This window comes from Dendrobates tinctorius, unplaced genomic scaffold (assembly GCF_039654945.1).
Source record: "Dendrobates tinctorius isolate UK_male_01 unplaced genomic scaffold, ASM3965494v1 ptg000149l, whole genome shotgun sequence".
NCBI lineage: Eukaryota > Metazoa > Chordata > Amphibia > Anura > Dendrobatidae > Dendrobates > Dendrobates tinctorius.
The window spans coordinates 4155935-4300113 of NW_027361816.1; the positions used below are offsets into that span (position 1 = coordinate 4155935).

Consider the following 144179-nt stretch of genomic DNA (forward strand, 5'->3'; position numbering starts at 1 on the left):
GCCATTATGGCCTATGGATGCGCATACGTGTGCACTGGCATGCGCATGTATGCGTTTTTTTGGTGGTGTCCACTAGTTGTCCTAGTTATAAAATTCTAAAGTAAAAAAAAAAAAAGTCTATATAAAGGAGGTGCCTGCCAAAACTCTGCCACTACTACACTGACAGATTGGAGAGCAGACAGTCACCAAGGAACCCATCTTCTATCAGCGTCAAGAATGTGAGTATTATTACATCATATGCCTGTCCTTTTAAATTATGTATGTACTAATGATTTTTATTATTTTTACATGCAGTATGTCTTCAGAATCAGAATATTCCCCATCGCAGCAGGAATTGGCGCAAGCAGACCGTGAGGTGATTATTTTCGTGCATCTGGTAAGTATATCTGCTGCTACTCCAAATCTCTTACGTTTTTTTCAACTTTTTTAAGACATCATCATCATCTTCTGCGGACGGGACTACTGAGGGCGAACAGCAGGAGCAGCGAAGCCAAGTCCCGGTGGTGATACGGAATGTATGTATCAAATGATTTGTAATGTTCTTTATTTTTTATCTTCTATTTTTACTCTTTTTTATGTTTCTTTTTTTTGTAACTTTTTATTCAATTTAAATTTGATTATTCTAATGAATGTGTTTTGTCTAGGTTCCACAACGAGATGAAGACGTCTACCTGGATAATGAGCAGCTCATCATCCTGGTCCAGGAGCGTGCGCCGTTGTGGGACAGCCGTGACCGGCTGTACAAGGACAATGTGGTGACCCGGCGGCTCTGGAATGAGGTGGCCGCAGCGTTGATGGATGGCTGGGACAGCGCCACAGCATCCTCCAAAAAGGCGTTTAGTGAGTATTTCCCTGCTCTGTATTGTGCCGCAGTGACTGTTGTCCTTGACGGCACTGTTGGGTTTCGTGCTAGGTATATTCTAGCAGGAAACCCAACAGTGTCATCGGGCTCTACAGTGACTGCTTTGAGTATTGTATTGGTGTATTGTGCCGCAGTGACTGTTGTCCTTGACGGCACTGTTGGGTTTCGTGCTAGGTATATTCTAGCAGGAAACCCAACAGTGTCATCGGGCTCTACAGTGACTGCTTTGAGTATTGTATTGCTGTATTGTGCCGCAGTGACTGTTGTCCTTGACGGCACTGTTGGGTTTCATGCTAGGTATATTCTAGCAGGAAACCCAACAGTGTCATCGGGCTCTACAGTGACTGCTTTGAGTATTTTATTGCTGTATTGTGCCGCAGTGACTGTTGTCCTTGATGGCACTGTTTTTTTTTTCCCAACAGTGGACAAAGTCCGAACACGTTGGCGTTCGATCAAGGACCGCTTCAACAGTGATGTTCGTGCTGAGGGCCAGGTTCGCAGTGGATCTGCGTCAAGGACCAGAACTAGATACCGTCACTATCACGCGTTGCAGTTCCTAAGACCGGTCCTTGCCACGAGATCGTAAGTATTATAAATTGTGGGTTTTTAATTTTATTAATCTGTGTTTTTCTAATCCACAGCTGATGCTTCTTGTAAAGGCATGGTAGTAATGATTTTCCATTCTTCCACAGCACCTGTAGCAGCACCCTGCAACCTGGCCCTAGAGCGGTCCTTCCTCGGACGTCCTCTGACCCGTCCCAGCCATCCGACAGCCAGGAAGCACCTTGCAGGTCAGCCACACACACAGCTGGTGACCAGGAAGCTGGGCCATCAGGTGTTCCCCTGTCCCAGGTCTCTGCCACTGGTTATGCGGGCACTACCCGCCAGCGGCAGAGGGCCTTGGACAGGAATGTCTTGCCCGAGTTTATGCATTTGAGCGAGGCCTTTAATTCCAGCCTCAAGTCGCTGTCCGACAGAGTTGAAAGCGGTTTTGCACTCATGGAACGTGGTTTTAACCACTTTGAACACCGCTTCAATTCTGTAGAACAGTGCCTTGACCGTCTGGAGGCCGACCTCAACAGACCAGCACACCATTTTTTTAGTAAGATTGAAAAGGGCATGGCGGAACACCTTAGTCCTGAGCAACAGCTGAATGTGCTGCAGGCCTGCAACAATGCTTTCTTGCAGGCTATGCAGCATAATCGGTACGGTCAGCAGTCAGTGGTGTCATTTCCACCTGTGCCACCATTGACTCGCTTCACCTCACTACCGACTTGTGCTGCATACCACTGCACGGACACCTCTATTCAAAGCCAGGACACCCACCGTTACACCACCACAAGTCTGAGTGCAGCTGGTCACTTCACCGACACCACCATGGCAAGCGCTGCTCCTGTCTGGAGCACCACCGCCACTCCCATGCATGCATGGAGCTCAGCCACCACTAGGCAAACATGGAACAGCCCTGCCGCTACAACAACATGTAGTAGCCCTGCCACCACCACTCCGCAAACCTGGACCATTACTGCCGCCACCAGTCCTCCTGCAAGGACGAGCACTGCCAACCAAGAGCAGCAGCAGCAGCCACCTCAGCAGCAGCAGCAGCCACCTCAGCAGCAGCAGCAGCCACCTCAGCAGCAGCAGCAGCCACCTCAGCAGCAGCAGCAGCAGCCTCCTCAGCAGCAGCAGCAGCCACCTCAGCAGCAGCAGCCGCCACCTCAGCAGCAGCAGCCGCCACCTCAGCAGCAGCAGCCGCCGCCACCTCAGCAGCAGCAGCCACCTCAGCAGCAGCCACCTCAGCAGCAGCAGCAGCAGCCACCTCAGCAGCAGCAGCAGCCGCCACCTCAGCAGCAGCAGCAGCCACCTCAGCAGACGGGGGACCTACACTCAATATTTGCCCCAAGTTCAAGGCGAAATCAATCAAGGCGGGCATTGGGCCAAAGTCGGTCCAGGCACACAAGCCTACGGCGACATGCCATTACAACAAATGTACCTGAACAGATTTCCTCTCCTCCAAGTGTTCCTAGTTTAATTCCCTTAACTGGACTACCTTCCCCCACAAGTTTTGTTGCCCCTTCCCCTCAAATACCGTCTTCAACTGCAAGTGTTGCATATTCCCTGCACACACCCAAATTGAAACCATCTGCCCCCAAAGGCCGAAAAAAATAATTTTTTTGTTTATTTTTGTGGTTAAAAATAAATTTACATTTGTGGTTCACCATTACAAAGTTTGATTAATGTTGTTTGCGCCGCTCACACACACTGATGGGTAAATACATGTTAAAAACCAACCAAAGGCCTAGTATAGTCATACCAAGGCCTAGTGTAATAACTCTAGTTTTACCAACTAGGATCTGGTTTCATGAAAAACAAACTGTTGAAACTTGTCTAAAAAAATAAGTTTCTTTCTTAAAAAATGTAGAAACTTATTTCTACACTACCACAATTTTAAATAAAAGTTGGAATTGTAGAAACTTATTTCTACACTACCACAATTTTAAATAAAAGTTGGAATTGAGCTGATTACATTCATCCACTCAATGCTGACTTGTATTCCCCATTGACTTTCATTGGGGTTGGGTTTTGAAAAAATCACATACTTTTTTTTCAACTAGTTGGACAATTTTCTCTTGAAAAAAAATTGGTTTCCTGATTCATGGCCTGGTTAATACGCATCAGATTTAACATGCAGCTTTGCTTACATTCCAATATATTTCACGCAGACTAGCAATGCTGCATTTTAACTCATATGTGTATTTACCTGCCCAGGTGTGTGAACATCAAAAACTTCACAGTTATACATGGGAAGTTTTTTATTTAATTGGAGTTTAAAAAATATAGTGCACTCAGTAATGGTATCAAATAAGGTTTTTTATTACCATAAACAAAAACATTACACCATTTCATCTTGCCAGTGCACCCGTCCTACATCAGAAATAAAGTAGGCCGCAAATTGGTCCCTCATTTGGCCAACTTCAACGGATGACCTGAGAGGGTGCTGAGTGAATTCAGGCAATGGGTTAGGACCATCATCGTCCAGTTCAAAGGTCGGGTGCTCTTTAGCCATCACAAAGTTATGTAGAACCACACAGGCCTTCACCACCTCATCGACTGTTTCAAGTTTAAGATTAATGGTCGTGCCGAGAATTCGCCATCTGGAGACAAGAATCCCAAAAGCACACTCGACAGTTCTTCTGGCCCTGGTCAGCCTGTAATTAAATATTTTTTTGGTGTGGTCCAAGTCCCGGCTGGAGTAGGGTTTCAGTAAGTTTCCGCACATTTGAAAAGCCTCATCGCCAACCATTACAAAGGGCAGTGGCGGAGCTTCGGTGTGAGGAAGAGGCCGTGGCATAGGGAAATTAAATTGGTTGCCATACAACCTCCGGCCCATGTCTGAGTTTTTAAAAGCCTGTGAGTCATTACCACGGCCAAATGCTCCAATGTCCACTGCTACAAACATACATCCGGCATCCGCAATGGCCATGAGTACTATTGAAAAGTACTTTTTGTAATTATAGTACTCAGATCCCGTTCTTTTGGGTTTGATGATCCGTATGTGTTTACCATCAACAGCTCCCAAACAGTTGGGGAAATTACATACTGTCCAGAATTTGTCAGCAATTTCCATCCACTTTTCAGCGGTGGGCAGGGGCATAAATTCTGGACAAAGAACATTCCAGAGAGCCCGGCAGGTCTCGCAACAATTCCAGACAAGGTAGAGATTCCAATACGGTACTGGAAGTGTAGTGAAGATAGGGTTTCTCCAGTTGCCAGGAATCTGTGAACAGAGAAAGAAGTTAAATTAATATTTATGTATATTATTTTAAAAAACTATAAAATAAAATATTAGTACATTCACGAAAACTAATTACCCAAGGTTTTGAATATTAAATTTAAAAAAAAAAAACAATCAGACCGCACCCCTTGGTTTTTAAATATTACGTACCGTAATGTCACCAGTAGCCGTTCCTCAGGAGGAATCGCACGACGGAGCTGTGTGTCCTGTCTCCGGATGGATTGTTGGACACGAGCAAGCAAATCCCTGAAACTTTCTTGGGACATCCGGATATAATCTGTAAATTTCTCCGGGTTTGCCTGGAGCTCGCTGTAGAGGGTGTGGTATGCCCCACGGCTCTCCCGGAGTTCAACAATCGGATGTATCCACATACGCCGCCGCTGCCGTCTTCACTGCCTCTCTCTCTTCCTTTGTTCATGGCAAGCAACTGCATACGCCTGAGCCATCGCGATGTCCAAATCCAAGTTGAAATGAAAACTCTTCCAGCGCAGATCCATGGTCACGAGAAGAATCAAGCAAATGGGAAGAATACTGTAGACAGGGTCTATATATTAACATACCACACCCACAATGAAGTCCCATTGGTCTTGTGTGTTGTTGAATGGTTTTTTTTTCTTTTTTGGGGGGTTGTCCAAAAATCTGGAAAAAAACGCAAACGCACAAAAAATGCATACAAACGCACAAAAACGCTGCGTTTTTTTCCTGCATGCGCATAAAAATGCTTGAAAAAAACGCAGCGTTTGTATGCATTTGTATGCGTTTTTTCTATGCGTTTTTTTGCGGGAAAAACGCGCTGCAAAAAAAAGCAAGTGTGAAATTAGCCTTAGATTAATCCTCTAAACGCCTTCTCAAACAACACACCACCAACTCCTGAACCATGCAGCATGAAGCTAACTCCGACAATGCCTACTTGCCAGCATCCAGTTTATATAGGAGAGGGGAGTGGCCGACACTAAACCGCTGAGCACCTAAGGCAGGTAAGTTTCCAGGAATTCTCAAGTGAGTAGACTAACCCCTGCACTGCTAAAAGAAACCTGCACCATTTAATATGAAGGTGAAGTGCTTCTAGTCAGTGCAGGACTAGGAGAAATTGTGATCTTCTGGCTACTCTCTCTCGCAGCAACACTGTGACAGGGGTATTCCCATCTCCATGATCCTACCCCAATATGTAATAATAATAATATTAGCAAATACCTCCATTAGAAATGTACAGTGGGGAAAAAAAGTATTTAGTCAGCCACCAATTGTGCAAGTTCTCCTACTTAAAAAGATGTGAGAGGCCAGTAATTGACATCATAGGTAGACCGCAACTATGAGAGTCAAAATGAGAAAACAAATCCAAAAAAATCACCTTGTCTGATTGGGCAAGATGTATTTTGCAAATTCTGGTGGAAAATAAGTATTTGGTCATTAACAAAAGTTCCTCTCAATATTTTGTTATATATTCTTTGTTGGCAATGACAGAGGTCAAACGTTTTCTGTAAGTCTTCACAAGGTTGTCACACACTGTTGGTGGCCCATTTCTCCATGCAGATCTCCTCTAGAGAAGTGATGTTTTTTGCCTGTTGCTGGGCAGCACAGACTTTCAAATCCCTCCAAAGGTTTTCTATAGGGTTGAGATCTGGAGACTGGCTAGGCCACTCCAGGACCTTCATATGCTTCTTACAAAGCCACTCCTTCATTGCCCTGGTGGTGTGCTTGGGATCACTATCATGCTGAAAGACCCATCCACATTTCATCTTCAATGTCCTTGCTGATGGAAGGAGGTTTGCACTCAAAATCTCACGATACATGGCCCCATTCATTCTTTCATGTATACGAAATGTCAGTCGTCCTGGTCCCTTTGCAAAGAAACAGCCCCAAAGCATGATGTTGCCACCCCCATGCTTCACAGTAGGTATGGTGCTCTTTGGATGCAACTCAGAATTCTGTCTCCTTAAAGCACGAGTTTTGTTTGTACCAAACAGTTCTACTTTGGTTTCATCAGACCATATGACATTCCCCAATACTCTTCTGGATAATCCAAATGCTCTCTAGCAAACTTCAGACGGGCCCAGACATGTACTGGCTTAAGCAGGGGGACACGTCTGGCACTGCAGGATCTGAGTCCCTGGCAGCGTAGTGTGTGTTTCTGATGGTAGCCTTTGTTACAGTGGTCCCAGCTCTGAGCAGACTATTCACTAGGTCCCCCCGTGTGGTTCTGGGATTTTTGCTCACCATTCTTGTGATCAGTTTGACCCAACAGGACGAGATCTTGTGTGGAGCCCCAGATCGAGGGAGATTATGAGTGGTCTTGTATGTCTTCCATTTTCTTATTATTGCTCCCACAGCTGATTTCAGCACACCGAGCTGCTTGCCTCCTGCAGATTCAGTCTTCCCAGCCTGGTGCAGGGATACAATTTTGTTTCTGGTGTCCTTCGACAGCTCTTTGGTCTTCACCATAGTGGAGTTTGGAGTGTGACTGTTTGAGGTTGTGGACAGGTGTCTTTCATACTGATAACAAGTTCAAACAGGTGCCATTACTACAGGTAATGAGTGGAGGACAGAGGGGCCTCTTAAAAAAGAAGTTACAGGTCTGTGAGAGCCAGAAATCTTGCATGTTTCTAGGTGACCAAATACTTATTTTCCACCATAATTTGCAAAATAAACCTTGCCAAATCAGACAAAGTGATTTTCTGGATTTGCTTTCTCATTTTGACTCTCATAGTTCTGGTCTACCTATGATGTCAATTACAGGACTCTCATCTTTTTAAAGGGAATCTGTCACCCCTTTTTTCGAATATGAGCTGCTGGCACCGACATCAGGGACTTATCTACAGCATTCTGTAATGCTGTAGATAAGCCCCCAATGTAACCTGAAAGATAAGAAAGAAGAGTTATACTATACTCACCGGGGGGGGGGGGCGGTCCGGTCCAATGGGTATCGCTGTCCGGTCCGGCGCCTCCCATCTCCATACGATGCCGTCCTCTTCTCTCCTTCCATTCATGGCTCCTGCGCATGCGCACTGCTCTGCCCTGTTGAGGGCAAAACAGAATACTGCAGTGTGCAGGTGCCGGACCTCTACAGAATGCTTTAGATAAGCCAGGGCTGCCACTAGGAATTTCGGGGCCCCATACTGGCAAAATTTTCGGGGCCCCCATGAGACTCCGCCCAGGCTCCACCCCAGCCCCGCCCTCCACCCCTCGAACTGTCCACAGTCCCACCGCTCTCTCTTGGAAAAACTCCACTTCTCACCAATCACACATTAAGGCTGGAGTCACACTAACCTGCGCAAAATACGCTCCGTATTTTACATGCTTAATACGGATCAATGACCACAAAATAGTGGTCCGTAGGTCATCCGTAAGCAAGGTGAGGTCGCGTATTTTGCGCATGTGTGTCTCCGTATGCAATCCGTATGCAATCCGTATGGCGAGATTTTCTCGCAGCCTTGCAAAATGGACATTTAACGGTTTTGAGGCCTGCAAACAATTTAAATCATTAGCCTGCACCCTATTTAGACACTCAGAAATAGGTGGCTGACTACATTCTGTACATTTCTCACCTTGCTTTCACGAGGTGTGTTGGTGTTCTTTGTGCAGCATGGCAGAGGGTCTGACATTCAATACAACCGAGCAGGTTCTCTTTACCTGGCTTTTGTCACGGCGCTTTGGCCAGCCATATCCTGTGAAAGTGGATCCGCGGAGGAGGAGACGCATGTGGGTACATACACTTTTGAGGCAACGACTCACAAGAGGGCATTTTCACCGCCTCTATTCGTCTCTGCGGGAGCATCCGGAAAATTTTTACCAGTACTGTCGAATGAGCATTTCCACATTTGATCGCCTCTTGGAGACAGTGCGCCCTGGGATCACATTTCAGGACACTAGGATGCGCCAAGCCATATCTGCAGAGGAGCGACTTCTACTCACAATACGGTATGTACTCCACAACCACATTCTCTATGTTCATAATGTGTGTGTTAATTTATGTTTTTTGGCCTTCTTGGACAATGTTTAATACCCTCATCTTACTCAAAATATGTTTCACCTGACACAGCACAATGTTACATCTAATATGTACTGCATATCACTTAGTCATTGTGCCACCAAATATGTGTGTGTTGTTCTCTCTCATTTCCTACCAAGTTTGGTCGGCATGTAACTGATTTTTTTTTACTTTAGCCATTCTAACCTGGACTATTTCTGTTGTTCTACAGCTTCCTGTCCACTGGCCTGTCTTATGCCGCCCTCCACCATGAGTTTCTCATTGGAAAGTCCACCAATTCAGGCATAGTGAGGTCTACATGTGCACAAATCTGGACAAGACTCCATCAGGTGGTCCTACCCGAGCCCAGGATGGAAGACTGGTTAAGGATTTCAAGGGACTTTGAGGAGGACTGCCAGTTTCCAAATTGTATTGGGGCCCTGGATGGCAAACATATCAGGGTGCGTAAGCCGCCGAACTCAGGGTCCCAATTCTTCAATTATAAGCAATACTTTTCTGTTGTATTGTTGGCTCTGGTAGACCCTCAATACAAGTTTATAATTGTGGACATTGGGGCCTATGGAAGGACGGGAGACTCTAGAGTCTTCAATACTTTCATAATGGGTCGGCGGCTACGCACCAACCAGTTGGATCTACCACCACCACGCCAGCTACCAGGCTCCCCCGAACAATCAGTCCCTTATGTCCTTGTGGCAGATTAGGCCTTTCAGTTATCACGTAATGTCATGAGGCCATATCCCCGGCGCAACCTTGACCACAGGCGCAGAATTTTGAACTTGCGCCTATCACGTGCTAGGCGACTGGTGGAGTGTTCCTTTGGGATTCTTTGTGCCAAATGGCGGGTACTCCAAACTGCCATTCAGTTGAGTGAGCAAAATGTGAATGAAGTTGTGAAAGCCTGTGTTGTTCTGCATAACTTCACCAGGATACATGATTGCTCCTCCTCTGATGGTGTTGTGCGTAGGCCAGACAATGTGCGCAGGGTGAGACCACCTATCATCCCTCAACGTAGACCGCTCTCTGGCCTCAAAGTGCGTGATATATTCACTAATTACTTTATCTCACCTGAGGGGGCTACTTCTTGGCAAGAGAATGCTGTGTCTATGTTCTAATTATTTTTGGTTCAAAGTGTGTCTAAATATATATTACTCAAGCCTTGTTATGATTCTATGAGTGTTTCTTTGCATTGGTTGGTGTCTGTTAGTATGTTGTGAGGGATAGTGAGAAATCACACAGAGACGTTAACTAGAGTAGACAAATTTTTAGTTTTGCCTTTTTGTTTTTTGGGTTTTGCTTAAAGGCAAACATAATTTTGCCATAACACAAATTTGGCAATGGCCAAAATGACCCTTTGGGCCTTCGTTAACTTGATGTAACATTAACATAACAGAAAATAACTGCAACAAACATTATGCAATAACAACATTGCTGCATGCCTACATTAACCTGGATTAGGCAACAAAGGGTGAGCTCCATCACCAAAATAAAGTCAATAAGATAACACTCACATTTCCTCATAATGTTTTCCAAACATAGAAAGATTCCACCATGACAGGCAAGGCTACCTCACATCTTTCACACAGATATTACCTGTCTGTAGAACAGACAATATTTAAGCATGCTATACTGGAAAGGATGAAAATACAAAACTCACTTGTTAAGACATAGAGTGAGCGTGATATTGTGAATGCTGTTCGCCTCAAATTGGTTTACTAGAGAATGCTAATAACAAAGTTGACTACTTAACTAAAGGCAAGCACACCTTTCCTATGCATTAACAAGTGATTAGTGTATTTTCATCCTTTCAGGTAACAGTATAGCGCATTTAAATATTCTCTTTTATACACACATGTAATATCTGTGTGAAAGGCGTGAGGTAGCGTTGCCTGTCATGATGGATTGTTTCATATGTTTGGAAAACATTGTTTACAAATGTGAGTGTTAAATTATGTTCTAAATGTTGGTGAAGGAGAACACCTGTTTTTTTTCTCTAGATTAGAAGCACCAGTTACATGTCACTGGACATCTCCAAAGTTTGGATTCATAAATCCTCATATGTAGGGGATGGGGAACGGGGAGGAACAGCCTGTGGGTGCTGCTGGACATTGTGGCCAACATCGCCCTGTGTGGGGCCATACTGTTGCCCATGATGCTGTTGTTATCCAGCCTCCTGGGCCTGTTGGTGATACTGCCCAGAGTAATAATGATGATGGTGAGGGGTTTCTTGTTGGCTATGGTAGGCCCGTGGATCATACCCACCAAGATAGCCAGATCGTCACCAACCAGGTTGGGACCAGCCTCCAACACTGGGTGGGTACAAGTGGCCATATTGGTGGGGTTGGCTTGCTGAAGACATATGGGGCTGCGGAATAGAAGGATGGGTAGGGGGAGGAAGGGGTTGAGGTGTTGGCCCACGTATTAGGGGCTGTTCAGACCCTGCTTGAGCAAGCATCTGTGTGGATGGTCTCATGCGCATTAAATTTCTTGGTGAGAGCTGCCACCTCTCCAGAAATTCAAACACCTCATATGGGGTATTGGGGGGGTGCTTGCATCAAGCAGGATCTGAATACACCCCCTAATACGGAGCCTGACCTCACGGGTAAGGGCACGGAGATAAAGGGTGAGGCTACGTGCATAGGCCTCCTCACCATCATCTGTAGTGACTCTGGACAGGTAATTCAGCACCCCAGTGTCCACATTCGTCCTGCTCTCTTGAATGGCGACCTGGCGCCTTCTTCTTATTCGCCGTGTTGCTAGAGCAGCCTGTGGGGAGGGCCTGATCTGGGCAGTTGGGCTGCTGCTCAAGTTGCCCATCTCTTCCAGGATGGGTGAGGTTGCAGCTGCAGACCGTCCTGGTGGTGTGTTGTTGAGCAGCCATTGTGTGCTCTTGTGATGCCTCCTCTTCAGACATCCTTCTTGTAGGGGGAGAAGATGGGCCAGCCACCTCATCCCCTACAGGATCAATAACGGGCTCTGCCTCTGAGGCCGTTCCTCGATCCGTAAGGTTGGATTGAGTTCTGTTATGAAATAGAACAGAGGCAAAAATACATCAATATTTTTGTCCCTGTAAAGTATTTGTGTAATGTTTTTGTGTCATGTGGTGTGAGGTATGTACTTACGGTCTCAGAGCCAGAATTGGGGCGAGGAAGTTCAGCCGGTCATAATATATATATTTCCGCTTGACATGGCCAGCATCCCCACTCCTGGACCGCTGCCGGCGTTCCCGGCGGTATTGGTCCCGGATGCTTCTCCACCGTTTCATCACATCTTCCACTGCAATGTGACAGGAAAGATTGTCAAAATCACATATTTGAGTGGTCACATTTTCAAACAGTAGTCTAGGCATGGGGCCTTATGGGGTGTGCGTTCTACCCATGGTGGCATATGTAATTGGGCCGATACCCAGGGTCTCATTAGCTCCCCTGAAAATAATTTTTGTGGCTAGGAGGATGAGGAGCTTGTGGCCTAACCCCTAATTATGGCTGTGTGAAGCCACGTGTCACATCCTAATGTAACGGCCTCATGAGGCTAAAATTACATGCCCAGGAAGGGGGGGGGCTGATTGTAGAGTCATTTTATAGCGCGCGCTAACGTTAATTATATTTTTATGGTTGCACTTACGAATTTTCTGCTGCTCCTCACGTGGTCTGTCACCGAAGTCATGGTACATCTGGCGACAGATGCGCCTCCATGACGCCTCCTTTCGTGTGCGGTTCGCATAGTTTGCGTCGCGTGGGTCCCATATTTCTGGACGCTCCTGCACCAGCACAATTAGCATCTCCACATTTATGTAAGTGGACGCCATGCTGCTGCTGTACTCCGTGGAGGCGTACTTCCTGGATGTTTGGAGCGCTTTTTGAGCTCATTTGCATGTCTACGCTTCCTGATGATGGATTGGCCCATTTCCTGTTCACCAGCCAAAAGACCTGCGTATTGCTCGCAGGTCACACGTGTGGTCAGTGTGTAATCCGTATTTTTTGCGCACCCATTGACTTGCATTGGCATGCTACGGGCGTAGTACGCTGACAATCGCAGCATGCTGCGAGTGGCATGGAGCGTAGGATACGGAGGAGAAATATACGCCTGGTGCGAGTGACCCCATAGAGAATCATTGGTCCGTGTCCAATGCGTGCTTTTTGCGCCTCTCACGCACCCGTATTCCTCGCCAGTGTGACTCCGGCCTAACAGTTCCCACACATAGCCAGCAGCTCTTGTTTTGGCCAAAAGATTTTTTAATTCTGCCACCACGACAAGGTAGACTCTTTTGGCCAGGCCCTAAGCTACTCTAACCTATTAAACATTTGTTAAAATATCCAACATAATTTAGATATATATTTTGTTTTTCAATTTTTAAAATGACCAATAATATCACATCCAAAGGGACAAATACCACCACACCATGTCCAGACACCATATTACCACCACATGGTGACCAATAATACCACATACAAGGAACAAATACAGCTACACCATGACCAGACCACACAATACCACCAGTGACAGAATAATAGCACATACAAGGAACAAATACAGCTACACCATGCCCAGACCACATATTACCACCAGTGACAGAATACTACAATACTGATCATTAATAAAAAAACATAATATTATGACCATAAGTGCCATTATACACAGGAGATCTGTACTTAGCATGCAGTGTCTGTGTACAGGTAATACAGTGATCACCGGTGACATTATACACAGGAGCTCTGTATGTAGTGCCAGTGTACAGATAATACAGTGATCACTGGTGACATTGTGCACAGGAACTCTGTATATAAGTGTCAGTGTACAGATAATACAGTGATCACTTGTGACATTGTACACAGGAACTCTGTATATAGTGTACAGTGTCAGTGCACAGGTTATACAGTGATCAGTGGTGACATTGTACAAAGGCACTCTGTATATAGTGTCAGTGTACAGGGAACACACTGACTCACCAGTGACGTGTCTAGGTGAAGTCCTTTGTCTTCGCTTTTCATCTTTCATCCAGCACAGAACGCCATCACGTCTTCCAGCCAGGGCTCGTCTCTGCAGGAAATAACAGTTATCTAGATCTCCGCTTGCAGAACACATTACTTAATTTTTTTCCTCAACTTCTACACTACACCAGATGAAGAAAAAAAGGCAACATAGTGTCGCTCTGCACAGTAACAGGACCTCCCCCCATTTAAAACAGTATCCTCAAAAAAATAAAATAATTACATCACTGCAGTAATAATATCCCTAAATTAGCCCCTATGGTAATAATATCCCCCATCCCGTCTCATTCCTGGCTCCAGCCATATTTTCTCTCATCCTGCCCTCATGAGTATCCATTCTGCCCCCATGCGATCTTCCGATCCTGCCCCTTCTGTCTACATCGTATCCATCCTGCCCCATGTGTCTCCCATCCTGCCCCCTCCTGTGTCTCACATTCTGTCACCGTATCCATTCTGCCCCTCCTGTGTCTCACTGTCACATTCTGCCCCCCCATGTCTCATATTCTGCCCTCAATCCCTCATATCCATTCTGCCCCCTCCTGTGTCTCACTGTCACATTCTGCCCCCATGTCTCACATTCTGCCCCTCCTGTGTCTCACTGTCTGTCACATTCTGCCCCGTATCCATTCTGCCCCTCCTGTGCCTCACTGTCACATTCTGCCCCCATGTCCTTTCTGCCCCCGGCCCCCCGTGTCTCACATTCTGCCCCCATGTCTCACATTCTTCCCCCCATGTCTTACATTCTGCCCTTATGTCCATTCTGCCCTCAGCCCTCGCGTCTCACATTCTGCCCCCATGTCTCACATTCTGCCCCCATGTCTCACATTCTGCTCTTATGTCCATTCTTCCCTCGGCCCCCGTGTCTCACATTCTGACCCCATGTCTCACATTCTGCCCTCATGTCTCACATTCTGCCCTCATGTCTCATATTCTGCCCTCGGCCCCCGTATCTCACATTCTGCCCCCATGTCTCACATTCTGCCCCCTTGTCTCACTTTCTGCCCCCTGCCTGCCCTGTGACCCTGTGACTGTGGTGGTACTGAGGCCGTGCGGCTTGCTGCTCAGGGCCCAACCTGGTCCCTGCCTGCCCTGGGGACCTGTGACTGTGGTGGGACCGAGGCCGTGCGGCTTGCTGCTCAGGGCCCCCCCTGGGCCCTGCCTGCCCTGGGGCCCTGTGACTGTGGTGGGACTGAGGACGTGTGGTTTGCTGCTCAGGGCTCCCCCTGGGCCCTGCCTGCCCTGGGGCCCTGTGACTGTGGTGAGACTGAGGCCATGCAGCTTGCTGCTCAGGGCCCCCCCTAGACCCTGCCTGCCCTGGGGCCCTGTGGCTGTGGTGGGACTGCTGCAGTGTGTGTGGCTGGCTGCGCTGGGCCACCCCTGCCCTGAGAGCACTCACCTGCTCGCTCACCTGCCGCCTCCACGTCCGGTTCGCTGCCCAAGCCACAGCCGCCACCTCTTCTCTCCTGGTGTCCGCCGCCCATCCATCGCTCCCAGCCACCCACGTGACACTCACACCGGCACCGCACACGCTGCTCGCTCTGCTCCGAAATGAGGAAGTGGAGCAGAGCTACAGAGCAGCGTGTGATGTCATGAGAGGCTGGCTGGACGGGACCCATAATGCACTGGGGCGGGCCGTAGCTTAAAGCTACAGTGCCTGCCCATTTTCTTTTTGCCAGGCGGCCCGGGGCATTCTAAATAAAAGCGCTTGCTGCCTAATCAAATCATCGGGGGGGGCCCGAGCGCGTGGCCCGGGCTGCCAGCATGCTCGGTCGGCCGGGCCCCCCCGATTCACCGGGCCCCATACACAAGTAAGGGCTGTAATTCCCTGATGGTGGCCCTGAGATAAGCCCCTGATGTCGGTGCTGGCAGCTCATAGACCTGCAGGGACTGCACTTTAGCTATCTATAGTTACGACCACTGATGTAGTGTTATCTAGTTGCTAGTGGTCCTAACTAGAGTTGAGCGACTTTTGGTTTTTTAGGGTCGCGTTTCGTTTCGTGAAACCCGACTTTTCCAAAAGTCGGGTCGAGCAAGATCGTCCGATTATAGGGAAAAGTCGGGGTCGTCCCAAAACACGAAACCCAATGTAAGTCAATGGGGAATAAAAGTCGGCAGTGAGAGGAGGACAGGAAACACACCTACAGTGCCCATTTGAATGCCAAAAGCATCAATTCTTCTTACTTAAGCTTGTCAACCTTAATTAACTTCATAATACAAGTTACGCACTGAAAAATGGGGGTTATTTGGCTAAAGTTGTGGGGGGGGAGGGCTGGCTGCAGGTTTTCATGTGCCCTGGGCGAAAGAGCGCCCCTTTAACACATACCACAACTCATCATGCTCCGATACGGCAGAGAAATAGCGGTATAGTACAATGAAAAATACCTCACTTTTTACATCTCATGACGAGGCCCATCTATTTCTCCATACAGAATCATTGGTCCCATATAATGTTTGAAACAGTTTATGATGAGCTCCACATAATGCTACAGTATATGTTGGTACCCATGGATGAAGCTCCACTGTCTTATGGGCCCAAATAATGCTCCAAACATAATGGGCCCCATTTCTAATGCTCTAGTGTATAATGGGCCCTGTAAATGCTGCTCCAGTGTCTGATGTCCACCTTTGGAATGTTCCTGTGTATGGTGGGCCCCATCTATCATTCTCTGGAGTATAGTGCTCCCCAAAAATTGCTGTCCCAACATTGAAAACAATCAAATAAGTCTCCTCGCTAGGGAATCCCTGTACTTGTCTGGATTCCTCGTCGTCCCCATCTTCCATCTCACTGCACAGTATTTCAACTTTGCAAGTGCTGTGATCCTGAGCAAGCAGGGGGGGCCCACTCGTTGGCGACGGCACTGGCACAGGGCCCCTGATAGTACGGTGGTGTGTCTGATGGCGGGTGGGCCGAACCTGCACTTTCATCTGCAGCTTCCTCTTTGTCACCGTGTAAGATGGAACTGTATATGGGAAGGGTAACCTGAGTTTCATCAGGGTCAGATTCAGGTCGTGTAGCGTGCGAGGGGAATGTAGTGGTCTGGGTCAATGTACCAGCAGATTCATCGAGCAGTGGCTGGGCATCAGTGCACTTGTGTCGCCCCCAGGAGTACGGTCGCCACAGTGGCATTACCTTCTTCCTAGGGAGTGTGATGTCATGCTTGGGAGCAACGAACGATCTCTCTAGCAGGTTAACTGATTGGGCGGCGTTATTCCCACGAGTCATGACCCTCCAAACAGCGTTCATGAAGGCAAAGTGTTTGTTTTACGTGGGCAGTATGGTTGCAAAGCTGAACCTTAAAGGAATGTCCAGAAGGGCACCACCAGGAGTGGAGCCTACGGTTAAATTCGACTCCACCTGGGAAACCTCAACCATGCCAGCTACAGAACAGATGCACACATTGCAAGCTTAATTCCGTTAACGAACGAGACTCCGTCATGCCCCGCGGTCCGAGTCCGGCTTACTAGAGGGACACGTGAGGCTCTGGCACATGAGATTGGCCAATAACTGGTGTGTCATGCCCTTACATGTCCGTGGCTGCATGTGCGCTACACTGAAAAGGCCAGCGTTTGTCGCTTACAGGTGCAGATAACCCGCTGAACAACGTTAGTGATGGGGATCACTGATTACAATTATTACCCGCGAACAATGATTTCCCAGTAAGTGCAGGTCAACCGCAGTTCCGGAATTAGGCCTAACCGTCATTCCTGAAAAAATGAAAAACTTACGTGTGCAAACCACAGGTGCTGTAGCTTGCTTAACAGCTCGCCAGCCGTTCTCACACCCAGTATGGATTACACGTGATTGCACAAAGGTGAGAAAGGGTACCATATCCCCAGATAACATGTATGGATAGCGTACACATTCAAAATATATGTCTATACATCAGGAGGCAGGCTCAGACGGTGTTGGGCCCAGTATGGATTGCACGTGATTGCACAAAGGTTAGAAAGGGTACCGTTTCCCCGGATAACATGTATGGATAGCGTACACATTCAAAATATATGTCTATACATCAGGAGGCAGGCTCAGATGGTGTTAGGCCCAGTATGGATTGCACGTGATTGCACAAAAGTTAGAAAGGGTACCGTATCCCCAGATAACATGTATGGATAGCGTACACATTCAAAATATATGTCTATACATCAGGAGGCGGGCTCAGACGGTGTTAGGCCCAGTATGGATTGCACGTGATTGCACAAAGGTTAGAAAGGGTACCGTATCCCCAGATAACATGTATGAATAGCGTACACATTCAAAATATATGTCTATACATCAGGAGGCAGGCTCAGACGGTGTTAGGCCCAGTATGGATTGCACGTGATTGCACAAAGGTTAGAAAGGGTACCGTATCCCCAGATAACATGTATGGATAGCGTACACATTCAAAATATATGTCTATACATCAGGAGGCAGGCTCAGACGGTGTTAGGCCCAGTATGGATTGCACAAAGGTTAGAAAGGGTACCGTTTCCCCGGATAACATGTATGGATAGCGTACACATTCAAAATATATGTCTATACATCAGGAGGCAGGCTCAGACGGTGTTAGGCCCAGTATGGATTGCACGTGATTGCACAAAGGTTAGAAAGGGTACCGTATCACCAGATAACATGTATGGATAGCGTACACATTCAAAATATATGTCTATACATCAGGAGGCAGGCTCAGACGGTGTTAGGCCCAGTATGGATTGCACGTGATTGCACAAAGGTTAGAAAGGGTACCGTTTCCCCGGATAACATGTATGGATAGTGTACACATTCAAAATATATGTCTATACATCAGGAGGCAGGCTCAGACGGTGTTAGGCCCAGTATGGATTGCACGTGATTGCACAAAGGTTAGAAAGGGTACCGTATCCCCAGATAACATGTATGGATAGCGTACACATTCAAAATATATGTCTATACATCAGGAGGCAGGCTCAGACGGTGTCAGGCACAGTATGGATTTGACGGCCCAGACTACACAGCGGAGGAGCAGGGAGATGAAAAGATTGCAAATGCTGGGGCCCTGCCCAAGCAAGGGGGGCCCACTCGAGGGCGTCGGTACTGGCACTGGGCCCCTCATAGTACGGCGGTGTGTCTGACGGCGGGTGTGCACCACCACCGTCAGAGACACTTGATTGCACTATGAAGGACCCTGTACCAGTGCCCGCGCCCAAGAGTCGGCCTACCCACCTGTCCAGGGCAACGGCACTCGCACGGTGTCGTGCGCTAGGTGGTGACCCCGGCCATGGGGGGGGAGGCAGCACAGTTAGGGAGTTTTAGAAAGTGGCATATGTTGATGTTGGACATTCAGCTGATGCAAAAGGTGAAATAGGTCAAGTCCCAGGAAGAGGTGGACCAAAGCAAGCCATTTTTCTGTCACCCTATGTGTCATCAGGGGAAGGTGGGACAAAATCCTTGGAAACCCATGCGTGGTTCATTTTAATGAAGGTTAGATCATCCACATTTTGGGTTGACAGACGGGTCCTTTTTTCTGTCAGGATTGATCCAGCTGCACTGAAGACTCTTTCCGATAGCACACTTGCAGCTGGGCAAGCGAGCTCCTGTAAGGCATATTGGGCCAATTCAGGCCAGGTGTCCAGTTTAGCGGCCCAAGAGTCAAAGGGGAATGACCTGTGTGGGAGAACATCGATATGGGAGGAAAAGTAGTTTGTAACCATAGTTGACAACTGCTGTCTCCTGTCACTTTCCATCGATGCAGTATTACCAGTTGTGTGAGCGGTACTTGAAAAATCAGTCCACAACATTGTCATGAAACCCCTGTCTCCAACGCCACTTCTGCTGTGTGCACCACGAACACCTCTGCCAAGCTGCCCCCGGCCCGTACGGCTCGTGTGAGAACCATCACCGCTGCTGTGTGCTGGGAATGCCTTAAGCAACCGATTTACCAGAGTTGCTTGTTTATTAGCCAATATTAGGTCAAGGTTCTCCTGTGGCATGATGTTTTGTAATTTGCCTTTATAGCATGGATCCAGGATGCTGGCCAACCAGTAGTTGTCATCGTTCATCATTTTGGCAATGCGTGGGTCCCTTTTTAGGATCTGCAAGGCATAATCTGACATGTGGGCCAATGTTCCCGGTGTCAATGATGCACTGCGAGTGCTGGGTGGAGGAGCACTTTCTGGCAAATCCACATCCCTCCAGTCACGCACAAACCCTGTACCAGACCTTGCCACGCCAACATTTTCACTTGCCCCACGAGATGCATCCTCCTCCCCTGAGTAATCATCCCCATCATCCTCCTCCTCCTCCTCTTCTTCCTCCACCTCATCCAGGAGAGGTCCCTGAGCAGACAATGGCTGAATGTCATCAAGGATTCCCTCCTCCTCTTCTTCCTCATCAACATTGGCTGCAGACGCCTGCTCCTTAAGGTGCGTCAAAGTTTGCATGAGCAGACGCATAAGTGGGATGCTCATGCTTAGGATGGCGTCGTCTGCGCTTACCAGCCGTGTGCATTCCTCAAAACACTGAAGGACTTTACAGAGGTCTTTCAGCTTCGACCACTGCACACCTGTCAACTCCATGTCTGCTCTCAAAGTGCCTGGCCGTGTATCCTCCCACAAATGTATTATGGCCTGCCTCTGCTCGCACAGCCGCTCCACCATGTGCAGGGTGGAGTTCCACCTTGTTGCAATGTCGATAATGAGGCGGTGGTTGGGAAGGTGGAGCAATCGCTGCAGCTTCTGCATACGAACGGAGTGTACAGGCGACCGGCGGATGTGCACGCACAGTCTTCGCACCTTCTGGAGCAGGGCTGTTAACTCCAGATAATTTTTGAGGAAGCACTGCACCACCAGGTTCAAGGTGTGAGCCAAGCAAGGTATATGGCTGAGTTTTGAAAGGGCTATGGCTGCCACAAAATTACGGCCGTTATCACTACCTTGCCTGCCTCAAGATGTACACTGCCCAGCCATGACTCAGTTTGTCGCTTCAAGTACTCGGCCAGCACCTCGGCGGTGTGTCTGTTGCCCAAACACATCATCTGCAACACAGCCTGCTGACGCTTTCCACTAGCTGCTCGATAGGGGGACACATCGTGTGCAACAGTGGCAGCTGCAGATGGAGTGCTCGTACGACTGCGCTCTGTGGACGAGCTTTCGCTTCTGGAGGAGGAGGGTCGAACGCCTACAGCCAACTGTTTCCTATACCGTGGGCTAGGCAGCACTGTCCCACCACCGCTGTCCCCTGTGGACCCTGCATCCACCACATTAACCCAGTGCGCAGTAATGGACACGTAACGGCCCTGGCCATGCCGACTGGACCATGCATCAGTTGTGAGGTGCACCTTTCCGCTCACTGACTGCTTGAGTGCATGGACAATGCGGTCTTTCACATGATGGTGGAGGGCTGGGATGGCTTTGCGAGAGAAGAAGTGGCGACTGGGTAGGTCATAGCGTGGTACTGCATAGGCCATGAGTTCGCGGAAAGCTGTGCTTTCCACCAACCGAAAGGGCATCATCTCAAACGAGATTAGTTTGGCAATGTGGGCGTTCAAACCCAGTGTACGCGGATGAGAGACTGAGTACTTTCTTGACCTACTCATAGTGTCTGGGAGGGTGAGCTGGACTTGAGAGCTGCATATGGTGGAAGTAGCGGTGGACAGGGTGGACTGAGAGAGGGTTGATGATGGTGATGGAGTTGGTGTTCTTTCTGATGGTCTAGAATCAGTCTTTCGTTGATATAACAGTGGGATTCCCTGACTGCTGTGGCCTTGCAACGACACGTCAACATTTGCTGCTGTGCTAACCGGTGGGCTTACAGTGGGGGAAACAATGTAGCGTTGCTGACTACCTTCGTTGTGATCAGTTGCACATGTGGCACTTGAGGTTTGGTGTTGTGTCCACGCTTGCAAGTGCATGCTGGTTAAATGTCTAAGCATGCAACTGGTATTCAAATTTTTCAGATTTTTCCCTCGGCTAAAGGTCTTTGCGCACTTCTTACAGATAACCTTGGCCTGATCATGAGGATTTTGGTCAAAAAAGTGCCACACTGCACTCTTCCTACTTTGGCAGACATTTTGCGGCCTAGCACGCTGTGATCTTTTGACCCTCTGGACAAGCTGTCCAGCAACTCTTTTGATGTTTGGAACCTGTCTTTGGAGTGCTCTGGGCCTGCCAGATAACAGCTGTTGCGATGTCGATGTCTGCTGTGGATGCTCCTCATCTGAGCTATTGGAAGCAGCACCCTCTTCCCCCAATGGATGCCAATCTGGGTCAACAACTGCGTCATCCATCACCTCCTCTTCTATGTCATGTGCACCTTCCTCTGTGTCACCGTGTATGGTGGTATAGTGTGCGGGAAGGGGCACCTGAGTCTCATCAGGGTCAGAATCTGGCTCTGTACACTGCGAGGACAATGTAGTGCTCTGAGTGAATGTACCAGCAGAATCATCCATTAGCGGCTGTGCATCAGTGCACTCCATGTCAGATTCATCTTGGCCTGGGTAATTCACCATTTGACTTGATAATCCAGGCATGGTATGTGAAAACAGCTCCATGGAGTAATCAGTAGTATGGCCTGCGTCATCCTTCAATCTTGGTTGGGGTGAAGGACACAAGGAAAGGTGTGGTTCATGAACATGAGCCTCCAATGACGACTCAGTGCTTTTACTTTTTACAACTGAAGAAGAGGAGGCGATAGAGCTGGAGGCTGTCAGCAATGTAAGACAAAACTTTTTCCTGATGCTCTGGCTTTAAAAGCGGTTTGCCAACTCCTAGAAAACTAAGCGTTCGAGGCCTTATGTAGCCAGACGATGACGCAGGCTCAACACCTCCTGCATTCGGTCCTATTTTGCTCTTGCCACTACCATCAGATCCACCACCAACACCATCATTACCAGCTGCCAACCCCCGTCCAATTCCACGGCCTCTTCCACCAGCCTTCCTCATTTTTGGTAGAAATGTAGACAAAATCCAACAAACTATATAGTATTGTAAAACAAGGTACAAGGTGTCTATAGGACAGGGGAGATTTTGAATTTCTGCAGACACTTGTGGACACTGGACACTTTTGGATTGTGTGAGGCCCACTGATATCTGAGCGCTATGTCACAGGCTCGATGGCACAGCTGTGACAAAAGTGACGAGAGGATAAGGGAGATTTTGAATGTCTGCAGACACTTGTGAACACTGGACACTTTTGGATTGTGTGAGGGCCACTGATATCTGAGCGCTATGTGACAGGCTCGATGGCACAGCTGTGACAAAAGTGACGAGAGGATAAGGGAGATTTTGAATTTCTGCACACACTTGTGGACACTGGACACTTTTGGATTGTGTGAGACCCAATGAATATCTGAGCGCTATGTGACAGGCTCGATGGCACAGCTGTGACCAAAGTGACTAGAGGATAAGGGAGATTTTGAATTTCTGCACACACTTGTGGACACTGGACACTTTTGGATTGTGTGAGGCCCAATGAATATCTGAGCGCTATGTGACAGGCTCGATGGCACAGCTGTGACCAAAGTGACTAGAGGATAAGGGAGATTTTGAATTTCTGCACACACTTTTGGACACTGGACACTTTTGGATTGTGTGAGACCCAATGAATATCTGAGCGCTATGTGACAGGCTCGATGGCACAGCTGTGACCAAAGTGACTAGAGGATAAGGGAGATTTTGAATTTCTGCACACACTTGTGGACGCTGGACACTTTTGGATTGTGTGAGGCCCAATGAATATCTGAGCGCTATGTGACAGGCTCGATGGCACAGCTGTGACCAAAGTGACTAGAGGATAAGGGAGATTTTGAATTTCTGCACACACTTGTGGACACTGGACACTTTTGGATTGTGTGAGGCCCAATGAATATCTGAGCGCTATGTGACAGGCTCGATGGCACAGCTGTGACCAAAGTGACTAGAGGATAAGGGAGATTTTGAATTTCTGCACACACTTGTGGACACTGGACACTTTTGGATTGTGTGAGGCCCAATGAATATCTGAGCGCTATCTGACACTCTCGATGGCACAGCTGTGACCAAAGTGACTAGAGGATAAGGGAGATTTTGAATTTCTGCACACACTTGTGGACACTGGACACTTTTGGATTGTGTGAGACCCAATGAATATCTGAGCGCTATGTGACAGGCTCGATGGCACAGCTGTGACCAAAGTGACTAGAGGATAAGGGAGATTTTGAATTTCTGCACACACTTGTGGACACTGGACACTTTTGGATTGTGTGAGGCCCAATGAATATCTGAGCGCTATCTGACACTCTCGATGGCACAGCTGTGACCAAAGTGACTACAGGATAAGGGAGATTTTGAATTTCTGCACACACTTGTGGACACTGGACACTTTTGGATTGTGTGAAACCCAATGAATATCTGAGCGCTATGTGACAGGCTCGATGGCACAGCTGTGACCAAAGTGACTAGAGGATAAGGGAGATTTTGAATTTCTGCACACACTTGTGGACACTGGACACTTTTGGATTGTGTGAGGCCCAATGAATATCTGAGCGCTATGTGACAGGCTCAATGGCACAGCTGTGACCAAAGTGACTAGAGGATAAGGGAGATTTTGAATTTCTGCAGACACTTGTGGACACTGGACACTTTTGGATTGTGTGAGGGCCACTGATATCTGAGCGCTATGTCACAGGCTCGATGGCACAGCTGTGACAAAAGTGACGAGAGGATAAGGGAGATTTTGAATTTCTGCAGACACTTGTGGACACTGGACACTTTTGGATTGTGTGAGGCCCACTGATATCTGAGCGCTATGTCACAGGCTCGATGGCACAGCTGTGACAAAAGTGACTAGAGGATAAGGGAGATTGGATTGCTCTTAAAAAAGTAGTTTGCAGAGCTGTGGGTAAACAGCAATGCCAGCCTGTCAGGAAGCCTTAAAAGGCAGCCCAACAACCAACACCACTGATACACCACTATATAGCCTCCCCTTGCACTGCACACACAGTGACTGGTGTGTTGCACAGGCCAAATCGCTAGCAGCAGAAGCAGTTTTTTTGTCTTCTTCCCTGCCTAACGCTCTCACTACAGAATCAGCAGCAACCTCTCCCTATACTGAGATCGGCAGAAGTAAGATGGCGGTCGGCGTGCACGCCCTTTTATACCCCCTGTGACGCCCACCAAAGCAAGCCAATCACTTGCATGCCCTTGTGAAAGATGGTGGAGACCCCTGCCTATGTCATCACGTTGCCCACAGTGTCCGTGGATCCTGATTGGCTGAAAAAGAGCGCAAAACAAACTTTTGAAACGCGACTTTGGCGCGTAAGTCGCCGACCTCGTGGCCGACCTCATCCTAGGGTCGGGTTTCGTTTCATGAAACCCGACTTTGCCAAAAGTCGGCGACTTTTGAAATTTTTCGACCTGTTTCGCTCAACTCTAGTCCTAACCATGGTTACCTAAGGTTCTGCAATGCTAGGCACCAAAGCTCAGTTAATTTGTGTTGTCAAGGGGTGCTAGCAATCACTTTTTCACACAGGGCGCTGTAGGTTTGGATATATTTTTCCCTTAATAAAAAAGACCTCCATTTAAAAACTGCATTTTGTGTTTACTTGTGTTATCTTTGTCTAATATTAACATTTGTTTGGTGATCTGAAACATTTAAGTGTGACAAACATGCAAAAGAATTAGAAATCAGGAAGGGGGCAAACACGTTTTCACACCACTCTATGCAATTTACGGTATGTCTTATGCAAAAGTCTCTCTGTTCTCAAGATTGGACTGATTAGTAATTTTATAGTGTACTGTTTCTTGCCAAGGTTAGCTCTTCAGTCCATCAGCGGCAACCGGTCTTCTACGCAAGGAGAACACACTTGCAAGTTCTTTGCTTTGTAGGTTGCAAGTAGTACCCTGACTCTGGATCCATCCATCTTTAGCCCCGTGGGCTCCAATGAAGCTGCAGAAACAACAAACCTGCACAGTTCGGACCAGCGGCATAGCCACGACGTTGGTCCGAACAGTCAGTCTTCATGAACAAAAAACATGGCACATCCCCATTAATAAATCCTCATACAGGAAGATATTGTAAGTGACCATTTCACGTGATCCTACCGATTACAGAAGTTAACTGAATGTATTGCAAAAGTGTGCAGATTGTGGCACTGCAATAATACAGCGTGCTGTAACTGTATGTGACAACATGTGTATCTATGGCTGCATTGCTGTTGACACATAATTTATCAACTTGTTGTAGAACCTCCGTGATAATTACAAGACGTCAGTGAGCGGAACAGGTTGTGATCTAAATAATGGCTTCCACGAGATCTCTTAGACGTTCTCCAGCCTTAACTACAATGAATCACCCATTCATAATGGAAAATCAGAACATACCAAGGCTGTCACAGTAGGGAAGACCTTGGACATTTCCCGCAGCAGGGTACACGTCCTGATATCCCACAATTCCATTGGCTTGTCTTTAAACACCACAACCAGGTACTGCCTGGAATACACAAGGACAGGAGTCAGATCTGCACCATCTTCTCTTCATGATGTAGGGTCAGAAATATCAGCACTGCAGCTATAGTAAATCTGTATCTTGAGCAGAAAAAGCAGACACCTGTCACACACTGAAAAGACTCAGGAGAAGCAAAGATCACTGCCATCTATATCATAACATAGCATTTCTGCTGATGTACGGCATTGTAGATTGTAAATTCTCATGAGCAGCGTCGTCTTATTTTGCTTTTATTATTGTATTGTTAACGTTGTTACTTATGACTTGTGTTTTGAAACTGTTAAACTGTAAAGCGCTGCGGAATATGTTGGCGCTATATAAATAAAGATTATTGTTATTATTATTATTATTATTATTATTATTATTATTATACAGGAGCATTTACTTCAGTTGAGACAATTTAATAATCTCCAAGGGTCGCTCATCATTGCCTCATACTTTTACCTGAAATAAGAGAAAAAAAACGAAATACCGTAGTTCATAAGACATACAGAGGAACATGTCCGCTTTAGTATGACTTTCATCCAAAGCGAAGGGGGCTCATGTCAGCTAAAGGTCCACCAGATCGAACAGACAACCTATTGCTGTGGCTGTCATGAATTTTTCTATCAGTTCTTTTGTTAATTTTCTAAGTCCCTTTTAACTTTTCTAAGTCCCTTTTAACATTTAAAACTAATTTCCTGAAATATTACAGTTTTCACCACTGAGCCAAATGGATTATGACTGCGCAAGCACACAGGTAGCGTACAAACCAGGGGCACAAATACCTGAACCTGACAGATCCCTGTTCAGACTGGTAAAAGCCCTACTCTGAGCCTGGTCTGGCCGTTCCTGACTGCAGAGGTTGGCATCCTAAGATAATGCAATGCTGCCCCCACTTAACAGCATATCATACTGAATGCTCCCAACAGTTCCTAGTATAGCTATGCCTCTGTAGCAACTCACTCGGGAAAATAGTTTATAGGTTATACATCAAAAACTGTAAATGACCCTGCCGATTCCTGTACAAACAAGATATCTTGACTCCACAGTCCTTAGTGGTACCTGCGGGTGCAGAGATAGAACTAACCAGGAGATGGACACTCTGATGTAGGCTGCCTAATAGGCCAACAGGTTGTTTCACGGTCTTCTTAAAAAAAATCAGAGGGCAGAGGAGAGTGTGAATTCCCTACAAGAAGAGAAGTGTGCTGAACAAAAGAAAGACCCAGAATGAATAAAGTAAATAACCAAATACCAAGTAAAGAATAAAGCAAATACTGTTAACAAAAATACTGCCTATTTGTTAATATTAACCAGAAGATAGGTGCAATGAAACAGCAAAGCGAAAATCCATAGCTAGAATCTTACAGATTGGCTCTAAACATCAGTCAGAACATCCAAATGAATCTATCACCAGCAGGAAACGCTATCGGCAAGATAGAATATCAAGCTGCACCCAAAAGGTGATAGGCACACAAATGAAAACACCTGTGTTAAGCTAAGTAGACTGCAGCCTGAAAAGCAGAACCAAAACATTCAGAGAAAAGGTGTGTCTCCTGTGGCTAATCAGAAAGAGAAGCCGAGCACTGAACACAAATTTAAGGGATCTAATCCAAGAGCATGACAAAATGTAAGGCTGATACTTTCTGTCCTGTAGAGACCTCCAGGATCACACCATAGGTTACAGCTCACCTCCTCCCCCCCCTTCAGAATGACTTCTACACAGGACACAGAGCGTGCCTAAAATACTCTCTTATAAAAGACAATTAGTCTCATCCCAACTATTGTTCTCTGTGGTCCACATGACTGCTGTAAATCATATCTTTCTGATTTTAAAAATTACAGAAGAAGTAATCCTTTAATGGCAGATTGCATTTTCTGAAATGCCCCAAATCAAAAAGTAGATTTACTAGTCTATGATTAAATGTGCAGTAAATTTATAATGAAACATCTGCACTAGACATTGGGGGCAATGTGTGGAGAATGTCTGGATTTTACACTTTGCAATGTCGAATCTGAAACTTGTCACTTTGCTGTTGCATTACAGAGCAAGCCTTAAATCGTCACTGACATTTCAACAAACTCATCTCATCTCCATTGAAAAGCCAATTTACTAATTGGCACAATTAGAAATCCTTGTATTTAAAGAAAATTATGTCTTACCTCTTTACAAATGCCATAAAGAGAAAGCCACTAGGTATCTCACTACTTGCTGTCCACTGTCTGTTAGGTGAACTCTTGTCTCTAGATGCAGAGAAGCCAAAAATAATTAAAAGAATCAAGGATGGATCTTTGCTTTTGCTTTTAACTATCATACATACTATAGAGCAGATAAAGCCTGGAGATCTCTCTTTCATGCGACAGGTACTCCACAGTTCCTCATTTTCCTCCTCTATTACGGTATTACTATTAACACCCCTGTCCTCCACTTCTACATGCCTGATTTGCTGCACAATCAGAGACTTGACAAGCTAAGAGGGATCCGGTCATTTAATTATTCCTTAGGCCTGTTTCACACTTCAGCTTTTTGTGTCAGTTAAAATCCGCCAAAATGGCGGAAAGCGGATCCGTTGCAAAACTGATGTGAACGGATGCTACCGGACCGTTTTTTTGACGGATCCGATGAATTTTTAAGTAACTGTAGCCCGGGGAGGGGGGGGGGGGGGGGGAGAGAGAGAGAGAGAGAGAGAGAATTTTTCTGGCCGCCGGAGATGATTTCAGGGTTAAATTTCCGGGGATGCGCACTATAACATGCGGATCCTGCAGCACAAAAAAAGTTGCATGGTCCGTCTGGGCATGTCGGCGGACGCAAAAAATTTTGCGGATACGCAAAAAAGCAGATCCAACGGATGGCCGTCAAGATCCGCTGGTAATGCAACTCAATGGGAAAAAAAACGGATCCGCAAAACAAAATGGCGGATCCGTTTTTATTGCAAAACGGCGGATTTTGACTGATGGTCACAATCGGAAGTGTGAATCAGGCCTTAGCCAATAACAGCTCCTTCCTGTATGTAAATAAAACACACGACTACTTACGGCATGCGTAAAATAGCCACAACAGCATTTTATTAAATCATAACATAACAAAACAGGCACCAGGCTACATTTCCTAATCAAAATTGTTTGAGCAAATATTGTTGTTCAGGCACCAGGACACATTTCCTAATCAAAATTGTTTGAGCAAATATTGTTGTTCAGGCACCAGGACACATTTCCTAATCAAAATTGTTTGAGCAAATATTGTTGTTCAGGCACCAGGACACATTTCCTAATCAAAAGTGTTTGGGCTAAAATTGTGATGCCGGTAGGAGGCTTCATTTCCTAATCTAATTCGTTTGGGCTAATTAGGTGGTGCAGGCACACTATGTCAGCAAATAAATACTGACACCAGGAAATGTGGCATCAAGTGGCTCAGTAGAAATGTGACCATGGCACCGCAGCAGTCAGCCATGGGCCATGCATGACGTATCAGGGTCTGGGCCAGCATTTAGAGCTTTGAATTGAAGTTTCAATTAATACAAGGTGAGTGAGGGAGCGGTGTAAGCCTTCTTTTCTGGGAGCCCTGATACCTCATGCAACAGCTCAAACTGTTCTTTTTCGCCAGCCACACTCAGGTGGCACAAATATCAGCTTGGTAGAGCACTAATGTTAGAAAAATGTAAGGATAGTAACATAGGTAGTTGATTGATAAATTGACCCACAGTAGAACATTTTATAATGGCACAGAAGCAGTCAACCATGGGCCATGCATGAGGTATGAGGGTCTGGGCCAGCATTTAGAGCTTTGAGTTGAAGTTTCAATAAAGACGAGTTGGGTGAAGGAGCGGTGTAAGTCTTCTTTGCTGGGAACCCTGATACCTCATGCAACAGATCAAACTGTTTTTTTTTTCCCAGCCACACTCAGGCAACACAAATATCAATTTCGTAGATTACTATTGGTAGAAAAAATGTAAGGATAGCAGATTGAAAGTAAGTGCATGCCTGTTGGTCTGGGAGCCCTACTGCTACAAGCAACACACACAAAGAAGACCCAACTTGGAGCGTAAACATTTAAAAAAAATTATTGCCATTTACCGCTAAGGCTACTTTCACATTAGCGTTTATTAGTGCTGCGCTTTGTGCGCAATAGAAACACATGCAAAAAACGCATCATGCGTTTGCTTTTTTTAGGCGCATGCATTTTAACCAATTTCTAGCCATGTTAACTCTTAAAATGCATGCAATTTTAAACGCAGGCGCGCGTGTCCATGTACACGCCTGCATTACCATAGACTGTAATGTGTTATTTTGGCATATTCCGTGCGCAAGCGTGCACATGCGCTTTTTTGACAGGTTGGACGGACCAAAAATGCAACAGGTTGCATCCGGCGTGCCTAGGCGCACACTACAAAAACGCATACAAACGCGTGCAAACGCTAGACCATGTGCCCCCATGTTAAACATAGGGGCGCATGTGCATGGACGCGCAGGATGCGCTGCGCTAAAAAACGCTAATGTGAAACCAGTCTTAATGTGGCATCAATGTCCCCAGAGTAAAAATAGTATAATGGACCTCTGGCACCCCTTGCACTACAGGCAACCCAACAGATAGAGACCCAACTTGGGGTCTCCACATTGCAAAAATAAACTAAATGTGCTTATCCTTCAGGGCACCACCAGCAGTGCTGAAGACACATTCTGAGAGAGCACAGGCTGCCGAGCATGATAAAACCTCCAAGGCGTGACAGGCGAGCTAAGGCCACTCTTCTATTTTTGAAGTCCGAAATGCAAAAGGGTTCAAATCCCCATGATGGCAATGATTTTGAGCTTGAGATACTCCTCCACCATCCTCTCCAGTCATTCACAACGTGTCAGACTTGTACTCTGTTCTGCTGGTGCATGGGTTGGTCTAAAAATTTTGTGAAACGACTCACAAAAATTCCTTATGCCATTTACACTGCTGCTGCTAATATTTTTGCATTGACGACTTGACGTTCCCAGTGTTTGGTAGTCTGTAACTGTGATGCACATTGTGTGCCTTGAGGAAAAGCACTCTTAAGATTGTCTACAAGTGTATTTTGATACTCCAGTATGCGTGCATCAATTTCCTGGGTTAAAAGCATTTGGAAAAATGTACTCTTACCATGGATCTAACAGAGTAGTCAGCATTACTTCTAATCCTAAAAATACAGGCATCAAGTTGCAGATAGTGCAGCAAGTAGGCACTCATAAGTCGGGCGCTTCCATGAGGTCCAAGTCCAAGGAGTGTTGGTGGCAATGTAAAGGCCCCGTTACACGAATCAATGTCCCAGCGATCCCACCAACGATCCGACGTGGATGGGATCGCTGGGACATACCTGATCGCTGGTGAGCTGTCACATAGACAGACCCACCAGCAATCAGGACTAGAGAGCAAGCTGATATCCAAGGTAAACAGCGGGTATCTAAGAGCCATGCGGCTCTTAGATACCCGCTGTTTACATTGGAAACCAGCTCCCAGCGTCGCTGATTGTTGGTCTCTCGCTGTCACACGCAGCAATGCGCGCTGGCCAGCGGGAGACCAACGATCATAAAATGGCCCAGGACGTTTGAGCATGATCAGCGATACCCGGCAGGGGGGCCGGTCGCTGATACATGTCACACACAGCGACGCTGCAATGCAGTTCCTCTGAGATGGTGATGGGGCAGCAAAGATGGTTAAGCTCTCCATGGGTAGAGCTGTATCTCAGGGCAGTTAGGGTATTAAAGGTGATGTTGGTAGTGAGTGTGGTGCAGAGCAGGTGACACAGGAAAGATTCAGAAGACACAGGAGGGTGCAGTTTCCTTTACCTTTTACTGAGCAGTGCAGGTACAGTCCGGAGCTCAGGTTACAGATGGTTCTGGAGCCAGTCAGCCTGAAAGCGAGTTGGGAATCTCCTTAGTCAAGTGGGTTGTGAGGCCTCCTTTCCAGTGCTATTCTCGGAGGTACTAGCTGCTGTAAACTCTGTTCAAGTTCCTCTCTCTGATGCTAAGGTAGAACTCCACTCGCATGACAGGCAGCTGTAGCCTGCTTCGGGGATAGCTCCTCTCTGGCGTCTCCGGCTCACACGTGCTGCTGCGTCGTCGAGTATCAGTTGGGGACATAGGATATACGGTCTTCTGTCCTCCAGACTCTGCTGCTGGGGCTTTAATACCCACACAGCCTTGGGTTCCGGTGCCAGGGCACTGGTGCTCAAGCCTGGGGTGAGCTCAGATGGAGCTCCTATCCCCAGCTCTTCTCCACACATTCTCTCCCAACCTTGTTCAGGCTCTATCTCTCACTAACTTCCTCCTCCTGACCAGAGAGAGCAGTTCCCTGAAGTCAGGTTTAGAGCTCCCCCTGCTGGCCTGGAGCAGGAACTGTGTTGTATGCTGGAACTACCTGGATTCCTTCTTTGTTTCCAGGCATGACATCACTCCCCCCTGGAGGGAGGCAAGGCCATTGTGGCAACCAAACTCCCGGGGTGCCACACTAGCAGTCCCAGATAGCTGTCAGCCTAAGTTTCAGCTCTGTGTGGATTATTTTCGCTGTGCCTAGCTTATTGATGAATCAGTGCCTGACATTGGATGATGTTCTGACTATACGTTTGACTAATCCTTTTGCTTTTTTGAGCCACTATCCTCTCGATATTCTGTCCTCGGACCGTTACTTGACTTTGGTCGCATCTGTTAATGACGTACCCTCCTGGCTATTTGATCTCGGGACTCCTTGACTATCCTGACTTAGGTCTTGTCTGTGAGATGTAACTGAGTACCACAATATGGGTGCGGTGTCAGACTACAGTTTGTAGTCTGTTACCATTGAGACATATGAGTCAGCATAAGCGCTGCATGTGAAGGTGGACCTTCAATTTAACCCTTTCGCTGCCAACTATGCCTGGTTCTCAAATCATCTCTGTGTTTTCTTGAGGCTCACGCCCCTTTGGATAACAAGATCAGATTGATATACAAAGAACGCATATACATAAAAAAACAAAAAAACAAAAAACAAAACACACAATGCCTGATTCAGGGCAACAGAGGCATTTAGATCAGGTTAAAAGTATTTATGGCAAATAAGAGGTCATCAATAAGACCCAGTGTACACGGAGCCTCCAGCTGCTGATAGAAGTGTTGAGAAGAAGCCTAGTTCCATGGCTGCGTTATATGACAGCTCCTTTCTAGAAATTGTTAACCAGCGCAATTGCTGTCATACACGTGCTCAGACACACTATCAACACAGACGCAGATGTTTCTGACAACGTTCTTCTTTGTAGACACTACTGACAGAAATTCAACAATCATTAAGTGTTCTCTTGACAGCAGAAAAGAGAAGAACTCCCTGGTAAAGGAATTATGAAATGCTGAGAAATATCACATCTAATGTGGGAAGAGTGCTCTTGTCATAACAGCCTTCCTTTTAGGCAGATTTACCCTCGTGAACTCATCCTTTGAGTGTGATGTCTTTAGACTTATTCCACATTCATATCCATACCCACGGTAAAATTAGGCAGGAGGAGGAGTTACAGGAACAGACATAAAGCTTCTACAAGAGGTTCATGTTGACTGACTCTTGACGTCCGAATAGATAAAACTGGTCACCAGGGATTATGGAAAGATTATTTTCTCACTGGCATCATGGTTTAGTTATGTCTAATTTCTGAAGTTTTTGATTGATTGACATTGTCTGTTGAACTATTGCACCCTTCTGAAAAGATTGAAATCTGACAGATCTATTATAGGCCATCGGGATCTGTGAAATCCCTGCTGAGCCAAACACTAATTTCATATGGATACAGAGCCTTTCCACAAGTCAGACTTTTAATTTCATATAGACACAGAGCATCTCCACAAGCCAGTCTATTAGGAGAGACAGCCTTTGTGCTAAGAAGGTAATCACACTACTATGGTTTCACCTGAAAAGGGAGAAGTCTGATCAATAACCAATTAATGAAGACGTGTGTGAAGGGATTGGGGTGAGAATTCACTTTGCTAAACAGGGGCTGGAGATGAATGTTTGGGCATTGATACGATCAAAGTTGTGATGATGTCACATTATATCTATTTTTTTGAGAATGGCTGCTGGAAGTTTATGTCTTAGGTTATGTGCATTTAACTTTTTTTTTCACAAAAAAATTACTTCAGATTCAATTTTTTTTTATTTTACCAAGGGTAACAGGAGAAATTGGCCCCAAAAGTTATTGTGCAATTTGTCCTGAGTACGCTGATACCTCACATGTGGGGGGATCCACTGTTTCGCGGCATGGCAGCGCACGGAAGGAAAGGAGCACAGTTTGACTTTTTCAATGCAAAATTGGCTGGAATTGAGATCGGACACCGTGTCGCGTTTGGAGAGCCCATGATGTGCCTAAACAGTAGAAACCCCCCACAAGTGACCCCATTTTGGAAACTAGACTCGCAAGGAACTTATCTAGATTTGTGGTGTGAACTTTGAACCCCTAAGTGCTTCACAGAAGTTCATAATGTACAGCCGTAAAATTAAAAAATCATATTTTTCCAACAAAAATGATCTTTTCACCCCCAATTTTTATTTTCCCAAGGGAAACAGGACCTCAAAAGTTATTGTGCAATTTGTCCTGAGTACGCTCATACCCCATATGTGGGAGAAAACTACTGTATGGGCAGACGTCAGGGCTCGGAAGGAAAGGGAAGTAGTGACGTTTTGGAATGCAGACTTTGATGGAATGGTCTGCGGGTGTCATGTCGCGTTTGGAGAGCCCCTGATCTGCCTAAACAGTAGAAACCCCCAACAAGTGACCCCATTTTGGAACTAGACCCACCAATGAACTTATTTAGATGTGTTGTGAGCACTTTGAACCCCCAAGCGCTTCACAGAAGTTTATAACTTAGAGCCATAAAAATAAAAATATTTTTTTCCACAAAAATGATCTTTTAGTCCCCAATTATTTATTTTCCCAAGGGTAACAGGAGAAATTAGACCCCAAAAGTTGTTGTGCAATTTGTCCTGAGTAGGCTGATACCCCATATGTGGGGGTAAACCATTGTTTGGGTGCATGGCAGAGCTTGGAAGGGAAGGATCACCATCTGACTTTTTCAACGCAGTATTGGCTGGAATTGAGATCTGATACCATGTTGCGTTTGGATAGCCCCTGATGTGCCTGAACATTGTAAACCCCCCAATTCTAATCCCAATCCTAACCCTTCCCTAGCACTAGCCCTAACCCTTATGCAAAAATGGAAATAAATACATAAGGGGGTGAAAAAAAGGGGGGTTTGATTTACTATTTATAGCAGGTTTTTATGTTTGGCAGCTGTCACACGCTAAAAGACTCTTTTAATTGCAAAAAATTTTTAGAGCTATAATTTTTCCATATTTTGACCCACTGAGACATGTGAGGTCTTATTTTTTGTGGGACGAGTTGACGCTTTTATTGGTACCATTTTCGGGCACATCTCATTTTTTGATCGCTTTTTATTCTGATTTTTGGGACGCAGAATGAACAAAAACCAGCAATTCATGAATTTCTTTTGGGGGGGGCGTTAGCACCATTCCGCGTGTGGTAAAATTGATAAAACGGTTTTATTTTTCGGGTTAGTATGATGACAGGGATACATCATTTATATTTGTTTTATGTTTTGGTGCTTTTATAAGAAAAAAAACAATTTTATATAAAAAATAATTATTTTTGCATCACTTTATTCTGCGAGCTATAACTTTTTATTTTTTCACTGATGGTGCTGCATGGTGGCTTGTTTTTTGTGGGACAAGTTTTCAGCGGTACCATGTTTATTTATATCCGTCTTTTTGATCACGTGTTATTGCACTTTTTGCTTGGTGGTATGATGATAAAGCATTGCTTTTTTTTTTTTTTTAAAGGGGTTCACTAAAGGGGTTTACTAATGCAACAGTTTTATAAGGCGGGTCATTACGGACGCGGTGATACTAAATATGTGTACTTTTATTTTTTTTTATTTACATAAAGAAATGAATTATTTTTCTTTATTTAGGAATTTTTAAAAAATAATTTTTACATCTTAATTTTTTATTTTTTTTACTTTATTACATTGTCCCAGGGTAGGACATCACTTTGTAAAGTCAGATCGCTGATCTGACACTTTGCACAGCACTGTGTCAGATCAGCAATCTGACAGGCAGTGCAAGAGGCTTCTCAGCGCTTGCTCTCAGGCTGACACCCGGCCGATCAGCTGCCCCCCCCCCCCGTGAGCGCAGCTGATCGCTATGACGTACTATCCCATCCACGGCATTAAGGCCAGGGCACATGGATGGGATAGTACGCCAAATGTAGGGAAGGGGTTAAAAGTGGTAACATGGTGGCTTTCTTTGGAAGCTGCCCACTCTTTATAGTTGAGAGTGCAAGGAAAAAAAGCGACAGCAAAACCACAAGTGAAGCCACTTCAACAAGAACACTGCTATATTTTTCTAGAAGAGACTGTGCCTAGAAAAATTTGCTTTATCTGCTGCCAGGAAAATGACATTGTGTACACATGCCTTTAAAAAGGCTTTATATTATTTGATTGTAACGGTGCCCAGGGTGGTAGCCGCAGGTGGCTGTCATGTGTCAGACACTCTGGCTCGTTACAAACAATTGTGGGTCCTGGGTGGGTGGTAGTTGTAGTGTCGTGATGTCGGCGATAAAGAATTCAGAGACGTACGCTGATGTGCTGGTGCTTGGCTGCACAGGCCGTGCTTTTTTTTTTTATTCCTTACTTCCTCCTTCCTCTCTACGTCCCTCCCCCCGACTCCTCCTCTCCCCTACATCACTGTTACTAGGCAAAGAGTGCAAACAAGGGCAACAGCCCACAAACAGGAGATGTGACAACATCACACCTCTTCTTTTCTCACAACAAAAAAAACAAACTGAAACATTTGAAGAATATTGTCGTTCAAACATTAAGTCTCACTGCAGAACATAGTCTGTAAGGTGGGCAGGTGGTCTTCGATAGGTCCTAGTCGGATAGCGGTGAGACAGCCCATCACCAGATGAGCCCTGAGTATCCCCGGAGACATCCCCTGTTAGGCTTACGGCATCTCCAGTCTCTGGCAGGAAGTCGTCGATCTCCGCTTCCTCAATAGGTGTGGTTTTTGGGACGTGGCTCGGAGTTTTTTAAAGTGGGACACATTTCGTGTGACCTGACGACTTTGATTCCGGGCAGTAACCATGGTGCCCTTAACGTCTATAACTTGAAAGGGTTCCGGATAGTACGGTGACGCAAACTTGCTAGTCGCTTTTAACCTTTGTGCCAGGACCCAATCGCCCACCTGTATTGCCGGCTGTCTGCCTTGATGGTTGCGCTTATCTGCGTACCGTTTCAACTTTTCCTTTGATATGGAGTCATTAATAGAAATCGGGGTCTGGACGGAGATTGCTGGAATGCTTGGAAGTTTGACCCGTAAGGGCCTGTTGAACAGTGCCGTTGCAGGTGGTATTCCCGTTGTAGAGTGGGGTGTAGCCCTGTACTGTCTGAGGAATGCGTTCAACTCTTGCTGTAAGTCCTTGTGCTCCATGGTAGCAATCCTTAGGGTCTTGTTGAGCGATTGCATGAATCGTTCGACTTCTCCGTTGGCCTGAGGCCAGCAAGGAGTTATTTTCCGGTGTGTGAAACCCAGGTAGGTTGCGAAGGACTGAAAGTCTGTGCTATTAAAAGGCGGTCCATTGTCAGATTTCACGATCTCAGGTATGCCATATGCCGAGAAGATCTTGTCTAATTTTGGTAAAACAGCCTTGGCCGAGGTTGTAGAAACATGTTGGGTGACTGGAAACCTTGAAAAGTCATCCATGATCACCAGCAGATAGGAGCTATCTGGTAGACTGCAGAAATCGATGCTAACAGCTATCCATGGGCCGGCTGGCAGGGGTGTCATTTGTAATGGTGCACGTCTATGGGCATCTGTAGTGGCTTGGCACGGTATGCATGTTTCAACGAGTGCCTCTACCTTTTTGTCAAGTCCGGGAAACCACACTTTCTCCCGAAGTAGCTGCTTCATTTTCACGACCCCTTGATGAGCTTCATGCGCCAGATCCAGTACCCTGCTCTGAAGTTTCTGAGGTATCACCAGGCGATTATCTCTTAAGAGCATATTTGAGTCTGATACTGATAGTGAATGTCTCGCGTTAAAGAAAACCTCCAGGTACCCAGCCTGATCAGGAGGGTGAAGGCGGGCCTCAGCAAGAAAACTGCTCCAGTTCTTGGACCGAACCGTCTCTATCACAAATTGAAGTTGGTGATCGGCATCCAGCGCTTGCTTAATTTCCTGTATGGTCATAGCTTTCGGTACCGAATGGGCGACGACAAAGTTGACATGCTCCTCCGCCAGAATCGTCGCGGGGATGTCGCCTGTGGTGGGCTGTGGTGCTGGGTGTCTCGAGAAATAGTCTGCGGGATTTCCAGCTCCCGCCTCGTATCTCAACTGGAGATGATAGTTCTGTAAGCGGAGCAACCAGCGTTCAAGACGCGGGGGAGGCTTTGACGAGGGCTTATTGAAAATTGGAACAAGTGGCTTGTGGTCAGTTATCACTGTGAATTGATGTCCAAAAAGGTATAAATGGAAATGAAGGCACCCCCACACAACTGCCAGGGCTTCTCTCTCAGTTTGTGAATATCGCTGCTCTGTGTCCGTTAGTGTCTTGCTGGCATATGAGATTGTGGATATGTCACCTGCGCTAGACACTTGTGTGAGAATTGCCCCTAGACCTACTGGACTAGCATCCACCAGTAGCTGTGTGGGTTTTGACGGGTCAAAATAGGCCATGACAGTGTCGCTGGTTAGGTTGGTTTTCAATGCGTCAAAAGCTGCTTGCTGCTCAGTACCCCATGTCCACGGAGAGTCTTTCTTTGTGAGCTTTCGCAGAGGTTCAGAAACAGTGGCTAGGTCAGGTATAAATCGCCCACAGTATGTGACCAGTCCTAGGAAGCTGCGAACGTCTGACACATTTTGCGGTGGGCTACCGATTGTATGGCAGCCACTTTCTGTGGGTCAGCTGAAACTCCTTGTTCAGAAAAGATGTATCCAAAAAAAGTTAATGATTTTTGGTTAAATTCACATTTTGACGGATTGACAGTGAGATTGCAGGCTTGGAGTCTTTGAAACACTTGTTCTAGGCGATTGTCATGTTCCTCTTGGGTTGTGCCATAAATGAGAATATCCTCACTGACGTTGAGGACTCCTGCAATGCCAGACAGAACCTGGCTGACGATATTCTGAAAAATTTCTGCGGCCGATGAGATGCCAAAGTTCAATCTCTTAAATCTGCGCAGGCCCACATGCGTGCTAAAAGTTGTAATGTACCTGGAGTCTGGATGCAATTCAAGTTGATGATAGCCCGAGTTTAGGTCAATTTTTGAAAATACCTTCGCACCATTCAGGTCTACGAGAATGTCATCAATAGTGGGCGTGATGTGCCTTTCTCTTTGGATCGCCCGATTGGCGTGGCGCATATCCACACATAGTCGGATTTTACCTGGCTGCTTCGGTTTAGGTGCAACAACGATTGGTGAAACCCAGGGGGTCGGGCCTTCAACGCGTTCGACGACATCGGACGCCTCCAGGTCTTGCAGTTCTTGCTCCACAAGCTTGCGGACATGGAATGGAATGCGCCTGTGGGGCTGAATAGAGGGCTGTACTGACAGATCTATATGCAATTTTATTTGAACATCCTTTAGCTTACCTAGGCCTTTAAAGAGATTTGGGTACTTCTGCATAATGTGGTGGGCCGAAGGACCTGTAATGCTGTTGACAAGGTTCACAAGGCCCAGAGATATTGCACTGGTACAGCTGAGAAGTGTGTCCGCAGAGCATTCTACCACATAAAAGGTGTCAGTGATGGACTTTCCTTCAGCTGCAACTTCTGACTGAAATTTTCCGCACAGGGGCAGTGCAGCTGCTGAGCCATAAGGAAAAATCTTTATATTAGTACTTTGTAGAGTAGGTTTGTTTAGGAGCTGGTTGTAGACAGTATGACTGATGACGTTGACTGATGCCCCCGTGTCTACCAGGGCTTCTATTGGATTGCCATTCACTAGGATTACTCGTTTTGGATTAGTAACTGCGTGCACAGTATTAGATCCCTCTTCCGTCACGGAGAATAAATAGGTGCTGTGGGACTCGTCATTAATCTGCAGTGTTTGGATCTTTGGTGGCCTAGGTTGTGCGGTGGTATGAGGAGATTGTGGCTTGGATCTACACACCTTTGCAAAATGATTTTGCTTTCCGCAATTATGACAAGTTCCTCCCTTTGCTGGGCAGACATTCTGGTGAGGATACGATCCACCGCAGTTGTAACATGTGGCTGCCTGCGTGCGAGGCACATTTGGTTTCTGTGTAAGCTTTGCTATAGAAGATGTCGCGTCTGGCTCATGCTCGATGTTCTCTATCAGTTTAGCTTGTTTGTCTGCAGCATCATTTATACGCGCTGTATCTAGCAACTTCGCTAACGTCATGGTGGGGTCTCTGAGTGCTTGTCTCCTTAACTTGGAGGAAATACATCCTTGTACGATCTGCATTTGGATTTCTTTGTCTACTTCCGCAAATTCACAGTGCGCTGCAAGGTGTCGTAGCCGGACATGATACTCAGCCATGCTTTCTGTTGGCGACTGCTTTGACTGCCTGAACTTAAAAATTTCAAATGCCGGATTTCTGTAAGGGGAGAAGTGCTTGCTTAACGCAGCTTTGCTGAGCTCATAGTCCTTGTCCTCCCCCGTATTCGGCAGAGTAATGAATATATCGTAAACCTGCTCCCCTGCGTAGTGTAACAGCATGGCTTTTTTTCGGGTATCATCAGAGACATTCATGGCTTGCAGAAATATCTCGAATCGCTTTAGCCATTTATCCCAAGATACTGCCAGGTTTGCTTGGGACTGATGCACATCAAAAGCAGGACATGCGGGTAGACAAGCCATAGTGAGTGCTGATAGCCTTGTAGACTGTTCGTGGGACTGAAATACCTGTGACTGATGAATGAACGCTTCCTCGTCGCCAGTTGTAGTGTCGTGATGTCGGCGATAAAGAATTCAGAGATGTACGCTGATGTGCTGGTGCTTGGCTGCACAGGCCGTGCTTTTTTTTATTCCTTAATTCCTCCTTCCTCTCTACGTCCCTCCCCCCCCGACTCCTCCTCTCCCCTACATCACTGTTACTAGGCAAAGAATGCAAACAAGGGCAACAGCCCACAAACAACAGGAGATGTGACAACATCACAGTAGTGTTACAGTGGTCTTGTGTCCATGCAGACCGCTGGTAGCCAATGGTATTGGCTGGCCAGGACCACGAGTTCTACAGATTATTAAAGAAGACTTCTGCTCAAACATGGGAACTTTACTAAACTTGATGAGGGTTATGTACAAGGGATAGCTTCCAGGAATTTCAGGGCCCCATACTGGCAAAATTTTTGGGCTCATTTGAGACTCCGCCCAGGCTCCACCCCAGCTTTCCCTCCACCCTTCGAACCTTCCACAGTCCCTCCTGCCACAATTGGAAAAACTTCACTTCTGCACCACGTCCTCACCAACCACACATTAACAGTTTCCATCTAAAACCAAATCACATGCATAGCCAGAAACTTTTGTTTTGGCCAAAGAATTTTTTTAAGCCGCCACCACGACAAGGTAGACTCTTTTGTCCGGCCCTACTCTATTCTAACCTATTAAAAATTTCTTAAAATATCCAATACTCTTTTTTGGCACATTTTTATTTATTTTTCTTTAAGGGAATGAGTCACATCCATTTTTTAAAATGACCATTAATACCACATACAAGGCACAAATACATGGCCGGACCACAGGTTACCACCACAAAGTGACTGAATAATGCCACATACAAGGAAGAAATACCACCACACCATGGCCAGACCACACAATTATCACTACATAGTAACCAGATAATACCATACACAAGGAACGAATACCGCTACACCATGACCAGACCACATATTACCACCGCATAGTGACCAAATAATACCATATACTGTACAAGGAACAAATACCGCTACACCATGACCAGACAACATATTACCACCACATAGTGACTGAATACTGCAATACAGATCATTAATAAAGAAAAGAACACAATACTAAGTGTCATTATACACAGGAGCTCTGTATATACTGTAAGTGTACAGGTAATACAGTCATCACCAGTGGTATTATACACCGGAACTCTGCAAATAGTGTCAGTGTACAGGTAATACAGTGATCACTGGTAACATTATGCACAGGAGCTCTATATATAGCATCAGTGTACAGGTAAAGCAAGAGACAATGATATCCATGTCCCTTATTCATTAGTATGGTTGATGCTCATGTATTAATCAGACAATATTGGCCCCTCCATTGCAGTGATGGTTGCCCCTTCTCCCTCCTCACTTCATCATCTACAATCCCCCGTCCCACCCACTTCATCATTTGCAGTCCCCCCACTTCATCAATTAAAGTCCCCTGTCCCCCCACTTCATCATTTACAGTCCCCATCTCCCCACTTCATCATTTGCATTCCCTCGTTCCCCCCACTTCTTCATTTGCATTTCCCCACTTCATCATTAGAAGTCCCCTTCATTTCATCATCTGCAGTCCCCCTACCTCCTCACTTCATCATTTGCAGTCCCTCCCCATTTCATTATTTGCAGTCCATCTCCCCCCGCTTCATCATTTGCAGTCCCTCCCCATTTCATTATTTGCAGTCCATCTCCCCCCGCTTCATCATTTGCAGTCCCCCCTCACTTTATAATTTGCAGTCCCCCTCCCCTCACTTCATCATTTGAAGTCCCCCTCCCCTCACCTCATCATCTGCAGTTGGCCTCCCCTCACGCCATCATTTGCAATTCCCCTCCTCCCTCACTTCATCTTTTGTAGTCCCCTCTCACTTCATCATTTGCAGTCCTCTCCTCACTTCATCATTTGCAAACCCCTCCCTTCAACATTTGCAGTCCCCCCCACTTCATCATTTGCAGTCCACCTCATTTCATCATTTGCAGTGCCCCTCCCCTCTCTATCTTTTGCAATCCACATCCCCTCCCTTCATTTGCAGTCCCGCTCACATCCCTCACTTCATCATTTGCTGTCGACCCACTTCATCGGCCCTGATAGCAGGTACACAGTCTTAAGGCTGAGTTCACACGTGGCTTTTTTTGCGTTTCCGTAGCGGTTTTAACCGCGCGATTTTGCTGCGAAAAATAAGCATCCTATGCATTCCTATGGGATTCCGCAATGCTGTGCTAATGCTGCGGTTTTTACCGCGGCAGAATCGCTTTGCGGTAAAAAAAAAAGCAGCATGCTCATTAATTTCTCAGAATCGTGGCGATCCCGCACCCATAGGAATGCATTGTTCTGCTTACTTTCTGCATGTGGCTGTGCACACCATGTGAAAAGTAAGTAGAACATTTGCGGATGGTACCCACTGTTCGGAGGAGAGGAGACTGTCCTCTGGGCTTTGGGTACCATATCCCTGTAAAAAATAGAATTTTTGAAATAAAAAATATTGTTATTCTCACCTTCCGACGTCCCGTGCAGCCTTCCCGCCTCTCTCCACGCTCCCGGTCCCAGTAAGCCTTTGCGAGCGATGACGTCCGTTCTTGCGGGATCGTGAAGTCTCGTGGTCATTTGCGTGACGTCATCGCGAATGATCGCGAGACGTCGCGATCCCGCGAGAACGGACGTCATCACGGTAATTGTTGCAAAGGATTACTGGGACTGGGAGCGTGGAGAGAGGCGGGAAGGCTGCGCGGGACGTTGGAAGATGAGAATAACAATATTTTTTTTTATTATTATTTTTTACTTTCTATCTTTTACTATTGATGCCGCATAGGTGGCCTCAGTAGTAAAAAGTTGGTCACACTTGTCAAACACTATGTTTGATGAGTGTGACCAACCTGTCAATCAGTTCTCCAAGCGGTGCTACAGATCGCTTGGAAAACGCTAGCAATTCTGCAAGCTAATTACGCTTGCAAAATGCTAGTTTTTCCACAGGAAAATCACGGCAATTTAAAATGCGATTTTCCCGCGGAATGGAATTCCGGAATTCTCGCTGTAATTTCCGCGAGAGTTCTGCTACGTGTCAACCCAGCCTAAAGGTCCCGTTACATTTAGCGATGCACCAGCGATCCTGACAACGATATGACCCAGTCAGGATCGCTGGTGCATCGCTAAATGGTCGCTAGTGAGCTGCCAAACAGGCAGATCTCACCAGCAATGCAGCAGCGGTTGGCGGTTGTTACTTACCTGTCAGATGGCAGCTCTGGTGACGACTTCCTCCCACGTCCATGGAGTCGCTCGTCGGCGCCAGCAGGAAGACGATGACGAGAAATGGACCTGGACGATCTCGCGCGATCAACGATAGCCAGCGGGGGTGCCGGTCGGAGGTAAGTGTCACATGTAGCGATATCGCTACCGATATCGCTGTTGCGTCACAAAATCGGTGACGCTTTAGCGATATCACTAGCGATCTTGCTATGTGTAAATGGCCCTTTACATGTTTCATTCACATAGTCCTTCCACTATAGTCTACTCCGGAGTCGGTATAGTACACTGTTTTGCTCTACTTCATCACAGCCTAGCCTGTTGCCTCAGTACAGTTCAGCGATTTTCTCTCAACCTGCTCAGTGGCTCTGCATCCTAACGCTATGTATACCCTGGATCTACTGCTCAGGACTCTCACTAGTCCCACAGTATCAGTCCTCTTTAGGTCCGCACCTTCTTCTGCGTTTATCAATCTCAGGGTTTCTCGTGACACTTCTTCCTATCCAGGGACCCCTTCAAGGTAGAACACCACTCTGTCTTTTCTATAAGTTTCTAGTCATGCTATCTCATTGTCCCGTTGTCTCCTTTGCTGTAGTTCACCCAAACAGCAGCACTGTACACTGGTCACTTCTTCAGACTCAAACTCCTCTCTGACTAACTTCAGGAAGCAAGTCACTTGCCCTAGCACTAAACCCTCCCCCTGTGGGCTGGTCCTAACATTAATTCTCTCCCTGACCCTGCAGTATGTTGCTGGGAAAACGTCCCCTTTCACCTATATTCTATGCAAACACTACCTTATGCACTTAAGGGCATGTCACACTAAGAGATATCGCTATAACTAGTGACGTTATAGCGATATTGCTAGCGATATCGCTGTGTCTGATACTTACCTCCGACCGGCTCCCCCGCTGGTTATCGCTGATCGCGCGAGAACGTCCTGGACCGTTTCTCGTCGTCAGCTTCCTGCGGCGCTTCCTGCTGTGACGACGAGCGACGCGTGGACGCGGGCGGGAGGACGCAGGATCGCCTAGTGTGACAGGTAAGTAGCGACCCCCGTCCCCAGCGATGTCGCTGGTGAGATCTGCCTGTGTGGCAGCTCACTAGCGACCACTTAGCGATGTACCAGCGATCCTGACCGCGTCATATAGCTGGTCGGGATCGCTGGTACATCGCTAAGTGTGACAGTACCTTAAGTCCTAGCCTATGCCTTTCATGCATCACATAAATACTGTATATATTATGATATTTTACATTATGACATTACATAGGTAAACATCTTACACTTCACATGACACAAGATGTAAACAAGGCACATGACATTATTCAGATTAAACCACATTATACACAGTACTGATGTCTTCAAGGGGGAGCAGAGCAATATGTCCATCTCATTACATGATCATGTGAAGTTTAATGAATGTCCAGATGGGAATCAGGTTGAGTGTAGACCCCTGTTGTCTCTGCCATATTTCAATGAAGCCTATTTACCTAGTAGTCTACGGGTTGCCCAACAGGCTTTTTTTAAATAAGTTTCATTAAGCTTTGTTGCAGCAGATTAATCTCTGTACTGTCCAGCTATTTACCAGTGAATACTGCATTTTTAGGACGATAAAATGCACCGGACCATAAAGACGCACCCCAAATTTTGGGGTGGAAAATAGAAATTTTTTCTTATAAGATGGAGGTCCATCTTAGGCCACGTTCACACGTTCAGTATTTCACATCAGTATTTGTAAGCCAAAACCACGAGTGGGTGATAAATACAAAAGTGGTGACGTGTTTCTATTATACTATTCCTCTGATTGTTTCACTCCTGGTTTCGGCTCACGGCTGTGAGGCATGTGCCTTCCTCAGGAAGCCGCCGGCGGCAGAAGTGTGGCGATGCTGCGTGCCCGGTGTCGGCGGTAAGCAGAGATGAGTGCATCATTGGTTTCCCGACTGCCATTTTCTTGCGGTCGTGGGCCACTGGAGGCGGTGCGTGCGCACATTGGGATTGCATTTCCAATATTTCCTATATGCATAATATAGCACTTAACCAAATAAGTCAAGTAGACTGTAAGCCCCATTGTCACGCACAATGTAGGACAGACTATGTGCAACACAAAGGGATAAGGGGAAGGCTGGCACAACACTAAGGAATCAGGGAGTTGAGACCCCTAGGCAGATCTAATGTCACCCTGTCCACATAAGAGACCCTTAATAAGTTCCACACCTAGCGCCGAGTAGGATACCTAGTCCCTGTCAGACCCTAACGGTAAGCCCTGCTTAGGGAAGGAAGAGGTGATTTCTAGTCAAACCCCAGTAACACTAAACACAGCTAGGATATACAAAACAAGGGAGATACTTAGCTTGAGTAGACTCAGAGAGAAACACCGATGCCCTCCAAACTCCAAAGAGGACGCCAGCTGACTGCTACAGCTTCAAGTCTCAACAAGGAAGTGCAAATAGAAAATATAACCTGCAACTCCCAACAGGAAGTTGGGAGTTATAAACACCCAGATCCAGGTGTGACCATTAGAGCCGGGGGTGGTGGCCACTGGGTCTTAGCGTCAGAAGGACCAGGCAGAAGTCTTCAAAGCAAACTGCTGAGACCCTCTGCAGCCTCTGATTCATTCATGACACACATTGGGGTCAGTGACTGCTCTGTGATATTTGCTGGCACTAGAACATCCAGAACATAAAAAAGGAATATGAGTCTCCATAATTGTTTTTTTTCCCATTTTTAGGACCAGACATTCAATCGCATGAAGCAGCTGACACGGTTGTTACGGAGCCACAATGGAAGGGAATGGCTCCTATTATAAATTGCCTCACATTTCTCTACAAAGTCATTCTTTTTTAGTTGCACTGTCACCAATGAGAACATCGAATGCAGAACATATGGTAATTGTAAGGGAGATATGGGAGGCTAATAACATAGACCGCTGCAGGGAATCCTTCTGCGTCTTATCGAAATGGCAGCTTTCCGTGAAACGACAGATAATGACTTGATTGTGCCTACAAGCTGAAGTTTAATAATCCAGAATAAACACTGCATGGATGAACTCAATAAATCCACCAGCAGAGAATGTTAAATACTTTGGGAGCGAGTTTGGGGTATAAGATACATATGCTTATTTAGCAGCTAAGGCAGTAATGGTGACATTTAGCTGGAGGAGGCTCCACGAAACACTTCTGTAATGGCGGCCTTCTTCAGACTGTAACCTGCGGCACTTCTCTAGATGATGGAGATGAAAGGATGGCGTGCAGGTAGGAGTTTTATGCCTTGCTGATCCCACACACACATCTTGGGTACCACATAAAACAAATGATATGCTGATGAAACTCCACACAAGTTTAAGACACAAGTTTTGTTGCCATGGCAATATGGATATCTTGTGATGTTATTTCACAGATGAAAAAAGCTCCTTTTAAAAGGGTCGCTAAAGTCCCAAATCAAAATGCCCACAAAGAAACCATTATATTTAAATGCATTATTCATCGCACCTTGACACAGCTTTTGGGCTCGTTAAAAAAAAACAAAAAAACGTTACTGCCAAGTTTCCATTATAGGCAAATAAAGGTCCTGTCACCTTCTTCATTCTAATGGGATCGGAGACGAGGCACAGAGCTGCGACTGCAATCTATAAAATATCTGGTACTTGATCTCTGGATAAATCTGCCAACCAACCCAGCACAAAGCATGCTGACACTCCATTAGAGCTGTGATAAAACATTTAAAAAAAAAAAAAAAAAAAAAATGGCGCCTCTCTCACCCTCCACAGGTCGGGGGCTGAGTCTCGGCCGCATCTTCCTGTGTCTATTATTGTATGCAGCTCCGATGTCAAGTTAACAGCACTGCAGCCATTGAATGAGCTCAGTGGCTCTGTCTGAGTGGGTGACATGAGCTCAATTATTGTCTGCAGTGCCATCAACATGATGCCAGCGCTGCAGACAAGAGCAGACACCAGAACTAGAAGCGGAAACTCCATGTTGGACCTGGGGAGGGTGAGGAAAGAAGAGTTTTTTCAATTAAACTGCAACCGGGGAACAGTGTTTTTCCTAAATCTGAAAACCACTTTATAGCATAACCTCAGCTGGAAAATTAAAAATCCATCCATACTTGAACACAGAACAGTGTTAGCCTTTTCTCCATGGGTCATTTCTGAAATTGAAGCTCGGCAAACACCAGTAAATTATGGTTATTAGTGATGAGTGAGCGTGCTCATTACTCGAGTTTTCTGAGCATGCGCGGGTGTTCTCTGAGTATCTTGGTTACAGTCTGCTCTGGAGAATGGGAGTTATCCTTCACTCTGCTGTGACTCAGTGTAACTTCCTGCCATTCTAATCCCTTCAGGGACCAAGGCTTCCCGGCATTTAGAAACTTCTAGTATAGCACTACTCACTGTGTATTTCCCCTTTGGCAACTTGCAGTGTGAATCCTGTGTGAAGCAGCTCAAGTTCCTTCCTGCACAATCCTTCACTGATCCTAGTTCACGGCAGTTTTCCAGGGGAAAACACTCTGCTGTTGGTTGTATAATCCCACACAGTTTCTCAGCTTACCACCCTGCTCTGAAAGCATGGAAGGCCTAGGGGCTGATTCCCTGATGCTTCTTAGCTTTTAGGCCTGTTTCACACATCCGTTTGTGTTCATCAGTCAAAATCCGCCGTTTTGCAAAAAAACCGAATCCGCCATTTTTCTTGGCAGATTCGTTTTTTTTTCCATTGAGTTGCATTACCGGCGGATCTTGACGGATGGTCATCCGTTGGATCCGTTTTTTTGCGGATCCGCCAAAATTTTGATGTCCGCCGACATGCCGGAACGGACCATGCAACGTTTTTTCGGCCGGCAGGATCCGCACTTCTCACTGCGCATGCCCGAAAGACTTCACTCAGCCGGAAATTTAACCCTAAACTCTGTTCTGGCGGCTGAAAATTTTTTTTTCTCTCTCTCTCTTTCCCCAGGCAGCGGTTCCTTTAAAATTCTTCCTTTGACGGATCCATTAAAATAACGGTCCGGTGACAAACGTTGTGGTCAGTACAGGAACGGATCCGCTATCTGCCATTTTAGCGGATTTTGACTGACAAAAAAAAATGATGTGTGAAACAGGCCTTACTCCTGGATGAACCACATGTGTCATGGCTACCAAGAGCATTCTTCTCCTCCTTCACTGAAAACAATTCTCAACTCCTCCCCCTCTCAGTTAGGGTGTGTCTGCAAAGCTCTAAGCTTCAGACAAGTAAGGGAGTGAGGTGAATTGTGTGTGTGAGTGGTCTCTAGCAGAGAAAGCATAACTCCCATTGCTCACAAAACACATACTAAGCAGTACATACTTAACGCTATTGTGGCGGTAAAGACGTAGGGCGCCACAGATGCAGCTGCGGAGACACAAACATAATCTATGTGCACGCCCAAGATACTCGGAGTGAAAAAACAAAGGCTCACACTGGCGCTGATCAAAATGTACCTGAAAGACAAGCTGCTGGCAGTCTGGCAGATATAGTGTGCTAATCTGCCTATACAATAGTAACTGTTCAAATGAAAATTAGATTGCCGCGCTCAATAGCAAGCTCTGAAGTTGCTGGTGAAATGAAAATGACCTGTCTTTGTCATTCACAAGCTGGAGGAAGTGTGACAGGGTCCTGCATGTGATGATCAGACGTCGGTGGGAGTTTTCTGCACAATGGCCAGCAGGGCCGGACTGGGACTAAAATTCAGCCCTGGCATTTGAAGTTACACAGGCCCACTAGTCACATGGTGACTATATAAAATTTTTGTACACTTGTAGGTTACAAGAAGTGAGAGGAGATTAACACGACTATATAACATGTAGTCAGAGCTGTGCCCAGTATTTCAGCTCAGTCCTATTTATTGCTTTTAGGTACAGTACTCCTCCCAAAGCTCTGTCCCCTTTTGTATGCATGATTACAGAATTCCTGGCAGAACTGCTCTCTATTGGGCAACCAGACCCCCTGGTCATAGCTACCCCTATCATACCTCCCAACTTTTGAGGAAGGGAAAGAGGGACAAAGACTGCGGCGCGCGCAGCTGCTAATTTTAGGCCACGCCCGGCCACACCCATTCCGCAACTAGTCACACCCATGTCCACGCCTAATTGCACCCATTTAGCACAGCTGATCACACTGACTTGTACTGAGGGCACAGTGGCTGGCATTATGGGCACACTGACTGGCACTAAGGAAGAGAGAAAACAGAGAGAGAGAGAGAGAAAAAAGAAAAAAGAGAAAGAAAGAAAGGGGAAAGAAAGAAAGAACAGAGAAAGAACAGAGAGAGAAAGAAAGAGGGGAAAGAAAGAACAGAGAGAGACAGAGAAAGAATAGAGAGAGAAAGAAAGAAGTAAAGAAAGAACAGAGAGAAAGAAAGAGAGGAAAGAAAAAGAAAGAAAGAGGGGAAAGAAAGAACAGAGAGAGAGAAAGAAAAAAGAAAGATTAGAGAGAGAAAGAACAGAGAGAGAAAGAAAATGAGGGAAAGACAGAACAGAGAATGAGATAGAAAGAACAGAGAAAGAAAAAGAGAGAAAGAAATAAAGAAAGATTCTATAAAGATACTATAGCAGCCCGGCTCCCATTGTAGTGCCCACCTGAGCCTCCCGATGCAGGACATATCATGATCCGCTCACATGGCCGGCATCCCCGATTCCAAGGCGATCCTGCTGTCTGCGCTGTCGGAGGAGGACACGGTGATGGATCTGAAGCATTCCTGGTTCTGTTACAATCTCCTCAAGAAATTATCTCATTTCCGGTCAGCTTCCAGCACATCACTTCAGGTGGAACATCATGTGTGTTTTAAAATGCTCCTCGGGGCTCCGCCGTGTACTCCTGTGTCCGTGGGAAAAGCCCGCTTTGTATGCTTCGTACACACTTGGCTCCGCTCCGTACATCCCGTACACATATGGCTCCACTCCGTACACACACGGCTCCGCTCCGCACACCTCGTACACACGCGGCTCCGCTCCGTACACCTCGTACACACACGGCTCCTCTCCTTACACCTCGTACACACGCGGCTCTGCTCCGTACACCTCGTACACACACGGCTCCTCTCCTTACACCTCGTACACACGCGGCTCTGCTCCGTACACCTCGTACACACACGGCTCTGCTCCGTACACCTCGTACACACGCGGCTCTGCTCCGTACACCTCGTACACACGCGGCTCTGCTCCGTACACCTCGTACACACGCGGCTCTGCTCCGTACACCTCGTACACACGCGGCTCTGCTCCGTACACCTCGTACACACACGGTTCTGCTCCGTACACCTCGTACTCATGCGGATCCGTACACCTCGTACATGCGGCTCCGCTCCGTACACCTCATGCATGCGGCTCCGTTCCGTACACCTCGTACACGCGGCTCTGTTCCGTACACCTCATACACACACGGCTCCGCTCCATACACCTTGTACACACACGGCTCCGCTCCGTACACCTCGTACACGCGGCTCTGCTCCGTATACCTCGTGCATGCGGCTCCGTTCCATACACCTCGTACACGCGGCTCTGTTCCGTACACACATGGCTCCGCTCCATACACCTTGTACACACACGGTTCCGCTCCGTACACCTCGTACACGCGGCTCTGTTCTGTAGACGTGGCTCTGTTCCGTACACCTCGTACACGCGGCTCTGTTCCGTACACCTCGTACACGCGGCTCTGTTCCGTACACCTCGTACACGCGGCTCTGTTCCGTACACCTCGTACACGCGGCTCTGTTCCGTACACCTCGTACACACACGGCTCCGCTCCGTACACCTCGTACACACACGGCTCCTCTCCGTACACCTCGCACACACACGACTCCGCTCCGTACACCTCGTACACACACGGCTCCGCTCCGTACACCTCGTACACACACGGCTCCGCTCCGTACACCTCGTACACACGGCTCCACTCCGTACACCTCGTACACACACGGCTACACTCCGTACACCTCATACATACACGGCTCCCCTCCGTACACCTCATACACACACGGCTCCGCTCAGTACACCCCATACACATACAGCTCTGCTACATCTACCCTGTTAACCCCTCCTGACCCCACACATACTTATCACATCCAGCACCATGACAACAGCCAACAGCACAGCAGACACCAAGAGGCAAGGCTGAGCGCACAGGACCTGTGATGAGGTCACAGGAGGGGCGGAGTCAGGGGGTCACATGATCAGGGGTCTGGGCAAAGGCTTCTGATCATGTGACCCCTGACTCCTCCCCTCTTGTGACCTCATCACAGGTCCTGCGAACAGAGAAGGCAAGCGACACTGTGAGTGGCTGCGGGGGGGGGTGTCTCATGCTATGGCGACGATGGGGTGCGTGGGGGGGGCGTGGTAGCTTATCTCCCTGCAGTGCGGGAGGAACTTGGAAACTATCACCGCCGTGTCGCAGAGGGTCGGCGGCAGGAGCAACAGTGGCCGCGGCAGCTGGCAAGCGGCCAGATGATCGGGCGCTGCCGCCCTCGGCCCACATGACAGCGGCCCAGCGGGAAAATGCCCGGTTGGTTATATTGCCAATCCGGGCCTGATGGCCAGTAATGTCTGATGCTGGGAGCGTCCTCCCGTTGATGAGAATCCCCATGGAGACACGGGGGTTTCTCATCAACGGGAGGACGCTCCCAGCATCGGACATTACTGGCCATTGTGCAGAATACTCGGAGAACACCCGCGCATGCTCAGAAAACTCGAGTAATGAGCACACCCAGGGACGCTAGACTTCAGCTCCCAAATCATGACCCTTCCATCGCTGATAATAAGAGTTGTAGCATTCTCATTTATAGGGTTGCAGGTTATGCTGTAAGGATTCACGGTCTTTGTAACCCAGATGGCATTGCACTGACAGCGCAGATCATAAGTCATCTCCAGCACCGGATTAGACTCTGCTAAGGAAAGAGAAAAAGTTCATCATAAAGGAAAAAGGAAGAAAAAAAGGAAAAAGGACAAGATAAGTAAAAGTCCCATGACATAATTCACGATGAATAAAGCCATTAAATATTCCCCAAGGGATTCATTTGTGTGTCTCGCAATCACAGCAGTTTGCATAGTTTATTAAGTTTGTGTCTAAAGACAATATGCAATGAATAAGATGGCAAGCCTAGAGCCGTGCTTTGGACCAAGAAAGGAAAAATGTACTTAATTTTAAGAACTTAGTCTCTATTGAGTTTTTTTTTCTTCCATTTGTGGCTGGAAGGAAAGATGAAAAGCAATTCATAAAGCTCAAGAACAGGAATTAAGAATTTCAAATATCGCTCTAGAGGCAAGCCTGCTAATTCAGACTTTGGGCTTCGGGCTCGGCACGTCAGACTCATCCGCAGGTGTCCTCGAATCTTCATTAATTTTGCATAGAATAGTTTGCGCTCATTTCGTCCCATGCTGATGTCTGACACCCCGGCAGCTGTTATACAGCACCAAATTGATGCCACTGCCCTTTATTTTTATTCCATTTCCCAGTTTTATTCAGTTACCATGGTGATAAAAGATTACAAACATTGGTATTAAGGTAGGTGATTAATCTTCATGTCAGACAGGAGAAGTGCAAGAATACGATAATACACAAAACTTTTCAGAAACTCAAAAGCTTTCTGACAACTCTTTATAATATCCGTTTGCTTCCTTAGGACATTTTCACATCTCGTTGTGAACTTTACCTACTTTGTACGTCGGGCAAAGCTCTCTACATACATAATAAAGATACACAAAGGGTACTAAAAAAGTGACAAGGCAAAAAGAGTCTCTTTCTGACAGCAGTCTGGAGGGTATAAAAAGCAAAAGCCATGGAGAAGCACAGTAGACTACATAAACTATGAAACATTATCCAATAAAAAGAAGTCATAGAATCATAGAATGGTAGAGTTGGAAAGGACCTCCAGTGTCATCATGTCTGTGAGGATATGGCCACTTACTAAAGACAATAGGACAAATGGACGTAGAGCGGAGTCCACAGCTCAAAGAGATAGAGACTAGTGATGAGCGAGTATACTTGTTGCTCCCAGGTGATAGATATGCTTTATCCTGTGAGCTAAAGAAAACTGTTTAAGGTGGAGGGAGAAAAAGACACATGGGTTGAATCAGGCAGTTGTTGGAGTGACTTTGAAGGGAGAGGATCCAAGCTGGGATGGTTGGATGATCTATGGAGTTTTGTAGATTGATTGTTGGCTGGAGGGGTATCCATGAGCTGTGGTCATGATATCCATCATCTGAAGGAACATAGGCTGTGACTGCATACTATATAGGCTGGAGATACCACAAGCTGTTGGCCAACCAAAAGTTGGGAGACAGTGGGTATCGCCTGGTACGGGGCCAGTGGAACTACTGATCTACCTGGATTTATTGTACTACCATGGGTGTATGGAATAAAAATATTCCATCTTTAACCTGCCTAGGTGATTTTTATAACCCACAACCTCACATCTTCACAGTGTCCAGCCCCCTGTTCAATGCAGGATTCACTAAACCATCTCAGACAGATGTCTGTCCATTCTCTATTTGAAGACCTCCATTGAAGGAGAATGCACCAACTTTCTTGGCAGCCTGTTCCACTCATTGATCAACCTCACTGTCAAAAAGATGTTTTTTTCTAATATCTAATCTGTGTCTCCTCCCATTCATTTTCATCCCATTCCTTATAGACTTTCCTTGTGCAAATGAGAATAAAGATGATCCCTTTACAGTGTGACACGCTGGACACCAGAACTGGACACCATATTCCCGATGAGTTCTCACTAAAGAGGAGTAAAGGGGGATAATTATTACTTCACGTGATCTAGCCTGTATGCTTCTGTTACGTATACACATATATAAATAATTTTATTATGGGAGAAAGAGGTCACATATGGCATCTGTGCTAAATATAACCCGGAACTTTTAAAAGCGTATATGCAAGGGTCTCTAGGGACCCCAGTCACTAGTGAAATGGGTGTGTATATGTGTCCATGTCTCTTTCAGGGAACTTTCCTTGTGACGGTATTGTTTCTAGACTTAAGAAGCAGGGACCCCCATTTCCTTCTGCTTGCTTTCCTTCCAACCACTGCTCACTTTGGTGCAGTAAAGGTGCTCCAGCCTGGCAAGCCCAGTATTTCTTTACCAATGCTTTCAGGGTGCAATTTACTCGCAGCCTCTGTCCCTTTCTTCTGAGCCATGTTAGGGTCCTCAAGTACCCAAGGTTATACCTTTGGACCTGTGGCTCTGAACCCCAGAAGCTGAACTTGCCTAACTGTTTCATTTTTACTCCTCTGAGCACCAGAATGGCCTGCTGTAATCAGATCCAAATTGCTATGATACAATCCTGTATCAGACACACACACACACACACACACACTATTACCTTTCCTATGACTGACTTCACTCTTCTCGTTGATCTCTCTCTCTGCTACTTACTAAAAATTACTTGCAACTTCCCTTTTGTTCCTAAGGCCTCTTTCACACATCAGTTTTTTGCCTTCAGGCGCGATCCGGCTTTTTTTGGAAAAAACGGATCCGGCAAAATGCAATGCCGGATCCGTTTTTTCCCCATTGACTTGCATTAGTGCCGGATCGCGCCGGATGGCATTGCGTTTCATCCGTTTTTTGCCGGATCCGGCAACTTGTCTCATTCCGGCGTCTTGAAAAAACGTCTACTGTAACGTTTTTTGTCTCCGGCGAAAAAGCCGGAAGCGCCGGATCCGGCGCTTCCAGCTTTTTGCTACAATGAAAGTCTATGGGCGCCGGAATGCGCCGGATCCAGAAAAAGACGGATCCAGCAACCGGATCCGGTTTTTTTAAGTCTGCGCATGCTCAGATCCAATTGGCCAGCCGCCAGGAACAGAGACGGATCCAGCAAAAAAACGGATCCGTTTCTACAGTTCTCCAAAATTTATGCCGGATCCGTTTTTTCTAAAAAAAGCCGGATCCTGCCTGACGGCAAAAAACTGATGTGTGAAAGTAGCCTTAGTCCTCCCTGCTACAGGGCTTCAGGTCCACAAACCGTTAGTATTGAATTAATGTGCAGGTGGTGCATAATGTTAAAAACGTAAAAGGTACTTAGCGTTTTTTCATCAAAGAGCGCAAAAGCCATTCAAACACGTCAAAGGACCATCCATACTAACCCATTCATTCTTGTGCCAGTTTCCATTTTTTTGCTTTCATTTTTCCTCCCCTTCTTGTAATAGCCCTAACTTGTTCATCTTTCTGTCAGTATAGTCATATGAGGATGTGTTTTTTGTGGGAAGAGTTGTACTTTTGAATGGCACTATTGATTTTTCCATATACTGTACTGGAAAATGGGAAACAATTTCCATGTCCCTGTGGCAGAAAAGAAGAAGGCCAAGTGGCAAGAAGGAGTGTGGCCCAGTGGCAAAATGGGACTTGTGTGGCCCAGTGAAAGGAAAAGCGTGGGCCTGTGGCAAGAAAGGATATGGTCCAGTGGCAGGAAGATTTGTGACCCAGTGGCAGGAAGAGGCGGAACGCAGTGGCAGGAAGTGGGTGCGACCCTGTGACAGAATAGAACGTGGCTCCTTGGCAGGTTAGGATGTAGCCATTGGGACAAGAACCTATGGCAAGAAGGGCATGAGACCATGGCAGGAATGCTTCCATTGTGATGACATGTGTCGGCAAATATCTGGGGAGGAAGAGAAGCCACGTGTGCAGAGCCAGGGAACACTCCGGCTGGAGAGTCCCACGGGTGCCTGAATTTAAGATGGACAGTGGCACTGAAAAAAAAACTGTGACATCACACAGTATGGTGTCCCAAAGGAGCCAAAAAGGAAACCAAGGCATTTCGGGGAATAATGCGTTCCCCTGACATCCAGAAGAGCATTTGTAAAGTCAGACACTGATGGAAGGGATGGCTGAGCTCCCAATCTCTGTTCTTGTTCATCCCAAAGGTGTTGAGGTCCGGGCTCTGTATCATGTGCTTCCACACCATACTACCCCACCCATGACTTTATGGACATGCCTTTTTGCACTGGGAACAGTCATGCTGGAATAGAAAAGGGTCTTCCACAAACTGTTCCCACAAAGTTGGAAGAATATCATTGTCCAAAATGTCCTGGTATGCTGAAGCTTTGAGATTTCCTATCACTGACACTAAGTGGCCGAGGATGACCTCTGAGAAACATTCCATAGCATTATCCCTTCTCCACCAAACATTTTGGTTGGCACAATACAGTCAGTTAACATTCTCTTGACAGACTCGTCCATAAAAAAGCCAGTACACAATCCCTTTAAAAATTGACCTCTAATGTACATGTATATTTTGTATATTCTTTGTGACTCTCGATGGTATATTATGTATTTATATCATAAGATGTTTCATCTATCAACTATGGCCATGCTGTGGTATTGGATCAGTCACTACGCCATTTCCCACTAATATGCAGGATTACAAGGTCCTGAGGGCTTCTACCATCTGAACCCACGTTGGCTTCTCATTGGCAATGAGTAGTGTTGAGCATTCCGATACCGCAAGTATCGGGTATCGGCCGATATTAGCGGTATCGGAATTCCGATACTTAGTTCCGATACTTTTGTCATATCGGATTCCGGAATCGGAATCGGAATAGGAAGTTCCCATCATGCTATGAGCCTGCTTGCTTTGATTAAGCCAATGGGAATCCTCCGAAGTGTGGGCACATCCTGTTAGGCATGTAGGCATGTTAACTATTGGCATGGCTGTGATTGGCTGCCGAAATGATGTCATGATGCACTATAAAAGCCACCGCAGCCGCCATTTCTGGTCACTCTGCTGTGAATTCAGTTAGGGACAGGCTGCTGTAGAAGACTGTGAGGGACAGTTAGAAATAGCGATTCCACCAAACATCTAGTGCTTTACCCAGGCTACATAAACCACCACTGTAGCCTTCTTTGCCCTAGCAGCAGTGTTCACAGCTGTCTGCAAGGGCTGTGTGAGTGCAGCTCACGCTGTGGAGTGGGTCCTGCAGCCACGTCAGGCTGTAGGCCACCCAGTGTGATCACTGCTGCCTCATACATCTTTTATTTTTTGAGCTGCATTTTTTACATAATTTCAATCTAGTGTGCTTCCATCCGTATCCATATACGTTGGTTGCAAACACTAGTAGTAGACAGCGGAGCCTTTCTGCAGCCTTTCAGTGCTAGTGTCCACTTTGCTGCACTGTTCACGGCTGTCTGAGAGGTCTCTGACTGTGTGTGAGTGCAGCTCACGCTGAGTAGTGTGTCCTGCAGCTACGTCTGGCTGTAGGACGCTCAGCGTGCGTCAGTGCCTCACACATATTTTTATTTGAGTGCAGCTCATTTTTTCTTCTATTAGTGTGCATCCATCCGTCTCCATCTACGGTGGTTGCAAACACTATAAAGGAGTACACAGCGGAGCCTTTCTGCAGCCTGTCAGTGCCAGTGCCCACTTAGCTGCACTGTTGACGGCTGTCTGAGAGGCCTCTGACTGTGTGTGAGTGCAGCTCACGCTGAGTAGAGTGTCCTGCAGCTACGTCTGGTTGTAGGACGCTCAACGTGCGTCACTGCCTCACACATATTTGTCTTTGAGTGCAGCTCATTTTTTCTTCTATTAGTGTGCATCCATCCGTATCCATCAACATTGGTTGGTTGCAAACACTATATAGGAGTAGATAGAGGAGCCTTTTTTTCTGGCTTGTGCCCTGCCGGCGCAGCCAGATTAGTATTACCCAATTTTTTTGGAGCCTCATCTTTTGCATTGTAGGTTACCTGCCTGCATTGTAATAGCTCCAAAAAGTTGGTGATACTATCAGTTTCAATTCTTTGTTCACATACTTTGAGTTTGTTTCCAACAAAGAAACCACAAAAAAAGTTCACCAAACACTACATTTTGAACTTGTGTAGGCCACATCAGCTCCTATTAAAGTCTAGTCCACACACACACACACTTCATAAAATTAGTGTTTCTTGTACCTGTAACCAGCTGTTCAGGAATAAGCACACTAAGGCCCCCCTTTGTACTTTTTTGCCTATCTTAAGCAGTCTTGCAAGATGAAGAAGGCAGGGAGTAAGGCGTGTGGGCGTGGGCGTGGGCGTGGAGTTTCAGCAGGGAGAGGACGTGGGGATTCTGCAGGGAGAGGACGTGGGGATTCTACAGGTAGAGGACGTGGGGATTCTGGGCCTGCTGCGGGCACCAGTGGATCAGCATCCCCCAGTTTTAGCAGGCAACAGTCCTTTATGCGCAGCTTTGTAGGACCTCAACGTACCCCACTGCTGCGGGAGGAACAAATTGAAGCCGTTGTCGGATGGATGGCAGCTAACGCATCGACTTCAATTACTTCCGCATCCTCTCAGGGTCAGAGCACCGAAGAGCAACCATCTGTCTCTTCACCACCTGCCAAAGTACCCAGGCAGTCAGAGAGACATGGACAGGAGCCATCACAGTCTCTACTTCTGTTCTCGGAATCTGTTGGCTTGGAAAGAGGGGGCCAGCCAAGCAGCATTCCTGAATGTGAAGAAGAGGGAGTATGCAGTGATGCGCAACTTCTTAGTCCCTCTGAATCTGAAGAGGCGAGTGGGCCAGTGCCTATGGTCAGCACACCTCAGTACGCATCAGATGATGACGAGACTCAGTTGCCACTTTCTGGTGCGTACGGTGCTGGCGAGACAACCCCGGAGAAGCAGCTGTTTGAAGAGGGGAGGGAAGATGATGAGGTCCTTGACCCATCATGGCGTGAGCAACAGGAAGGTGGTGGGAGCAGCTCGGAGGAAGAGATTCCCATACCGGCCAAAACAGGAGGCAGAGGGAGGGGGAAGACTTGGTTGCCTGTACCCTCCACTTCGGCACCCGTTAGGAGCATTCCTCCTTCCAAAGGCAAACCGGGCGCTCACAAGAGTTGCAGTGCGTGGTCCTTTTTTGACACAGTTGCAGATGACATTTGCTTTGTCAAATGCAAGCTGTGTCATCAGAGAGTCAAAAGAGGGAGAAATGTCAGCAACCTCAATACCACAAATATGTGGAAACATGTGCGCACCAAGCACGAGTTGGAGTTGCAGAGACACCCTGAAGACGTAGGCCAACGTACAGCACCACCTACCACCTCTTCAGTTCGTGTTGGGCCCTCTTCCTCCAGCTCACACACTGCTGGTTCGGCTTCCTCACAGGATCGCCAAGGAAGAACCTCTGCCACTGTTGTCCGGAGACCCTGTCAGATTACACCCATAGCAGCACGTTCCCATCCATCACAGCCATCGGTAGCACAGGCATGGGATAAAAGGCGCCCTTACTCGGCAAACCATCCCCGAGCACAGTCTCTGAATGCTGGCATTGCCAAACTTCTGGCAGTTGAAATGCTGTCATTCAGGCTGGTGGACACTGACACCTTCCGGGACTTAATGGCATTGGCAGTCCCCCAATACAACGTGCCCAGCCGCTTTTATTTCAGCAGGCGAGCCGTCCCTGCCCTGCAGAAACATGTTGAGGGCAAAATAAAACATGCGCTACTAAACGCCGTTAGTAGCAAGGTCCACCTGACCACCGATGCGTGGACCAGTAACCATGGACAGGGACGATACCTTTCCCTCACTGCCCACTGGGTCAATGTTGTGGAGCCGGGTACGGATCTGGAGAGTGGCGCTGTACGTGTTCTTCCAACGCCACGGATTGCAGGACTCCAGTCTGTACACATAGACTCCTCCTCCTACTCAAGTTCCTCAGAAACAGCAGAGCAGGAGCCTGTTACGACCGATATGAGCACAGCCGTGGCCAAACGTCAACAGGCTGTACTCAAATTAATTTCTTTGGGGAATCGAAGCCACACAGCGCAGGAGCTCTGGAATGCTATCAAGCTGGAGAGCGATGTGTGGTTTGGGCCAGCGAATCTCCAGCCGGGCTTGGTAGTGTGTGACAATGGCCGAAATCTGGTGGCAGCTCTTGGCCTAGGCAACCTCACACACATCCCATGTCTGGCACATGTTCTTAACTTGGTCGTGCAGAGCTTTCTGAGGGACTATCCGGATCTTGCTGCACTGTTGCGCAAGGTCCGCATAGAGTGCGCTCACTTGCGACGTTCCAGCACGGCAAGATCGCGCCTCGCTGCTCTGCAGCGACGATTTGGCCTTCCGGAACATCGCATCATATGTGACCTACCCACCCGGTGGAATTCAACGTTACATATGTTGGAGCGGTTGTGTGAGCAGCAGGCAGCAGTCATGGAGTACCAGCTGCATCAGGCGCAAACAAGTCGCACTGTGCGCCGTTCACACTTCAGCACCATTGAGTGGGCCTCTATGAAGGACATCTGCCTCGTTTTGCGTGCCTTCGATGAATCCACGCAGATGGCGAGTGCAGATGATGCACTAGTCAGCATGACTGTCCCCCTTATCTGCCTGCTTCAACAAACACTGCAAGCACTAAGGGATGAGGTTTCAGAAGAGGTGGAGGATGAGGAGTCCCAAATGCCATCTGCTTCTGGACAGTCTGCGCTACGTGTTTCCTCACAAAGGCCTAGGCAGGGGACACTTTGTGAGGAGGATGAGGAGGAGTCGATGGAGGAGGAAGACATCTCTCCAGAGGAGGGAGGTACACAAACCTCTACTCAGTATGTACAGCGAGGGTGGGGTGATGCAGAGCAGGCCGAGGTCACGCCTCAAACAGGGGACAGCGGTTCTTTGGCAGTTGGGAGTCTGCAGCACATGGTTGATTTCATGCTGCAGTGCCTGAGAAACGACCGCCGCATCGCCCACATTCTCGTCTCGGCTGATTATTGGGTGTACACCCTCCTAGATCCTCGCTACCGGGACAGCGTACAAAGGCTCATACCAACGTTGAACCGGGAGCGTAAAATGCGGGAGTACGAAGAGTCACTGGTGCAGTCCATAATGTTTTCCATTCCACCCGACAGCATTGTTGCTAGTGCTTTACAAAGCAGCTCTGTGCGTCGAGGCAGTGGAGGAAACTCTGCACAAAGAGGGAGCAGAGGCAGCGCCGCAGCACAAGGCAAGACCACTATGGCCCAAATGTGGCAAAGTTTTGTGTGTCCACCACAATTTTCTACACCATCAGCGACGCCTCGAGTCAGCAGGAGGCAACGCTTCCGTCAGATGGTGTCAGACTACATGTCTTGCCCTGTCGCTGTACTCCCAGATGGCTCTTCCCCCTTCAAGTTTTGGGTCTCTAAGCTGGATACATGGCCAGAGCTTAGCCAGTATGCATTGGAGGTGCTGGCTTGCCCTGCTGCCAGTGTATTATCGGAACGTGTCTTTAGTGCCGCAGGTGGTGTACTAACAGACCGTCGCACGCGACTATCTTCCGATAATGTTGACCGGCTGACTTTTCTGAAAATGAACAAGGCCTGGATCTCCAAAGACTTTGCCATTCCTCTTACAGACTAAATTAGTGGTTGGCAACTGTATCTAGGTCTGCTGGTGTGTTCATTTTTCTACCACCTGAACTATAATCCCTTTGCTTCAACACAGCCAGTTGTCGCTCAGATGTGTCGTCTGCACAGAGAAACACACTAGCTCCTGTGTTAGTGGGGTTCAGTAATGCCAGCTGATCCCCTGCTGTGTGGACGGCAAAGTCACCAGCTCCATCAACATTCAAACCACTACTGATTTTTAACCGTGCCCAACTTAGGTCTCTGGCTCCACTGTCTCTACTATTTCCCCTGACCTCCAACCCCGCCATCTACATCTCTGAAGTGGCGTCAGCACAATCTACACTTGTTCTTGTGTTCCTGTGGCTCAGTCCCATCAGTTTATCCCCTGATGTGTGTCCGGCAAGGTCTCCTGCTCTGTCCACATTCCCATAACCAGTAGTGGGAATGAGGACAGAGCTGGCGAACTTGCCGGACAAACATCAGGGGATCAACTGACGGGACTGAGCACCAGTAACACAGGAACAAGTGTAGATTGTGCTGACGCCACTTCAGAGATGTAGCTGGCGGGGTTGGAGGCCAGGGTAAATAGTAGAGACAGTGGAGCCAGAGGCCTAAGTGGAGCATGGTTAGAATCAGTAGTAGTCCACAACCTCCATAAAAACCGCTGCCCATTGGCCTCTGCATGCGGCATGCGTAATCCTGGGCTCCAACAGCGTCAGTTGGTGTTCAGAAGTGTCGTCTCCACAGAGCCAAACACATTCGTTAGAGTGTTAGTGGGGTTCAGCACTGCCAGCTGTTCCCCTGCTGTGGAGATAGCAAGTCTCCTGCTGCCTTCACCTGCCAAAATCCAGTAGGCCACAGCCTGCTCCTCGCCTAATCCTGGGCTCCAACAGCGTCAGTTGGTGTTCAGAAGTGTCATCTCCACAGAGCCAAACACATTCGTTAGAGTGTTAGTGGGGTTCAGCACTGCCAGCTGTTCCCCTGCTGTGGAGATGGCAAGTCTCCTGCTGCCTTCACCTGCCAAAATCCAGTAGGCCACAGCCTGCTCCTCGCCTAATCCTGGGCTCCAACAGCGTCAGTTGGTGTTCAGAAGTGTCGTCTCCACAGAGCCAAACACCTTCGTTAGAGTGTTAGTGGGGTTCAGCACTGCCAGCTGTTCCCCTGCTGTGGAGATGGCAAGTCTCCTGCTGCCTTCACCTGCCAAAATCCAGTAGGCCACAGCCTGCTCCTCGCCTAATCCTGGGCTCCAACAGCGTCAGTTGGTGTTCAGAAGTGTCGTCTCCACAGAGCCAAACACCTTCGTTAGAGTGTTAGTGGGGTTCAGCACTGCCAGCTGTTCCCCTGCTGTGGAGATGGCAAGTCTCCTGCTGCCTTCACCTGCCAAAATCCAGTAGGCCACAGCCTGCTCCTCGCCTAATCCTGGGCTCCAACAGCGTCAGTTGGTGTTCAGAAGTGTCGTCTCCACAGAGCCAAACACCTTCGTTAGAGTGTTAGTGGGGTTCAGCACTGCCAGCTGTTCCCCTGCTGTGGAGATGGCAAGTCTCCTGCTGCCTTCACCTGCCAAAATCCAGTAGGCCACAGCCTGCTCCTCGCCTAATCCTGGGCTCCAACAGCGTCAGTTGGTGTTCAGAAGTGTCGTCTCCACAGAGCCAAACACATTCGTTCAAGTGTTAGTGGGGTTCATCATTGCCAGCTGATCCCCTGCTGTGGAGATGGCAGTCTCTCCTGCTGTCTCCGCATTACAAAGACAGTAGGCCTCTGCCTACACCCTCCTATTTCCTGGGCTTCAACACAGCCAGTTGTAGTTCGGAAGTGCCGTCCACACGGAAAGAGATACTTGCTCCCGTGTCTCAGTGGGGTTCAGTAATGTCAGCTGATCCCCTGCTGTGTGGATGGCAGTCTCTTCTGCTGTCACCTCATTCAAAATACAGTAGGCCTCTGCCTACACCGTCCTATTTCCTGGGCTTCAACACAGCCAGTTGTAGTTCGGAAGTGCCGTCCACACGGAAAGAGATACTTGCTCCCGTGTCTCAGTGGGGTTCAGTAACGTCAGCTGATCCCCTGCTGTGTGGATGGCAGTCTCTCCTGCTGTAAACTCATTCAAAATACAGTAGGCCTCTGCCTACACCCTCCTATTTCCTGGGCTTCAACACAGCCAGTTGTAGTTCGGAAGTGCCGTCCACACGGAAAGAGATACTTGCTCCCGTGTCTCAGTGGGGTTCAGTAACGTCAGCTGATCCCCTGCTGTGTGGATGGCAGTCTCTCCTGCTGTAAACTCATTCAAAATACAGTAGGCCTCTGCCTACACCCTCCTATTTCCTGGGCTTCAACACAGCCAGTTGTAGTTCGGAAGTGCCGTCCACACGGAAAGAGATACTTGCTCCCGTGTCTCAGTGGGGTTCAGTAATGTCAGCTGATCCCCTGCTGTGTGGATGGCAGTCTCTCCTGCTGTCACCTCATTCAAAATACAGTAGGCCTCTGCCTACACCGTCCTATTTCCTGGGCTTCAACACAGCCAGTTGTAGTTCGGAAGTGCCGTCCACACGGAAAGAGATACTTGCTCCCGTGTCTCAGTGGGGTTCAGTAACGTCAGCTGATCCCCTGCTGTGTGGATGGCAGTCTCTCCTGCTGTAACCTCATTCAAAATACAGTAGGCCTCTGCCTACACCCTCCTATTTCCTGGGCTTCAACACAGCCAGTTGTAGTTCGGAAGTGCCGTCCACACGGAAAGAGATACTTGCTCCCGTGTCTCAGTGGGGTTCAGTAATGTCAGCTGATCCCCTGCTGTGTGGATGGCAGTCTCTTCTGCTGTCACCTCATTCAAAATACAGTAGGCCTCTGCCTACACCCTCCTATTTCCTGGGCTTCAACACAGCCAGTTGTAGTTCGGAAGTGCCGTCCACACGGAAAGAGATACTTGCTCCCGTGTCTCAGTGGGGTTCAGTAACGTCAGCTGATCCCCTGCTGTGTGGATGGCAGTCTCTCCTGCTGTAACCTCATTCGAAATACAGTAGGCCTCTGCCTACACCCTCCTATTTCCTGGGCTTCAACACAGCCAGTTGTAGTTCGGAAGTGCCGTCCACACGGAAAGAGATACTTGCTCCCGTGTCTCAGTGGGGTTCAGTAATGTCAGCTGATCCCCTGCTGTGTGGATGGCAGTCTCTCCTGCTGTCACCTCATTCAAAATACAGTAGGCCTCTGCCTACACCCTCCTATTTCCTGGGCTTCAACACAGCCAGTTGTAGTTCGGAAGTGCCGTCCACACGGAAAGAGATACTTGCTCCCGTGTCTCAGTGGGGTTCAGTAACGTCAGCTGATCCCCTGCTGTGTGGATGGCAGTCTCTCCTGCTGTAAACTCATTCAAAATACAGTAGGCCTCTGCCTACACCCTCCTATTTCCTGGGCTTCAACACAGCCAGTTGTAGTTCGGAAGTGCCGTCCACACGGAAAGAGATACTTGCTCCCGTGTCTCAGTGGGGTTCAGTAATGTCAGCTGATCCCCTGCTGTGTGGATGGCAGTCTCTTGTGCTGTCACCTCATTCAAAATACAGTAGGCCTCTGCCTACACCCTCCTATTTCCTGGGCTTCAACACAGCCAGTTGTAGTTCGGAAGTGCCGTCCACACGGAAAGAGATACTTGCTCCCGTGTCTCAGTGGGGTTCAGTAATGTCAGCTGATCCCCTGCTGTGTGGATGGCAGTCTCTCCTGCTGTCACCTCATTCAAAATACAGTAGGCCTCTGCCTACACCCTCCTATTTCCTGGGCTTCAACACAGCCAGTTGTAGTTCGGAAGTGCCGTCCACACGGAAAGAGATACTTGCTCCCGTGTCTCAGTGGGGTTCAGTAACGTCAGCTGATCCCCTGCTGTGTGGATGGCAGTCTCTCCTGCTGTAAACTCATTCAAAATACAGTAGGCCTCTGCCTACACCCTCCTATTTCCTGGGCTTCAACACAGCCAGTTGTAGTTCGGAAGTGCCGTCCACACGGAAAGAGATACTTGCTCCCGTGTCTCAGTGGGGTTCAGTAATGTCAGCTGATCCCCTGCTGTGTGGATGGCAGTCTCTCCTGCTGTCACCTTATTCAAAATACAGTAGGCCTCTGCCTACACCGTCCTATTTCCTGGGCTTCAACACAGCCAGTTGTAGTTCGGAAGTGCCGTCCACACGGAAAGAGATACTTGCTCCCGTGTCTCAGTGGGGTTCAGTAACGTCAGCTGATCCCCTGCTGTGTGGATGGCAGTCTCTCCTGCTGTAACCTCATTCAAAATACAGTAGGCCTCTGCCTACACCCTCCTATTTCCTGGGCTTCAACACAGCCAGTTGTAGTTCGGAAGTGCCGTCCACACGGAAAGAGATACTTGCTCCCGTGTCTCAGTGGGGTTCAGTAATGTCAGCTGATCCCCTGCTGTGTGGATGGCAGTCTTTTCTGCTGTCACCTCATTCAAAATACAGTAGGCCTCTGCCTACACCCTCCTATTTCCTGGGCTTCAACACAGCCAGTTGTAGTTCGGAAGTGCCGTCCACACGGAAAGAGATACTTGCTCCCGTGTCTCAGTGGGGTTCAGTAATGTCAGCTGATCCCCTGCTGTGTGGATGGCAGTCTCTTCTGCTGTCACCTCATTCAAAATACAGTAGGCCTCTGCCTACACCCTCCTATTTCCTGGGCTTCAACACAGCCAGTTGTAGTTCGGAAGTGCCGTCCACACGGAAAGAGATACTTGCTCCCGTGTCTCAGTGGGGTTCAGTAACGTCAGCTGATCCCCTGCTGTGTGGATGGCAGTCTCTCCTGCTGTAAACTCATTCAAAATACAGTAGGCCTCTGCCTACACCCTCCTATTTCCTGGGCTTCAACACAGCCAGTTGTAGTTCGGAAGTGCCGTCCACACGGAAAGAGATACTTGCTCCCGTGTCTCAGTGGGGTTCAGTAATGTCAGCTGATCCCCTGCTGTGTGGATGGCAGTCTCTCCTGCTGTCACCTCATTCAAAATACAGTAGGCCTCTGCCTACACCGTCCTATTTCCTGGGCTTCAACACAGCCAGTTGTAGTTCGGAAGTGCTGTCCACACGGAAAGAGATACTTGCTCCCGTGTCTCAGTGGGGTTCAGTAACGTCAGCTGATCCCCTGCTGTGTGGATGGCAGTCTCTCCTGCTGTAACCTCATTCAAAATACAGTAGGCCTCTGCCTACACCCTCCTATTTCCTGGGCTTCAACACAGCCAGTTGTAGTTCGGAAGTGCCGTCCACACGGAAAGAGATACTTGCTCCCGTGTCTCAGTGGGGTTCAGTAATGTCAGCTGATCCCCTGCTGTGTGGATGGCAGTCTCTTCTGCTGTCACCTCATTCAAAATACAGTAGGCCTCTGCCTACACCCTCCTATTTCCTGGGCTTCAACACAGCCAGTTGTAGTTCGGAAGTGCCGTCCACACGGAAAGAGATACTTGCTCCCGTGTCTCAGTGGGGTTCAGTAATGTCAGCTGATCCCCTGCTGTGTGGATGGCAGTCTCTCCTGCTGTCACCTCATTCAAAATACAGTAGGCCTCTGCCTACACCCTCCTATTTCCTGGGCTTCAACACAGCCAGTTGTAGTTCGGAAGTGCCGTCCACACGGAAAGAGATACTTGCTCCCGTGTCTCAGTGGGGTTCAGTAATGTCAGCTGATCCCCTGCTGTGTGGATGGCAAAGTCTCCTGCTGCCTACACAGTCGTACCACTACTGATTTTTAACCGTGCTCCAATTAGGCCTGTGGCTCCACTGTCTCTCGTATTTCCCCTGTCCTCCAACCCTGCCAGTTACAGCTCCGAAGTGGCGTCTGCACAATCCACACTTGTTCCTGTGTTACAGGTGTTCAGTCCGGTCAGTTAATCCCCTGATGTGTGTCCGGCAATGTCGCCTGCTCTGTCCACATTCCCATATGGGAATGTGGACAGAGCAGGCGACATTGCCGGACACACATCAGGGGATTAACTGACCGGACTGAACACCTGTAACACAGGAACAAGTGTGGATTGTGCAGACGCCACTTCGGAGCTGTAACTGGCGGGGTTGGAGGACAGGGGAAATACGAAAATCAGTGAAGCCACAGGCCTAAGTGGAGCTTGGTTCAAATTAGTAGTCTACAACCGATCTTAAAATTTCTTCAATGCAGCCTCAGCCTGCTCCGTGCTTGTCCCTGGGCTTCAACACAGCCAGTTGTTGCTCGGAAGTGCCGTCTTCACAGAGTAAAACACTAGCTCCTGTGTTTGTGGGGTTCAGTAACGTCAGCTGTTCCCCTGCTGTTTTGATGGCAATCTGTCCTGCTGCCTCCCAATTGACAGCACATCAGGCCTCAGCCTGCTAAGTGCTTGTCCTGGGCTCCAACATCGCCAGTTGCTGCTCATAACTGACTTTGGCACGGGTACTCCCTCCTGCCCAGCTTGGTTCCAGCCCTGCCTGCTGTTTCCGGGAAGTGTCAATGTCAGTTTGCCACCCCAAGTTGCCATGTCGTGTTGCGGTTGGGTTAGCCGAGGCTAGGGTGCCAGCAGTTTAGGTGCTTCCTATGTGGACTGCGGGTTCTGGTAAGAAAGGCTTGTTCCATAGTGCCAGTAGGACAAGCACCCCCTGTAGGACTGTGTGATTCGGTAACTGCGGCCAGCTTGCGGCATGCCAACTTTGCTTTTCAGGGGTAACTTCTGATACCCCTCCGGGTTCCAGCACCGTCAGCTGGTTCTCGTCAGAGCCTTTGGCCTAGGTGCCTCCATCTCGGTATCCGAGTTCCGGCAACGTCTGCTGGTCCTTGGTAGTGCTTTGTAGCACAGGTACCTCCTGCTTAGTAACCGGGTTCCAGCACCGTCAGCTGGTCCTCGGTTGTGCCATTGGCTCTTATTCCTTCTGCTGCCCCTCCGGGTGCCAGCACTGTCAGCTGGTCCTCGCTATTTCCATTTGCTCTTGCAGCTTATGCTACCCCTCCGGGTTCCAGCACCGTCAGCTGGTTCTCGTCAGAGCCTTTGGCCTAGGTGCCTCCATCTCGGTATCCGAGTTCCGGCAACGTCTGCTGGTCCTTGGTAGTGCTTTGTAGCACAGGTACCTCCTGCTTAGTAACCGGGTTCCAGCACCGTCAGCTGGTCCTCGGTTGTGCCATTGGCTCTTATTCCTTCTGCTGCCCCTCCGGGTGCCAGCACTGTCAGCTGGTCCTCGCTATTTCCATTTGCTCTTGCAGCTTATGCTACCCCTCCGGGTTCCAGCACCGTCAGCTGGTTCTCGTCAGAGCCTTTGGCCTAGGTGCCTCCATCTCGGTATCCGAGTTCCGGCAACGTCTGCTGGTCCTTGGTAGTGCTTTGTAGCACAGGTACCTCCTGCTTAGTAACCGGGTTCCAGCACCGTCAGCTGGTCCTCGGTAGTGCCATTGGCTCTTGTTCCTTCTGCTGCCCCTCCGGGTGCCAGTACCGTCAGCTGGTTCAAGAGGACAAAGAACAGGAAGACAACCACCAAGATGCAGAACAACAAGAGAGAGAAGACAAAGAAGCATAAAAAAAACAAAGCAGAAGAACATTAAGCATAAGACTAATACTCTGAGCAAATGATATTATCTTATTTATAAGCAGAAGAAGACTAAGCAGTGTATGGGGGTGAGTCCGTTCCTCCTCGTGGTGCCCCTGGAAAAGGCCTGCTGCTGCAGGCCAAACTGAACGCGGACAAATCCTGTTGTAAATCTTTTGTGACAGGCAGAACGGAAGGTGTAAACTTCTAACTTTTCTAGATAACAACTACAGGAATGCCTGACACAAACAAGAATATGATGAAGAAGAATAGGAAGAAGATGAAGAAGCTGAATATGTAGAATAATAATTGTTGAATAAGAAGAATATGAAGAATGTAAGAAAAGGAAGAAGAAGAAGAAGAAGAAGAAGAAGAAGAAGAAGAAGAAGAAGAAGAAGAATGTAAAAAAAGGAAGTAGAAGAATTTAAAAAAGGAAGAAGAAGAAGAATGTAAAAAAAGGAATAAGAAGAAGAATGTAAAAAAAGGAAGACGAAGAAGAATGTAAAAAAAGGAAGTAGAAGAATGTAAAAAAAGGAAGAAGAAGAAGAAGAATGTAAAAAAAGGAATAAGAAGAAGAAGAAGAAGGTAAAAAAAGGAAGAAGAATAAGAAAGAAGAAGAAAGAAGAAAGAAGAAGAAGACATACATGTCTGGCAAAATATAAATGAGGCTAACATAGTCAATATCTTTGTAACTCCTAACATCTTTAAAAAAAAAGTTTAATTCCTGCTATTCCATTTGATTGGGCTAAACCTCTATGGCTTTAATGTCTCCTCCACCTCCCACAATACATTCTACATTATTCTTAGTTGTTTTTCTTCATGTAGAATTAACCTACAAGGAAAGAAAGGGTTTTTTTTAATTCCGATATTTTGGCCCCATTGACTTGCATTGGTTCCCGGTATCGGAATCGGCGATACCGATACTTTTTTTTAAGATCGGCCGATCCATTCCGATCCGATATTTTCAAGTATCGGCTGGTATCGCTCAACTCTAGCAATGAGAATCTTCACCTTGTTCAGCGCTTTCTTAGCTCCCTGGTGGACACTGGTTTCGCATGTGCCGGGCTGCAATGAGCGCTTGAGAGATAAACTTTCCGCCCACTACTTGCTGGAGACAAATACGATGCCCTCACTGGTGAATACTGCAAGAGAAAAACGGAAAAATATCTAAAACGCACAAATTTACCCTCTTACTCTAGTGATAGTGATATTATACATAACATGAAGAAGATCTGGGACCCTGTCATCATTTCTACCTGCTAGTATTCTCCATAGTGTGACAAAGACAGACCAACTCTTCTTTCTTACAATCCTGGGCGATTTTTTGCATAGTGCCATTCATCTTTTAGCCTTCCTAGAAATACATAAATAACTTGATAACTAGTCAGCACCACTTCCTTTGTTGAAATGGTGTGTGCAAAGATTCAGAGCATCAGTGGGACATGACAATTTCCTTTGACACAGGGAATGGTAACACTCAACACGGTCAATGTTTTTGACATATCTTCAAGGGATTAACACAGAAATGGAACACAGCAGATTTTTGAGAAAAAGTCACCCACAATTGTTATTTTATGGGGGAAAAGCAAGTTTTTACTTATAGGGGCTGTCAAGTTTATAACTTATCACCTTTCCATATATAAAATAGAGACAAGCTTAGGGCACTACAGATATTATATATATATATATATATATATATATATACGGTATATATATATATATATATGGGATCACTAGCCACACAGTTGAAAGGCACAAATGGGGAAGAGAACAGGGAGTGTGTAGACAAAGGCAAGGATCGCCATTAATAAACAAAACTGAATAAGATTTATTGAAATTCAAAATTGCAAGCCAGACAAAAAACACATTTAAAAACAGTTAAAAAGCCCAAAGGCTAAATATATGTAACGCTGTACGCAGCATTCAATCCGCAGCAAATACTGAATGATTCCGCTACGTGGATACATGCCCTTAGACTTGTTGGTAGAGATATTTGGATAGGGATCATCCGGTCACATCATGGTGTGTGGAGGTATTGGCACCCAACGCGTATTGCGAGACAGCATGGCTTCCTCAAGGGAAAGTCTTTCTGGTGGGTCCTTATATGGTCCTCCAGTTGTTCCACAGCGGCCAGATGTTACAGCATAGTGGAGGGGATATTATGAAATCCTGTCTCCACTATGCGTCCTAATACGCGAGTGACACACCTGCTAATCCGGACAGGCGGCATGTCTTTTTAAATCGCAGCATGTTTGTTTAGCTTGTGGAGATGCTCAGTCTCAGCAATGTAAACAGCCTACTCTATGGATACGCTGCGGCGATTCCGGATGTGTTCAATGAGCACAACCAGAATCACCGCTCGTGCAGAAGGGGGCAGGGTTTGGGGCGAGGTTTCCGCTCCGTCCAAAGTGCAGACATTACGGTACATGGAAACGTACCCTTATACAGCCTTACTCACCTGGATCTCTGTGTCCTTCCATTGTGATTGTTGTATCCCTCATTTTTGCGATACCACTATATTTGACTTTGCTTTTCCTACTTTCTATCAGGAACTAATCTTGTTTGGGGGCCCAATGGTTAAGGATTATGCTCCATCCCTTACTGTCCATGTCTATAATATATAAACTGTGTTATATGGACTAATATTATCTTTAAATAGCCATTTTCCAGGACATTTTTCGGTGTGCAATATCCTAGCACACCCAGGTGCACATAGTGGAGGAGTCTGGTGGGTCCTTATATGGTCCTCCAGTTGTTACTTACATTTAGCCTTTTTGGCTTTTTTTTAACTGTTTTTAAATGTGTTTTGGTGATTGGTGGGGGTCCCAACATTTGAACCCTCTCTTATCTATACCTTTATACTTATCCCATGGAGCAGCCCCTTTATAATTGTCAGAAGCGCTTACAAGAACACTTTAAAGACCTTCACAATTTGCTTTCAAGAACATTCTGGCTGGTAGTAGTAACTACAGAAATAGCTGCATGGAGCCAAGAAATTCTGTTCTTCCTGGGTCTATGAAGATTTCATAGATTTCTTCCTCGCATCCAAAACACAATAATATAATAATTGAAATTGGTAGCAGTGTAATCGGCTGGGGAAATTAAATCTGCCATCCCAACTGGGTACAGGGGGATTGTCACATCTTAAATACAGTGTGCAGAGCGCTGAAACAATGGGAAATAAATAATAAATGATTCTCACAGGCAAGTTGTGAAGGCTGGAAGGGTTTGAAGGAAAAGCTCAGGATGTTCTCGCGTAGCTTTTCTTCCATAGTTTGGTGCCAGAATCTGCGTTCCACAATACTATGAGATTAGTAGGGTGAACGGCGAGGAGCAGATCACGAGAGGCGTCCTGGCTCCACAGCCACTGCATGTCTACAGGAAAAACATGGGAAAATGTTATAGGAGAATCAATAATTGAAAATCACAAAACATCATAGAATCATAGAATGTTAGAGTTGGAAGGGACCTCTAGGGTCATCGTGTCCAACCCCTTGTTGTAAGCAGTGCAGGATTCACTAAACCATTTCAGTCAGATGTCTGTCCAGCCTCTGTTTGAAGACTTCCATTGAAGGAGAACTCACCACCTCTTGTGGCAACCAATTTCATTGATCACCCTCACAGTCAAGAAGCTTTTTCTAATATCTAATCTGTATCTTTTCTCTTTCAGTTTCATTCCACTGCTTCTCGTGTTTGCATGCGAAAATGTGAAAATGCAGATATTTGTAGACAGCTATTAAGTCTCCTTTTAGCCTTCTTTTTTGCAAGCTAAACATTCCCAGATCCTTTAATCGTTCCTCATAGGACAAACTTTTCAGTCCGCTCAACATCCTGATAGGTCTCCTCTGAACTAGCTCCAGTTTTTCAATGTCATTTTTACAACGTGGTGGCCAGAACTGGACACAGTTGTGTGAAAAAGTGATTGCCCCCTTCCTGATATTCTATTCTTTTGCATGTTTGTCACACTTTAATGTTTCAGATCATCAAAAAAAATAAATCAACAAAGATAACACAAGTACTCACAAAATGTAGTTTTTAATTGAAGATCTTTATTATTAAGGAAAAAATTAATTCAAACCTGTGTGAAAACGTGATTGCCCCCTATACCTAATAACTAGAGTTGAGCGACTTTTGGTTTTTTAGGGTCGCGTTTCGTTTCGTGAAACCCGACTTTTCCAAAAGTCGGGTTGAGCAAGATCGTCCGATTATAGGGAAAAGTCGGGGTCGTCCCGAAACACGAAACCCAATGTAAGTCAGTGGGGAATAAAAGTCGGCAGTGAGAGGAGGACAGGAAACACACCTACAGTGCCCATTTGAATGCCAAAAGCATCAATTCTTCTTACTTAAGCTTGTCAACCTTAATTAACTTCATAATACAAGTTACGCACTGAAAAATGGGGGTTATTTGGCTAAAGTTGTGGGGGGGAGGGCTGGCTGCAGGTTTTCATGTGCCCTGGGCGAAAGAGCGCCCCTTTAACACATACCACAACTCATCATGCTCCGATACGGCAGAGAAATAGCGGTATAGTACAATGAAAAATACCTCACTTTTTACATCTCATGACGAGGCCCATCTATTTCTCCATACAGAATCATTGGTCCCATATAATGTTTGAAACAGTATATGATGAGCTCCACATAATGCTACAGTATATGTTGGTCCCCATGGATGAAGCTCCACTGTCTTATGGGCCCAAATAATGCTCGAAACATAATGGGCCCCATTTCTAATGCTCTAGTGTATAATGAGCCCTGTAAATGCTGCTCCAGTGTCTGATGTCCACCTTTGGAATGTTCCAGTGTATGGTGGGCCCCATCTATCATTCTCCAGAGTATAGTGCTCCCCAAAAATTGCTGTCCCAACATTGAAAACAATCAAATAAGTCTCCTCGCTAGGGAATCCCTGTACTTGTCTGGATTCCTCGTCGTCCCCATCTTCCATCTCACTGCACAGTATTTCAACTTTGCAAGTGCTGTGATCCTGGGCAAGCAGGGGGGGCCCACTCGTTGGCGACGGCACTGGCACAGGGCCCCTGATAGTACGGTGGTGTGTCTGATGGCGGGTGGGCCGAACCTGCACTTTCATCTGCAGCTTCCTCTTTGTCACCGTGTAAGATGGAACTGTATATGGGAAGGGTAACCTGAGTTTCATCAGGGTCAGATTCAGGTCGTGTAGCGTGCGAGGGGAATGTAGTGGTCTGGGTCAATGTACCAGCAGATTCATCGAGCAGTGGCTGGGCATCAGTGCACTTGTGTCGCCCCCAGGAGTACGGTCGCCACAGTGGCATTACCTTCTTCCTAGGGAGTGTGATGTCATGCTTGGGAGCAACGAACGATCTCTCTAGCAGGTTAACTGATTGGGCGGCGTTATTCCCACGAGTCATGACCCTCCAAACAGCGTTCATGAAGGCAAAGTGTTTGTTTTACGTGGGCAGTATGGTTGCAAAGCTGAACCTTAAAGGAATGTCCAGAAGGGCACCACCAGGAGTGGAGCCTATGGTTAAATTCGACTCCACCTGGGAAACCTCAACCATGCCAGCTACAGAACAGATGCACACATTGCAAGCTTAATTCCGTTAACGAACGAGACTCCGTCATGCCCCGCGGTCCGAGTCCGGCTTACTAGAGGGACACGTGAGGCTCTGGCACATGAGATTGGCCAATAACTGGTGTGTCATGCCCTTACATGTCCGTGGCTGCATGTGCGCTACACTGAAAAGGCCAGCGTTTGTCGCTTACAGGTGCAGATAACCCTCTGAACAACGTTAGTGATGGGGATCACTGGTTACAATTATTACCCGCGAACAATGATTTCCCAGTAAGTGCAGGTCAACCGCAGTTCCGGAATTAGGCCTAACCGTCATTCCTGAAAAAATGAAAAACTTACGTGTGCAAACCACAGGTGCTGTAGCTTGCTTAACAGCTCGCCAGCCGTTCTCACGCCCAGTATGGATTACACGTGATTGCACAAAGGTGAGAAAGGGTACCGTATCCCCAGATAACATGTATGGATAGCGTACACATTCAAAATATATGTCTATACATCAGGAGGCAGGCTCAGACGGTGTTAGGCCCAGTATGGATTGCACGTGATTGCACAAAGGTTAGAAAGGGTACCGTTTCCCCGGATAACATGTATGGATAGCGTACACATTCAAAATATATGTCTCAGGAGGCAGGCTCAGACGGTGTTAGGCCCAGTATGGATTGCACGTGATTGCACAAAGGTTAGAAAGGGTACCGTATCCCCGGATAACATGTATGGATAGCGTACACATTCAAAATATATGTCTCAGGAGGCAGGCTCAGACGGTGTTAGGCCCAGTATGGATTGCACGTGATTGCACAAAGGTTAGAAAGGGTACCGTATCCCCGGATAACATGTATGGATAGCGTACACATTCAAAATATATGTCTCAGGAGGCAGGCTCAGACGGTGTTAGGCCCAGTATGGATTGCACGTGATTGCACAAAGGTTAGAAAGGGTACCGTATCCCCGGATAACATGTATGGATAGTAGAGTTGAGCGAAACGGGTCGAAAAATTTCAAAAGTCGCCGACTTTTGGCAAAGTCGGGTTTCATGAAACGAAACCCGACCCTAGGATGAGGTCGGCCACGAGGTTGGCGACTTACGCGCCAAAGTCGCATTTCAAAAGTTTGTTTTGTGCTCTTTTTCAGCCAATCAGGATCCACGGACACTGTGGGCAACGTGATGACATAGGCAGGGGTCACCACCATCTTTCAGAAGGGCATGCAAGTGATTGGCTTGCTTTGGTGGGCATCACAGGGGGTATAAAAGGGCGTGCACGCCGACCGCCATCTTACTTCTGCCGATCTCAGTATAGGGAGAGGTTGCTGCTGATTCTGTAGGGAGAGCGTTAGGCAGGGAAGAAGACAAAAAAACTGCTTCTGCTGCTAGCGATTTGGCCTGCACAACACACCAGTCACTGTGTGTGCAGTGCAAGGGGAGGCTATATAGTGGTGTATCAGTGGTGTTGGTTGTTGGGCTGCCTTCTAAGGCTTCCTGACATTCCTGCATTGCTGTTTACCCACTGCTCCGCAAACTGCTTTTTTAAAAGCAATCCCAATTTTTTTTTTTTGTCCTGCTGAGAAGAAAAAAAAACTGCTTCTGCTGCTAGCAATTTGGCCTGCACAACACACCAGCCACTGTGTCTGCAGTGCAAGGGGAGGCTATATTGTGGTGTATCAGTGGTGTTGGTTGTTGGGCTGCCTTTTAAGGCTTCCTGACAGGCTGGCATTGCTGTTTACCCACTGCTCTGCAAACTGCTTTTTTAAAAGCAATCCAATCTCCCTTATCCTCTAGTCACTTTGGTCACAGCTGTGCCATCGAGCCTGTCACATAGCGCTCAGATATTCATTGGACTTCACACAATCCAAAAGTGTCCAGTGTCCACAAGTGTCTGCAGAAATTCAAAATCTCCCTTATCCTCTAGTCACTTTGGTCACAGCTGTGCCATCGAGCCTGTCACATAGCGCTCAGATATTCATTGGGCCCCACACAATCCAAAAGTGTCCAGGGTCCAAAAGTGTGTGCAGAGATTCAAAATCTCCCTTATCCTCTAGTCACTTTGGTCACAGCTGTGCCATCGAGCCTGTCACATAGCGCTCAGATATTCATTGGGCCCCACACAATCCAAAAGTGTCCAGGGTCCAAAAGTGTGTGCAGAGATTCAAAATCTCCCTTATCCTCTAGTCACTTTGGTCACAGCTGTGCCATCGAGCCTGTCACATAGCGCTCAGATATTCATTGGGCCTCACACAATCCAAAAGTGTCCAGTGTCCAAAAGTGTGTGCAGAGATTCAAAATCTCCCTTATCCTCTAGTCACTTTGGTCACAGCTGTGCCATCGAGCCTGTCACATAGCGCTCAGATATTCAGATATTCATTGGGCCTCACACAATCCAAAAGTGTCCAGTGTCCAAAAGTGTGTGCAGAGATTCAAAATCTCCCTTATCCTCTAGTCACTTTGGTCACAGCTGTGCCATCGAGCCTGTCACATAGCGCTCAGATATTCATTGGGCCTCACACAATCCAAAAGTGTCCAGTGTCCAAAAGTGTGTGCAGAGATTCAAAATCTCCCTTATCCTCTAGTCACTTTGGTCACAGCTGTGCCATCAAGCCTGTCACATAGCGCTCAGATATTGATTGGGCCTCACACAATCCAAAAGTGTCCAGTGTCCAAAAGTGTGTGCAGAGATTCAAAATCTCCCTTATACTCTAGTCACTTTGGTCACAGCTGTGCCATCGAGCCTGTCACATAGCGCTCAGATATTCATTGGGCCTCACACAATCCAAAAGTGTCCAGTGTCCAAAAGTGTGTGCAGAGATTCAAAATCTCCCTTATCCTCTAGTCACTTTGGTCACAGCTGTGCCATCAAGCCTGTCACATAGCGCTCAGATATTGATTGGGCCTCACACAATCCAAAAGTGTCCAGTGTCCAAAAGTGTGTGCAGAGATTCAAAATCTCCCTTATACTCTAGTCACTTTGGTCACAGCTGTGCCATCGAGCCTGTCACATAGCGCTCAGATATTCATTGGGCCTCACACAATCCAAAAGTGTCCAGTGTCCACAAGTGTCTGCAGAAATTCAAAATCTCCCTTATCCTCTAGTCACTTTGGTCACAGCTGTGCCATCGAGCCTGTCACATAGCGCTCAGATATTCATTGGGCCTCACACAATCCAAAAGTGTCCAGTGTCCACAAGTGTGTGCAGAAATTCAAAATCTCCCTTATCCTCTAGTCACTTTGGTCACAGCTGTGCCATCGAGCCTGTCACATAGCGCTCAGATATTCATTGGGCCTCACACAATCCAAAAGTGTCCAGTGTCCAAAAGTGTGTGCAGAGATTCAAAATCTCCCTTATCCTCTAGTCACTTTGGTCACAGCTGTGCCATCGAGCCTGTCACATAGCGCTCAGATATTCATTGGGCCTCACACAATCCAAAAGTGTCCAGTGTCCAAAAGTGTGTGCAGAGATTCAAAATCTCCCTTATCCTCTAGTCACTTTGGTCACAGCTGTGCCATCGAGCCTGTCACATAGCGCTCAGATATTCATTGGGCCTCACACAATCCAAAAGTGTCCAGTGTCCAAAAGTGTGTGCAGAGATTCAAAATCTCCCTTATCCTCTCGTCACTTTGGTCACAGCTGTGCCATCGAGCCTGTCACATAGCGCTCAGATATTCATTGGGCCTCACACAATCCAAAAGTGTCCAGTGTCCACAAGTGTCTGCAGAAATTCAAAATCTCCCCTGTCCTATAGACACCTTGTACCTTGTTTTACATTACTATATAGTTTGTTGGATTTTGTCTACATTTCTACCAAAAATGAGGAAGGCTGGTGGAAGCGGCCGTGGAATTGGGCGGGGGTTGGCAGCTGGTAATGATGGTGTTGGTGGTGGATCTGATGGTAGTGGCAAGAGCAAAATAGGACCGAATGCAGGAGGTGTTGAGCCTGCGTCATCGTCTGGCTACATAAGGCCTCGAACGCTTAGTTTTCTAGGAGTTGGCAAACCGCTTTTAAAGCCAGAGCATCAGGAAAAAGTTTTGTCTTACATTGCTGACTCAGCCTCCAGCTCTATCGCCTCCTCTTCTTCAGTTGTAAAAAGTAAAAGCACTGAGTCGTCATTGGAGGCTCATGTTCATGAACCACACCTTTCCTTGTGTCCTTCACCCCAACCAAGATTGAAGGATGACGCAGGCCATACTACTGATTACTCCATGGAGCTGTTTTCACATACCATGCCTGGATTATCAAGTGAAATGGTGAATTACCCAGGCCAAGATGAATCTGACATGGAGTGCACTGATGCACAGCCGCTGATGGATGATTCTGCTGGTACATTCACTCAGAGCACTACATTGTCCTCGCAGTGTACAGAGCCAGATTCTGACCCTGATGAGACTCAGGTGCCCCTTCCCGCACACTATACCACCATACACGGTGACACAGAGGAAGGTGCACATGACATAGAAGAGGAGGTGATGGATGACCCAGTTGTTGACCCAGATTGGCATCCATTGGGGGAAGAGGGTGCTGCTTCCAATAGCTCAGATGAGGAGCATCCACAGCAGACATCGACATCGCAACAGCTGTTATCTGGCAGGCCCGGAGCACTCCAAAGACAGGTTCCAAACATCAAAAGAGTTGCTGGACAGCTTGTCCAGAGGGTCAAAAGATCACAGCGTGCTAGGCCGCAAAATGTCTGCCAAAGTAGGAAGAGTGCAGTGTGGCACTTTTTTGAACAAAATCCTCATGATCAGGCCAAGGTTATCTGTAAGAAGTGCGCAAAGACCTTTAGCCGAGGGAAAAATCTGAAAAATTTGAATACCAGTTGCATGCTTAGACATTTAACCAGCATGCACTTGCAAGCGTGGACACAACACCAAACCTCAAGTGCCACATGTGCAACTGATCACAAGGAAGGTAGTCAGCAACGCTACATTGTTTCCCCCACTGTAAGCCCACCGGTTAGCACAGCAGCAAATGTTGAGGTGTCGTTGCAATGCCACAGCAGTCAGGGAATCCCACTGTTATATCAACGAAAGACTGATTCTAGGCCATCAGAAAGAACAACAACTCCATCACCATCATCAACCCTCTCTCAGTCCGCCCTGTCCACCGCTACTTCCACCATATGCAGCTCTCAAGTCCAGCTCACCCTCCCAGACACTATGAGTAGGTCAAGAAAGTACTCAGTCTCTCATCCGCGTACACTGGGTTTGAACGCCCACATTGCCAAACTAATCTCGTTTGAGATGATGCCCTTTCGGTTGGTGGAAAGCGCAGCTTTCCGCGAACTCATGGCCTATGCAGTACCACGCTATGACCTACCCAGTCGCCACTTCTTCTCTCGCAAAGCCATCCCAGCCCTCCACCATCATATGAAAGACCGCATTGTCCATGCACTCAAGCAGTCAGTGAGCGGAAAGGTGCACCTCACAACTGATGCATGGTCCAGTCGGCATGGCCAGGGCCGTTACGTGTCCATCACTGCGCACTGGGTTAATGTGGTGGATGCAGGGTCCACAGGGGACAGTGCTGCCTAGCCCACGGTATAGGAAACAGTTGGCTGTAGGCGTTCGACCCTCCTCCTCCTCCTCCAGAAGCGAAAGCTCGTCCACAGAGCGCAGTCGTACGAGCACTCCATCTGCAGCTGCCACTGTTGCACACGATGTGTCTCCCTATCGAGCAGCTAGTGGAAAGCGTCAGCAGGCTGTGTTGCAGATGGTGTGTTTGGGCGACAGACACACCGCCGAGGTACTGGCCGAGTACTTGAAGCGACAAACTGAGTCATGGCTGGGCAGTGTACATCTTGAGGCAGGCAAGGTAGTTAGTGATAACGGCCGTAATTTTGTGGCAGCCATAGCCCTTTCAAAACTCAGCCACATACCTTGCTTGGCTCACACCTTGAACCTGGTGGTGCAGTGCTTCCTCAAAAATTATCCGGAGTTAACAGCCCTGCTCCATAAGGTGCGAAGACTGTGCGCGCACATCCGCCGGTCGCCTGTACACTCCGTTCGTATGCAGAAGCTGCAGCGATTGCTCCACCTTCCCAACCACCGCCTCATTATCGACATTGCAACAAGGTGGAACTCCACCCTGCACATGGTGGAGCGGCTGTGCGAGCAGAGGCAGGCCATAATGCATTTGTGGGAGGATACACGGCCAGGCACTTTGAGAGCAGACATGGAGTTGACAGGTGTGCAGTGGTCGAAGCTGAAAGACCTCTGTAAAGTCCTTCAGTGTTTTGAGGAATGCACACGGCTGGTAAGCGCAGACGACGCCATCCTAAGCATGAGCACACAGCAGCGGTGATGATTCTCACACGAGCCGTACGGGCCGGGGGCAGCTTGGCAGAGGTGTTCGTGGTGCACACAGCAGAAGTGGCGTTGGAGACAGGGGTTTCATGACAATGTTGTGGACTGATTTTTCAAATACCGCTCACACAACTGGTAATACTGCATCGATGGAAAGTGACAGGAGACAGCAGTTGTCAACTATGGTTACAAACTACTTTTCCTCCCATATCGATGTTCTCCCACACAGGTCATTCCCCTTTGACTATTGGGCCGCTAAACTGGACACCTGGCCTGAATTGGCCCAATATGCCTTACAGGAGCTCGCTTGCCCAGCTGCAAGTGTGCTATCGGAAAGAGTCTTCAGTGCAGCTGGATCAATCCTGACAGAAAAAAGGACCCGTCTGTCAACCCAAAATGTGGATGATCTAACCTTCATTAAAATGAACCATGGATGGGTTTCCAAGGATTTTGTCCCACCTTCCCCTGATGACACATAGGGTGACAGAAAAATGGCTTGCTTTGGTCCACCTCTTCCTGGGACTTCACCTATTTCGCCTTTTGCATCAGCTGAATGTCCAACATCAACATATGCCACTTTCTAAAACTCCCTAACTGTGCTGCCTCCCCCCCATGGCCGTGGTCACCACCTAGCGCACGACACCGTGCGAGTGCCGTTGCCCTGGACAGGTGGGTAGGCCGACTCTTGGGCGCGGGCACTGGCACAGGGTCCCTCATAGTGCAATCAAGTGTCTCTGATGGTGGTGGTGCACACCCGCCATCAGACACACCGCTGTACTATGAGGGGACCAGTGCCAGTACCGACGCCCACGAGTGGGCCCCCCTTGCTTGGGCAGGGCCCCAGCATTTGCAATCTTTACCTCTCCATGCTCCTCCGCTGTGTAATCTGGGCCGTCAAATCCATACTGTGCCTGACACCGTCTGAGCCTGACTCCTGATGTATAGACATATATTTTGAATGTGTACGCTATCCATACATGTTATCTGGGGATACGGTACCCTTTCTAACCTTTGTGCAATCACGTGCAATCCATACTGGGCCTAACACCGTCTGAGCCTGCCTCCTGAGACATATATTTTGAATGTGTACGCTATCCATACATGTTATCCGGGGAAACGGTACCCTTTCTAACCTTTGTGCAATCACGTGCAATCCATACTGGGCCTAACACCGTCTGAGCCTGCCTCCTGAGACATATATTTTGAATGTGTACGCTATCCATACATGTTATCCGGGGATACGGTACCCTTTCTAACCTTTGTGCAATCACGTGCAATCCATACTGGGCCTAACACCGTCTGAGCCTGCCTCCTGAGACATATATTTTGAATGTGTACGCTATCCATACATGTTATCCGGGGACACGGTACCCTTTCTAACCTTTGTGCAATCACGTGCAATCCATACTGGGCCTAACACAGTCTGAGCCTGCCTCCTGAGACATATATTTTGAATGTGTACGCTATCCATACATGTTATCCGGGGAAACGGTACCCTTTCTAACCTTTGTGCAATCACGTGCAATCCATACTGGGCCTAACACCGTCTGAGCCTGCCTCCTGAGACATATATTTTGAATGTGTACGCTATCCATACATGTTATCCGGGGATACGGTACCCTTTCTAACCTTTGTGCAATCACGTGCAATCCATACTGGGCCTAACACCGTCTGAACCTGCCTCCTGAGACATATATTTTGAATGTGTACGCTATCCATACATGTTATCCGGGGATACGGTACCCTTTCTAACCTTTGTGCAATCACGTGCAATCCATACTGGGCCTAACACCGTCTGAGCCTGCCTCCTGAGACATATATTTTGAATGTGTACGCTATCCATACATGTTATCCGGGGAAACTGTACCCTTTCTAACCTTTGTGCAATTACGTGCAATCCATACTGGGCCTAACACCGTCTGAGCCTGCCTCCTGAGACATATATTTTGAATGTGTACGCTATCCATACATGTTATCCGGGGATACGGTACCCTTTCTAACCTTTGTGCAATCACGTGCAATCCATACTGGGCCTAACACCGTCTGAGCCTGCCTCCTGAGACATATATTTTGAATGTGTACGCTATCCATACATGTTATCCGGGGAAACGGTACCCTTTCTAACCTTTGTGCAATCACGTGCAATCCATACTGGGCCTAACACCGTCTGAGCCTGCCTCCTGAGACATATATTTTGAATGTGTACGCTATCCATACATGTTATCCGGGGACACGGTACCCTTTCTAACCTTTGTGCAATCACGTGCAATCCATACTGGGCCTAACACCGTCTGAGCCTGCCTCCTGAGACATATATTTTGAATGTGTACGCTATCCATACATGTTATCCGGGGAAACTGTACCCTTTCTAACCTTTGTGCAATCACGTGCAATCCATACTGGGCCTAACACCGTCTGAGCCTGCCTCCTGAGACATATATTTTGAATGTGTACGCTATCCATACATGTTATCCGGGGATACGGTACCCTTTCTAACCTTTGTGCAATCACGTGCAATCCATACTGGGCCTAACACCGTCTGAGCCTGCCTCCTGAGACATATATTTTGAATGTGTACGCTATCCATACATGTTATCCGGGGACACGGTACCCTTTCTAACCTTTGTGCAATCACGTGCAATCCATACTGGGCCTAACACAGTCTGAGCCTGCCTCCTGAGACATATATTTTGAATGTGTACGCTATCCATACATGTTATCCGGGGAAACGGTACCCTTTCTAACCTTTGTGCAATCACGTGCAATCCATACTGGGCCTAACACCGTCTGAGCCTGCCTCCTGAGACATATATTTTGAATGTGTACGCTATCCATACATGTTATCCGGGGATACGGTACCCTTTCTAACCTTTGTGCAATCACGTGCAATCCATACTGGGCCTAACACCGTCTGAACCTGCCTCCTGAGACATATATTTTGAATGTGTACGCTATCCATACATGTTATCCGGGGATACGGTACCCTTTCTAACCTTTGTGCAATCACGTGCAATCCATACTGGGCCTAACACCGTCTGAGCCTGCCTCCTGAGACATATATTTTGAATGTGTACGCTATCCATACATGTTATCCGGGGAAACTGTACCCTTTCTAACCTTTGTGCAATTACGTGCAATCCATACTGGGCCTAACACCGTCTGAGCCTGCCTCCTGAGACATATATTTTGAATGTGTACGCTATCCATACATGTTATCCGGGGATACGGTACCCTTTCTAACCTTTGTGCAATCACGTGCAATCCATACTGGGCCTAACACCGTCTGAGCCTGCCTCCTGAGACATATATTTTGAATGTGTACGCTATCCATACATGTTATCCGGGGAAACGGTACCCTTTCTAACCTTTGTGCAATCACGTGCAATCCATACTGGGCCTAACACCGTCTGAGCCTGCCTCCTGAGACATATATTTTGAATGTGTACGCTATCCATACATGTTATCCGGGGACACGGTACCCTTTCTAACCTTTGTGCAATCACGTGCAATCCATACTGGGCCTAACACCGTCTGAGCCTGCCTCCTGAGACATATATTTTGAATGTGTACGCTATCCATACATGTTATCCGGGGAAATGGTACCCTTTCTAACCTTTGTGCAATCACGTGCAATCCATACTGGGCCTAACACCGTCTGAGCCTGCCTCCTGAGACATATATTTTGAATGTGTACGCTATCCATACATGTTATCCGGGGATACGGTACCCTTTCTAACCTTTGTGCAATCACGTGCAATCCATACTGGGCCTAACACCGTCTGAGCCTGCCTCCTGAGACATATATTTTGAATGTGTACGCTATCCATACATGTTATCCGGAGATACGGTACCCTTTCTAACCTTTGTGCAATCACGTGCAATCCATACTGGGCCTAACACCGTCTGAGCCTGCCTCCTGAGACATATATTTTGAATGTGTACGCTATCCATACATGTTATCCGGGGAAACGGTACCCTTTCTAACCTTTGTGCAATTACGTGCAATCCATACTGGGCCTAACACCGTCTGAGCCTGCCTCCTGAGACATATATTTTGAATGTGTACGCTATCCATACATGTTATCCGGGGATACAGTACCCTTTCTAACCTTTGTGCAATCATGTGCAATCCATACTGGGCCTAACACCGTCTGAGCCTGCCTCCTGAGACATACATTTTGAACGTGTACGCTATCCATACATGTTATCCGGTGAAACGGTACCCTTTCTAACCTTTGTGCAATCACGTGCAATCCATACTGGGCCTAACACCGTCTGAGCCTGCCTCCTGAGACATATATTTTGAATGTGTACGCTATCCATTAGAGTTGAGCGACTTTTGGTTTTTTAGGGTCGCGTATGCATCAGGAGGCAGGCTCAGACGGTGTCAGGCACAGTATGGATTTGACGGCCCAGATTACACAGCGGAGGAGCTGGGAGAGGTAAAGATTGCAAATGCTGGGGCCCTTGGAAACCCATGCATGGTTCATTTTAATGAAGGTTAGATCATCCACATTTTGGGTTGACAGACGGGTCCTTTTTTCTGTCAGGATTGATCCAGCTGCACTGAAGACTCTTTCCGATAGCACACTTGCAGCTGGGCAAGCGAGCTCCTGTAAGGCATATTGGGCCAATTCAGGCCAGGTGTCCAGTTTAGCGGCCCAATAGTCAAAGGGGAATGACCTGTGTGGGAGAACATCGATATGGGAGGAAAAGTAGTTTGTAACCATAGTTGACAACTGCTGTCTCCTGTCACTTTCCATCGATGCAGTATTACCAGTTGTGTGAGCGGTATTTGAAAAATCAGTCCACAACATTGTCATGAAACCCCTGTCTCCAACGCCACTTCTGCTGTGTGCACCACGAACACCTCTGCCAAGCTGCCCCCGGCCCGTACGGCTCGTGTGAGAACCATCACCGCTGCTGTGTGCTGGGAATGCCTCAAGCAACCGATTTACCAGAGTTGCTTGTTTATTAGCCAATATTAGGTCAAGGTTCTCCTGTGGCATGATGTTTTGTAATTTGCCTTTATAGCGTGGATCCAGGATGCTGGCCAACCAGTAGTCGTCATCGTTCATCATTTTGGCAATGCGGGGGTCCATTTTTAGGATCCGCAAGGCATAATCTGACATGTGGGCCAATGTTCCCGGTGTCAATGATGCACTGCGAGTGCTGGTTGGAGGAGCACTTTCTGGCAAATCCACATCCCTCCAGTCACGCACAAACCCTGTACCAGACCTTGCCACGCCAACATTTTCACTTGCCCCACGAGATGCATCCTCCTCCCCTAAGTAATCATCCCCATCATCATCCTCCTCCTCCTCTTCTTCCTCCACCTCGTCCAGGAGAGGTCCCTGAGCAGACAATGGCTGAATGTCATCAAGGATTCCCTCCTCCTCTTCCTCCTCATCAACATTGGCTGCAGACGCCTGCTCCTTAAGGTGCGTCAAAGTTTGCATGAGCAGACGCATAAGTGGGATGCTCATGCTTAGGATGGCGTCGTCTGCGCTTACCAGCCGTGTGCATTCCTCAAAACACTGAAGGACTTTACAGAGGTCTTTCAGCTTCGACCACTGCACACCTGTCAACTCCATGTCTGCTCTCAAAGTGCCTGGCCGTGTATCCTCCCACAAATGCATTATGGCCTGCCTCTGCTCGCACAGCCGCTCCACCATGTGCAGGGTGGAGTTCCACCTTGTTGCAATGTCGATAATGAGGCGGTGGTTGGGAAGGTGGAGCAATCGCTGCAGCTTCTGCATACGAACGGAGTGTACAGGCGACCGGCGGATGTGCGCGCACAGTCTTCGCACCTTATGGAGCAGGGCTGTTAACTCCGGATAATTTTTGAGGAAGCACTGCACCACCAGGTTCAAGGTGTGAGCCAAGCAAGGTATGTGGCTGAGTTTTGAAAGGGCTATGGCTGCCACAAAATTACGGCCGTTATCACTAACTACCTTGCCTGCCTCAAGATGTACACTGCCCAGCCATGACTCAGTTTGTCGCTTCAAGTACTCGGCCAGTACCTCGGCGGTGTGTCTGTCGCCCAAACACATCATCTGCAACACAGCCTGCTGACGCTTTCCACTAGCTGCTCGATAGGGGGACACATCGTGTGCAACAGTGGCAGCTGCAGATGGAGTGCTCGTACGACTGCGCTCTGTGGACGAGCTTTCGCTTCTGGAGGAGGAGGAGGAGGAGGAGGGTCGAACGCCTACAGCCAACTGTTTCCTATACCGTGGGCTAGGGAGCACTGTCCCACCACCGCTGTCCCCTGTGGACCCTGCATCCACCACATTAACCCAGTGTGCAGTGATGGACACGTAACGGCCCTGGCCATGCCGACTGGACCATGCATCAGTTGTGAGGTGCACCTTTCCGCTCACTGACTGCTTGAGTGCATGGACAATGCGGTCTTTCACATGATGGTGGAGGGCTGGGATGGCTTTGCGAGAGAAGAAGTGGCGACTGGGTAGGTCATAGCGTGGTACTGCATAGGCCATGAGTTCGCGGAAAGCTGCGCTTTCCACCAACCGAAAGGGCATCATCTCAAACGAGATTAGTTTGGCAATGTGGGCGTTCAAACCCAGTGTACGCGGATGAGAGACTGAGTACTTTCTTGACCTACTCATAGTGTCTGGGAGGGTGAGCTGGACTTGAGAGCTGCATATGGTGGAAGTAGCGGTTGACAGGGCGGACTGAGAGAGGGTTGATGATGGTGATGGAGTTGTTGTTCTTTCTGATGGCCTAGAATCAGTCTTTCGTTGATATAACAGTGGGATTCCCTGACTGCTGTGGCATTGCAACGACACCTCAACATTTGCTGCTGTGCTAACCGGTGGGCTTACAGTGGGGGAAACAATGTAGCGTTGCTGACTACCTTCGTTGTGATCAGTTGCACATGTGGCACTTGAGGTTTGGTGTTGTGTCCACGCTTGCAAGTGCATGCTGGTTAAATGTCTAAGCATGCAATTGGTATTCAGATTTTTCAGATTTTTCCCTCGGCTAAAGGTCTTTGCGCACTTCTTACAGATAACCTTGGCCTGATCATGAGGATTTTGTTCAAAAAAGTGCCACACTGCACTCTTCCTACTTTGGCAGACATTTTGCGGCCTAGCACGCTGTGATCTTTTGACCCTCTGGACAAGCTGTCCAGCAACTCTTTTGATGTTTGGAACCTGTCTTTGGAGTGCTCCGGGCCTGCCAGATAACAGCTGTTGCGATGTCGATGTCTGCTGTGGATGCTCCTCATCTGAGCTATTGGAAGCAGCACCCTCTTCCCCCAATGGATGCCAATCTGGGTCAACAACTGGGTCATCCATCACCTCCTCTTCTATGTCATGTGCACCTTCCTCTGTGTCACCGTGTATGGTGGTATAGTGTGCGGGAAGGGGCACCTGAGTCTCATCAGGGTCAGAATCTGGCTCTGTACACTGCGAGGACAATGTAGTGCTCTGAGTGAATGTACCAGCAGAATCATCCATCAGCGGCTGTGCATCAGTGCACTCCATGTCAGATTCATCTTGGCCTGGGTAATTCACCATTTCACTTGATAATCCAGGCATGGTATGTGAAAACAGCTCCATGGAGTAATCAGTAGTATGGCCTGCGTCATCCTTCAATCTTGGTTGGGGTGAAGGACACAAGGAAAGGTGTGGTTCATGAACATGAGCCTCCAATGACGACTCAGTGCTTTTACTTTTTACAACTGAAGAAGAGGAGGCGATAGAGCTGGAGGCTGAGTCAGCAATGTAAGACAAAACTTTTTCCTGATGCTCTGGCTTTAAAAGCGGTTTGCCAACTCCTAGAAAACTAAGCGTTCGAGGCCTTATGTAGCCAGACGATGACGCAGGCTCAACACCTCCTGCATTCGGTCCTATTTTGCTCTTGCCACTACCATCAGATCCACCACCAACACCATCATTACCAGCTGCCAACCCCCGCCCAATTCCACGGCCGCTTCCACCAGCCTTCCTCATTTTTGGTAGAAATGTAGACAAAATCCAACAAACTATATAGTAATGTAAAACAAGGTACAAGGTGTCTATAGGACAGGGGAGATTTTGAATTTCTGCAGACACTTGTGGACACTGGACACTTTTGGATTGTGTGAGGCCCAATGAATATCTGAGCGCTATGTGACAGGCTCGATGGCACAGCTGTGACCAAAGTGACTAGAGGATAAGGGAGATTTTGAATTTCTGCAGACACTTGTGGACACTGGACACTTTTGGATTGTGTGAGGCCCAATGAATATCTGAGCGCTATGTGACAGGCTCGATGGCACAGCTGTGACCAAAGTGACTAGAGGATAAGGGAGATTTTGAATCTCTGCACACACTTTTGGACACTGGACACTTTTGGATTGTGTGAGGCCCAATGAATATCTGAGCGCTATGTGACAGGCTCGATGGCACAGCTGTGACCAAAGTGACTAGAGGATAAGGGAGATTTTGAATTTCTGCAGACACTTGTGGACACTGGACACTTTTGGATTGTGTGAGGCCCAATGAATATCTGAGCGCTATGTGACAGGCTCGATGGCACAGCTGTGACCAAAGTGACTAGAGGATAAGGGAGATTTTGAATCTCTGCACACACTTTTGGACCCTGGACACTTTTGGATTGTGTGAGGCCCAATGAATATCTGAGCGCTATGTGACAGGCTCGATGGCACAGCTGTGACCAAAGTGACTAGAGGATAAGGGAGATTTTGAATTTCTGCAGACACTTGTGGACACTGGACACTTTTGGATTGTGTGAGGCCCAATGAATATCTGAGCGCTATGTGACAGGCTCGATGGCACAGCTGTGACCAAAGTGACTAGAGGATAAGGGAGATTGGATTGCTTTTAAAAAAGCAGTTTGCAGAGCAGTGGGTAAACAGCAATGCCAGCCTGTCAGGAAGCCTTAAAAGGCAGCCCAACAACCAACACCACTGATACACCACAATATAGCCTCCCCTTGCACTGCACACACAGTGACTGGTGTGTTGTGCAGGCCAAATTGCTAGCAGCAGAAGCAGTTTTTTTTTCTTCTCAGCAGGACAAAAAAAAAAATTGGGATTGCTTTTAAAAAAGCAGTTTGCGGAGCAGTGGGTAAACAGCAATGCAGGAATGTCAGGAAGCCTTAGAAGGCAGCCCAACAACCAACACCACTGATACACCACTATATAGCCTCCCCTTGCACTGCACACACAGTGACTGGTGTGTTGTGCAGGCCAAATCGCTAGCAGCAGAAGCAGTTTTTTTGTCTTCTTCCCTGCCTAACGCTCTCCCTACAGAATCAGCAGCAACCTCTCCCTATACTGAGATCGGCAGAAGTAAGATGGCGGTCGGCGTGCACGCCCTTTTATAACCCCTGTGACGCCCACCAAAGCAAGCCAATCACTTGCATGCCCTTCTGAAAGATGGTGGTGACCCCTGCCTATGTCATCACGTTGCCCACAGTGTCCGTGGATCCTGATTGGCTGAAAAAGAGCGCTAAACAAACTTTTGAAACGCGACTTTGGCGCGTAAGTCGCCGACCTCGTGGCCGACCTCATCCTAGGGTCGGGTTTCTTTTCATGAAACCCGACTTTGCCAAAAGTCGGCGACTTTTGAAATTTTTCGACCCGTTTCGCTCAACCCTACTAATAACTGTTTGGTTCACTCTTAGCAGCAACAACTGCAATCTATCATTTGCAATAACTGACAATGAGTCTTGTACAACGCTCTGGAGGAATTTTGGCCCACTCATCTTTGCAGAATTGATGTAATTCAGCCACATTGCAGGGTTTCCGAGCACAAACCACCTTTTTAAGGTCATGCCACAGCATCTCAATCAGATTAAGGTCATTACTTTAATTAGGCCACTCCAAAGTCTTAATTTTGCTTTTTTAAGACATTCTTTTTTAAGATATTCAAAGGTGGACTTGCAAGTGTATTTTAGATCAATGTCCTGCTGCATAACTCAAGTGTGCTTCATCTGTCACAAACAGATGGTCAGACATTCTCCTTTAAGATTTTTGGTAAACATTAGAATTCATGGTTCCATTTACCACAGCAAGTCTTCCAGGTCTTCCAGATCCTGAAGCACTGAAGCAGCAAAACAGCCCTTGACCATCACACTACTACCACCATATTTTACTATTGGTATGATGTTCCTTTTCTGAAATGCTGTGTTACTTCTACACCAGATGTAATGGGACATACACCTTCCAAAAAGTTCAACTTTTGTCTCATCAGTACACAGAGTATTCTCCCAAAAGTCTTAGGAATCATCAAGATATTTTCTGGAAACATTGCTGAGCCTTTGTGTTCTTATTGTTCAGTACTAGTTTCCATCATGGAAGTATACCATGCAGGCCATTTTTGCCAAGTCTATTTCTTATGGTGAAGTCATGAACACTGACCTTAACTAAGGCAAGTGAGGCCTGCAGTTATTTGGATGTTGTTGTGGGGTCTTTTGTGACCTCTTGGATGAGTCATCGCTGAGCTCTTGGACTAATTTTGGTCTGCCGACTGCTCCTGGGAAGGTTAACCACTGTTCCATATTTTTGCTGTTTGTGGATAATGATTCAAACTGTGGTTTGCTGGAGTACCAAAGCTTTAGAAATGGCTTTATATCCTTTTCCAGACTGATAGATCTCAATTACTTTGTGTCTCATTTGTTCCAGAATTTCTTTGGATCGCTGCATGCTGTCTAGCTTTTGAAGATCTTTGGTCTACTTCACTTTGTCAGGAAGGGCCTATTTAAGTGATTTCTTGATTGAGAACAGGTGTGGCAGTCATCAGGCCTGGGTGTGGCTAGTTAATTTGAACTCAGGTTCCAAAAAATGCGATAAACCACAGTTAATTTATGTTTTATGGGGGGGCAATCACTTTTTCACACAGGGCACTGTAAGTTTGGATTTCTTTTTCTCTGAATAATAAAGATCTTCATTTAAAAACTGCATTTTGTGACTACTTGTGTTATCTTTGTCTAATATTTAAAATTGTTTGGTAATCTGAAACATTTATGTGTGACAAACATGCAGAAGAATAGGAAATTAGGAAGGGGCAAACAGTTTTTCACACAACAGTATTCAGTTGTGGCCAAAAGTATTGACACCCTGCAATTCTGTCAGAATACTCAGTTTCTACCTGAAAATGATTGCAAACACAAATTCTTTGGTATTAGTATCTTCATTTAATTTGTCTTAAATGAAAAAGCACAAAAAGAATTGTCCTAAAGCCAAATTGGATATAATTCCACACCAAACATAAAAAAGAGGGTGGACAAAAGTATTGGCACTGTTCGAAAAATCATGTGATGCTTCTCTAATTTGTGTCATTAACAGCACCTGTAACTTACCTGTGGCACCTAACAGGTGTTGGCAATAACTAAATCACACTTGCAGCCAGTTGACATGGATTGAAGTTGACTCAACCTCTGTCCTGTGTCCTTGTGTGTACCACATTTAGCATGGAGAAAAGAAAGAAGACCAAAGAACTGTCTGAGGACTTGAGAAACCAAATTGTAAGGAAGCATGAGCAATCTCAAGTCCATCTCCAAAGACCTGAATGTTCCTGTGTCTACCGTGCGCAGTGTCATCAAGACGTTTAAAGCCCATGGCACTGTGGCTAACCTCCCATTTTTGTCTTCCTCTATCCAGAGGACATTCTCCTAGAAGCTTTGTGGCTTGTCAACATGTAGTTTGGCAAATTCCAGTCTGGCTTTTTTATGATTTTTTTCAACAATCGTGTCCTCCTTGGTCGTCTCCCATGAAGTCCACTTTGACTCATACAACGACGGGTGGTGCGATCTGACACTGATGTTCCTTGAGTTTGAAGTTCACCTTTAATCTATTTAGAAGTTCTTCTGGGCTCTTTTCTTTACCATTCGTATTATCCGTCTCTTTGATTTGTCATCAACTTTCCTCCTGCAGCCACGTCCAGTAAGGTTTGCTACAGTTTCATGTAGCTTAAATTTCTGAATAATAAGTGCAACTGTAGTCACAGGAACATCAAGCTGCTTGGAGATGGACTTACAACTTTTACCTTTAACGTGTTTGTCTATAATTTTCTTTCTAATCTCCTGAGACAACTCTTTCCTTCGCTTACTCTGGTTCTATGATGAGTGTGATGCACATCATGTCACCAAACAGCACAGTGAGTATCTGTAGCCCTCTATACAGGCCCACTCTCTGATTCCAAGATTGTAGACACCTGTGATGCTAACTAGTGGATACACCTTGATTTAACATGTCCCTTTTGTTACATTATTTTCAGAGGTACCATCATTTCTGTCCAGTCCTATTTCATAAGTTATAAAACCAAAAAGCAAATGAACGTCATGGATTGAAAAAATCAAATATGGTGTTTATCCAAGATAATTGTTACTCACATGGACTCAGTACCCGAGAATCACAAGCAGGTCCACCATCGGGGCATTACTGCCCTGACTGGCGTATGGGGCCCGGTGGGCAGAGGGGGCCCGCATCGGGCCCGGTCTCCTCTGCTCCCCGGGCCCCTACCGGCAGGTTAACCGGGCCCTGGCTAGCGGCATTGCGGACAGCAGCTAAACGCTATTGACATGCGGGCCCGGCAGCCCGCACGTCAATAGTTAACAGCTGACAGCTAATCAGAGGCTGGCAGCTGACGTCAGCCGCAGCGCACACCTTGCCGGCGTATGACGTCAGTGTCAGCCACCTAGTCGGAGGGACAGCATGGAGGGACGGAGCCTCGCCCGCCGCTGGAGTGCGGCCAGGTAAGAGAACTTTTTTTTGACAGCAGCGATCCAGGGGGCCCGGGGGCAGAATGCTGGACTGGGGCAGAATGCTGGACATGGGGGCTGAATGCTGGACATGGGGCAGAATGCTGGAGACTGGGGCAGAATTCTGAACATGGGGCAGAATGCTGGATATGGGGCAGAATGCTGAACATGGGGCAAAATGCTGGACTGGGGCAAAATGCTGGACTGTGGCAGAATGCTGAACATGGGGCAGAATGCGGGACTGGGGCAGAATGCTGGACTGGGGCAGAATGCTGGACATGGGGGCAGAATGCTGGACATGGGGGCAGAATGCTGAACATGGGGCAGAATGCTGAACATGGGGCAGAATGCTGGACTGGGGCAGAATGCTGGACATGGGGTCAGAATGCTGGACTGGGGCAGAATGCTGGACATGGGGGCAGAATGCTGAACATGGGGGCAGAATGCTGAACTTGGGCAGAATGCTGAACATGGGGCAGAATGCTGGACTGGGGCAGAATGCTGAACATGGGGCAGAATGCTGGACTGGGGCAGAATGCTGAACATGGGGCAGAATGCTGAACATGGGGCAGAATGCTGGAGACTGGGGCAGAATGGAGACACGAGGCATGATTGGAGACAGATCGCACAGGATCATGGGGCAGGATGGATACGATGGAGATCATATGGGGGCAGAATGGATACTCATGAGGGCGGGATGGGAGAACATATGGCTAAAGCCAGGAATGAGACACACGGGGGTCAGGATGGGTGATATTATTACCATAGTGGCTAATTAAGGGATATTATTACTGCAGTGATGTATTTAATTTTTTGAGGATACGGTTTTAAATGGGGGGGCGGTTCTGTTACTGTGCAGAGCGACACTATGTCGCCTTTTTTTCTTCATGTGGTGTAATGTTGAAGTTGGGAAAAAATAAGTAATGTGTTCTGCAAGTGGAGCTCTAGATAACTGTTATTTCCTGCAGAGACGAGTCCTGACTGGAAGACGTGATGGCGATCTGTGCTGGATGAATGAAAAGCAAGGATGAAGGACTTCCCCTAGAGACGTCACTGGTGAGATAGTGTGTTACCTGTACACTGACACTATACATTGTATACTATATATACAGAGGTCCTGTGTATAATGTCACCAGTGATCACTGTGTTACCTGTACATTATATACAGAGCTCCTGTGTATGATCTAATTGATCACTATATTACCTGTACACAGACACTGCATACTAAGTAGAGATTTCCTGTGTATAATGCCACTTATGGTGATAGTATTATGTTTTTTTATTAATGTTCAGTATTGTAGTATTCAGTCACCATGTGGTGGTAATATGTGGTCTGGGCATGGTGCGGTGGTATTTTTCCCTTGTGTGTGCTATTATTTTGTCACTTTTTGGTGGTAATATGTGGTCTGGTCATGGTGCGGTGGTATTTGTTCCTTGTATGTGATATTATTCGGTCACTATGGTAGTAATATGTGGTCTGGTCATTGTGCGGTGGTATTTGTTCCTTGTATGTGGTATTATCGGTCACTATGTGGTGGTAATATGTGGTCTGGACATGGTGTAGCCATATTTGTTCCTTGTATGTGATATTATTGGTCATTTTAAAAATTGAAAAATAAATAAAAATATACCTAAAGTGTATTGCATATTTTAACAAATATTTAATAGATTACAGTAGAGTAGAGTGTCTACCCTGTTATGGTGGCGGCTTAAAAAAAATCTTTTGTCCAGAGCAAAAGCTGCCCGCTATATGTGTGATCTGGTGATGGGAACTGTTAATGTGTGATAGGTGAGAAGTGGAGTTTTTCCAAGAGAGAGCGGTGGGACTGTGGACAGTTTGAGGGGTGGAGCCTGGGCGGAGTCTCAAGGGTGGCCCCGAAAATTTTGCCAGTATGGGGCCCTGAAATTCCTAGTGGCAGCCCTGATTACAAGTAAATCACCACAGAACTAAAAATCATATGAGCAAATGCTCAAACAATCTCAGACTAAATATTAGAGGCTGACAAGAAAAGTTATGAGTATCAAAATTATAGAAATTTATTAGTAACTAGCTTAAGAGCCCGACGTTGCCTGGGCATAGTAACCAACTGTGGTTAGTTAAAACAAATTATAATGATTATATTGCACATAAAAACCGTGCATCTAATCCTATCTTGTGTGATACTGTCTCCTGAGCCGTGTACCTAATCCTATCCTGTGTGATACTGACTGCTGAGCCGTGTATCTAATCCTATTCTGTGTGATACTGTCTGCTAAGCCGTGTATCTAATACTATTCTGTGTGATACTGTCTCCTGAGCCGTGTATTTATTCCTATCCTGTGTGATACTGACTGCTGAGCTGTGTATCTAATCCTATCCTGTGTGATACTGCCTGCTGAGCCGTGTATCTAATCATATCCTGTGTGATACTGGGCTCCCCCTGCAGTCTGTGTCAGAGGGTGGTCTGTGTTGGCACGGTAATAAATTGTGTTATTTCCAGCTTTACAGAAGGACGATAACACCATAGAAATGATAAGAATAATAGGCCTCAGTTACCACAGCTGTCTACAAAGAAAACTGTTGCTGATAGCAATCAATCACAGCTCAGCTTTCATCTTTTAAACAGCTCTGGGACAACGTGGCGACTTTTGAGTGGCGACTTTTGTGTTTCGACTTTTATGTGGCGAGGTTGATGTATGTGTGGTGAAATGTGTGCTGAGGGTGGTATATGTGGTGTAGCACGTGGTAGTGTGTGGCGCATTTTGTGTGTGTTCATATCCCCGTGTGTGGTGAGTATCCCATGTCAGGGCCCCACCTTAGCAACTGTACGGTATATACTCTTTGGTGCCATCACTCTCATTCTTTAAGTCCCCCTTGTTCACATCTGGCAGCTGTCAATTTGCCTCCAACAGTTTTCCTTTCACTTTTTCCCCATTATGTAGATAGGAGCAAAATTGTTTGCTGAATTGGAACACGCGGGGTTAAAATTTCACCTCACAACATAGCCTGTGACGCTCTCGGGGTCCAGACGTGTGACTGTGCAAAATTTTGTGGCTGTAGCTGCGACGGTGCGGATGCCAATCCCAGACATACATACATACATACACACACACATTGAGCTTTATATATTAGATAATTTACATATGTTACAAAAACATGCATAGCACAAAAATAGACATAGGACAGCAGGTAAAAGATGGACTGGTGCATAAACAGTTACGAGGGATCATACTGTACCATGAAGAGAAGCAAGTGTCTCACTAGATGTGTCTATAAACCACAAAAAAGTGATAGCAATAATATCGATATCTACTACTTTAAATTAATATCCTTATGCAAAACCCTAATATATCCACTAGATTAGGATAAAAATATGTCCCAGTGTATAAGATACAAGATTGGGGTTCGCTGAACAATTGAACAGGAATTCCAACTAAGTGATTAAACAAAAATCAGCTGTCAAGAAAAAGGGGGGATATCGAAAGCTAAATGCTCTCAAGTAAAATGCGGTTATCCATAAATATAAGAGACATATGAGATACACTAGCTCTCTAGGATACAAATGGTTACATCAAAAAAGTATGTAATATAAAGTTACACCTAAAGAGAAACAAGTGTCTCACTTAGCATATCTGCAGATACCAGACTGCTGAGAAGGATAGTTGCAATGATAATGCCTACTATCAGACATGATAAGGCCTCTTTCACACTTCAGTTGTTTGACATCAGTCAAAATCTGCCATTTTTATAAAAAAAAAAAAGCGGATCCGCCATTTTTTGGCGGATCCGTTTTTTTACCCATAGACTTGCATTAGTGGCAGATTTTGACTGATGGTCATCCATTGCATCCGTTTTTTGACAGATCCGCTTGAATTTTAGCATCTACTGTATGGAGTAGACGGACAAAGGAACGTTTTTTTTTTTCCAGTGGTGGACCGCTATTTATAACTGCGTATGACCGGAAGATCTTTCCTGTCATGCATTTTAACCCTAAACGGCGTTCTGGTAGTGGCGAAAAATCTCTCTCTGTCTCTCGTTTCCAGAGTTCTGTTTCTTTAAATTTCATACACTGGTGGATCCGTCCACAAAATGGATCCGTTTTGTTACATGGCAGAAACGGATCCGTTTTTTTCACACTTTGGCGGATTTCAACTGATGTCAAACAAGCCTAACCCTATTTAATCCCAATAAAAAGGCAGAAAATGTATGCCAATATATACTATGATAAAGTAAGGTAAAATAACCATATACAGTCATATGTTAAAGTTTGGGCACCCCTATTAATGTTAACCTTTTTTCTTTATAACAATTTTGGTTTTTGCAACAGCTATTTCAGTTTCATATATCTAATAACTGATGGACTCAGTTATATTTCTAGATTCAAATAAGGTTTATTGTACTAACAGAAAATGTGCAATCTGCATTTAAACAAAATTTGACTGGTGCAAAAGTATGGGCACCCTTATCATTTTCTTGATTTGAACACTCCTAACTACATTTTACTGACTTCCTGAAGCACTAAATTGGCTTTGTAACATCATTGAGCTTTGAACTTCATAGCCAGGTGTATCAAATCATGAGAAAAGGTATTTAAGGTGGCCACTTGCAAGTAGTTCTCCTATTTGATTCTCCTATGAAGAGTGGCATCATGGGCTCCTCAAAACAACTCTCAAATGATCTGAAAACAAAGATTATTCAACATAGCTTTTCAGGGGAAGGATACAAAAAGTTGTCTCAGAGATTTAACCTGTCAGTTTCCACTGTGAGGAACGTAGTAAGGAAATGGAAGAACACCGGTACAGTTCTTGTTAAGCCCAGAAGTGGCAGGCCAAGAAAAATATCAGAAAGGCAGAGAAGAAGAATGGTGAGAACAGTCAAGGACAATCCACAGACCACCTCCAAAGACCTGCAGCATCATCTTGCTGCAGATGGTGTCACTGTGCATAGGTCAACAATACAGCGCACTTTGCACAAGGAGAAGCTGTATGGGAGAGTGATGCGAAAGAAGCCGTTTCTGCAAGCACGCCACAAACAGAGTCGCCTGAGGTATGCAAAAGCACATTTGGACAAGCCAGTTACATTTTGGAAGAAGGTCCTGTGGACTGATGAAACAAAGATTGAGTTGTTTGGTCATACAAAAAGGCGTTATGCATGGAGGCTAAAAAACAGCATTCCAAGAAAAACACTTGCTACCCACAGTAAAATTTGGTGGAGGTTCCATCATGCTTTGGGGCTGTGTGGCCAATGCCGGCACCGGGAATCTTGTTAAGGTTGAGGGTCGCATGGTTTCAACTCAGTATCAGCAGATTCTTGACAATAATGTGCAAGAATCAGTGACAAAGTTGAAGTTACGCAGGGGATGGATATTTCAGCAAGACAATGATCCAAAACACCGCTCCAAATCTACTCAGGAATTCATGCAGAGGAACAATTACAATGTTCTGGAATGGCCATCCCAGTCCCCAGACCTGAATAACATTGAACATCTGTGGGATGATTTGAAGCGGGCTGTCCATGCTCGGCGACCATCAAACTTAACTGAACTGGAATTGATTTGTAAACAGGAATCATCACAAATACCTTCATCCAGGATCCAGGAACTCATTAATAGCTACAGGAAGTGACTAGAGGCTGTTATTTTTGCAAAAGGAGGATCTACGAAATATTAATGTCACTTTTATGTTGAGGTGCCCATACTTTTGCACCGGTCAAATTTTGTTTAAATGCAGATTGCACTATTTCTGTTAGTACAATAAACCTCATTTAAATCCAGAAATATAACTGAGTCCATCAGTTATTAGATATATGAAACTGAAATAGCTGTTGCAAAAAACATAATTGTTATAAAGAAAAAAGGTTAACATTAATAGGGGTGCCCAAACTTTAACATATGACTGTAGAAAGTTGTGGGAAACAGGGTGTGTTGCAGTCCGCGCTGCCGAGATTCAAAAATCACCTGGGATACAAGATGTTGTAGCAGTGTACTCCTTTATTTCCTCCTACGCGTAGGAGGAAATAAAGGAGTACACTGCTACAACATCTTGTATCCCAGGTGATTTGTGAATCTCGGCAGCGCGGACTGCAACACACCCTGTTTCCCACAACTTTCTGAAGGTTTTTCCACGTGTGAGTGGTTGGTGGAGGTCCTGCAGCAGCTGATTCTGTGATATGCTCTCAAGCCAGTTGTGGGTTACACAACTGGAATAGGTGAGTGGAACTGTATTATACCGCTCATACTTCAAGTGTCACTAGTGATAGGGCACTATTGCGCCTCTTGTTCCCCCCCACCATTTTTTGTATTGAAACATATGACTGTAGTTGGACAGAAAGTTTCTAATCAAGCGGGTAGACAGGGGTCAATGAATGACAGAGGTACCCTAGGGATAAATACCTTCAGACATGATGCAGCTGGATATAAATGCAGAGAGCATGTGAGACACGCTAAGCCTCGATGCGCTTTTCACTGCCTGTGGCTTCGTCAGGAGGGGTGGCCAGTTAAAAGAGGTCATGGGTATTTATGATAGAGTATAATTCCTCAGCGAATCGGCGAACCTGAGTGAGGACTTGCTTCTTTGCTTTTTTTGTGGAATGATTTAAAGATTTTATTGGGAACATTTTACAGAATATTTGGGATTACATCTATCCGACGCTCTACGCTGAGCACTTACTTTGGGGTTTCCTTCTAAATCTCAGAGTGACATGATTCAGATGAAACCCGCAAGGGATCCATTCACTATATTAAGGCAGCAGAGTAACTCTGTACTCTTGTCTGGCCTCTGTTCAGTGGTGTCCTTTTCAGAGATGTACAAAACTAGCGGACCGAGCTTTCATGAATTAGTAAAAAGATGGACACTGCCGGATCACAGGTCAGACAGCATCCAAAGTGCCTCCATCTGCCTCATTATAGGGAATGTTGCTCCTGGGGTTCCGTCTGAATCACTTATTTCAGAGATTTACAAGGAAACCCCATTGTAAGCGCTCACCGCAGAGCTCAGGATAAAAGTGAGATGAGCTTTACTGCGATCTCTGTGAGGCAAAATGAACAAATTAACAGCAGGTGAAGAATTTGATTTAATTTTTTACGCCGTTCCTCTAAGTGATTAGGTGAATTTATTCTTTGGGTCGGTGCGATTACAGCGATACCATATTTATATTGGGTTTTTATGTTTGGCTGTTGTCACACACTAAAAGATCCTTTTTATTGCAAAAATTTGTTTTTGCATCACCATATTTTAAGAGCTATAATTTTTCCATGTTTCGGCTGAAAGAGTAATGTGAGAGCTTGTTTTTTGCACGACAAGTTGACGTTTTATTGGTACTATTTTCAGGCACATGACATTTTTTGATCGCATTCTATTCCAATTTTTGGGAGACAGAATGAACAAGCACCAGCAATTTAGGAATTTTTTAAGGTTTTTTTTTTTATTGCCGTCCCATGTGTGGTAAAATTGATAAGGCAGTTTTATTCTTTGGGTCAGTACTAGAGTTGAGCGATACCGTCCGATACTTCAAAGTATCGTATCGGATGGTATCGGCCGATCTTTAAAAAAAGTATCGGTATCGCCGATTCCGATACCGGAAGTCCCATTCAAGTCTATGGGACTTCCGGTATCGGAATAAGAAAAACCCTTTCCTGCCCTTGTACAGCCTCTCTGGGGTCTGTACGGGCCTTTCGGGGGGCTGTGCCGGCCTGCCAGGGGGTCTGTGCAGGCTCCGGTGGTCTGTGCCGGCCTGCCGGTGGTCTGTGCAGTCTCCGGGGGGCTGTGCCGGCCTGCCGGGGGGCTGTGCCGGCTCCGGGGGGCTGTGCCGGCCTGCCGGGGGGCTGTGCCGGCCTGCCGGGGGGCTGTGCAGGCTCCGGGGGTCTGTGCAGGCATCGTCCGATGGGACTACAAGTCCCATCGGGCGATGCCTGCTACCATGACAGTGATTGACACATTAGCCAATGATGGGACAGTAGTAGTCCCATCATCCGGCTAATGTGTTAAATGTAAAAAAAAAAAAAAAAAAAAAAATACTACATACATACTACATGCATGCTACATACATACTACATGCTACATACATACTACATATATACTACATACATACTACATACATGCTACATACATACTACATGCATGCTACATACATACTACATATATACTACATACATACTACATACATACTGCATGCTACATACATACTACATACATACTACATATATACTACATGCATGCTACATACATACTACATGCTACATACATACCACATTAATACTACATATATACTACATACATACTACATATATACTACATGCATGCTACATACATACTACATGCTACATACATACCACATATATACTACATACATACTACATATATACTACATGCATGCTACATACATACTACATGCTACATACATACCACATACATACTACATACATACTACATACATACTACATGCATGCTACATACATACTACATGCTACATACATACCACATATATACTACATACATACTACATATATACTGCATGCTACATACATACTACATATATACTACATGCATGCTACATACATACTACATGCTACATACATACCACATACATACTACATACATACTACATTCATACTACATGCTACATACATACTACATGCTACATACATACTACATATATACTACATGCATGCTACATACATACTACAAATATACTACATGCATGCTACATACATACTACATGCTACATGCATGCTACATACATACTACATACATACTACATGCTACATACATACCACATATATACTACATACATACAATACATTCATACAATACATACATAGACATACAGTACATATAACATAGAGTAACATACTTACCAATACTTGTCACATTGTTCCCCGAAGCCATTGTCGTCTACGGAATAAATATTAACATAACAAACCACAAAAATACTCACCCACGATCCGAAGCAGTCCACGAGTGTGTCCCACGACGATCTTGGGTAGAGAACTGCAGCATCAGATGATGCTGCCGTTCTCTACGGGCTGCAGGAATCCAATGACGGAAGGTAGGTATCCTTCCGCACTGTATTCCTCCGCCACTTAAAAAAAAAAAGTCCCTAGTCTCACTTTATGCCATTGCTGTGTGGGAAATTCCCACACAGCAATGGCATAAAGTGAGACTAGGGACTTTTTTTTTTTAAGTGGCGGAGGAATACAGTGCGGAAGGATACCTACCTTCCGTCATTGGATTCCTGCAGCCCGTAGAGAACGGCAGCATCATCTGATGCTGCAGTTCTCTACCCAAGATCGTCGTGGGACACACTCGTGGACTGCTTCGGATCGTGGGTGAGTATTTTTGTGGTTTGTTATGTTAATATTTATTCCGTAGACGACAATGGCTTCGGGGAACAATGTGACAAGTATTGGTAAGTATGTTACTCTATGTTATATGTACTGTATGTCTATGTATGTATTGTATGAATGTATTGTATGTATGTAGTATATATGTGGTATGTATGTAGCATGTAGTATGTATGTAGTATGTATGTAGCATGCATGTAGCATGTAGTATGTATGTAGCATGCATGTAGTATATATGTAGTATGTATGTAGCATGCATGTAGTATATATGTAGTATGTATGTAGCATGTAGTATGTATGTAGCATGTAGTATATATGTAGTATGTATGTAGCATGTAGTATGTATGTAGCATGTAGTATGTATGTAGTATGTATGTAGTATGTATGTGGTATGTATGTAGCATGTAGTATGTATGTGGTATGTATGTAGCATGTAGTATATATGTAGCATGTAGTATATATGTAGTATGTATGTAGTATGTATGTAGTATGTATGTAGCATGCAGTATGTATGTAGTATATATGTAGTATGTATGTAGCATGTATGTAGCATGCATGTAGTATGTATGTAGTATGTATGTAGCATGTAGTATGTATGTAGCATGTAGTATGTATGTAGTATTTTTTTTTTTTTTTAACATTTAACACATTAGCCGGATGATGGGACTACTACTGTCCCATGATTGGCTAATGTGTCAATCACTGTCATGGTAGCAGGCATCGCCCGATGGGACTTGTAGTCCCATCGGACGATGCTTGCACAGACCCCCGGACATCAGCACAGCCCCCCGGCAGGCCGGCACAGCCCCCCGGCAGGCCGGTACAGACCCCCACAGGGTGCACAGACCACCGGCAGGCCGGCACAGCCCCCCGGCAGGCCGGTACAGACCCCGGGCAGTCCACACAGCCCCCCGGCAGGCCGGCACAGCCCCCCGGCAGGCCGGCAGAGACCCCCGGAAGGCCCGAAATGACGGCGCATCATGATGCGCACACACCGCGCATCATGATGACGTCAGGCCGTCAATCAACTGAACTTCCGATTCCGATGCCGAATTCCGATATTGAAAAAATATCGGAAGTCGGTATCGGAATTCCGATACAGCAAGTATCGGCCGATACCCGATACTTGCGGTATCGGAATGCTCAACACTAGTCAGTACGAATACATGCACCCAAGAAGACATAATACCCTGTGGAAGAGCAATATAATACTGAAAAATTATTAAACCTACCTATGCCCGACATTGCCGTGTGTGTTTATACCATTACTCCCCAGCAACATGCCTGCTGTCTTGGGGTCATACTTGATTCAGATCTTTCATTCACTTCCATGTCCGACCACTGGCTCGCTCTTGTTATCCACACCCACCTCAAAAACATTTCTAGAACTCGACCTTTTCTTACTTTCGACTCTGCAAAAAACTCTTACTATAGCTCTTATTCATTCTCGTCTGGACTATTGTAATTCTCTACTAATCGGTCTCCCTCTTACTAAACTCTCCCCTCTCCAATCTGTCTTGAATGTCACAGCCAGGATCCTATTCCTCACCAACTGATACACCGATGCCTCTATCTTATGCCAGACCTAATGACCTAAGATTAACATCCTCAATAATCTGAAACTCCCACTCCTGTCTCCAAGAATTCTCACATGCTGTGCCAACTCTTTGGAATGCACTGTCCAGAGAAAGAGAAAAAAATTTGGCACCGATGCAACCACCTTAACCCCTTCCTGACATCCGACGTACTATCCCGTCCACGGTACCCGGGCCCGTATGACCGTGGACGGGATAGTACGTCTACCGCGATCAGCGGCGCCCACGTGGTGAGTGCCGCTGATCGCGGCCGGGTGTCAGCTGATTATCACAGCTGACACCCGGCACAATGTGTCAGGGGCGGTCACGGACCGCCCCCGACACGTTAACCCCTTGCACACCGCGATCAAACGCGATCGCGGTGTACCGGGGGTTAAAGGGAAGCATCGGCAGGGAGGGGGCTCCCTCCGTGCTTCCCTGAGCCCCCCACGGCAGCGCAATGTGCAGCGCTGCTGCGGGGGGCTCCTATCCTCCAGGCCCCCGAATCCAAGATGGCGACGGGGGCCTTCGGGGACCTGAGGAAGCTGGCTTCCTCAGTGCCTGCAAAGCGCAGGCATGAGGAAGCCTTCGGCACTGCCTGTGACAGATCGCTGATCTGTCACAGTGATCTGTGATGTGACAGATCAGCGATCTGTCACAGGACAGTGATGTCCCACCCGGGACTATGTAATAAAGTGAAAAAAAAATAAAAAAAAAAATGTAAAAATAAATAAAAAAAAATCGCCAAATAAATTAGTAAAAAAAAAAAAAAAATATTCCCCAATAAATTCATTTTTTGAAAATAATAAAAAAAAAACAATAAAAGTACACATATTAGGTATCGCTGCGTCCGTAACGACCCGCCCTATAAAACTGTCCCATTAGTTAACCCCTTTAGCGAACCCCTTAAAAAATAAAAATAAAAAACGAAGCAGAAAATAATGATTTATTATCATACCGCCAAACAAAAAGTGTAATAACGCGATCAAAAAGACGCATATAAATATCCATGGTACTGCTGAAAACGTCATCTTGTCCCGCAAAAAACGAGCTGCCACACAGCATCATCAGCGAAAAAATAAAAAAGTTATAGCTCGCAGAATAAAGCGATGCAAAAATAATTATTTTTTATATAAAATAGTTTTCATTGCATAAAACCGACAAAACATAAAAAAACGACCTAAATGAGGTATCGCTGTAACCGTACTGACCCAAAAAATAAAACCGCTTTATCAATTTTACCGCACGCGGAACGGTGTAAACGCACCCCCCCAAAAGAAATTCATGAAACGCTGGTTTTTGTTCATTCTGCGTCCCAAAAATCGGAATAAAAAGCGATCAAAAAATGTTACGTGCCCAAAAATGGTACCGATAAAAACGTCAACTCGTCTTGCAAAAAATAAGACCTCACATGACTCGGTGGGTCAAAATACGGAAAAATTATAGCTCTCAAACTGTGGTGATGCAAAAACTATTTTTACAATAAAAAGCGTCTTTTAGCGTGTGACAGCTGCCAAACATAAAAACCGCCACAAATAGTAAATCAAACCCCCCGTTATCACCCCCTTAGTTAGGGAAAAATAATAAAATAAAAAAAATGTATTTATTTCCATTTTTCCATTAGGGCTAGGGTTAGGGCCAGGGTTAGGGCTAGGGTTAGGGCTAGGGTTAGAGTTAGGGTTAGGGCTAGGGTTAGGGCTAGGGTTAGGGCTAGGGTTAGGGTTAGGGCTGAGATTAGGGTTAGGGGTGTGTTGGGGTTCGGGTTGGAGTTAGAATTGGGGGTTTCCACTGTTTGGGCACATCAGGGGCTCTCCAAATGCAACATTGCGTCTGATCTCAATTTCAGCCAATTCTGAGTTGAAAAAGTCATATGGTGCTCCTTCCCTTCCAAGCTCTGCCATGCGCCCAAACAGTGTTTTACCCCCACATGTAGAGTATCAGCCTACTCAGGACAAATTGCAAAACAATTTTTGGGGTCCAATTTCTCCTGTTACCCTTAGGAAAATAAAAATTTGGGGGCAAAAATATCATTTTTGTGGAAAAAAATGATTTTTTTATTTTCACGTCCGAGCGTTATAAACTTCTGTGAAGCACTTGGGGGTTCAAAGTGCTCACCACACATCTAGATAAGTTCCGTGAGGGGGTCTAGTGTCCAAAATGGGGTCACTTGTGGGGAGTTTCAATAGTTTAGGTACATCAGGGGCTCTCCAAACGCACATGACACCCGCAGACCATTCCATCAAAGTCTGCATTCCAAAACGTCACTGCTTCCCTTCCGAGCCCCGACGTGTGTCCATACAGTACTTTTCTCCCACATATGGGGTGTCAGCGTACTCATGACAAATTGGACAACAACTTTTGGGGTCCAATTTCTCCTGTTACCCTTGGGAAAATGAAAAAATTGGGGACTAATTGATCATGTTTGTGGAAAAAATACGATTTTTTTATTTTCATGCCCGGGCATTATAAACTTCTGTGAAGCCCTTGGGGGCTCAAAGTGCTCACCACAGATCTAGATAAGTTCCTTAGGGGTTCTCTTTTCCAAAATGGGGTCATTTGTGGGTGTTTCCACTGTTTAGGTACATTAGGGGCTCTCCAAAGGCAACATGACACCCGCAGACCATTCCATCAAAGTCTGCATTCCAAAACGTCACTACTTCCCTTCCGAGCCCTGACGTGTGTCCATACAGTAGTTTTCTCCCACATATGGGGTGTCAGCGTACTCATGACAAATTGGACAACAACTTTTGAGGTCCAATTTCTCCTGTTACCCTTGGGAAAATGAAAAAATTGGGGACTAATTGATCATGTTTGTGGAAAAAATACGATTTTTTTATTTTCATGCCCGGGCATTATAAACTTCTGTGAAGCCCTTGGTGGTTCAAAGTGCTCACCTCACATCTAGATAAGTTCCTTAGGGGGTCTAGTTTCCAAAATGGGGTCATTTGTGGGGGGTTTCCACTGTTTAGGTACATTAGGGGCTCTCCAAAGGCAACATGACACCCGCAGACCATTCCATCAATGTCTGCATTCCAAAACGTCACTACTTCCCTTCCGAGCCCTGACGTGTGTCCATACAGTAGTTTTTTCCCACATATGGGGTGTCAGCATACTCAGGACAAATTGGACAACAACTTTTGGGGTTCAATTTCTCCTGTTACCCTTGGGAAAATAAAAAAAATGGTGACTAAAAGATCATGTTTGTGGAAAAAATACGAATTTTTTATTTTCACGCCCGGGCGTTATAAACTTCTGTGAAGCACTGGGGGGTTCAAAGTGCTCACCACACATCTAGAAAAATTCCTTGGGGGGGTCTAGTTTACAAAATGGTTTCCTACTCCACACTGATGAGGGGCAATACCCCAAAACAGCTGTCTGTGGATGGATACCATGTTTTGGCATAGGTGGTTTCCTTCATTGGAGACTGCCCTTCCCGTGGTTGTTCCTTCCCAGGGAAAGACCTGGCTAGTCATTGCTTGCGTTAAGAAACATGTGATGGTGTCTCCGCGGCTGTTGATTTACATGCTTTTGCATATTTCCCATAAGGGATGGGAGCATTGCTCTAGATCACTGCATTGAGAAACATGTGATGGTGTCTCTGCAGTGTTGGATGTTGATCTCCATGAGGTCACTCATCCTTATGTTCATAGCCTTTCACTAGGCATTGCTCCTACTAGCCAGTTTCCTACTCCACACTGATGAGGGGCAATACCCCGAAACAGCTGTCTGTGGATGGATACCATGTTTTGGCATAGGTGGTTTCCTTCATTGGAGACTGCCCTTCCCGTGGTTGTTCCTTCCCGGGGAAAGACCTGGCTAGTCATTGCTTGCGTTGAGAAACATGTGATGGTGTCTCCGCGGCTGTTGATTTACATGCTTTTGCATATTTCCCATAAGGGATGGGGGCATTGCTCTAGATCACTGCGTTGAGAAACATGTGATGGTGTCTCCGCAGTGTTGGATGTTGATCTCCATGAGGTCACTCATCCTTATGTTCATAGCCTTTCACTAGGCATTGCTCCTACTAGCCAGTTTCCTACTCCACACTGATGAGGGGCAATACCCTGAAACAGCTGTCTGTGGATGGATACCATGTTTTGGCATAGGTGGTTTCCTTCATTGGAGACTGCCCTTCCCGTGGTTGTTCCTTCCCGGGGAAAGACCTGGCTAGTCATTGCTTGCGTTGAGAAACATGTGATGGTGTCTCCGCGGCTGTTGATTTACATGCTTTTGCATATTTCCCATAAGGGATGGGGGCATTGCTCTAGATCACTGCGTTGAGAAACATGTGATGGTGTCTCCGCAGTGTTGGATGTTGATCTCCATGAGGTCACTCATCCTTATGTTCATAGTTTACAAAATGGTGTCATTTGTGGGGGGTTTCCACTGTTTAGGTACATCAGGGGTTTTCCAATCGCGACATGGTGTCCGATCTCAATTCCAGCCAAAAACGTCAAATGGCGCTGCTTCCCTTCCGAGCTCTGCCATGCGCCCAAATAGTGGTTTACCCCCACATGTGGGGTATCAGCGTACTCAGGACAAATTGCACAATAACTTTTAGGGTGCTGTTACCCTTGGAAAAATAAGAATTGAGGGTGAAAAGATCATTTTTGTGGAAAAAATATGATTTTTAATTGTACGGCTTTATGTTATAAACTTCTGTGAAGCCCTTGGGGGTTCAAAGTTCTCACCACACATCTAGATAAGTTCCTTAGGGGGTCTAGTTTCCAAAATGGTGTCATTTGTGGGGGGTTTCCACTGTTTTGGTACATCAGGGGTTTTCCAATCGCGACATGATGTCCGATCTCAATTCCAGCCAAAAACGTCAAATGGCACTGCTTCCCTTCCGAGCTCTGCCATGCGCCCAAATAGTGGTTTACCCCCACATGTGGGGTATCAGAATACTCAGGACAAATTGCACAATAACTTTTAGGGTCCTGTTACCCTTGGGAAAATAAAAATTGGGGTGAAAAGATCATTTTTGTGGAAAAAATATGATTTTTTAATTGTACCGCTGTACGTTATAAACTTCTGTAAAGCCCTTGTGGGTTCAAAGTTCTCACCACATATCTAGATAAGTTCCTTGGGGGGTCTAGTTTCCAAAATGGGGTCAATTGTAGGGGGTTTCCACTGTTTAGGTACATCAGGGACTCTCCAAACGTGACATGGCGTCCGATCTGAATTCCAGCCAATTTTGCATTGAAAAAGTCAAACGGCGCTCCTTCCATTCTGAGCTCTGCCATGCGCCGAAACAGTCGTTCCCCCCCACAAATCAGGTATCAGCGTACTCAGGACAAATTGCACAATAACTTTTGCAGTCCAATTTCTCCTGTTACCCTTGGTAAAATAAAAAAAATTGAACCTGAAGTATTTTTTTTGTGAAAAAAAGTTAGATGTTCATTTCTTTTTAAATATTAAAAAAAATTCCTGTGACGCACCTAATGGGTTAATAAACTTCTTGAATGTGGTTTTGAGCACCTTAAGGGGTTCAGTTTTTAGAATGGTGTCACTTTTGGGTATTTTCTATCATATAGACCCCTCAAAGTGGCTTCAAATGTGATGTGGTCCTAAAAATAAAATGGTGTTGTAAAAATGAGAAATCGCTGGTCAACTTTTAACCCTTATAACTTCCTAACAAAAAAAAATTTTGGTTCCAAAATTGTGCTGATGTAAAGTAAACATATGGGAAATGTTACTTATCAAGTTTTTTGTGTGCTGTATCTCTGTGATTTAAGGGCATAAAAATTCAAAGTTGGAAAATTGCGAAATTTTCAAAATTTTTGCCAAATTTCCATTTTTTCACAAATAAACGCAAGTTATTTGAATGAAATTTTACCACTAACATGAAGTACAATATGTCACGAGAAAACAATGTCAGAATCACCGGGATCCATGGAAGCGTTCCAGAGTTATGACCTCATAAATGTACAGTGGTCAGAATTGTAAAAATTGGCCCGGTCATGAACGTGCAAACCACCCTTGGGGGTGAAGGGGTTAAAATAGCACTATAGTGCGGTGCAAACTCACACACCTGGGCTGCATGCCAGCTACCCACAAAACAGGTGCTCAATCCAAAGAAAAATGTGCACAGCTATATCATATGGAGAAAAACAAAAGGGATGGTGCTCACCATTCTGAAGTAGTGAATTTGTTATCAGATAAAAAGCATAGGCTCAGAAGAGATGTATGAACTGTGGTCAACGGCCGATTCATGCACCTGCGCTTCAACGGGTCTACTGCTTCTATTGTGCTCCATGCACAAGTATAACATTCTAAATAATATTATTTCAGTAGCTAAATGTGAAAAACCTTGCTGTATCCCACATTTTAGCTAGTTAGATAGGTGGTTGCATATCAGTCAGATAGTATAGCTAGATAGTGTCCAGTGTGGCTGCAAAATTTACCTTCCAGAATTTTTTTTTTGGGCATTACTGAGGTCCACAGACAAAGCCAGCAGGGCACATGTCCTACAAGTGTGTTGTGCACTGCTTCCATTGTGCTCCATACACAAGTATAGCATTTGCTTCTATTGTGCTCCATGCACAAGTATAGCATTCTAAATAATATTTTTTCAATAGCTAAATGTGAAAAAGCCTGCTGTATCCCACCTTGTCATTTATTGCTGTGGTGATCTGAAACTGTCTGCAGACCTAACGCGCATTAAAAAAAATATAATATTTTCTTTTGCTGAATGAGCTACAGCCTGCCGTATCCCACATTGTCATGTTGTTGCAGTGATATGAACCTGTCTAAAGCCCTAACGCGCATTTAAAAAAAATTCTAATTTTTGCTGTTGATAAACGTGATACAGCCCGCTATATCCAACCTTTTCATTTAGTGATGTTGAAATTGTTCTGTGAAGAGCTGTTGCACATTAAAATTAATTTATTTTATTTACAAATTTGATACAGCAAGCGAGATCTGAGTTTGAAATTGTTTTGAGCCTATCTTTCAAATTATGTGCTTCTTTGGCATCCAATTTCTCATGGGCATCTTTTATGCCTAGCTTTAGACACGCATCTGTTACACCTATCTTCTGACGAGCATCAAACGCTGTCTGGTAATTTGTGTTGGGTAGATGAGTAATAGTTGTAGGCTGAATCCTGGATGTTGTACTTCCCTTAGCTGCCCTGTTATTGATCCTGTTGTACGTTCACATTTTTGCCCCCAAACTTTCTTCTGTTACTAACGTCATACAGCAGGGGACATGTCACTTTTAAATTGCTTTGAACATCCATTCAATCTAATACAGGCCTTATTGACAGGCCCCAAAACAATCTTCTGTTACTAACGTCATACAGCAGGGGACATGCCACTTTTAAATTGTTTCGAGGCTATCTTCTAGATTATGTGTGTGACGCCCGGGAGACCATGGAATACCCAGCACCGGATCGGTGGTGTCCTTGCTTCACCTCTGGGGAATGTCACGGGTGGCTTGACCCGGTGCTGTGGCCTCAGGCGATGCACAGTGCAAAAGGGGGTATTATGAGGGGACTTGAAGAGCACGGGCACTTACTTGTTCAGCAGCGGATTCTCTCAGCGGTAATGCTCCTGATCTTGGGTAGATGGCTACTGTCAAAATGAAAGTCTGAGACACTGGAAACGGTTAACCAGGTTACTTCAACAAATAGGGGGTTACAATAAGTCCCGTCACCGGAGTCTGTATGGGAACTTTTGGGTTACTCTGGCCCTGCCGGGGCTTTTACCTCCTATTTTGCGCTGTTTCTGTGTGGCCCTGCTGCTGTGTGTGAACTGGCTGCTGGCCCAATCTGTCCTCTCCGGGTCTTGATTCAACTGGCAACTCGAGTCCTTTCCTTTTCTTACCCCCTCCGGGAGTACCGCTGAACTCTACACCTGTTGCTGCGTCTGACCCTAGTGAGGCTGGTATCACCTCACGTTTTCCGGTTGCTGTATTATATATAATGAATGCAGCCACGGATCCGGTATCCGTCTCTGCGCCTGTTCTGGGTAGTAATTAGTGCTACCCGGTTCTTAAAATGTCCTCTTTCTCTGTCCCTTTTTCCTCAGACCGGTGTTCTGTTGGCCCTGAAATTGTCAGTCAGTCCTTCAGGAGCCTGATACTGCTCCTCACACTCTGACCCTCCAGATCTGAACTCCTGGGAATAACTAACTCCTTTTCCTCAGGTCAGAATTGATATAGGGGAGTCTCTGGAGCTCCCCCTTCTGGCTGGAGGTGGTAATGCAGTGTCCCTATTCTTGTTTGTGTCTTGTGTCAGTAACTCTGTGGTGATCCCACTTTTGTGGCAAATACCCATAGGGGTGCCACATTCCCCCTTAGTTAAGAACAGTACTCCGGGACTGTGGGACAATAAACATTTGAAATAACAACTAATATATACAGAGTCTTAAAATGAAAAGTCACAAAAACCATTCAAAGATCAAAAATAGAGTTCTGTAAGAAGTCACTTCAAATAGCGTCCATTAATACAGTTCTATCCTTGAGGGTTATTTATTTGTTAGGAAAGGCACTGCAATTAGTGTCCAGGAATTTAGTTCCTTTTTTTTTCCAACAGAGTCTAAAGATAAAGTTCAAAAAGAAAGTTCAAGAATATGCAAGAAGTTCATACAGAAGAGTCTCCGTAGATACTGGGCTTAAATGTGGCAAACTGATAACAAATGGCTAAGCTAGATTTTCTGTTCAACTATAAATGGCATAACATATATTCAATTCTCATAAATGGTATTCACATTTGGTAATCCGTATACCTTTCCGGTAATTGACCCTGAGTACTACGTTGTGATCTACGTAATAACGATGTCTCTTCAGGTGGCGTACTACGGTCTACTGCTAATATGGTGTCTGCCCGTTCTGCTAAAGATAATTCCACAATTATGGGGTTGGCAAGTCCACCGTGAATGGGATCACCATGACCAGGAATCTGTTCTTCCTGTCTTGGGACTTCTTGTGGTACGGGGTCAACTTCTTGTCTTGGGGCTTCTGGTACTACGGGTTCTGGTGTTGGGTAAAAGGCCATCACTGGAACTATTACTGAGCCATAGTAGGTTGGCCATGTCTTAGGAAAGTCTCCTAATGTGGTATGATACACTTCTTCCTCTTCCTTAGCAGGTTGAACCTGTATGGGTTGAATGACTTCTGGTTCCGGTTGGATAATTTCTGGCTCTTTCAATGTTTCCGGACATAGTTTCAGATTGTCTCTAGATACTAGTACTGATGTTAGTCCTCCGTTTTTGCTGATAAGGCACATTTTTGGGTTGTTCACTCTTGTTGGTAAAACTGTATAGGGAACGGTTTCCCACTGATTGTCCAATTTATTGGTACGACGATTTCTCTTGAGCACTTGGTCACCCGGTTTTAATGGGGTTGCTAGAGCATTCCGGTTGAAAGTTCGCTCTTGTCTTTCTCTAGTTTGCTGAAGGCTTCTTTCCACACTTTCTTGTACTTGGCGATACTGCTTTTGCCATATGGTATCCCAATTTGAGTCTTGAACGTCTACGTCTGGTTTCAGAATTCCCATTTCTAGATCGATTGGTAGTTGGCCGGGTCTTGCACGCATAAGGTAAGCTGGGGTGCAGTTGGTGGAGCTTACTGGGACATGGTTATATAGATCTACCAAGTCAGGCAATTTCTCCGGCCACTGATTTCTTTCCGATTCTGGTAAGGTTTTCAGTAGATCTATTACAATATGGTTCATCTTTTCGCATAAGCCGTTTGTTTGTGGATGATAGGCCGTCGTCCGGATCTTTTTGCAACCATACATATTACAAAATTCTCTGAAGATCTCTGATTCAAAGGCTGTACCTTGGTCTGTGAGTACCTGTTCTGGGTATCCATGGGGTCTACAAAAGTACGTTTGGAACGCCTTGGCTGCTGTTTTTGCTGTCAGATCTTTTACGGGTACTACTACCAAGAAGCGTGAATAATGGTCCACAATGGTCAAGGCATAAACATAGCCGAACCGGCTTGGTGTCAACTTCACGTGGTCTATGGCAACAAGTTCAAGTGACTGCTTGGTGATTATGGGCTGCAGTGGTGCTGTTTGGTTTCTTTGATCTTTTGTTCTAAGGTTACAAGGGCCACAATTTCTGCACCATTGTTCAATTGATTTTCTCATTCCGACCCAATAAAATCTTTCTCTTAGGAGTACTTCGAGCTTTTTCCATCCGAAGTGACCGGCACCATTGTGGTAAGCCTCTAGGACCATTTTCACATCTTGTTTAGGCACGATGATCTGCCAGACCAATTCATGCGTTTTTGGATTAGTGTACCTTCTGCAGCGCTTCCCTTGGTACAAGAACATTTTGCCTCTCTCCTTCCAGAGTTGATGCGTCTCTTCTGGAGCATTCTCATCGGGGTATGCACTTTGCTCAGTCAACAGTTCTTTCACCAACTTCACAGCCGGATTGCTATCTTGTGTGTCAGCCCATCTATGGTGTGCCAACGGGTTAAAATTCACCTCTTGTTGTTTCTGGTAGGTACTTGACTGATGCTGTTCTGCCTTGGGATGATGGAAGGCTGGTAGCTCTATCTCTTCAAGCTCTTCCGGTTCTTCTTCCACGTCCCTCAAGTGTGGCATCTGGGATAGGGCATCAGCATTTCCATTCTTGAGGCCTGCTCTATACTTGATCACGAAGTTGTAATTGGACAACCGGGCTATCCATCGCTGTTCTAGCGCACCTAATTTAGCCGTATCCAGGTGGGTCAACGGGTTGTTGTCAGTATAGACGGTAAATTCTGCAGCGGCCAAATAGTGTTTGAAACGCTCAGTCACAGCCCAGACTACTGCCAGTATTTCCAACTTGAAGGATCTGTAATTTTCCGGATTTCTTTCAGTAGGCCGGAGCTTCCTACTTGCAAAGGCGATGACTTTCTCCTTGCCTCCCTGCTTCTGAGACAGTACGGCTCCTAGTCCCACATTACTGGCATCTGTGTAGAGGATGAAGGGTTGATGGTAATCTGGGTATGCTAGAACCTCTTCTCCTGTTAATGCCTTCTTTAGCTTCTCAAAGGAGTCTTCCCTCTCATCACTCCACTGGAAAGGAGGATTTCGGTTTGAAGGCTTCTTCGTCTGCCCTACCAGGACGTCTTGTAGGGGTGCTGCTAAGTTCGTGAACCCTCTTATGAATCTGCGATAGTAGCCCACCAGTCTCAGGAATTGCCTCACCTCTTTCACATTGGTGGGCCTTGGCCAATCCCTTATTGCGGTTACTTTCTCAGGATCCGGTGCTACTCCCTCTGAACTCACAACGTGTCCCAGGTACTGTACCTTTGGCTTGAGAAGGTGACATTTGGATGGCTTGATCTTCATGCCATATCTGGATAAGGCTTCGAACACTTCTGCCAGGTCTTGTAAGTGTTGTTCGTAAGTTTTTGAGTAGACGATCACATCATCCAGGTACAGGAGGACGGTCTCGAAGTTCTTGTGTCCGAGGCAGCATTCCATCAGCCGTTGGAAGGTACCGAGTGCGTTGCAGAGTCCAAATGGCATACAACTGAATTCACAGAGACCCATTGGTGTGGTGAATGCTGTCTTTTCTTTATCTCTCTCAGCCACAGGGACTTGCCAATACCCACTTGTTAAGTCTAGGGTGGAAAAATAATTAGCAGATCTTAAAGCAGATAAGGACTCTTCTATCCTAGGCAAGGGGTAGTCGTCTTTATGGGTAATGTTATTAATCTGTCAGTAGTCTATGCACATTCTCATGGTTCCGTCCTTCTTTTTAACAATCACTAGAGGGGCCACCCAGGGGCTACAGCTGTCTCTTATTACCCCGGCCTGTTTCATCTCCCTGAGCATATCTTTTGCACATTGGTAGTGAACGGGTGGTATGAGCCTATATCTTTCTTTTATTGGTGGGTGGTCACCAGTGGGGATTGTGTGTTCTACCCCTTCTATCCGTCCGAAGTCCAATGGGTGTTTACTGAAGACCTGCTCATATTCCGTCACTAGCCTATACACCCCTTGTTTTTGATGGGTAGGTGTTGAATTTGTGCCCACGTGCAGCTGTTGGCACCAATCCTCCAATTCTCCATCTGAGCCGTTGTCTTCCACCTGACAGGTTGGTTCTAAGGGCCCAATGGTCGTGATGGCATTGGTGTCAACAGTATATAGCTTTGCCACTGTAGCATACCTTGGCAAGGTGACCTCTTCCTCTCCACAGTTCAAGAGCCGTACCAGCACTCGTCCCCGGTGTACCTCGGCTACCCCTCTTGCCATGAGTATAGTGGGCCTACTGTCAGTGTACACTGGTTCTACCAAGGCTTGATAATTTCGTCCCTTCGTACCAATGGCTGCTCTACACCATACCAGCATTTCTGTTTTTGGTGGAATTACAATGGACGTTGTATCACTTACCCTCACACTGCCGATTTCTCCACCTGCAACCTCTACCTGTTGCTTTAGCATCAATACTTTTATTTCCCTCCGGAGAACTCTCTGCTGGCAGGATTGGGCAGTTTCAACAATTTGCTGTAAGACAGAAATAACTTCGGAAAAGCAGTTTTCTAACACATTCATTCCTATCAGTACAGTTGGTTCACAGTTCCGCCGGTCAACATCAACAACAATTATACCCTGTTTCTTCAATTCTACTTTACCAATCTTTACAGTCATCTCTCGGAATCCTAGTTGCGGTACCAACTTACCATTACTGGCCCATATATCTAGCCCAACATCAGAGGGTCCTTTATCAATATCTGCGTCAGCCCAGTACCTCTTATAAAGGATATATGGTATAGATGAAATCTGGGAACCGGTGTCCAGCAAAGCGTTGAGGGGGATTCCGTCCAGCACAATAGGGATAACGGGACGTCCTCCGATGTACTTGTCGTGCCAAGGTGTTGGGCCTTGAAAGTTCATTCCTGTGAAGCGGCCCGCATTCCCAGGGGATCCTTGTTTAAATCACAATCTCGTGCAAAGTGGCCTGGCTGCTGGCAACGGCGGCAGATGGGCTGTCCATCCGGTTGGTAGCGGTCGCTTGGTCGTCCTCTCCACGTTGGGTATCTCCGGGGTCTCATCCATGGAACATCCTCTCTACGGTTCGCCAACTCCATCCAGGGTCCTCTCATCTCCTGCATGGTTTTAGCCATTGAAGCAACAACATCAGTTAAAGAGTCAAGCTTTTGTTGAAGAGCCTCATTGGTGCTGGGCTCCAGGGACTTAGCACTGGCCCCGGACATAGCTGATGTCACTGGTACACCCGGTTGCTGAGATGCTTCTGCCATGGGGTGCGCAGGATCCTGATCCCAAGGTGCCTCTGCCAGCTGGAGACGTATAGCACTCTCTTTTAACTGGGCAAATGTCAATTCAGGGTCCTTAAAAGCCAGCATGCTCACATGACCCCTGTGAGAAGGGGCGTAGAGTCCTTCAATGAATTGATCTTTTAGCAGCTTATCCGCTCCGGTGTTAAAAATGGGTTCAGCCAGTGTAAGTGCTTTAAGGGCTTCCTGCAGGTTTAAGGCAAAGTCTCTCACGCCCTCATTGGCTTTCTGTTTGCAATTAAAGAATTGTGCTTTAGCTTTACCACCAGCTGTGGGTTCAAATGCTGCTTTTAATCCAACAAATATATGTTCAACAGTGTCTCTGAGGTCAGCTGCCCATGCTGTGACTTCCCGCTTGGCATTGCCTCCTAACTGTGCTATCAGATACCCAACACGCTGCTGTTCTGGCATGGGGAATATGTTGAAATGGGCCAGCATCTGTTCCTTAAAATCATCGAGGGTATTTGGCTTACCTTCATACCTCGGATGCCACGGGGCGCCCGGGGTATATGGCATCAGCAGCGGCATAATGAGCGCTGCTCCTTGCGCCGCTGTACCATCGGGCGCTTTGTTTACATTCTGCCCTTCAGCTGCAGTTGCGTCGCCGGGAGCTTCAGCGTCCCCGTGCTGCGACATTCTGTGCCCCCTTAGTTAATCTGGACCCTTTCGGTCCTCTGCTTCCGTCGGGATAGTGTAGAATCGTTCTGCTGTGCAGCCGGATTCGTTTTCCCCTTCCTCTGGTGTCAGAGCCCTCAGCTGAGTGCCGCCCACAATGACACGCCCCTTTTTGCTCCCGCTCGCCACTCGCTCTGTAATGGCGGATTCTGAAATTTTTCTGTCAGATCAGGGTTCAGGCTGTGGCGCAGTTCAAACAGCAGTCTCGCGCCCTGGCAGTTATGAGGTATTTACCTCAGAGGCTGGCGGCCATTTTAACTCCATGTTAGTCAATGGGAAAAAGTCAGATTCAATGATTCTCAATGGGGACAGCAATTTTTCTCTAATAAAGTCAATTTTAGGTCTTTTTCTTCCGAATTTTCACAATTTTGGGCTCAAATCACGGCACACAATACCCGGTTAGCGAGCACGGTGAATCCTGTTCGTGACGCCAATTTGTAATGCCCGGGAGACCATGGAATACCCAGCACCGGATCGGTGGTGTCCTTGCTTCACCTCTGGGGAATGTCACGGGTGGCTTGACCCGGTGCTGTGGCCTCAGGCGATGCACAGTGCAAAAGGGGGTATTATGAGGGGACTTGAAGAGCACGGGCACTTACTTGTTCAGCAGCGGATTCTCTCAGCGGTAATGCTCCTGATCTTGGGTAGATGGCTACTGTCAAAATGAAAGTCTGAGACACTGGAAACGGTTAACCAGTTTACTTCAACAAATAGGGGGTTACAATAAGTCCCGTCACCGGAGTCTGTATGGGAACTTTTGGGTTACTCTGGCCCTGCCGGGGCTTTTACCTCCTATTTTGCGCTGTTTCTGTGTGGCCCTGCTGCTGTGTGTGAACTGGCTGCTGGCCCAATCTGTCCTCTCCGGGTCTTGATTCAACTGGCAACTCGAGTCCTTTCCTTTTCTTACCCCCTCCGGGAGTACCGCTGAACTCTACACCTGTTGCTGCGTCTGACCCTAGTGAGGCTGGTATCACCTCACGTTTTCCGGTTGCTGTATTATATATAATGAATGCAGCCACGGATCCGGTATCCGTCTCTGCGCCTGTTCTGGGTAGTAATTAGTGCTACCCGGTTCTTAAAATGTCCTCTTTCTCTGTCCCTTTTTCCTCAGACCGGTGTTCTGTTGGCCCTGAAATTGTCAGTCAGTCCTTCAGGAGCCTGATACTGCTCCTCACACTCTGACCCTCCAGATCTGAACTCCTGGGAATAACTAACTCCTTTTCCTCAGGTCAGAATTGATATAGGGGAGTCTCTGGAGCTTCCCCTTCTGGCCGGAGGTGGTAATGCAGTGTCCCTCTTCTTGTTTGTGTCTTGTGTCAGTAACTCTGTGGTGATCCCACTTTTGTGGCAAATACCCATAGGGGTGCCACATGTGCATCTTTGGCATCCAATTTCTTTTATACCTAGCTTGAGACACACATCTGTTACACCTATCTTCTGATGAGCATTAAATGCGCTCTGGTAATTGGTGATGGGTAGATGAGTAATAGTTGTAGGCTGGATCTTGTACTTCCCATAGACGCCCTGTTGTACGTTCCAATTCCCGCCAAAAAAAAATTCTGTTACTAATGTCATACAGTAGGTGACATGTCACTTTTAAATTGTTTCGAGCATCCACTCAATCTTATACAGGCCTTATTGACAAACTCAAAAAAATTCTTCTGTTACTAACGTCATACAGCAGGGAACATGTCACTTTTAAACTTGTTTGGAGCATCTGGGTCGCCCTCCCAGAGCTGTGGGGTACTCGGTACCGGGCCGGTGTCAGGGGAATGTGTCACAGCAGCGGTGACCCGGTCCTTGGCCCTGGGCGCCCAAGTAATGGGGGGATGATGCAGTGAATGGAATTGAATAGTTCGTGACGCCACCTGTGGTGTTCGGCAAGTGTGATGTTAGGCCGACCCTGCATGCGGATCCTCTGGGGCTGGTGGTGTGTTGCAGCATAGATGTTGTAGCTCCCCACAGGTGAAGCTGTAGCCCCAGGGCTGTGTAGTTGCAATTGATGAGGAGAGGCGCAGGCAGTGTAAAGGATGGTGCCCAGATGTAGCGGTGCTGAGCGAGTTGGCGCAAGAATGAATGGAGGACACCGGGGCTTCTAGTTCCAAAGCTTTACTCACAGTCTGCGGTACACAAGGGTGCCTGCCTCCGGGCCGTGTCCTCCGGGTCAGAGACTCAGACAACCTCCAGGCAAGATGGAAAGCTCCTCTCCAACACTCCGCCAACATGTACCTTTTCTGAACGACTCCTCTATAGCGCCTTAAAGTGTGAAGATCTCCGAGTACTGAGTTACACTGGAGTTCCTCCTGTCTGATGTTCCCAAGAACTCTACTTGTACGGCAGACAGCTGTAGCCTGCTTCGGGGACTCCCTTCTCCTGAGTCCCTGCTCTCTATCCAATTGCTGTTGTGCCCCAAGTCTTAGATGGGAGTAGTGCATTTACAGCCAACTACTCCACCGGTGTCTGCTGCAGAACCATAAGTATCCATACAACCTCGGGGACCGGGCCCCGGCCTTGCGTTGAGAACCTATAAGCAGGGTTCCTCTTCTAACCCACGTCCTCTCTGTTCTCCTTACTCCTTCGTTCCATACTTGTCTTTCTCTCTCTTATGGAAGCTTAGGTTGCAGTTCTACGTCTTTCTCCTTCTTTTCCTTTCCCGTGCCAGCTGGCTCAGATCATTGAGGCAGCTGCAGCACTCCTTCCTCCATCCCTTCTTCCAGGGATCCTCACTCCTGTCTGAGTGACTTCCTACCCGACTGACCTTCTGTCAGACTGACCTCTCATCCTACACTTTCCCACTCTTTTATGTATCTCAACTCCACCCACCTTCCAGCCCATCCAGTGTTCCATACAGGGAACCACCAAAGGTGCTCTGCTACTCTCTAAGCACTGAGCCGCAATGTGTTTGTGCAGAACTACCCTGTTGTGTGGGGTGCGAGTGTTGGAGTGTGCAAAGGAGTTCCCACCTTACCTGAACGGTGGGGCATTACACCTTAGGAGAAGGTACAGTACCTCTGTGGTGACCGAGCCTCAGGGGCGCCACATACCCCCCGTTAAACACAGCACATCTGCGGGCTGCAAGATAAACAAAGTTGACAGTACAGGAACATACAAAATTTTGTAATGCTGCATAAACATTCCTTATACTAAACTTCCTAATATAGGAGGCATTATTTCTTGAACGTTGCAAACAATCTTAATTAACCGTCTAAACTTCAAGTCAAAAGTGCAATTTTTCATACTTTACGTAATTCTAAGTGCTATTATCTGTGACTCACCATCACTTCAGTATCCTTCATCTTTCCTTTTCTATTACACGGTTCTTTTCTCTTTCTAGTGTACATTTTCTACTTTCTTTCAAGTGACAACCGTAATACCTGGTTCACCATTTACATTTTCAACTCTTTATTCAAATCTCTCATCTCGGTATCAAAACATTTCTCATTCTATATAAAAGCCATTTCCTAGTTACTAATATTCTCGTAAGATACATCATTATCAAGAAATACTTTGCATTAAAACTTTCAACAATTATTCTTGTAAGTGCTGGACACGGCTCCCAGCCGGGATCTCTTGCAGTGTCCTTTGAGGTAGACATCATCTTCGCAAAGTGTCCTTATATAAAACCAAGAGAGGGCACCTAAAGAGGTGCAACTATTTACAGGTAAAAGTTTTTGGATCACTCCAAGTTCATGATCGCTAGTTCACTAGGGAGGCTGTCAATAAACAGGGCAACTCTGGAAAAACAAAACCAACCATGATGGTCAAAAATAAACAAAAGGCACAACGGTGCAACCAAACCCTCCTGGGTCAGGAGAGTTACTGTAAATTTTTAATGCTGGTCCCCTCCTGGGGCTCCGGAAGCTGTTGCTGGGGTACTGCTACCAGATGAAAAGAATGCATCTACAGTCCTCAAATATTCCTCCTCCAGCGGGGTGAAACTTGTAGCTTTCTGTACCTTTGGTACACTCTGGCCAATGGGAGCAGTAGGTGGTTTCTGCCGAGATGCTGCTGCTTGGGGTACCGCAGGGGTGGGGACTAGTGTTGAGCATTCCGATACCGCAAGTATCGGGTATCGGCCGATACTTGCTGTATCGGAATTCCGATACCGACTTCCGATATTTTTTCAATATCGGAATTCGGCATCGGAATCGGAAGTTCAAAGTTGATTGACGGCCTGACGTCATCATGATGCGCGGTGTGTGCGCATCATGATGCGCCGTCATTTCGGGCCTTCCGGGGGTCTCTGCCGGCCTGCCGGGGGGCTGTGCCGGCCTGCCGGGGGGGCTGTGTGGACTGCCCGGGGTCTGTACCGGCCTGCCGGGGGGCTGTGCCGGCCTGCCGGTGGTCTGTGCACCCTGTGGGGGTCTGTGCCGGCCTGCCGGGGGGCTGTGCCGGCCTGCCGGGGGGCTGTGCAGGCTCCGGGGGGCTGTGCCGGCCTGCCGGGGGGCTGTGCCGGCCTGCCGGTGGTCTGTGCAGGCTCCGGGGGGCTGTGCCGGCCTGCCGGGGGGCTGTGCCGGCCTGCCGGTGGTCTGTGCAGGCTTCGGGGGTCTGTGCAGGCATCGTCCGATGGGACTACAAGTCCCATCGGGCGATGCCTGCTACCATGACAGTGATTGACACATTAGCCAATGATGGGACAGTAGTAGTCCCATCATCCGGCTAATGTGTTAAATGTTAAAAAAAAAAAAAAAAAAAAAAAAATAATACTACATACATACTACATGCATGCTACATACATACTACATGCTACATACATACTGCATGCTACATACATACTACATACATACTACATGCATGCTACATACATACTACATGCTACATACATACTACATATATACTACATACATGCTACATACATACTGCATGCTACATACATACCACATACATACTACATACTACATATATACTACATGCATGCTACATACATACTACATGCTACATACATACCACATGCTACATACATACCACATACATACTACATACATGCTACATACTACATACATACTACATACATGCTACATGCATGCTACATGCATGCTACATACATACTACATACATACTACATGCATGCTACATACATACTACATGCATGCTACATACATACTACATGCTACATACATACATACTACATATATACTACATGCATGCTACATACATACTACATATATACTACATGCATGCTACATACATACTACATACATACTACATGCATGCTACATACATACTACATGCATGCTACATACATACTACATGCTACATACATACTACATATATACTACATGCATGCTACATACATACTACATGCTACATACATACCACATACATACTACATGCTACATACATACCACATACATACATGCTACATACATACTACATATATACTACATGCATGCTACATACATACTACATATATACTACATGCATGCTACATACATACTGCATGCTACATACATACTACATACATACTACATACATACCACATATATACTACATACATACAATACATTCATACAATACATACATAGACATACAGTACATATAACATAGAGTAACATACTTACCAATACTTGTCACATTGTTCCCCGAAGCCATTGTCGTCTACGGAATAAATATTAACATAACAAACCACAAAAATACTCACCCACGATCCGAAGCAGTCCACGAGTGTGTCCCACGACGATCTTGGGTAGAGAACGGCAGCATCAGATGATGCTGCCGTTCTCTACGGGCTGCAGGAATCCAATGACGGAAGGTAGGTATCCTTCCGCACTGTATTCCTCCGCCACTTAAAAAAAAAAAAGTCCCTAGTCTCACTTTATGCCATTGCTGTGTGGGAATTTCCCACGCAGCAATGGCATAAAGTGAGACTAGGGACTTTTTTTTTTTAAGTGGCGGAGGAATACAGTGCGGAAGGATACCTACCTTCCGTCATTGGATTCCTGCAGCCCGTAGAGAACGGCAGCATCATCTGATGCTGCAGTTCTCTACCCAAGATCGTCGTGGGACACACTCGTGGACTGCTTCGGATCGTGGGTGAGTATTTTTGTGGTTTGTTATGTTAATATTTATTCCGTAGACGACAATGGCTTCGGGGAACAATGTGACAAGTATTGGTAAGTATGTTACTCTATGTTATATGTACTGTATGTCTATGTATGTATTGTATGAATGTATTGTATGTATGTAGTATATATGTGGTATGTATGTAGCATGCAGTATGTATGTAGCATGCATGTAGTATATATGTAGTATGTATGTAGTATGTATGTATGTATGTAGCATGCATGTAGTATGTATGTAGTATGTATGTAGCATGTAGTATGTATGTAGCATGTAGTATGTATGTAGTATGTATGTAGTATATATGTAGTATGTATGTTGCATGTAGTATTTATGTAGTATGAATGTAGCATGTATGTAGTATGTAGTATGAATGTAGCATGTAGTATGTATGTAGCATGCATGTAGTATGTATGTAGTATGTAGCATGTAGTATGTATGTAGCATGCATGTAGTATGTAGTATGTATGTAGCATGTAGTATGTATGTAGCATGCATGTAGTATGTATGTAGTATGTAGCATGTAGTATGTATGTAGCATGCATGTAGTATATATGTGGTATGTATGTAGCATGTAGTATGTATGTAGCATGCATGTAGTATATATGTAGTATGTATGTAGCATGCATGTAGTATATAGCATGCATGTAGTATGTATGTAGTATGTAGCATGTAGTATGTATGTAGCATGCATGTAGTATATATGTAGTATGTATGTAGTATATATGTAGTATGTATGTTGCATGTAGTATTTATGTAGTATGAATGTAGCATGTATGTAGTATGTAGTATGAATGTAGCATGTATGTAGTATGCATGTTGTATGTATGTAGCATGTAATATTTTTTTTTTTTTTTTTTTACATTTAACACATTAGCCGGATGATGGGACTACTACTGTCCCATCATTGGCTAATGTGTCAATCACTGTCATGGTAGCAGGCATCGCCCGATGGGACTTGTAGTCCCATCGGACGATGCCTGCACAGACCCCCGAAGCCTGCACAGACCACCGGCAGGCCGGCACAGCCCCCCGGCAGGCCGGCACAGCCCCCCGGAGCCTGCACAGCCCCCCGGCAGGCCGGCACAGCCCCCCGGCAGGCCGGCACAGCCCCCCGGAGCCTGCCCAGCCCCCCGGCAGGCCGGCAAAGCCCCCCGGCAGGCCGGCACAGCCCACCGGAGCCTGCACAGCCCCCCGGCAGGCCGGCACAGACCACCAGAGCCTGCACAGACCCCCTGGCAGGCCGGCACAGCCCCCCGAAAGGCCCGTACAGACCCCAGAGAGGCTGTACAAGGGCAGGAAAGGGTTTTTCTTATTCCGATACCGGAAGTCCCATAGACTTGAATGGGACTTCCGGTATCGGAATCGGCGATACCGATACTTTTTTTAAAGATCGGCCGATACCATCCGATACGATACTTTGAAGTATCGGACGGTATCGCTCAACTCTAGTGGGGACTGGTACCGGTGGGGATGCACGCACTTTCTCCTTCAAGTACGTGGACAGTAAGTCCTCCGGTATGCGGCGTACGTTTAAAGCGTACCAACCGCCTAGGCCCTCATGCCGGGTATAGGTGACATATTCCCCTGGCTGCAGGTCTCCTGCTGGGTGTCCCTTCCGGAGGTGAGACTCCACGTCCCTCCAGCTGAAAAACAAGTCTGAGATCCTCTGGGGGTCGGCGATGAACCCAAACCCCCTTTCACGGTTCACGTTGAGGACCTGTCCCCATCCAGCCAAGTCCCGGGACCATAGCGACCCGCATGGCCTTCTCCTTCCTATCCAGATTTGGGCCTAGGACCGCTAGCCGGCGATACTCTCCCGGTGTTCAGCTGCCAGTTGCCAGATGGTCTGCTGACAGTAGGCCTCAGTCTTCTCTTCCTCCTCCCGGGACCTGCTTTTACCCACTGGGGCTCGCGGCACCACCATTAGGGGTTCAGACATTTCCCCCCGGGGACTAGCATCCCTGTCCCAGACAAGGTCCAGCACGACCTGTCCTGCCGCTACCACAGGTATACACCCCAGGGCCTTCCCAGGTGCAGGGGCTGCAGTCATACCTGGGGCCTCCTGGCGGTGTTCCAGCTCTGGTGCAGGTCTGAGAAGGTGGGCCGCTGCAGGAATATCCACCGGAATGGCTGGTCTCGGTGCCGGCGGTGGTGGAGCGGACGGCAGCTCCGGGTCCGTAGGGGCCTCCGGTGGGACCTGCGCAGCCGCGTCAGGTCCAGGCGAGAGCACGGCCTCGGCTCCCGGGGTCTTCGGTGACTCCTCCGGGCAGGCCGTGACCAGCTGTATGGACAGCGTGGAGGTGTACACTGGCGCTGCCTGAGGACAGTCCGATGCAGCGGTGGCAGGTACCGTTGGTGAAGGTACCGGGTCCAGAGGTGCCGGTGATGTAGGCCCCTCCTGGGCGTGCAGCCTGCTCAGCCTCCATAAGGCCTCCTGCCTCAGTCGCAGACGGCACGTCAGCTGGGCGATGTCATCTTCTAGTTGCTGGCGGCTCATCTCAGAGACGGGGTCGGAGCCTTCAGCCATGGTGCCGGGGAGATCCAACTTAACCTCCGCGCGCTCTACAGGCCTCCTTCCCTCTCTCTCCAAAATGGCGTTCTGGTATTCTTCTCCCCGCCTCGGCCCCTTTCGCGCCACTGGCTTCTTCTGCCCCTCCTTCTGGGGGCGGCGTGTTCTTCCAGCGCCTCCATACCAAGCCAGTATACGAACCCCTCGTGGGGTGGGCCATGTCGCCGTCACATAGTAATTCAGGCAGGGAAGGCCCAATACTCTTCGCGGTCTTTTCCTAGGACATCCCATCTCTTCACGCCCTTCTTCTCCGCACCAGCGGCCATTTCTAATGTCCATTTTACAGTCTATTAAATCAGGTCTTCTACACATTTTCAAAAGTTCAAAGTCTAACAAATCTTAGGCACACAGAACCCGATGGCATTGGGTCTCGTCATCCATTTCGTGACGCCAAGTGGGTTGCCCTCCCAGGGCTGTGTGGTACTCGGTACCGGGCCAGTGTCAGGGGAATGTGTCACAGCAGCGGTGACCCGGTCCATGGCCCTGGGTGCCCAAGTAATGAGGGGGATGATGTAGTGAATGGAATTGAATAGTTCGTGACACCATCTGTGGTGTTCGGCAAGTGAGATGTTAGGCCGACGCTGCATGCGGATCCTCTGGGGCTGGTGATGTGTTGCAGCATAGATGGTGTAGCTCCCCACAGGTGAAGCTGTAGCCCCAGGGCCGTATAGTTGCAATGGATGAGGAAAGGCGCAGGCAGTGTAAAGGATGGTACCCGGATGTAGCGGTGCTGAGTGGGTTGGCGCAAGAATGAATGGAGGACACCGGGGCTTCTAGTTCCAAAGCTTTACTAACAGTCTGTGGTACACAAGGGTGCCTGCCTCCGGGCCGGGTCCTCCGGGTCAGAGACTCAGTCAACCTCCAGGCAAGATGGAAAGCTTCTCTCCAACACTCCACCAACATGTACCTTTTCTGAACGACTCCTCTGTAGCGCCTTAAAGTGTGAAGATCTCCTAGTACTGAGTTACAATGGAGTTCCTCCTGACTGATGTTCCCAAGAACTCTACTTGTACGGCAGACAGCTGCTTCGAGGATTCCCTTCTCCTGAGTCCTGGCTCTCTATCCAATTGCTGTTGTGCCCCAAGTCTTAGATGGGAGTAGTGCATTTACAGCCAACTACTCCACCGGTGTCTGCTGCAGAACCATAAGTGTCCATACAACCTCGGGGACCGGGCCCCGGCCTTGCGCTGAGAACCTATAGGCAGGGTTCCTCTTCTAACCCACGTCCTCTCTGTTTGCCTTACTCCTTCGTTCCATACTTGTCTTTCTCTCTCTTATGGAAGCTTAGGTTGCAGTTCTACGTCTTTCTCCTTCTTTTCCTTTCCCGTGCCAGCTGGCTCAGATCATTGAGGCAGCTGCAGCACTCCTTCCTCCATCCCTTCTTCCAGGGATCCTCACTCCTGTCTGAGTGACTTTCTACCCGACTGACCTTCTGTCAGACTGACCTCTCATCCTACACTTTCCCACTCTTTTATGTATCTCAACTCCACCCACCTCCCAGCACATCCAGTGTTCCATGCAGGGAACCACCAAAGGTGCTCTGCTACTCTCTAAGCACTGAGCCGCAATGTGTTTGTGCAGAACTACCCTGTTGTGTGGGGTGCGAGTGTTGGAGTGTGCAAAGGAGTTCCCACCTTACCTGAACGGTGGGGCATTACACCTTAGGAGAAGGTACAGTACCTCTGTGGTGACCGAGCCTCAGAAGCGCCACATACCCCCCGTTAAACACAGCACATCTGCGGGCTGCAAGATAAACAAAGTTGACAGTACAGGAACATACAAAATTTTGTAATGCTGCATAAACATTCCTTATACTAAACTTCCTAATATAGGAGGCATTATTTCTTGAATGTTGCAAACAATCTTAATTAACCGTCTAAACTTCAAGTCAAAAGTGCAATTTTTCATACTTTACGTAATTCTAAGTGCTATTATCTGTGACTCACCATCACTTCAGTATCCTTCATCTTTCCTTTTCTATTACACGGTTCTTTTCTCTTTCTAGTGTACATTTTCTACTTTCTTTCAAGTGACAACCGTAATACCTGGTTCACCATTTACATTTTCAACTCTTTATTCAAATCTCTCATCTCGGTATCAAAACATTTCTCATTCTATATAAAAGTCATTTCCTAGTTACTAATATTCTCGTAAGATACATCATTATCAAGAAATACTTTGCATTAAAACTTTCAACAATTATTCTTGTAAGTGCTGGACACCGCTCCCAGCCGGGATCTCTTGCAGTGTCCTTTGAGGTAGACATCATCTTCGCAAAGTGTCCTTATATAAAACTAAGAGAGGGCACCTAAAGAGGTGCAACTATTTACAGGTAAAAGTTTTTGGATCACTCCAAGTTCATGATCGCTAGTTCACTAGGGAGGCTGTCAATAAACAGGGCAACTCTGGAAAAACAAAACCAACCATGATGGTCAAAAATAAACAAAAGGCACAACGGTGCAACCAAACCCTCCTGAGTCAGGAGAGTTACTGTAAATTTTTAATGCTGGTCCCCTCCTGGGGCTCCGGAAGCTGTTGCTGGGGTACTGCTACCAGATGAAAAGAATGCATCTACAGTCCTCAAATATTCCTCCTCCAGCGGGGTGAAACTTGTAGCTTTCTGTACCTTTGGTACACTCTGGCCAATGGGAGCAGTAGGTGGTTTCTGCCGAGATGCTGCTGCTTGGGGTACCGCAGGGGTGGGGACTGGTACCGGTGGGGATGCACGCACTTTCTCCTTCAAGTACGTGGACAGTAAGTCCTCCGGTATGCGGCGTACGTTTAAAGCGTACCAACCGCCTAGGCCCTCATGCCGGGTATAGGTGACATATTCCCCTGGCTGCAGGTCTCCTGCTGGGTGTCCCTTCCGGAGGTGAGACTCCACGTCCCTCCAGCTGAAAAACAAGTCTGAGATCCTCTGGGGGTCGGCGATGAACCCAAACCCCCTTTCACGGTTCACGTTGAGGACCTGTCCCCATCCAGCCAAGTCCCGGGACCATAGCGACCCGCATGGCCTTCTCCTTCCTATCCAGATTTGGGCCTAGGACCGCTAGCCGGCGATACTCTCCCGGTGTTCAGCTGCCAGTTGCCAGATGGTCTGCTGACAGTAGGCCTCAGTCTTCTCTTCCTCCTCCCGGGACCTGCTTTTACCCACTGGGGCTCGCGGCACCACCATTAGGGGTTCAGACATTTCCCCCCGGGGACTAGCATCCCTGTCCCAGACAAGGTCCAGCACGACCTGTCCTGCCGCTACCACAGGTATACACCCCAGGGCCTTCCCAGGTGCAGGGGCTGCAGTCATACCTGGGGCCTCCTGGCGGTGTTCCAGCTCTGGTGCAGGTCTGAGAAGGTGGGCCGCTGCAGGAATATCCACCGGAATGGCTGGTCTCGGTGCCGGCGGTGGTGGAGCGGACGGCAGCTCCGGGTCCGTAGGGGCCTCCGGTGGGACCTGCGCAGCCGCGTCAGGTCCAGGCGAGAGCACGGCCTCGGCTCCCGGGGTCTTCGGTGACTCCTCCGGGCAGGCCGTGACCAGCTGTATGGACAGCGTGGAGGTGTACACTGGCGCTGCCTGAGGACAGTCCGATGCAGCGGTGGCAGGTACCGTTGGTGAAGGTACCGGGTCCAGAGGTGCCGGTGATGTAGGCCCCTCCTGGGCGTGCAGCCTGCTCAGCCTCCATAAGGCCTCCTGCCTCAGTCGCAGACGGCACGTCAGCTGGGCGATGTCATCTTCTAGTTGCTGGCGGCTCATCTCAGAGACGGGGTCGGAGCCTTCAGCCATGGTGCCGGGGAGATCCAACTTAACCTCCGCGCGCTCTACAGGCCTCCTTCCCTCTCTCTCCAAAATGGCGTTCTGGTATTCTTCTCCCCGCCTCGGCCCCTTTCGCGCCACTGGCTTCTTCTGCCCCTCCTTCTGGGGGCGGCGTGTTCTTCCAGCGCCTCCATACCAAGCCAGTATACAAACCCCTCGTGGGGTGGGCCATGTCGCCGTCACATAGTAATTCAGGCAGGGAAGGCCCAATACTCTTCGCGGTCTTTTCCTAGGACATCCCATCTCTTCACGCCCTTCTTCTCCGCACCAGCGGCCATTTCTAATGTCCATTTTACAGTCTATTAAATCAGGTCTTCTACACATTTTCAAAAGTTCAAAGTCTAACAAATCTTAGGCACACAGAACCCGATGGCATTGGGTCTCGTCATCCATTTCGTGACGCCAAGTGGGTCGCCCTCCCAGGGCTGTGTGGTACTCGGTACCGGGCCAGTGTCAGGGGAATGTGTCACAGCAGCGGTGACCCGGTCCATGGCCCTGGGTGCCCAAGTAATGAGGGGGATGATGTAGTGAATGGAATTGAATAGTTCGTGACACCATCTGTGGTGTTCGGCAAGTGAGATGTTAGGCCGACGCTGCATGCGGATCCTCTGGGGCTGGTGATGTGTTGCAGCATAGATGGTGTAGCTCCCCACAGGTGAAGCTGTAGCCCCAGGGCCGTATAGTTGCAATGGATGAGGAAAGGCGCAGGCAGTGTAAAGGATGGTACCCGGATGTAGCGGTGCTGAGTGGGTTGGCGCAAGAATGAATGGAGGACACCGGGGCTTCTAGTTCCAAAGCTTTACTAACAGTCTGTGGTACACAAGGGTGCCTGCCTCCGGGCCGGGTCCTCCGGGTCAGAGACTCAGTCAACCTCCAGGCAAGATGGAAAGCTTCTCTCCAACACTCCACCAACATGTACCTTTTCTGAACGACTCCTCTGTAGCGCCTTAAAGTGTGAAGATCTCCTAGTACTGAGTTACAATGGAGTTCCTCCTGACTGATGTTCCCAAGAACTCTACTTGTACGGCAGACAGCTGCTTCGAGGATTCCCTTCTCCTGAGTCCTGGCTCTCTATCCAATTGCTGTTGTGCCCCAAGTCTTAGATGGGAGTAGTGCATTTACAGCCAACTACTCCACCGGTGTCTGCTGCAGAACCATAAGTGTCCATACAACCTCGGGGACCGGGCCCCGGCCTTGCGCTGAGAACCTATAGGCAGGGTTCCTCTTCTAACCCACGTCCTCTCTGTTTGCCTTACTCCTTCGTTCCATACTTGTCTTTCTCTCTCTTATGGAAGCTTAGGTTGCAGTTCTACGTCTTTCTCCTTCTTTTCCTTTCCCGTGCCAGCTGGCTCAGATCATTGAGGCAGCTGCAGCACTCCTTCCTCCATCCCTTCTTCCAGGGATCCTCACTCCTGTCTGAGTGACTTTCTACCCGACTGACCTTCTGTCAGACTGACCTCTCATCCTACACTTTCCCACTCTTTTATGTATCTCAACTCCACCCACCTCCCAGCACATCCAGTGTTCCATGCAGGGAACCACCAAAGGTGCTCTGCTACTCTCTAAGCACTGAGCCGCAATGTGGTTGTGCAGAACTACCCTGTTGTGTGGGGTGCGAGTGTTGGAGTGTGGAAAGGAGTTCCCACCTTACCTGAACGGTGGTGCACTACACCTTAGGAGAAGGTGCAGTACCTCTGTGGTGACCGAGCCTCAGGGGCGCCACACATCCACTCAATCTTATACAGGCCTTATCAACAGGCCCAAAAATATTCTTCTGTTACTAACATCATACAGTAGGCGAGATCTCAGTTTTAAATTGTTTGGAGCACATCTTCTTTGTCATACAGGTCTCATCCACACAGAAAAAGTTTTTCTGTGTCTAACTCGATTCAGCATGCCAAATTTCACCTTCTCATTTAGTGCCACTGAAATTCAGCTGTGCAGTGGTGGTGCACAGTAAAAAAATCTAATTTTTAGTTGCTAATACTGTGCTCATAGCACACTATGTGAGCAACATGACAGGGAAAAATTGAGGTCGTGGTGGGAGGGGGATTAGGCTCGGTGTTCGAGGTCTAATTGGGGTAGGTGGTGAAATTGGTGCCACTTTATTGGTGTCTGCCGCTAATTTTTGGAAATGTGTTCACTCGTGGTTGGATGTACATTTGCTGGGTTGGCTGTAGATGAAGAGATGTCGCTCCCCAGTATAGTATTTTTAATCTTGTAAAATTGATGCCACTTTGGTGGTATCTGCCACTAATTGTTTGAAATGTGAGCACTCCTGGTTGGGTGCCCAACTGTCCATCTGCTAAGTTGGGTATAGTGGAAGACCTGTCGGTCCCTATTATACTATTTCTACTGTGGTGAAATTGATGCCACTTTGTTGGTGACTGCCACTAATTTTTGAAAATGTGAACATTCCTCTTTGGGTGTCCATCTGCTAAATTGGGTGTATTGGATGATGTGTCAGTCCCTATAGCACTATTTCTGCTGTGGTGAAATTGATGCCACTTTGTTGGTGCCTGCCATTAATTTTTGGAAATGTGAACAATCCTGGTTGGGTGTCCATCTGCTGGGTTGGCTGTAGTGGTAGATTTGTCAGTCCCAATTATACCATTTCTACTGTAGCGAAATTGATGTCACTTTGTTGGTGTCTGCCAATACATTTTTGGAAATGTGTAGACTCCTGGTTGAGTCTCCTTCATGTGTGTTGCCTGTAGCAGTAGGCCTCTGAGACCGGCAGTCCTCTACTCTCTTTGAGTTAACTACCCATGTTACTGTTCTTACACTTTTCTGACACTAGTAATCAATGAAACTGATATTTGTGCCATCTGAGTGTGGCTGAGCATCAATTTCAAATTTTTTAAATCACTTATATAGCGCCAATAATTCAACATTCGCTTTACAGACATTCACAGACATTACTGCTACTGTCACCATTGGGACTCACAATTGAAATTTAATATCTATTTATCTTTGGAGTGTGGGTAGAAAAATATCGTATATACTCGTGTATAGCCAAGATTTTCAGCACATTTTTTTTGTGCTGAAAATTCCCCCTCGGCTTATACACGAGTCATTGTGCAGAAAGCCAGCGGGGAAGGGGGAGCGGTGGCAGGAACCGGTGGCTGGGACATCATACTCACCCTCCTCGTGCCATCGCTGAATGTCCCTGCATCCTCCGTTGTCCCAGGACCGGCAGCTTCTTCTTGTGTGTGTTGAGCTGTCACATGGTACCGCTCATTAAGATAATGTATATGGATGCGACTCAACTCCCATAGGCGTGAAGGAATATTCATAACCTTAATGAGTGGTACCATGTGACCGCTCAACACAGGAAGAAGCTGCCGCACCAGGAAAACGGAGGATGCAGGGACGTTCAGCGATGGCAAGAGGAGAGTGAGTATGATGGAGGAGGATGGGGGGAGCACGGAGGAGGACTGGGGCAGCATGGAGGAGAACAGGGGAAGCACTGAGGAGTACGGAGGAGGATGGGGGACGCACTAAGGAGGGTGGGGGAAGCACTGAGGAGCACGGAGGAGGACGAGGAAGCACTGAGGACAGGGAAGCACTGAGTAGCATGGAGGAGGATGGGGGAAGCACTGAGGAGGACAGGGGAAGCACTGAGGAAGACGGGGAAGAACTGAGGAGGATGAGGAAGCACATAGAAGGACGGGGGGAGCACAGAGGAGTATGGGGGAGCACAGAGGAGGATGGGGGAGCACTGAGGAGGACGGGGGAGCACTGAGGAGGACGGGGGCAGCAATGAGGAGCACGGGGGAGGACTGGGAGCTGAGCCATACATAGAAGGATGGGACTGGGGAGCCAAGCCATGCATACTGGGAGGGGGGAGTGCCACACAGAGCAGGACAGGGATGAGGGGGCAATGCATACCTGGCTTATACTCGAATCAATAAGCTTACCCAGTTTTCCGTGACAAAAATAGGTGCCTCGGTTTATACTCGAGTATATACGGTAAGTACATACAAACTCTTTGCAGTTGCTGTCCTTGGTGGGGTTGGAACACAGGCTCCAGCGCTGCAAGGCTGTTAATTTTTTTGCGTTGACGATTCAACGTTTCTGTGTTTGGAAGCCTATCACTGAGATGCAAACTGTGTGCGTCACTGCTGTCTTGGGGAAAATCACTGACAAGATTGTCTTCTTTTCCAATAATTTTTATTGAACATTTAAATACAAATAAGAAAGGAGGGGAGTGGGAGGGGGGAAGGGGGAAAAGGGGGGAGGAAGGGGGAAGGGTAATAACAAGGAGAGGACCACAAGGTCCGAACAGGCTCTATATAGTGTCTACATTAAACATATAATCATATAGTCATACAATCATACAAACATGTAATCAGATGGTTTGAAATCGGTTTGGTGGACATTAATAAATTAGTTCAATGCGTTTGATAAGTTTCCAGCCACTTCGCCCATTTCTTGGCATATTTGTTGAAATAGTCATGGGTAATAGCAAAACTATATTCATATGTTTTGTGTAAATTTATTTTATTTATCACGTCAGAGAAGATAGGAGGATCTGGACTATTCCAGTGGTAGGCAATTTCATTTTTGATGACCAAAAATATATGGATTATAATAGCTCTCATAGAGGGTGTCACGTCCTCCACTGGTACCGATACTTACCTGCGTCACCCCGTGCGCACCTCCCGGCGTGCACCCGCTCCGCGGCGCACTCCCGCTCCTGACATCCGGCCTCGGCGATGTTGGACCCGCGTCCTGCGCCCGACGCTCCATCTAGTTCCTGTGACGCGGTGGCTCCGCCCCCAACATGGCGGCGCCCACCGTCTATTTCTTCCCGGCGTCTTCCCTGGTAAGACGCCTGTGTATCATTGTGGTCTCGCTGTCTCTTTGACCAGCATTTACTACTCTCCCAGGCCCATTGTCTTTTCCATGTCTGCTCTGCTTGTGCCTTCTTTGGTAGCTGCTATGCGCGTTACCTCGCTACCACCTTGTCCCTGTTCCTGACTCGCCTCTGGCTCCTTCTCTTGCTTTTGTCTCTCGTGTCCTAACTGTCTACTGCCTGCCCATTGTTCTCTTAGTCCGTTTTACTTCATGTCCTATTCTCTTTGGTTACTTTTCTCTCTTATAGTCTCCTGCTTTCTCCAGTCCTGAGTGCTCCACGTCCGTGTCCCTCTCCAGCTCTGTGTTCACTGTTACCCTGCTCTGCTGCTCCACTGATTCTCCACCCTAGTGTCCCTGGTGCTCACCCAGTCGCCCCTTTGGCTCCGGCTGTCACGGTTCCATCCCTTGTGGGCCTGCCCCTAACACTCCCTGTATAGGGGGTGGCTCCACCTGGTCAGCTCGCCCGCAGGGGCTCTGGAGCCATGGCCCAGAGGGTCCACTCCTGGTTGCGATAACCTTATCTGCCATCCTAGCCCAATCTGTAACAGATACACAGGCCATGGACCCCGCCGGAGTCACGGCTACTCAGAAGGAGTTAATGTTCTTACGGGAGAATCAAACGCGTATAATGTCCTTTATGAAATCTATGGACGCGCGCCTCTCCGCCCTTCAAACCTCTGATCCTAGTAATGCCGCTCAGCTGGCCGGCTTACAGCAAGAGCTAGCGCAGCAGCGTGACGCTCAGACTCATATTCTCAACTACATGGCCTCGGTTGATGGTCGCTTGCTCTCGCTCCAGGCAGCCACTACGGCTCCTTCCCCAGTCGTTATTCCTCACCCTCAACCGTGGTTGGCCAAACCACCGCGCTATAATGGTGACGCAAAATTATGCCGAGGTTTCCTGAACCAATGTCGTCTCAATTGCGAATTATTGCCACAGCAATACCCCACAGACCGGTCCAAGGTAGCCTTCATAATCTCCCATCTTGAAGGGGACGCTTTGGCGTGGGTGAACCCCCTCTGGGAGCGCGATGACCCCCTGGTTGCCCACTTAACCAATTTTTTGGATACTTTTCGTTGAGTATTCGACGAGCCTGGCCGCCTCGCCTCCACTACGGAGTCTCTGTTCAGTCAAAGCCAAGGTTCTCTATCTGTGGGTCAATATACCATTCAATTTTGGACCCTCGCGTCCGATTTAGGTTGGAACAATGAGGCTTTGGTGGGAGCCTTTTGGCGAGGCCTTTCGGGTCGTATAAAGGATGAGCTGGCAGGGTGCGACACTCCTACTGCCCTTGAGGGTTTAATTTCTCTGGCCACTCGAATCGATCTTCGGTTCCAGGAACGGGCTCGTGAGAGAAGACTCGCGCGCTCGGTGCCACCCACTCGCAGACCACCCAGTCATCGTTTCAGGGCCCTTCCTTCTGCGTCTGTACCCGAGCTGATGCAAGTGGATCGCCTCAAGCTCTCCGAACAGCATTGCAAGGAGAGAAGTTCCCATGGTCTATGTTTTTATTGACGCAGTGGGTCTCATTTGCTCCGAACTTGTCCGGAAAACTTCTCCGCCTAGGTCACGTAAGAGAGGCCTCCCTAGGTGTGCATGATTCCTCTCATCCCCTTTCTCTGTCTGTCCTCTTGCATGTGGGTGACAAGCAGGTTTCTTTGACAGCCTACGTGGATTCGGGCGCCGCTGGGAATTTTATTAGGCTCGATGTAGTCTCCAAATTTTCTGTCCCTGTGAAGACCCTTGAGAACCCACAGATTCTTGCTTCTGTAGACGGTAATCCTTTGCAAGAGACTGTTAAGCTAGTCGCATGAGGTAGAGCTCCAGATTGGGGTCCTGCACAAGGAGAGAATTACATTTTATGTTTTAGCAGGTATCTCTCATCCTGTTCTCCTTGGTCTTCCCTGTTTACGACTTCATGAGCCTTCTGTGGACTGGCGTAATGGCATTGTTCTCCGCTGGGGGGAGTCCTGTCAGTCTCGGTGTCTGCAGCCGGTGCGTCCCGTAGGTGTCCCCCGTCCTCTCCCTGATCCCTCCGGATTACCGCCTGCATATAGTGCCTACTCGGATGTCTTCGACAAGAGAGAACCTGAGGTTCTTCCGCCACACCGACCCTATGACTGCCCTATCGAGCTCATTCCTGGTACCACTCCTCCTCACGGGAGAATTTACCCTCTCTCTTTAGCTGGGACATGAGCCATGTCTGAGTATATTCAAGAAAACTTAGCCAGAGGTTTCATTCGGAAATCATCCTCGCCTGCGGGAGCAGGTTTCTTTTTTGTGAAGAAGAAGGACGGGTCTCTTCGTCCGTGTATTGATTATCGGGGTCTCAACCGCATCACGGTGAAGAACAAGTACCCGCTTCCACTAATCCCGGAACTCTTTGACCGCTTGAGAGGAGCACGAATCTTCACAAAGTTAGACTTGCGAGGAGCCTACAACCTTGTTCGCATATGGTCCGGGGATGAATGGAAGACCGCGTTCAACACACGGGACGGTCATTACGAGTATTTAGTCATGCCATTCGGACTCTGCAACGCTCCTGCAGTATTCCAAGAACTCGTCAATGACATCTTTCGTGATCTCCTCTATGTCTGTGTTGTGGTCTATTTTGACGACATCTTGATCTTCTCCCCCGACTTGTCTACCCACCGCCGAGACGTTCGTCAAGTTCTCCTCCGTCTCAGAGAGAATCACCTATTTGCCAAATTGGAGAAATGCCTCTTTGAGCAAGCTTCACTACCGTTCCTTGGTTACATCATTTCAAGTTCCGGCTTGGAGATGGATCCTGAAAAGGTCTCTGCCATTCTCAAATGGCCGCGTCCCCAAGGTGTGAAAGCAATTCAGCGTTTTTTGGGCTTCGCCAATTATTACAGGCAATTTATCCCTTATTTTTCTTCGTTGACCAAGCCTATCTCGGCTCTCGTTCGCAAAGGGGCCAACCCCATCATTTGGCCTTTGGACGCTGAGGCTGCTTTTAAGGTTTTATAGCAGGAATTCGCTAAGTCCCCTGTGCTCCACCGTCCAGATGCCAATAGGCCGTTCCTCCTGGAGGTTGATGCATCGTCCATGGGAGCAGGAGCTGTCCTTCTGCAAAAAACCTCCTCTGGTCGTGTGGTCACGTGTGGGTTCTTCTCTAAAGCTTTCACCGCTCTGGAACAAAATTACTCCATCGGTGAGAGAGAACTACTGGCCATTAAACTTGCCCTCGAAGAGTGGCACCATCTTCTTGAGGGAGCCGTTCATCCGTTCATCATATTCTCGGATCATAAGAATTTGGCCTACGTTCAGTCCGCCCAAAGACTCAACCCATGTCAAGCTAGATGGTCTTTGTTTTTTGGGAGCTTTGATTTTGAACTCATTTTCGGCCAGGAAACAAGAACATCAAGGCGGACGCCCTATCTCGTTCATTTTCGCCTGTGGACAATGAGGATGGTCCTACGCATATCATCAATCCGGCGAAAATCCTTACCGTGGCTCCGCTTAGGCTAGTTTCACACTAGTGTTTATTCGACGCAGTGCACGGCGCCGCTAAGCCCCGCCCCCTGCCGGCTCCCTGCCCGCCCCATCCGGTCATCGCCGCCTACTATCGCACATGGACGCTTGCGATCTGTGCACCCTATCTTTAGCATAGGGTGCGCAGATCGTGCGCTGGCCGTGCGCTAGTAGGATTTTGGCGTGTGCTGCACACTTTTGAAGGTGCACCGAGCGCACCGAAATGCAACATGCTGCGTTCGGCGCACACGGGCGCACCTTCAAAAGTGCGCAGCGCATGCCAAAATCCTACTAGAGCACGGCCAGCGCACGATCTGCGCACCCTATGCTAAAGATATGCTAAAGATAGGGTGCGCAGATCGCAAGCGTCCATGTGCGATAGTAGGCGGCAATGACCAGATGGGGCGGGCAGGGAGTCATCAGGGGGCGTGGCTTAGCAACGCCATGCGCTGCGTCGAATAAACGCTAGTGTGAAACTAGCCTTAGCGTGCTTTCACCACCACCGGGTAAAACCTTTGTTCAAAGTGGGGACAGGCCAAAGGTCTTACGTTGGGGGCACTCATCTAAATTTTCTGGACATGCTGGAGTCAGGAAGACTCTCTCTCTCGTCTCCCGCCACTATTGGTGGACATCGCTTCGCCAAGATGTCTTGGACTTCATCGCTTCTTGTCCTTCGTGCGCCAGGAACAAGGTTCCTCGACACCGCCCTCCTGGGCTCCTGCATCCGTTACCCATACCTATGACTCCATGGACCCACATTGCTATGGACTTCGTCACCGATCTACCCCCGTCCTCAAGATGTATGGTTATCTTGGTGGTCGTAGATCGGTTTTCCAAGATGGCTCACTTTGTTCTATTGTCTGGTCTGCCTTCTGCCCCTGAGTTGGCGAAGATTTTCTTGCTCCATGTTTTCCGACTCCATGGCTTTCCGCAGCATATCGTCTCAGACAGAGGGGTCCAGTTTACCTCCCGATTTTGGCGAGCTCTCTGTGGATTAATGAAGATAACTCTGGATTTCTCTTCGGCCTATCACCCCCAGTCTAACGGGCAGGTGGAACGAGTCAATCAAGTTCCAACTTCCTACCTCCGGCACTTTTCCAACGCTCACCAGGATGACTGGGTTTCTCTTCTCCCGTGGGCTGAATTCGCGTACAATAATCATTCCAGTGAAGCTTCTTCCAAGTCTCCCTTTTTTGTGGTTTTCAGACATCCCGGTATTCCCCTTCCCGTTTCCCCTACCTCGGGTGTACCGGCGGCGGACTCCTTGTCTGTAGACTTCTCCCAGATTTGGAGGGACACCAGGGAGGTCCTAGAGAGGGCCAGTCACAGAATGAAGTGTTATGCGGACAAGAAACATTTAGACGCTCCTCCGTATACCCCTGGAGAGAAGGTCTGGCTGTCCTCTCGGTATATCAGGCTAAAAGTCCCTTCCTATAAGTTGGGTCCATGTTTCATCGGCCCCTTTGAAATCTTGAAGTGTGTCAATGACGTAACCTACAAATTAAAATTGCCCGCTTCGCTAAGAATTCCCAACACTTTTCATGTATCTCTCCTCAAACCTGCGGTATTTAACCACTTCCACTCAACTTCTTCCCAAAATTTCCAACCCAGAAGTTCTGATAATACCTTTGAGGTTAAAGATATACTCGCTATGAAGACTGTTAGGGGTCGAACTTTGTTTTTGGTTGATTGGAGAGGTTTCGGTCCTGAGGAGAGGTCCTGGGAACCTCGAGAAAACATTGATGCTCCTCGAATCATGAAACGATTTCTTGACAACCTTAGGAGGGGAGCGAGTAGAGGAGGGGTACTGTCACGTCCTCCACCGGTACCGATACTTACCTGAGCGACCCCGTGCGCACCTCCCGGCGTGCACCCGCTCCACGGCGCACTCCCGCTCCTGACATCCGGCCTCGGCGATGTCAAACCCGCGCTCCTGCGCCCGACGCTCCGTCTAGTTCCTGTGACGCGGTGGTTCAGCTCCCAACATGGCGGCGCCCACCGTCTATTTCTTCCCGGCATCATCCCTGGTAAGATGCCTGTGTATCGTTGTGGTCTCGCTGTCTCTTTGACCAGCATTCACTACTCTCCCAGGCCCATTGTTTCTTCCTTGTCTGCTCTGCTTGTGCCTTCTTTGGTAGCTGCTGTGCGCGTTACCTCGCTACCGCCTTGTCCCTGTTCCTGTCTCGCCTCTGGCTCCTTCTCTTGCTTTTGTCTCTGGTGTCCTAACTGTGTACTGCCTGCCCATTGTTCTCTTAGTCCGTTTTACTTCATGTCCTAATCTCTTTGGTTACTTTTCTCTCTTACAGTCTCCTGCTTTCTCCAGTCCTGAGTGCTCCACGTCCGTGTCCCTCTCCAGCTCCGTGTTCACTGTTACCCCGCTCTGCTGCTCCGCTGATTCTCCACCCTAGTGTCCCTGGTGCTCACCCAGTCGCCCCTTTGGCTCCGGCTGTCACGGTTCCATCCCTTGTGGGCCTGCCCCTAACACTCCCTGTATAGGGGGTGGCTCCACCTCGTCAGCTCGCCCGCAGGGGCTCTGGTGCCGTTGACCAGAGTGTCCACTCTGGGTTGCGATAACCTTATCTGCCATCCTAGCCCAATCCGTAACAGAGGGATTTATATTTTCTATTCCTAGGGACAGGAGTGGTAGCTGCGGAGTGAATATGATTTTGCTCTTGCCAGCTTGGGTCCAAATGTGTTTGATTTTTAGCCACTGCCAAAACATATGAAGCAAGCTCCCATGGCGGCCGCATCCTCTCCAGCAGAGGGGGGAGCTGTGTAATACCATCTTGTAAGTATCTTCAAGTATGTCTCCTGCAGAGACATGGAAATACTAGCCCTATTTGAATAGTATATAGCGTTTTCCCATTGTTCAGTGGTGTGTGAAGTATTCATTTCTTTATCCCATTTAACCATATATGGCAGCTTAGTTATTTCCGTATCGTTATTGAACCATTTACTGTATATATGTTCTGGTCGCTCCAGAAGATTTTGTGTTTAATATTCCCTAGCAGGTTAATTGTTGCTTCAGTTATTAAAGGTTTACTGCTTAGGAAGTTCTGTATCTGGTCTTTCAGGAGTATAAATTGCATAAATGCGGATGCAGGGAGTTTAAAGTTCTTTTTCAGGTCACTAAAAGTGGTAAATTTATTCCAATTATGAATGTCTCTGATCTTTTTGAAATTATGATCTGGTCAGAAGGGGTTAAGGGCGAGGTTTTGTATTTTTTACCGCTAGGGATATTGGGCAGTTTAAAAGAAATTTAATTCTATTCATATCCTTTTTGCTTTTAGATAATTGTTTCCAAGCGTATATTGCTGCTTCAAAAATGGGATGATTTAGGGTGCTAAATTTTTTATTGAACAGGAGTTTGAAGAGAAGTTTTTTCGGGGATCTATGATTATTTATCTTGTATTCTAGTTCCATCCAGGCCGGTGTTTCGTCGTCTCATAACCAGTAAACACTTTGTTTTATGAGGTTTGTCAGGTAATATGCAGAAATGTTAGGCAACCCCATTCCTCCGAAGGCCTTGTTTTTATATAGCAATTTGGTAGAGGTTCTGGCTTTTTTTCTGAACCAGATAAATGAATTAATTGCCGTCTGAATACTAGTGAGGTATGAGGTCGATATTTTAAAGGGAAGAGTCCTAAAAATATATAGTATCTTCGGAAGGATGAAGGTTTTGGTCACCAAATTCCTTCCCCACCATGACAAGTCCCGACTTTCAAAAGAATGGAGATCTCTAGCTATAGTATCAGAGAAAATCCTTAAATTGGTGGGCATCAGAACGTTAATGTTCTTAGTAATAGTAATTTCTAAATATTCAATTTCATTGTCTGTCCAACTTAACTCTGAGTTTTGGCTTATTTCGTGAATTTGGGATTTATCCATATGGAAATGCAAGTTTTTTGATTTTTTTTCGTTAATTTTAAAAAAAAACTTCCG

The 144179-nt window shown here is 47.1% G+C and overlaps 1 protein-coding gene across 1 annotated transcript; it reads left to right on the forward strand.

Annotated features, from left to right (window-relative positions):
• Nucleotides 1-620: 620 nt before the first annotated feature.
• Nucleotides 621-73799, forward strand: LOC141049790 (uncharacterized). Its single transcript, XM_073546553.1, has 3 exons — nt 621-1444; nt 1555-2550; nt 73730-73799. Exons 1-3 carry the CDS (start codon nt 795-797, stop codon nt 73797-73799), a joined length of 1716 nt encoding a protein of 571 aa, XP_073402654.1. The 5' UTR covers nt 621-794.
• Nucleotides 73800-144179: the final 70380 nt, after the last annotated feature.

Bases quoted from the DNA above. Each gene is read 5' to 3' on its own strand.
- LOC141049790 (XM_073546553.1), top strand. From the start codon at position 795: ATGGATGGCTGGGACAGCGCCACAGCATCCTCCAAAAAGGCGTTTAGT. The intron at 1,445-1,554 runs GTAAGTATTATA...ATTCTTCCACAG, and splicing joins CCGGTCCTTGCCACGAGATC to CACCTGTAGCAGCACCCTGC. The intron at 2,551-73,729 runs GCAGCCACCTCA...TTTCTCTTTCAG, and splicing joins CAGCCTCCTCAGCAGCAGCA to TTTCATTCCACTGCTTCTCG.